The sequence below is a fragment of the Balaenoptera musculus genome, chromosome 14, assembly GCF_009873245.2.
Source record: "Balaenoptera musculus isolate JJ_BM4_2016_0621 chromosome 14, mBalMus1.pri.v3, whole genome shotgun sequence".
In the NCBI taxonomy this organism is placed as follows: Eukaryota; Metazoa; Chordata; class Mammalia; order Artiodactyla; family Balaenopteridae; genus Balaenoptera; species Balaenoptera musculus.
Window position 1 is genome coordinate 74061759 of NC_045798.1, and position 117188 is coordinate 74178946.

The 117188-nt window shown below is 42.6% G+C and overlaps 1 protein-coding gene and 1 pseudogene across 2 annotated transcripts; one reads left to right on the forward strand and one right to left on the reverse strand.

The window, feature by feature from the left end:
• The first annotated feature begins 13600 nt into the window (after positions 1 to 13600).
• Positions 13601 to 75539, forward strand: MALT1 (MALT1 paracaspase). 2 transcript variants are annotated; one of them, XM_036874969.1, is made up of 18 exons: positions 13601 to 14032; positions 22079 to 22245; positions 33479 to 33600; positions 37636 to 37795; positions 39267 to 39445; positions 39872 to 39968; positions 40561 to 40593; positions 43447 to 43473; positions 45230 to 45262; positions 51244 to 51447; positions 53216 to 53279; positions 59496 to 59672; positions 60815 to 60889; positions 61217 to 61344; positions 65468 to 65617; positions 67606 to 67763; positions 68896 to 69021; positions 70102 to 75539. In XM_036874969.1, the coding sequence occupies exons 1-18, from the start codon at positions 13758 to 13760 to the stop codon at positions 70540 to 70542; spliced, it is 2616 nt and encodes an 871-aa protein (XP_036730864.1). In that variant the 5' UTR covers positions 13601 to 13757; the 3' UTR covers positions 70543 to 75539. The 2 variants fall into 2 exon arrangements, with proteins under 2 accessions (XP_036730864.1, XP_036730865.1); XM_036874970.1 differs by lacking the exon at positions 40561 to 40593.
• A 7165-nt stretch (positions 75540 to 82704) lies between these two features.
• Positions 82705 to 99837, reverse strand: LOC118906740 (annotated as a pseudogene).
• Positions 99838 to 117188: the final 17351 nt, after the last annotated feature.

Genomic DNA, 117188 nt, shown 5'->3' on the forward strand with positions numbered 1-117188 from the left:
GCAAGGAAAACAATTTTTTTCTATTTCTTTAATTTCGCATCTCTATGATATGACAGATGTTCACTTAACTTATTGTGATCATCATTTCGTGGTGTATATAAGTCAAATAATTATGCTGTACACCTGAAACTCATACAGTGCCGTAGGTCAATTATATAAACTGGAAGAAACAATGGTAAATTTTATGTTATGTGTATTTTACCAAATTAAAAAAAGAATATATTTTTTAAAGTTTTCTTTTCTTACGAAAGAATGTGTCATAATAGAGGCACCTCCCCTCACCACCGAGACAAATTATGATCATGTTATTACAGCTATAAGTCGTATTAGCTCTCTGAGACCTAGGTTTTGCAGAGTAGGCAACATACTCTCTTACCCAAAACAATACAAAATATTTTGGGAAACAAACTATATAGCCTGCATCTCCGGAAATCCCCTCCCAAGTGGCTAACCACAAAGGGAGGAAACATAACAAGGTGAAACCAAAAGTTTACAGTCAAAACTTAGAGTCCATGTTATTTCGTTGTGTACTAGACCAATGCAGTGCAAACGTGCACTCGGGAATGACACGATTGCAGCAGTGAAGCTTTCTCTGCCTTGGTCTTTTCTTTATGCCATCATTTAGGGATAATCTTGTTCCCAAATGTCTTTTGAAGCAAATAGGTCTAAGGCATTCGATTAAACAGAAGCTATTTAAAACTCACTTGGCAAATCACCTGAATATTAAGTTAACAGAATTAGGCAGTATCCTTTGAAGAGCTCTGAAGACAGCTATGGATGAAACTGTGTTACTGTTGATAAAACTGATGTTACAAATAACCACTGAGCTAGAGACTATCAAGCTGCCAATGCTACTTCCATGCAAAAAAATATATATTTGTTCCAGAGGACACCCTAAGAGGAATCTATCATAAAATGCAGGAGCATCTAAATGCAAGAATGATCAATCCATTGAGTGAATAGTAACATGTTTTCCAGAAAAAAGAAAGGATAATTGATTAAAATTGTACAAATAAGTGGATGTAAATTATTTATAGTGATAAAATTCTTTGGCAAAATTCTACACAAGCAAATTTTTCTAACCACATGGTCATTACGATATTAAAGAGTGTGCAAAGGTTCAAGTGTTGGCTCAATGACAGTAAATGAAGGGTAGGAATAAAGGGAAATGCTTCTCAAGGGAGGAAGGTAATAGCCCTTTCAAGTCGTTGCTATGTATCATGAAGATATGTGAACTTTGAAATCTACAAGTTTATGGATATCAGTGAGCTTGGGAAGATACCAAGTTAAGGAAGATAAGTGTAACAGGATGGTAAAATGAAATTTTCAGCTGAGGCCCCTGAAATAGACACCACATTCTAAAGAGGTACAAGAATACTCAATGCAGGATTTATAAAGCAGATGGCATAATTTTAAAAATAACCACTACACACAGATTAGAAGGACCAAAATTTGGAACTTCGACAACACCAAGTGTTGGCCAGGCTGTGGGCAACAGGAACTCTCATTCGTTGCTGGTGGGAATGCAGAAGGACACAGACACTGTGGGAAACAGTTTGGGGTTCTTACAAAACAAAACGTACTATACAATCCAGCAATCACACTCCTTGGTATTTACACAAAGGAGTTGAAAACTTATGTCCACACAAAAATCTGCACACGGATGTTTATAGCAGCTTTATTCACAATTGTCAAAACTTGGAAGCAACCCAGATGTCCTTCAGTAAGTGAACGGGTAAATGAACTGGTACGTCCAGACAATGGAATACTATTTAGCACTAAAAAGAAATAAACCAGCAAGCCATGAAAAGATGTGGAAGAACCTTAAATGCAGACTACTAAGTGAAAGAAGCCAGTCTGGAAAGGCTGTATGATTCCGACTATATGACATTCTGGAAAAGAAAAAACTATGAACACAGTAAAAATATCAGTGGTTTTCAGGGATGAGGGTGGAGGGTGTTAATAGGGGGAGCACAGAAGATTTTTTAGGGCAGTGAAAATACTGTGTATTATCATGATGGCTATATGTCATTGTACATTTGTCTAGATCCATAGAATGAATGTGTAACACCAAGAGTGAATTTTAAGGTAAACTGTGGACTTTTGGGTAATTATGATGTGACAGTGTAGGTTTGTCAATTGTAAGAAATGTATCATTTTGGTGAGTGATGTTGATAACGGGAAAGGCTATATATGTGTGGGTACCAGGGGTATATGAGAAATCTATGTCTCTTCCTCTCAATTTTGTTGTAAACCTAACACTACTGTAAAAAAAAAATTAAGTCTAAAATAATTAGTATGAATTGATGGCTTATCCACTTAGAAAATAAAATATTTTTTTAAAAAAACCTACTGGGTGTCTTGCTAGTTAAAGCATCTACAGAAAGATGTCGTGAAGCTAGGCACAGTACCTAAAGGGTACAAAATTGGCTTAGGCAATGAAGGGGTTCAGAATATACCTCTCCAAAATATACCAAAAGATTTGGTATAGTGATCATTTTAGGCTGAAGACATTTGAGATTCAACAGATAAACACACACACACACACACACACACACACACACACACACACAAAGCCCTCTGGGAGCTTCCCTTATTTGACTAAAAGCAGTAACTTCTGGGAAATAAGGCTGCCATAAATTCCTCTGCAGGGTGGATCTACCCCCAGAAGAAAGAACACAAATAAAACCTAACCCAATTCCCTTCTCCAGGGGATTGTTATGACCCTGAAGAAGACGGAAAGACTACCCATACCTGTACAGACAAACGTTATCACGAACTTTCTCCTCTCCCATCTATTTTCCTAAAACCCATTTGCCTTTCTTAAAGAAACCTATTTGTTCTTCCCATAAGAAGCCTTTTCTCTCCCCTCCCCCTCTTCTACTAAATTAGGTATATAATTCTTTAACGCCAACCAGTTAAGGAGGCATCTACTTCCTTTGATGGTTCCCGTGTGCAAATGAAATAAACATTTTCTCCGGCTCATCTGTTGCTTACCAGTGTAATTCGCAGGACCCAGGTACTGAACATAAGAGGGTAGAGGAAAAGGTTTTTTTTTCCCTCCCCTACAGCAAAAAAGCAAATTTGTTGGCTCAGCCAACTGCAGTGAAGGAAACGTGAAAAGTGAGCTGGGCCTCGGGGACAACCACAGCCAGGGACGGAACACTACTTTCTCCACCTCTCATTTCTGCTTCTCTCAGGGTACCGGTCACTTTCTCCCCCTATGGGAAAAGTCCACACAGCCGGTGGGGACATGACCACCAGCCAGCTCAGGCTCATACCTCACAGGTTTGCCCCCTGAGATAGCCTGAGACCCTCTTCATCAAGGTGAAGGTCAGAAATCCCCAGGACTGGCCAAGCTTGGGCAACGCGCCTACCTCCAGCCAATCACTGGGTTGAGGAAGCAGACTGGTAAGAAACTGGGGGCTCCCAATGAACCACGCATTGAAAAGCAATATTTCTGAGAAAAGAGTGCCACTCTAGGCAGACAGAACAGTCCTTCCAAACAGCATCGTGAAGACCTCAGAAACACAGTCAGGCCACCTACACGGCTCCCTCGGCATCCTGAACCCCCATCTCTTGGGTACCCTGAATCCCTGGATTTCTCCCCTAACACTGGTTTGGCAGGAGTGGGTGGGGAGGAGCAGAATTCTGCCCTGGATCCCAGCCAGTCATCTGGAGCCTTTCTTAGCTTGTCTGTGCTCAGCTCCCAGAGGGCTAGACCCTTCTCCATTCTACGTTGCTTTATTCAGACAACTTGTGGAACAATGTTGGCCAGCGTCAGAGACACCCATGTCTCTACCACATCGCTCCTAAGTTTTACCCCAACTCTGCACTCCCTCGGCTCCGTGTTGTTTGTCTTAAAAACCCAGACCCCAAATGAAACTGTGCCGTGCCCCTCTTTGGAATGGATCTCAGATTAGGAAATTATCGATCAATGGTAATAGGAAGGGGCAAAGACCAGCCCTTGTTTCCCCAGCCCCTGCCCACCGCCAGCCCTGTCTTCATCTCCCCCTTCTGCTGAGCCCCACTCTGCACTGTTACCCGTAAAGGTGTCTCTGCACTTGTACAGACTGTGTGCCACGCCCTGCAAAGCTTTAGGGAGATAAATTTAGACATAAAACAGGAAGTAATTCTCTGTGTCGCTGGAGAAGTTATTGTCTCAAGATATTTTAAAGCTAGAGTTGGGGGGAGCAGTTCTCAAACTGCTGTGGATCGTAATCACCTGGAGGGCTGGTTCAGCCACATCTTCTTGGGCTCACGCCCCGAGTTTTTTTCAGTAGGTTTGGTGGGGGGCCTGAGAATCTGCATTTCCGAAAAGCTGATGCAGTTGGGCCAGGGCCCTCACTTTGAGTACTACTATGGTAGAGGCTTAAGAAGAGACAGAAAACCTCTCTACGCCACAGAGCTCTCATCTGAAATTGAAGGTGTTGGCCTAAGTCAACTGAGGTGCTCTTTAGGGCTGACTTTCCATGAATATCGTGTTAAACAGGTGACCACATACATACTTGTTCAAGCTATTCTCATTATCATGAAATTATTATTGATTATCTTTATTATGATACCATAAAAATTTCCAGTAGCTTCAGTGCTCTGATCTATATACAGCAAAACCTCAGTAAATTAAATTCATTAGAGTCACTCAGTGAAAAGTTTAAATTAGAGAATATTTTAAATAAATGCCCTTTTACTCATAATTTCAACTAGCTTCCTACAAAAAATGTTTCAAAGAAAAGTTTTCATTGATGTAGCTTTACAGAACAAATGAATGATTAGCATGTAAGGATTAGCAAATAACTAATGCTTAAAGGCCTTAAGTATGATTTAAACTGTTGGTTGACTAAACATGCACCTTCTTCTCCCCTTTCCCTCAACCAATAAATATTATTTGCATTTTAATTTAATACGGTGTCCATTCTCCTGAAACAGCATTGTTTGTTCTCGATATCTAATTTGAACATATAACTAATATGTTACAATTTAAACCTTCAGTCATTTAAATATTTCCCCTCTGCCCCCACAAATAATCTTATTTATATGTTAATTTGCTTAACTGGAAGTAGTCCACGATACTGGGAGAGCTGTGATCACCATCCAGGGCTAGTCTTTTTTTTTTTTTAAAAAAATCATGTCCAGGGGCTTCCCTGGTGGCGCAGTGGTTGAGAGTCCGCCTGCCAATGCAGGGGACACGGGTTCGAGCCCTGGTCTGGGAAGATCCCACATGCCACGGAGCAACTGGGCCCGTGAGCCACAACTGCTGAGCCTGCGCGTCTGGAGCCTGTGCTCCGCAACGGGAGAGGCCGCGATAGTGAGATGCCCGCGCACCGCGATGAAGAGTGGCCCCCACTTGCCGCAACTAGAGAAGGCCCTCGCACGAAATGAAGACCCAACACAGCTAAAATAAATAAATAAATAAATAAATAAATAGAGTAGCTATTAATAAAAAAAAAAAAAGTCCAGTTAGTCTTTTTTTTTTTTTTTAAAGGGATAAGTACATTTTTTATTTATTTATTTATTATTTATTTTTGGCTGTGTTGGGTCTTCGTTTCTGTGTGAGGGCTTTCTCTAGTTGCAGCAAGTGGGGGCCACTCTTCATCGCAGTGCGCGGGCCTCTCACTATCGCAGCCTCTCTTGTTGCGGAGCACAGGCTCCAGACGCGCAGGCTCAGCAATTGTGGCTCACGGGCCTAGTTGTTCCGTGGCATGTGGGATCTTCCCAGACCAGGGCTCGAACCCGTGTCCCCTGCATCAGCAGGCAGATTCTCAACCACTGCGCCACCAGGGAAGCCCCAGGGCTAGTCTTTGATCACATGCTCTCCTCTGAGACCTCATGCCCTTCCACTCAGAACCTTAATGTTGAAGGGGGCTTAAAAAGCATCTAGTCCATACCCTCAATCGGAGCCACCAAATATGTCCTCAGGGTACCACACCTAGGAAGTCCCAGGCTCTGATGGAGAGCCCGAGCTGTCAGGAGTTTTGAATCAATTCTTGGCACATAACACCATGTTCACAGTCAGATCCCTCCATCAGTGACCCCCAAGAAACTGAGAACACGTCACCCTTGGAAGCACGGAGCAGAGCCAGCACTAGTGTATTTTCACCTTTCCACCTGAATGTGCTCACCTACAAAGGCTAATATTGTCATTCAACTGGGAATAGTCATAGGTGTCACATTTTTTAAAAAGTAAAATTATATCAGTATTATCCAGGAAATAATCATGCCTTCACTGGTCAGACTCCTTTCACTCTCTGAGTCTACCATCCTTAATCCTAGTTTACTTCTCTTCGTTCCTGGCCCATTTCTAGGGCTTTTGATAAAAGTCTCTGGAAAACTTCTAAACTGCATACACCAGTATAGAAATCCTAAGGTCCAAAATCTTGCTTTGCCACTTTTTCATGTTTATAAAATTTCTCTCCTCAGCTAGATCATAGGCTTCTAGAAAACATGGGTTCTATTTTATATTTTGTGTCCCTTGTCTGCTATGTCTGAACGGACAGCCAGGATCTGGAACCCCAAGTCTCCTTGCCAATGTCTGCTCATTTCCCAAGGGACATATATATATATATATATATGGAAGAAGGACGTGTTATACAGGGGGCATTGCCTGCAATGTGTTCTCATTATAAGTGGGTAAGTCATCAGCCAAAACCCTTATGGTGGGACTCCACCCTGATGGAATGGCACAGACTGATGGGGAACCACTACTTTACCTCAAGGCTTAGAGTAGAGCTGGCCTCATCTGCTCTCTCCATGCTGTCTTCCAGGGGCCACCCTGATCTCACGTTGCTTTTCAGCTGCGTGTCTAAATCCACCTCACCCGGTCCAGTTGGCCTTGCTTCCAAGGACTGAGAGCTGGAGTAGGGCGATCACAAACAAGATGGCAGGATGCAACAGGACCTAATAAGCAGACTGAGCCAGTATTTATACAGAAGAACAGAAATACAAATACCAAGGAAGATAAAAGCGACGAAAGATTGGCTGAAGGTAAGTCAGGATCAATCAAGGCATGATGTATGTCCACCACCTAGATGACCCTTTAAAGGTAAACTAGCTAATTTTTCATGCACCAGCGCTATGGTTCCCCCCACCCGCCTTTTTTTTTGGCTGCATCATGCAACATGTGGGATCTTAGTTCCCCCAACCAGGGATCGAACCCGCGTCCCTTGCGTTGGAAGCACAGAGTCTTAACCACTGGACCGCCAGGGAAGTCCCAGAGCTATGGTCCCTTGATCGAGATACTCTTAACAGCCCTGGCTCTTTGGAATCCTGGCTGGACAGGTCAGCTCTGAGCCCCTCTTGGGGAAGGAAAGGAATAAGTGGGGACTAGGGATGGTGAGGGAGCAGTGCCCATGTTAGAAGCTGGGAGGAGCTGGATGCCAGAAGAATAAAGAGCCTTTCTCCCTTAGGAATGAGCCTAATAGGTAGATCTTGACTCCTTTCTCCTGGACCCTCTACTGGTCTGCTTTGCTTCTCCCACTTTTAACATTCTGACTGTGAAGGGAAAGAGAAAGAATCAAGTGGCCTTGGAGAAGTTGAGCCTCTGACTCTCATCAGAAGTTCCTTTCCCACTATGCCCTTGGTTTCATCCTTGACGGACACAGAAGTGCTTGCTCTCCAAAGGTGGAATGAAAGGCAGAGATCCTGGGCTCTCCCTGGAGCAGTGGTTCTCACCTTGCTTACATATTAGAATCAGATGGGAAACTAAGAAAAAATTCTCAGTAACCAGGCAGCATCCCCAAGCCAATTAAATAAGAATCTTGGGTGTGAGACTCAGACACCAATGTATTTTAAAACTCCCCAAATGAGTCTAATATATAGTCAAGGCTGAGCACCACCACCCTGGAGATTAAGCGTCCCTTCTGAAACCTGGCTGTACGTTAGAATCACTTCAGGGACTTTTAAAACTACTATTAAAAAAAAAAAGAAAAAAGAAAAACTAAAGACACCCCAGACCGATTAAGATCAGATCTCTGGGGATTCTAAGCCAGGTATCAGTATGTTTTTAAGGTTTCTCGGGTTTTAAGGTTCCTTTGTGTGTATGTGGTAAACCATATACAACATAAAGTTTACCGTTTTAACCATTTTTAAGTATATAATTCAGTGGCATAAATACATTCACAATGTTGTGCAACCATCACCACTAGCCATTTCCAGAACTTTTTCATCATCCCGAACAGAAACTTTGTATCCATTAAACAATAACTCCTTATTTCCCCCAGTCCCCCAGCCCCACTCTATTCTACTTTCTGTCTCTATGAATTTGCCCATTCTAGGTACCCTATATAAACAGAATCATACAATATTTGTCCTTCTGTTTCTAGAGTATTTCACTAAGCATATGCTTTCCAGGTTGTAGCGTGCGTCAGAATTTCCTTCCTTTTTAAGGCTGCATGATATTCCATTGTATGTATGTAGCACATTTTGCCTTTCCATTCATCTGTTACTGGACATTTGGGCTGTTTCCACCTTTTGGTTACCGTGAATAATGCCGCTACAAATATTGATGTACAGGCACCTGTTTGAGTTGCTGCTTGCAACTCTTTTGGGTATATTCCAGAAGTGGGATTGCTGGATCATATGATAATTCTATGTTTAACTTTTTGAGGAACTGGGCTACCCTCATGTGATTCTTACGTGCAACCAAGGATGAGGAACACCGGCGAGGCCAGCATCCCTCTTACATCCTAAGAGAGTACAGATTGGTAGTTGGTAAATATTATTGGATTAATTTCTTCATAAATTGCATCGTAGCCCAATGCAGTTGTTAGTGTCACAAAGTCAAAAGACTGTTGGGTGGATTAACGTAGTTAGCACCCTTTTGAAAACCCCAACAAAGTGGCTCACGGCCATGAGAAATATCACGTCAACTGCGGTTCCTGCCTTCAGTTGAAATGTGTCCCCAGTGATTTGCTAGTTCTGATCATTTAAGTATCAGAGTTTCTGATTTGCTTTGTAGATAATAAATGATTGGCATTGTAGATAGTAAATTAGATCTGATTCAAGACTTTTCCTATCATAATGTTGTATCTATCATGATACCTGGTATTATTCCTCAGATACGTTTCCTTGAATAGGAAGGAGAAAGTGGCAATGTATACAGGAGTGTGCTGTACACGGGAATGTCTTCCATCTCATAAAGCGCTGCTGAACTAGCCACTGACAGCCTCATGGGAATTCCCTTGTATGTGAGGAGTTTTGTTTTTTTTTTTCTCTTGCTGCCCCACATGGTACTTTCTCCTCCGTGTTTTCAGCCTTCCTTCTTGCTGCCAACAGAGTACTCACCACTCCCTTTCTTTGCCACAAGCAGAGATTGGATTTAGTCAACCCTGTATTCTAAGCACTGTAAGAAAGAATTAACAAAGATGTGGAACGTAATGGGTGTCCTAACTAGCTCATCTATCTGGGTTATCTATGCCTTTCTTTGCCTTTGACTAAGGCATCTTGCAACTCCGAGAGATAGAAGTTGTAGGAAACTGATAGTAATGCAAATAATTCTTGATTATAAATAGATAAATTCTGTTGGGGGAGGTTCAATGGATTTCCCTCCTCCACTGTGGAAGAAGTTGGTTTGCATCTATTAAGCTAATTCATCTCAGCTCCCTGCTGGGCTTACATATTTATCTCGCCTTTGGATTCTCCGTTGAAGTGGTCACAACATCTTTCCGGTTCCCTCGTTCACTAACGTGTTAAATAAAATCTTTGACTTGTATTCACTGTACATTCGTTGAGAGTCATGATTTTAACTTTCTTTTTGAAAAACGAACTTATCCAAAATCTGAAACACCAAAAACACCAAGTGTTGGCCAGGTTGTGGGCAACAGGAACTCTCATTCATTGCTGGTGGGAATGCAGAAGGACACAGACACTGTGGGAAACAGTTTGGGGTTCTTACAAAACTAAACATACTCTTACCCTATGATCTAGCCATCACCCTCCTTGGTATTTACTCAGAGGAGCTGGAAACGTATGTCCACACAAAACCTACACACAGATCTTTACAGCAGCTTTATTCACAGTTGCCAAAACTTAGACACAACCAAGAAGTCCTTCAGTAGGTGAATGGATAAACAAACTGTGGTACATCCAGACAACAGAATATTATTTAGCACTAAAAAGAAATGAGCTATCAAGCTATGAAAAGACATGGAGGAATCTCAGATGCGTATTATTAAGTGAAAGAAGCCAATCTGAAAAGGCTGTATGATTCCAACTATATCACTTTCTGAAAAGGGCCAAAATATGGAGACGGTAAAAAGACCAGTGACCGAAAAGGGTTGGGAGGGAGGAGAGATGAATAGTCAGAGTACAGAGGATTTTTAGGACAGTGAAAATACTCTGTATGATACCTTAAGGGTGGATACATATCATTATACATTTGTCTAAACCCACAGAATGTACAACATCAGGATGAACCCTAATGTAAATTATGGACTTAAGGTGATTATTATGTATCCGTGTAGGTTCATCAGTTGTGACAAATGTACCACTCTGGTGGCGGATATTGATAATGGGGGAGGCTGTAAGTAGGTGAGAGCAGAGGGTACATGAGATATCTCTGTACCTTCCCCTCAATTTTGCTGTGCACCTAAAACCGCTCTAAAAAAAATACAGGCTTAATAAAAACAAAACTAAATGAAAATCATCCCTTAACAGTATTTGGCACAGAGCCTGGCACAAGGTAGGAATCCAATTAATATTTGTGAATGAATGAGTGAATGTAGACAAGTAAATGTAATCTCTGCCATGGATGATTCATCATGAAGGAAGGGTATGGAATATTAACGCAATGCTTAGCTGCTATTCCAAAGTCGAAATTGAAATGGGAAAAATCCCCCCAATCCCTTGGGAGATGGTAGCAAGAAGGGGCAGCAAGGGAAGTGGAGAACCTTGTGTCAGAAAGTGGCTTGCGTGTACTCAACACAGAGGCTGAGTCAGAGGTCACAAAGGGTGCTGGGCATGGAATAAGGTGGGAGACAAGGAATGTCATTTAAGTCACGAGACTCCTGTTTCCTTTCCCTCTGTTGTATACAGATCCCAGGACCTCTGGGTGTTCTCCTGCACTGGGCCTTTGAAAATCTGTCCAGATATAAAATAATGGCATTCTGGCATTTTCGGTTAGAGTACCAACTCTAGTCAAAACGCATAAAGGAAAAAAAGCTATGGGTCAGTTTCCAGATGTGTGAGTGTTTTAAAGATGACATCAATGGATTTCTATAGAATGAAACCACAGGCTTCCTGAAAATTGTCTGGATTCACAAAGCCCTATGTCACTTTCAACTAAGGAGGAAGAACTCCCAAGTATATTATCCGTAGACATGCATGAACTTTCAAGGGGCATTTAAAAGTCAGAGCTCCACTCTGTTTTTCTCCTATCTTTATAGAAATGTAATGGTTGATATAGAAAAGGTACCTGACTTACTGTTTATTTATTTTTTTAATATTTTAATTTTACTGGAGCATAGTTGAATTACTGTTTATTGTGTTTTTCCAAAATTAACCTGGCAACTTTGAGAGTACCAATAAACTCTGCATCTACTTCTCCCAGACACTTTCTATGTGTACATAGAGAAATTATCGCTCATTTAATTCTCATAACAATCATTTGAAACAGGTACTATCATCTTCTACTCTTTACAGATGTGGAAATTGAAGGTGAGAGGTTAACTTGCCTAAAGTCATACCATTAATGACTGGCAGCATCAAAATTCAAATTCAGGGCTAACTCTAAAGGTCACATTCTTTCTACTGTATCATTAGGCCCCATAAGAGAACCACAGGAGTGAAATTACATTAGAAAATATTAACATTTGATTGAGCGGAGAAAAAGACCAGTCATAAAATGTAATGTTAGTCCAAGGTAGAGGCTGGAGGGTGACGGGTGAGGTGAATGCATAGGATATAAAATTGCTAGGTGAAAAACAGGGCCCTGACTCGAGTGAAATGAGGGAGGCACTTGTCTTGAGGCAGAGAGGAGAAGCAGGGGAGGGGGTGGGAGGGTTCTGACATCATCAGTACTCAGCTGAGCTGTACTGGATAAGATGCACCTGGTCAAATTGGGAAGGATACTCACAGGGTAATGAATGAGCAGGTGCACAAGCAAAAACTTGCATATAGTATACTTAGAAAAAAGTCCCTTGAATCTCAATTTTAAAAGACTAGAAGACTAGACTAATGAGGACCAGACCAATAAAGACCAGAAGACTTGATTTCCATACTTGGTACCTGGAGGTAATAGACTAATATTTGTTCACTGACTGAGGACAAAAGCGGAAGGCACTATAAGTAATTGGAAAAGGTTTACCAAGGTCAAACCGAGTATGAAACAAGCATTTGCACTTCTAAGGATAATGCTGATAAGTTAGCATTTATTATCTACTACTTGCTAAGCAGAGCTAAGTGATTTACATACATCAACTCCTTTAATTCTGATAACAACTCTATATATACTATATTTTCAGTCCCATTTTAATAGATGAGGCAGAGAATTAAGTAACTTATTCAAAGTCATAAAACTAGAACCCAGCAGATCTTCCGATCCAAAGTTTGTGCACTTAGCCATTATACCGCATTCTGAACTCTGAACTTACACTGGATTAAAGAAATCACTGGATAGTGACTAACTGTGCTAGAATGTGGTGGAAGCTGTGTGGAACTACCACCCTGAAAAAAGGTAGTGAGAATTTGGGTGTCCAAATTATTGCTACAGAAAATCCTGCTGTCCCGTGTGATGAAAAAGTTAATGCCACCAGAAACTGGACCAGAAAACCTTCTGTCTGGGGGCTACCTGGCTAGTCACACATTATAAGTTACTTGCTCGCTTTTGTCCCAAACTACTCTCTAGTTTTCAATGGGGCAATGGCCTCGAATATCACAGAGTGGGAGAGTGAGCTCAGGTGCGTCTGCATTTGTTATTTCATCTATTCTGCATCCTTCCAGGGAAGGGCATCCTCTATAAAGCTGTCTGCTGTGATTTATGAAGATTCTGGATGGCAGTCTGACTCGGAGGAAACCAGGTGATTCCTGCTAAAAACAATCATTTCCAAGATCTAATTAGGTTTAAATACACTACAGCCCAGTTTTGTTGTTGTTGTTTAAGTTTAGGCACAGATTTCAGGCAATTTCCATTGAGTATCTGGATCTCTAGCACCACTTCCCTTAGCAATGCCATACACAACTAATGCTAAAACGAGGAAGCCTCCGCTGAGGCTGCCCAACGCGGGTGCTGGTGGCGTCGCCGGGCACACGCAAGTCACTGAGTCAGCAGAGCGCGCCTCTGGAGGAGCGGACCCGCCGGCGATGGAAAACCACGTGCTCCCCTCCTTGGCGTGAGGCAATCCTCCTCCTACAGCCTCGGGAAGCCCCGACGCCACAGGCTTCCTCGCCATAGTGGTGCCACCCAAGCGTAGTTCCTCCACCGCTTCCTCCTCCAGCTGCCACCACTCGACCCTTCCTGCTCAGCAACGACTCCACCTCCCAACCGTGTTTGAAGCGCGCGCCTCGCCGCGGCCCAGAAGAGGCGGCGCGGAGGGCGGGGGAGGTGCGCGCACGCGCGCAGTGGGCGGCCCCGCCCCGCCCGAGGCCCCGCCCCCGGAGCCGCTAGCGCGGCCAGCCGGCCCGGCTCACCCAAGCAAACCTGGGTCTGCGGGGCGGGAAGCGGTGCTTCCTCCTCTGAGCGCGGTGCAGCGCCGTCCAATTAGTCCTTCCGCCCCTGCCTCCGCGGCGCCGCGGCGAGCGAGGGGGCGAGCGGAAAGTGCGCGATGCGGCCGGCGGGAGCAGCGGCTGTCGCGGGGTCGCCGGCGCGGGACATGTCGCTGTGCGGGGAGCTGCTGCAGGCCCCGCCGCCCCTGGCCTCGCAGCCGCCGGCGGCCGCGCCCTCGGGGCCGCCGCTCGCCGCAGCAGCCGGCGCGACCCTCAACCGCCTTCCGGAGCCGCTGCTGCGGAGGCTCAGCCGGAGCTTGGACCGAGCGCCCGAGGGCCGGGGATGGAGGAGGCTGGCCGAGGTGGCGGGGAGTCGGGGGCGCCTCCGGCTCAGGTGCGGCACCGGGGCCCGGGGTGGGGTGGGGTGTAAGGGCGGGGCGGGGTCACGTGGGGGCGAACTTGGGCGGGGGGCGCGCGGGGCGCGCGGGGAGAGTGAAGTGGGCAGGGGAGAGGGAGGGCGGACGCGGCGATGGGTGAGGTTGGAAAACATCGGGGCCGCTTGAGATGGTGCAGGGCCCGCTGGGGGTAAGGAGCGCGGAGGGAAGGAGGTGGGAGAACTTCAGTAACCTTCCAGACAGAGAACCTGAACCCAGGAAAGTCCTGGGAGTGCAGAGATTCGAGGCTGGACTCCGGCAGTCCACACCCTTTTCCTACCCTCCTCCCCTTTAGCTGAAAGAGAGAAATAGAGGTTGACCAAGGAGAATATAAAGAAAGCTATCTGGAGACCATTGCGTTAGGGCGGTAATTCCAAAGGATTAAAATACACAGACCTAGAAGACTTAAGGGAGGTTAGGAAGGGGACGTGCAGGTAGAGAGATAATGAAGGTGAAGGGTTTGAGGTGCAGGAATTCATGAAGGTTTTAGTGTAGATGTAGAGAGAGAAGGATAGTGGGACAGAAAGAAACTAAACTCACCGTCTTCCTCCATCAAACCGACTTGCCAGGTTTTCTTCCTGAATCACCATGAACTTTAAACCATTTTCCTATTACCAGGCTTGGAACTGGGCTTAAGACTCTCAGGACTCCTTTACACTCTTAAGAATTATTGAGGACCCCAGAGGGTTTTGGGGTTTTATTTATTTATTTATTTATTTATTTATTTATTTATGGCTGTGTTGGGTCTTCGTTGCTGTGCACGGGCTTTCTCAAGTTGCGGCGAGCGGGGGCTACTCTTCGTTGTGGTGCGTGGGCTTCTCATTGCAGTGGCTTCTCATTGTGGAGCACGGGCTCTAGGCACGCAGGCTTCAGTAGTTGTGGCATGAGGGCTTCAGTAGTTGTGGCTCACGGGCTCTAGAGCGCGGGCTCAGTAGTTGTGGCGCACGGGCTCTAGAGCGCAGGCTCAGTAGTTGTGGCGCACGGGCTTAGTTGTTCCGCAGCATCTTCCTGGACCAGGGCTCAAACCCGTGTCCCCTGCATAGGCATGCGGATTCTTAACCACTGCACCACCAGGGACCCCCCCCCCCACCGCCCGAGAGTTTTTAATGTGGGTTCTATATGTTACATACATACAACATATACTGATATTTACCATATTAGAAATTAAAATTAAGAATTATTTAATATTTAAAGAGAATAATTCATTACATGTTAACAGAAATGATGTGTTTTTGTGGAAAAACAAACTTTTCCAAAACAAAAAATTTAGTTAGAAAAGTGGCATTGTTTTGCATTTTGAAAATCTCTTTAATGTCTTGGCTGAATCCCAGAGAACCGGCATCTTTTATCTCCTTCTGCACTCAGTCTGTTGCACTGTCACAGGTCAGGTAACACTGGATATTCCAATGTCCATTCTTGAGAGAATGAATGAAAAAAATAAATAACATCTTAGCATTATTATGAAAAGTCATTTTGACCTTGGGGATCCTGTGAAAAGGGCCTCAGGAACTGCAGTAGGGCTTCCCAGACCACACTTAGAACCACTGCTCTAGATCATTGTTATAATTTGGGTCTGCCTTTGAACCCCTTGGCAGTTTTTTTAACTTCTCATATAACCAACCTTTGTCTTGTACTATAATTATTTGTACATGTCTTTATAAACTCCTTGAGAACAGGAAGATTTAAGATCCTATATGTTATGCATAGAACCTATTTAGACACTCTATAAATAATTTTGAATTGAGAGGGGAACCATTCATTCAAAATTACATTTTTTGAGTGCCCGATTTTTGCAAATGTTTCAGAAGATAAGAAGATGTCAAATATTTGGCTCCTACTTATAAGGGCTTATGCAGTAATAGACTGTTATTCGGAGACAATCACAAATAATATGTTAGATGCTATGTTGGGTGTGAATAATAATAACAGTGGGTTTTTATCATTTATTAAACAATATATACACCAGACAATGTACTAAGTGTTTAACTCTCACCACAACCTTGAGTTTCAAAGAGTTTGAGGTTAAACCAAAATAATGATGATTTGGGATTATTTGGCTGTTCGGTGGAGTAATGATGTGAGGATGGAATCAAGAAGTGGTAATTTTGCAAAGTTGAGCAGATGGCATACTTTTTTCTTTCTTTTTCTTTTTTTTTTTTAATTTTTTGCCACTCTGCACAGCACGTGGTATCTTAGTTCCCCAACCAGGGATCGAACCCGTGTCCCCTGCATTGGAAGCACAGAGTCTTAACCACTGGACTGCCAGGGAAGTCGCCCCCCCCCCTTTTTTTTTTTTTTTCTGTTCTAGGAAGAATACATTGTGCTTTTGGCTGTGCAAAGAAAATCCAAGATACATACTATTATTCTAGGTCCATAGATTTCTGAATTTCTAGACTTACAATAACATAAACAGTTGTCTTCTTTGTGGGCAGGGGGTGGGGTCAGATTACCAGATCTGTGATTGGTTGATTTGTGAAATTAACTACTACTCTAGTTAGGGAAGGCTCTGGCCTTTCCTGAAGAAGGTTCTCCTGAAGTGAGCACTCCTATTTGGCCATGAAGGAGGGAGAAGAACATCAGTAAGGCCCTGCCACTGAAGAGGCATGGCTGATGGAATCTAAAAGTAGTGGATACCTGACATCAGGTGTTCAGTTTTCCTCCCTAAGCCTTCAGTTAAGTTTTGTTAAAGGCTATAGAATGGTATTAGCTTTGTTTGAGGAACTAATGGAAAAGTTTGAGACCACTTCTCTGGTGAAGGTAGTATGGAGAGAGGGCAGTTGCCCAGCAAGAGGAGACAAACAACAAAGGGCACGAAGTTGGGGAAGCTCGGGATTTCAGGGTGGGAAGTTTACTGGAGACAGATGAGTTTGGCCGGCCTCCCAGGATGGTGAAGGTTAGCTCAGAGTAGGTTAGTTGTGCTGGGGAAAGTGGAGGCCACCCTGAAGGTTGGAGAACTGGAGAACATTAAGCTCACATACCTGTTGAGATCAGAAGAATTAAACTGACCTAACAGAAGGTTAGCCCTGGGAACTTGGAGGCTGGGGAGTGACAACTGAGGGGGCAGAGTAAGCTGGCGGTGCTTTTTCTATTTAAGACTAAAACAGTGATTTTAAAACGATTTCATACCGATGGCAAAAGAGCATCTACAATAGTAAAAGATCCGAAAAGCATTTTTCTCTAGTGTCAAACGCAGGAATTATAGTGAATCTAGTGCAAGTGGATGACAGTTCCCACGAGGATGAGCAGTGCTTTCTGCAGAGTCACTGGGTTCACAGCCCGAAAATCCCAGAAGGTTGCCTATTCTGTTTCTTTTCACTTTTTTCCCTCCCTCTATACAACTTTCCTCAGACTAGGTAAGAATTTAATAAATAAGCCACAGGAGTTCCTTCTGAACTGTCCCGTCAGGGATAAGGAATGTTTCCAGATGGTTGTTGGTGATTCAGGATAAATCCTTGCATATAGTTTAGTTTCCCAAAACATGAACATGTGGGAGTGCCCTAAACAAACTCAGCCCTAGTTGCATTCCAAACTGCCTCAATATTGAACGCCCTTTGCTGTCAGTGTAGGTAAGCACGGGTTCTGAGTGTCTTGACCAAGCAATGTGAATCCTGCGGAGGCATGGAACATTCGAGCCCCAAAGATGGCAGAGCTTTCAGGAGGCTCTAATAGTGTGTAAATTCCATGAAGGAGGGAGCTTAGAGATGGGACTTTGGGACATGGACCAGGGAAGACAGTCAGCCAGTGCATACTTGCTGTGTAGAAGAGGCTCTTTTAGCTACGGAATCCTGCCCTCGAGCACTTTATGATAGGAAGGTTTCCTCCTGTCCCTCTCTCTTCAGTCTCTACCTCTTCATCTTTGGATTTTGGAATGCCTTAGGGCTTAGGTGTATCTCTTTGTCTAGACTTCTACACCTAATCCCCGCCTTGGTGTTATCCTTAAGTCTTCGTGACTTTACACATATTTAGGTTGATTAGGCTCAGTTCACATCTTCAGCCCATGTCTTTGCTTTGAACTCCTGGATTCATTTGTGTAGATCTCCTCTTGAATGACTAATAGACATCTTAAATGCAACACGTCCAAAACTTAACACGTCTTCCGCCATAACCTCTTTCTCTTGCAGTATTCTGCATCTCAGTGAAGGGCAACTACATCCGTCCAGGTGCTGAGGCCAGAAACTTCAGTCATTCCTGACTCCGCTTTTATATACCACATCCACTGCATCAGCAAATCCCTTCTGCCATACCTCCAGTATGTGTCTAGAATCCTACGTCCACTGCGACCACCCTGGTCCAGGCCACTGTTATCTCTCACCTGCATTGTTCCAATGGCCGCCTAACTTCTCCGCCTCCTGCTTTGCTCCCCATCCCAGTCTGTTCTCACTATAGCAGCAAGAATCGTTCTTTTAAAACATTAAATCAGGTCTTATCCTCCCTCTGTTCAAAACCCTCCCATTGCTTCTCCATCTCAGAGTAAAAACACCAGTTAGCTACCAGTGAGCTCTTGGACTTGATCTCCTGTTAGTGTCTCCCTCCCTCTCTCAGCTCTAGTCACACATGCTTTCTTGCCCTTCCTTGAAGACAGTAGGGCCTTTGGACTTGCTGTTTGCTCAGCCTGAGATGTTTTCCACGGGTGAACCACAAGACTGGCTCCTTTACCTCTTCAGGTGTTTGCTTAAAAGTCACCTTCTCACAGAGAATGACAAATATCATATGATATTGCTTATATGTAGAATTTAAAAGAATGATACAAATGAAGTTATTTACAAAACAGAAATAGACTCACAGTTGTAGAAACCAGATTTATGGTTACCAAAGGGGAAAGGAGGGAGCGATAAATTAGGAGTTTGGGATTAAAATATACACACCACTATATATAAAATAGGTAACCAACAAGGACCTACTATATAGCAGAGGGAACTATACTCAATATCTTGTAATAACCTATAATGGAGGAGAATGTAAAAAAGGAATATATTTGTATATTTATGTATAATTGAATCACTTTGCTGTACATTTGAAACTAGCACAGCATTGTAAATCAACTATATTTCAATAAAAATTTTAAAAATAAACAACATTGATTACATTTTTTTTAAAAAGGTCACCTTCTCAGTGAGGTCTTCTCTGATCACACTATTTAAAATCACCCCCTACATCTGCTCCAGCCTTACCTATCCCCCTGCTTTGCTTTGTTTTTCTCCAAAGCACTTAGGACATTTGGATCGATGGATGCACAGATCTCTGTGTGTGTACACATATCTGTCCCTCTCCTGTGGAAAAATCTAGGAGGATGGGGGATTTTGTTTGCAGCTAGAAAAGTACCTAGAAAAAATGGTTGTCCTATTTTAGGTGATTAATAAGTAGTTGTTGAATTAATGAATAATGATTCTGAAGTGTAAATGTACCAAGAGAAACAAAAGAATCTAAAAGCAGTGCCATGGTTTGTACCCTAAAAGGTGTATAATATCAATATGTTCTATTTGATTATACATTTTTAAAAGTAAAGATAAATATAGGTTTTTTTAAGCAAAGTCTGTTTGTTTCAGTAAGAAAGCAGTCTTTTTAATTAAATCAGAAATTTCAAATTAGAGCTGGTAGAAACCACTTCAAAGCACAGCCTTACAGGAATGTAACTAAAAAAGGAAAGAAAGAAAAGTTGGGTATGTATAAACATCATCTTAGCTGAAAGCCGGTGCCCATGTGGAAAATCAGTAAAAGGAAAGAAGAGAGAGCACCTTGTTTTTCTCCAGTGCCTCTTGTATTGGAAGAGAAGTCGTTGTCTATTGCAATTTGATCTTTCTTCGTTTGGTGGGGGGAAAGTAAAATTGTTTTTAGTTTTCTCCATATTAATATAAAGATTAAAGCACCATTTGGTTGCATTTGACAAGATGGCATCTTAATTTCATGTATCAGATCTTGATAACCTTTCTGAATCATAAAAAAGTTAGCATACAGCATCCTTGTTTTTATAAATTTCATATTATAATTATTTGAAAAATGGGTAATCCTTATATTGTGTCTAATACTGGTTCCTTGGGCATTCCAGGGACTAGTAAAAGAAAATTTTACAAAATATTGTAGCAGCACCTTCAGCTTTTGTTTTTGCTACCATCGCAATCACCATTATTTCATAAAAGAAAGGACACTTTAACACTTTTAAAAATAAGAAAGATAATCTTAGAGTAAAAGACAGTCTTATTGTCCTTACCTTTATCAATTTGCCATGGACTTCAGATTGTGCTGCCAGAGTGTATAGCCCAGAATTGGGAATGGTTGATCTGTAATATGATTATTGACATTTAACAAGGATAGAGTATTGAATATACAAGTTTAGCTAGAATACCTGGAAAAGAATACCTAGTGACTGGAGGCTTTGGAGGACACTATCTGGTTACCAAAACAGTAATTACTCAAAATTATTTTTTTTAAAAAATTTATTTTATTTATTTATTTTTGGCTGCATTGGGTCTTCGTTGCTGCACACATGCTTTTCTCTAGTCGCGGCGAGTGGGAGCTACTCTTCGTTGCGGTGCACGGGCTTCTCATTGCGGTGGCTTCTCTTGTTGCGGAGCATGGGCTCTAGGTGCGTGGGCTCAGTAGTTGTGGCGCGCGGGCTGAGTTGCTCCGTGGCATGTGGGATCTTCCCGGACCAGGGCTCGAACCCGTGTCCCCTGCATTGGCAGGCAGAGTCTTAACCACTGCGCCACCAGGGAAGTCCCCTTAGTCTTCTTTTAATATTCCCATACTTTTATTGCATAATAAGAGCTAGCTTTTACTGAGTGCTTATTTGCCACACACTGTGCTAAGTACTTTTTACATGGATTGTCTAATTTAATTCTAACAATCCTGTGAGATAGAATATTAGTATTGAAGTTATTTTGGTTGGATCCATTTTCTTCTTCATGAAATAACCAACTTTATCACAGAATTATAAATCTTGGGTGACCATTATACAAATGCTGTGGCAGCCTTTTACTAAAACTGATCAAAATGAATGTGAACTAAGAATATCTTAAGTCATATGAAAGCTTGCTGACTAACCTTGGCTCTGCCACAGTGGTGGTACCATTATGTTTGACCCCTTCCCTCCAGGCTTCCAGGCATTTCAGTATGAATAATTCATATGGGCAAGATGAAATTTTAGGTATTGAGGGATTTTAAAAAGATATATATATATATATGATAGGGTGTCTGCTTGCAACGAGTACTGGTATCTAGTTGGGTAAAGAAGACATGCTTGTGAAAGAAAAGCTCATGATTTTAAGACAAAATTGTGTTGAAACATATAGAACAGGAGTCTGCAAACAGCAGCCTATGGCCCATATTGAGGCCACTGCCTGTTTTTGTATAGCTAAGAATGCTTTTTATTTTTTTTATTTTTTATTTATTTAAATTTTTGTTTATTTATTTATTTATTTATGGCTGTGTTGGGTCTCTGTTTCTGTGCGAGGGCTTTCTTCTAGTTGTGGCAAGTGGGGGCCACTCTTCATCGCGGTGTGCGGGCCTCTCACTATCGCGGCCTCTCTTGTTGCAGAACACAGGCTCCAGACGCGCAGGCTCAGTAGTTGTGGCTCACGGGCCCAGTTGCTCCGCGGCATGTGGGATCTTCCCAGACCAGGGCTCGAACCCGTGTCCCCTGCATTGGCAGGCAGATTCTCAACCACTGCACCACCAGGGAAGCCCTGTTTTTTATATTTTAAAAATTGTAAAACAAAACAAAAATCAAGAAAAGAATATGCAGGAGAGACTCTGTGGCCTATATAAAGCCTAAAACGTTTACTCTCTGGCACTTTACAGGAAAAGTTTGCCAACTTCTGCTATTCAAGATGAGCACCATTAGGAGACTGCGTCTAAAGGGACAGTAGCATTCGTAATGTAAACCGTTTTCCCCACCACTCAACAACTTGCCATTTATTCTCTACAACACCCATGACGGGGCCAAACATATAGCAGGCAGATCATATTGAAGAAAATCTGTTGACCTGAATTAAATTTGTTGTTTGCAGTTGTCTAGACTTGGAGCAGTGTTCTCTTAAGGTCCTGGAGCCTGAAGGCAGCCCAAGCCTGTGTTTACTGAAGCTGCTGGGTGAGAAAGGCTGTACGGTCGTGGAGCTGAGCGACTTCCTGCAGACTATGGAGCACACTGAGGTCCTTCAGCTCCTCAGCCCCCCAGGTACGTGTTTCCCGTGGGCACGTTCTCCAGGAGTTCATGGAGACAGACTCAGAGGAAAATATCTCATTTGACCAAATGAATCGCGTTAAGTATTTTTGAAACATGTAAATATATGGAGCCTAATTTCCCCCCCAGGTTGAGACTAAAGAACACATAAAAAGCAAATACAGTGCATAAACATTTGTTGGATTGCTTTTCCAAAAAAACAGCTATAGAAGACATTTTGGGGACAGTTGGAATCACTTGAGTATAACCTGCATATTAGACATTAGGGAATTATCATGTGACGATGGTGCTGTACTTCTATAGAAGAATGTCTTTATTCCAAGGAGGTGCATGTGAAAGTGTTGAGGGGAAAGGTTTCTATAACTTGTGTTGAAATAGTGCAGCCAAGAAAGTAAATACACACATTTATTTATATGTATGTATATGAATGAGAGAAAGTGTAACAGATGTTTATTGTTGAAGTTTTTTGCCAACATGGTGCTTCTGAAATGTTGAGTAACTCAACCACATGATTTTTTTTTTCTCCTGAATATACCGATATTGAGTGAGGTTGCTCACTTCCAAGGTCATATTTGAGGAGTAGGAAACAGTCCCTCCTTTCCACAACTGTGGATGGAGTTGGTCAGTTACTGTGACGTCAGCAGGAGGGACCATGTCATCCAAGTCACGTGATGGCAGCGGCGCTGCAGACCTTCTTTCTCGGGGGCTTGGGGAATTAGAGACGTGTTGTAGTGGTGTACTGACAAGTGCACGTAGCAGAAACCCCAACTCAAGTTGGTGTAATAAAGGGAGCATGCTGGTTCCAACGGAAAAGTCTTGAAGCAGGTTGGGCTTCGAGAAAGGCAGGGGCCAGCCCTGTTTCCAAGGAGTTGGATTTTGTCTTTGCTCTTCCTTTCTTGTCATTGGCTTCCTCCCAGGGCTGACTTTCTACCTAGTCATAGGATGTCTACTGGCTGTTCCTTGCATTAACCTTTGTCCCAGCAAAAATCGTAGGATTCCCTAATAAGCTAACTAATTTTGGCCACGTGCCTGTCCCTGTACCTGTCACCAGCCAGGGAGTTGGAATGTGCCAGTTCCCCTGGCTTAGAGCCAGGAGCGGAGTGGGTTCAGTTAGCTTTCCAGAAACCTCATGGATCGCCAAACAAAGTTGGATGCTGGGGGTGTGAGGGGGAGCAACTGAAAAGTCTGCTACAAATGGAAGGGACCCGGGATTGTGAGCCAGGAAACTTGGACTCTCAGGTTATCCCTGGCTTTACCAGGCTTAGTGCAGATGATGAAATAGGTCCTCTATAAACGCCTCTCTTGTGTTACCCACTGTATCTGATGCTTGACAGATGCATGCCTCTTCATACAAGAGCCCTGGGGTAATGCAGATCCCATCTAGATGCAATTGCTTTCTGTCACCAAACAGTACATTATTTCTTCAGGTGACATTTATTAATTTTTGTATCCCCAGTGTCTCAAAAGTACCCAGGAGTTGTGGCAATGGAAATCTGCCAGTCTAGGGCACTCAGCCGCTAAGTTCTCAGACTTTGTACACTCACTGGGGCCTCTGAAAACTTAAGAAACCTCTTTGGGAATTAACTATAACTTTAATGTCTCATGATGTTTTTCAATGATTGCACTTAATTACTCCACCGTTGTTGCCAAGTCTATAACATGAGAGTCAGCGTTCTCTACCTCTCAGACTTGGAGGAGCTGCTGGGATGACGCTGTGTTGAGTTGCGTGTAGGTGACCACGGAGGCTGCGCACACATCTCACGGTCTGTGGTGTGATCACTGGCCTGAGATCAAAGGTCTCCAAGTTTTCAAAGTTTCCCATGTATGAAACTGGGCTTGACTGAAATTGAGTCACATGTTTATTTGTGTGTAATGATGTGCCTGAAATTTTTAGCAGTATTTTCTATTCTGATGTGATAGGCCAGCAGCGAATACAGTGCCATCCTAATAAACATCAGTCATCTTCTTTGGAAAAATCTGTTTCTGCTCTTGGTGTTTCTCTCCAAATCGTAGGATCAGCGCTTTACCATCAGTGTTCCCCTGTGCAGATCGTTCTGATACTGGGCCAACAGGCTTTTTCAGTTATCCCCTGGGACTCTTTCATATTTGAGGGGAGAATAGGAAAAAGACAGCAGTTTCTACATGACCACTTATGCACTATTTCTGTGAAGTTTTATGTCATTAGCCATATAGTATTCATTAGCTATATAGTATTCATTAGAAATCAGTTGTTACTTGAATGTTAATTATTGATTTAAGAGGAAATATTTGGGGATCTAAAAAAACTCAGTAATTTACAGTTAGCTTTCTACCTGAATCTTACTTGGATAATCTAAAACTTACTGTATTTACATACATTAGAATATAGAAATGTAAGAATTTGAGAATAATTTTTATTTCAATTTCAATAAAGACATTGAGAATAAAAACTATTGTAATTATATTAGGAATGCAAGCTCTGATAGAATCAACTTAATCTGGGATTTTGCTCATTCAATCAACATTACTGTATTCTAATACTTCTGCTATTCCAGGCATTGTGCTTGGTACTATGAATTAAAACAATAGTTCCTGCATGTTCAAAATTCATCGTCTAGTAGGGGAGACAAACATGTAACTCATCACATCCAGTACAATCATAAAAACAAGTATATATTAAATCTCCAGTTTTTCCTTTTCAGTGTATTCCTGAATCTTGGTGAAAATACGAAGTAGGAATAATCTAACGTTTTATCTCTTTTTTTTTTGGTAGTGCAGTTTCATAAGAAGACATTAGTTCTTATTCCACAAAGAGCCTGATGACTTTTATCTGATGGTCGTTATAGAGAGCTCTGGTTTTGGGTGACTCAGATGCTGTGAACCTCTGAACAAGTCTTTCAGGCCTAAATACAAGGAGAAGGGGAAACTTCAGATTTATTTTAGTCTGATTTTGTCATATTCCATCCCAGCTGTTTGTGGAATGACAGCCAGAGATGGCCATAGAAGATGGCTGTGGTACCGAGTTTCTTGGATGTCTTTGCTTTGGTGGCTCAGAAGTAGCTGGGAAGGGTTCCCCCATCTCTAACTGGAACACCTGCCTTGATTAGGAGCCAACTTCAGTGGTCCCTCACTTAGCATGAGGTCTAAGCCAAAGGTAACTCACCCCCAAATTCTTGTGCTCCATGGGCTCTGACACCTAATATATTTTTCAAAAGGTTGTGGTTTACTCTCTTCTGCTTTCCCTCCGATTGGGCTTTTCCATAGCACATGGGTTGGCCAGCTTGCCTCTCAGACTGGTCTTGCCTGCACTTTGTTAGAGAAGTGGCTTATAATTTTTATGTATGGATGGTGTCCATCTGCATTTTCCAGCTCTGACTCATTGTTTCCCTATTTTTATTCCTTTGGTCATTTCAGTGGGAATTGAAGAGGGGCGGGGTGTTAAATGAACTTGCTGAAATTGTTTTGAACCAGAAGTCTGTAATGATTTTTTTAGACCTTTATTTATTTTTTTATTTAAGGGTCAAAGACTCTGATCTCGAAGCAGCCAAAATTGGCATCTGTAACCTTGGCAAATACAGATAAACTTAGATGTGCCATTTGAGATGTTTTTGTTTTGAGTGAAACCATTTGAGCGCAGATGTATAAGCGCCATCAGTTAGAGTTTTGTTTAAGAGAAACCATTTGAGCGCTGACTAGTAGCCTCTGTCAACTAGAGTCCTGCACATCACGAGATTGGTTGCCAAGGAAGCCGTGCTCTGACCTGGAATCGGCTAAGCAGAGGCTAGATAGTGGGGGATGTTTAGAGAGAATTAACACGTTACACATGGGTTTCATTAGATGGATCCCAAGGTTCTTTCTGCTCCAGTTTTGTGATGCTGCCATTTTATTTCATTCTCGTATAAAAGGAGCTTTGCTGTGCAGACATTTCAGAAGTGCCGGCAGAGTCATGTGATTTCACTGACATCTTTTCCATTTTTCCCCACCCCTTTCTCATATCAATTCATTTTTCTTCTTTAATTCCTCGTCCTATACTCATTGTTATGTTTCTGATACCAATTTTTTATTACTTTCATTGTCTCTAAGACAAGAGCAAAGATAGTTGAATATTATTCTTTCGTTTCCAGGATACCTTTACTTCACATTTTATCTTCGCAATTCTGTGAAAGCCCAGAACAGTACTATTATGAACATTTAAATTTTATTTTATTTTATTTTTATCTTTTTAACATCTTTATTGGAGTATAATTGCTTTTCAATGTTGTGTTAGTTTCTGCTGTATAACAAAGTGAATCAGCTATACATATACATATATCCCCATATCTCCTCCTTTTTGAGCCTCCCTCCCACCCTCCCTATCCCACCCCTCTAGGTGGTCACAAAGCACCGAGCTGAGGTGATCTCCCTGTTCTATGCGGCTGCTTCCCACTAGCTATCTATTTTACGTTTGGTAGTGTATATATGTCCATGCCACTCTCTCACTTCGTCCCAGCTTACCCTTCCCCCTCCCTGTGTCCTCAAGTCCATTCTCTACGTCTGAGTCTTTATTCCTGTCCTGCCCCTAGGTTCTTCAGAAGCATTTTTTGGGGTTTTTTTTTTTTTTTTAGCTTCCATATATATGTGTTAACGTACGGTGTTTGTTTTTCTCTTTCTGACTTACTTCGCTGTGTATGACAGACTGTAGGTCCATCCACCTCACTACAAATAACTCAATTTCGTTTCTCTTTATGGCTGAGTAATATTCCATTATATATATGTGCCACATCTTCTTTATCCATTCATCTGTCAGTGGACACTTAGGTTGCTTCCATGTCCTGTACATTTAAATTTTAAATATGAGCACACATTTATGTGGAAAAAGAGATTACCAAAAGTTATCATTTGGCCAGAATCACAGTTGGTTATTTACAAAAGTGGGATTAGAACCCGGGTCTACTGACCCTGACCTGAACTCAGTGTCACTTCCATAATACTAGGAAGTTTCTGGATTGTTTGGGAGGCTTAGTTATGGATTATTACGTCAATTCTCTCTTTGACCCACAGACTTCAATTTTTTTCTTCTTGCCAAAGTAAAAAGTACTAAACTACTAGATCTTACTTATAAGGGACTCATCTTGTTCCATGAACAACAGAAATTCCTGAAAGCAAGATATTAAGAACTGAAAAGAGGCAAAGATGGTATAAATGGGAATAAGATTAAAGAAGAAGAAAAGAGCTAGAAAGGGAGTGGTGGAGAGGGCTGGAAGGATGGGTTTCCACCCCAAGGTGTTAAAGGAAGTTGTCGATGATGTAGAAGGATGAGGGGTGTGATGTAGGAGACCAGGTTTAGCCACAGTAGATGCAAATGTAAATTGACCTGTAAGAGGAAAGTACACAACCAGTACAACTTCCCCCCATTACACTGGTTGTGTAATGGGGGGAAGTTGTTAGAGGAAGAGGAATGGTATTTATTCTGGGACTCTCTGGGGTGCTTTTCAGTAGTAGTTTTGAAATGTTCAAAATAACGTTGAGGGAGAGTTTTAGCTGGAAGATGATAGAAAAAGTTTTTTGGTTCATGGCCTCTGAAAATAGATGCGCTGTAACGTACACAATAGATCTGTTCCTGGAAAAGCTGTAAATTACTTCGATAGTAACTGCATTGTAAGAGAGAACAACTCAAAGGGAACCTATGATGAATCCTTTTGTCAGGTCAAGAATCACCCTCAGGCTTCCCTGGTGGCGCAGTGGTTGAGAGTCCGCCTGCCAATGCAGGGGACACGGGTTCGAGCCCTGGTCTGGGAAGATCCCACATGCCGTGGAGCAACTGCGCCCGTGAGCCACAACTACTGAGCCTGCGCGTCTGGAGCCTGTGCTCCACAACAAGAGAGGCCGCGACAGTGAGAGGCCCGCGCACCGCGATGAGGAGTGGCCCCCACCTGCCGCAACTGGAGAAAGCCCTCGCACAGAAACGAAGACCCAACACAGCCACAAATAAATAAATAAATAAACAACCCCCTCTAAAAAAAAAAAAAAAAAAAGAATCACCCTCATTTATCTGTTTAGTGATTCCAGCAGGGGTTTTAGTTTTATTGTGTAATATCTTGAGCCGGTTGCTCACACAGGTGTGCACGTGTTGAAAGCACAATCCTGATGTTCCATCAGACCCAGTCAGATTCTCTCCGGCTTACAGGAAATCAAGTAACCTCTTTGACTTCTTTGCAGATGTTATCTGAAAATAGGCTTGTTTGCCAGGAAGCTGTGCATTCACCCTTTAAAATAGAACTTTCGTCTGCCTTGGTACACCGTCCAGAGCTCTGTGCCATCTTCCTTCCTTACTTTGTTCAGCACGTTCTGACTAGTGGGCGCTGCGCGAGGGTGGTTAGAGGTGACCGTGGTTCCCTGTCGCACACGAGACAGGGTGGAAAGAAATATGTGTGGTTAAAACATGGGAGGTGTTGTGACTTCTCTCTGTGCTACTCACCAGGGCAGGTTCCAAATCACAATGTGCCTTTCAATTCTCAGTCTTTGAAGCAGTAAATAATAAAGACATGTCTTTGCTTGCTTCTTGAAGACTTAGACTACTAAAATTGTTGGTACAGGACAGATATATCAACTGTGAGTTTGAATGTCTGTTAAAAATCATTTAGTCTTGTCTCCCACAAAGGAAGCTTTTAGAACATCCTGGTCACATGGGCGCCTTCCTCTGAAGTCATTCATTTCTTTGTAAGACCCTCTAGAGAGAAAGCCTTTCACTTTCCTTCATTCTCATCTTTTGTCTCTTTGTGTAATAGCAGAGAATCTTTGCCACAGTAAATTTTTAAGGACTGCCATGGCACAAGACACTGCACTCTGCCTGACACCCTCCTTCCAGTGAGAGAGGCTCACTGTGGCAGAAGATGGGATTAGCATGGGCGATGCATTAAGAACCATCAGAAAATGATAACTATGTCACGTGATGGATGTGTTAATTAACTTGATTGTGACAAACATTTCACAAACGTATACCTATATTGAATCATCATGTTGTGCACCCGTAAATATATGCAGTTTTTATTTGTCACTTACACCTCAATAAAGGTGGAAGGAAAAAAAAAATCACTGGGGGGCTTCCCTGGTGGCGCAGTGGTTAAGAATGTGCCTGCCAATGCAGGGGACACGGGTTCGAGCCCTGGTCTGGGAAGATCCCACATGCCGCGGAGCAACTAGGCCCGTGAGCCACAACTACTGAGCCTACGCGTCTGGAGCCTGTGCTCTGCAACAAGAGAGGCCGCGATAGTAAGAGGCCCGCGCACCGCGATGAAGAGTGGTCCCCACTTGCCGCAGCTAGAGGAAGCCCTCGCACAGAAACGAAGACCCAACACAGCCAAAAATAAATTAATTAATTAATTAAATTTTAAAAAAAATCACTGGGATAACCCAAGGCTTAAAAGGGTTTATTTATTTATTTATTTATTTATTTATTTGTTGGCTGTGTTGGGTCTTCGTTTCTGTGCAAGGGCTTTCTCCAGTTGCAGCAAGCGGGGGCCACTCTTCATCGCGGTGCGCGGGCCTCTCACTATCGTGGCCTCTCGTTGCGGAGCACAGGCTCCAGACGCGCAGGCTCAGTAGTTGTGGCTCATGGGCCTAGTTGCTCTGCGGCATGTGGGATCTTCCCAGACCAGGGCTCGAACCCGTGTCCCCTGCATTGGCAGGCACATTCTCAACCACTGTGCCACCAGGGAAGCCCCCAAAAGGGTTTTAAAGCCCAAGAAAACTTAGCTTTGCATCCTGGTTCTGCCATTTTACAATGAGAAAAAAAGGAATCTCAGAGAAGTTAATAATTTACACAGGGTAATTTGGATGACTTTCTGCAAATGACGTAAGTTCACTTTCCTCATTGTAACATAGATCTAGTTAATATCTAACTCACATGATTATTTTGAAAGTTAGAGATCAAAGTGCCAGGCATATGTAAAGCAGCCAGTAAATTGCCGTTATAGTAATTTTTGTTATTATTATACACATTCGTTCAACAAATATGTGTTGAACACCCACTGTCTCATATATGCCAGGCACTATTCTAGGCCTCTGGCAAACTGGTGGCTAAGACAAGAGCTTCTGTTTTAGTAGGGTGAGACAGATAATAAGAAACGGGACTTCGGGTGATCAGTGCAGTGAAACCCACAAAGTGGGACGAGTATAATGCTGGGGGGGAGAGGGGGAGGTAGCTCATGTTTCCTGGACCAGCTGGAGACCTGGATGATGAGAGACTCTGTCATGAAACAGTGGGGGTTAGGGGGGAATCCAGCAGAGGACCAGGAGGTGGAAAGGCAGGAAAGAGTTTGTGTTCCGAAGGAAAGAGGCCCTCCGTGGCTGGAGCCTGGTGGGCAAGGATACGATACGGTGGGCACGAGGGCCTCGTTGGCCATGTAAGGAGCCTGGGTTTTATTCTAAATCCAATGGGAGGTCAGTAAAGGGTTTTATCAGAGGAGTGATATGGATTAATTTATGTTTTAAAAAGACATTGGGCTGCTGGTTGGAAGTAAGGAAAGAAAGTTCGCAGGCTGTGACAATAGTTCAGTTCAGGAGGGGATGGCGGCTTGGATTAAGCTCATGGCATTGAAGATGGTGAGATGTGGAAAAGCTTAAGCGACAGGCCTCGCAGCTAAATTACACGTGGGGAAGGAGGACGTGAGCAGGAGGGGTTTGGCGTGGCTGCTAAGTTTCCGTCCTGAGTGACTGGATGCTTGGGGCTAGGCCGGGACCTGGTTTATCTTCCCTGAGATGGAGAAGACTGGGGGGGTCTCGCGGAGGAGGAGATTTTGTGTCAGGAGGGACTGGGGATGTTACATTTGAGATGGCTTTAAGACATCCACATTTTAAAGCCAATATACCACAACGCCTGTATTTTTCAGATTTATACTTGTTCCCTTCTGTTGTTGTTGCAACTTTTTTTCCTCTCTTATCACAATTAAACTTTGAAAATCAGAATCTTTGTATCTTAAAGTTGTGATGTAAGTCTCTCCTGGCAGATGAATGGTATATGAGGGCATTAAAATACAGTGCTGTGAATTTTCTGGCTTCAGTAAGAGTGTCATCCCATTTTCTGACTTCAACACGTACTTTCTGACCAACGTGGATTACAGAATTCAGAAAAACTGTTACTTCAGCCATCCTTTGGTCACTTGGCATCCACATAAAGGATGAATGGATATGAAAGCTTTTCCTTGGCAAGAATTTTAAATTCTTTTTTGAGAGGCTCTACTATATTTACTAAAGATTTCCCAGGGTTTCTCTAGACCTTCAAATGTAATAAGTATGTAATGAATGTTTACTCATTTTGGATTTTGGTTTTATTTGGTATCTTTCCTGCATGGATTTCACATGCCTATTTTACCTTACGTACTATTTTTTCCCTAGAAAGTTTAGTACCTTTCAGGTATTAAGGTGGTTGTTATTTAGACTATCTCCTCTTCAATGGTAATCTTGTGTTCCTTTGGATTGATGGGTTGTCGAAGAAAAAGATAGGAGGTCATGTTCAGGATACATGAGGAACAAAATAAAAATAGGCATGGGAAATTAAGTTTCATAAGTTTTAATGATTCTTTCTCCTTTCTGAAAGCCAACTAACCCAGGTTTATGTATTAAAACCTTGGCAAATGTAAAATTTCCTAGCTTTGTTTCCTTTTGTGTCAGTTATCTGTTGCTGCATAACAAATTATCCCAAAACCAAAAATTTAAAAAACAGCATCTGTTCATTATCTCAGAGTTTCCTAGGCTAGGCATCCAGGAGGGGTGGAGCTGGGTGGTTTTATCTCAGGGTCTCTCATGAGGTGACAGTCCTGCTGTCGGCCAGGGCTGCGGCCATCTGAAGGTCTGAGGGGGGCTGGGAAATCCTCTTCTCAGATGGTTCATGCACGCGGCTGTTGGCAGGAGGCCCAGGTTGCTTTCCTTACCGCTTGGGCCTCTCTGCAGAGCTGCCCAAGCGTCCCCATGACATGGCAGCAGGCTTCCCCAGAGGGAGTGATTGAGAGAGAGGGAGGAGGGAGGGGGCAGGGATTCTGTTATTGACTCCAGGATCTTTGACAGGAAGCTCCTGTCAAAAGTTTTCCAAGTTTTGATGCTGGTAGTCATTTCTCAGATGAGAACTGTTTGCATCACATGTATCAAATTTATATCCTGCTGTTCTGTTTCTGTACCTTTCTGCTTACAGAATAGTTTTATTTTAATGCTAAATCACAGCATTGACATTCATATGCCCTTTCTTTTTTAATATTTATTTATTTATTTATTTAGACTGTGCCGGGTCTTTTTTTTTTTTAATTTGTTTATTTGTTTTGTTTTTATTTTTGGCTGTGTTGGGTCTTCACTGCTGCGCACGGGCTTTCTCTCGTTGCGGCGAGCGGGGCTACTCTTTGTTGCGGTGCGCAGGCTTCTCATTGTCATGGCTTTTCTTGTTGTGGAGCATGGGCTCTAGGCACACAGGCTTCAGCAGTTGTGGCACGTGGGCTCAGTAGTTGTGGCTCTCGGGCTCTAGAGCGCAGGCTCAGTAGTTGTGGCACACGGGCTTAGTTGCTCCGTGGCATGTGGGATCTTCCCCGACCAGGGCTCGAACCCGTGTCCCCTGCATTGGCAGGCAGATTCTTAACCACTGCGCCACCAGGGAAGCCCCATGCACCAGGTCTTAATTACCACACGCAGGCTCTTATTTGTGGCAGGCAGGATCTAGTTCCCTGACCAGGGATCGAACCCGGGCCCCCTGCATTGGGAGCACAGAGTCTCACCCACTGGGTGAGAAGTCCCTCATATGTCTTTTGAAGACATTTAAGTGGTATTTAAACTCACACTTGTCTTACTAACAGCGCACCTAACTCAGTTGAAGTGCTGGCCGGATAAGCCTTTATGACTAAGTATTCCTAGAGCTGGCACAGAGAAAGCATCGTGACTGCTGTATGCAGACAGCTATGATAAGGCTCATCCTGATTTCAGAGGTGTTAGAATGTGGAAAAAATGTTTCTCAGAATTGAAGAAATATGGCAAACAATTTTTTCCCCCAATCATGGGGAAGTACAGTAGATCAAAGTCTTCTGCAGGTGAGTTCCTTTCCTCCTGGTTTTACAGAGCCTGGAACTCACAAACTCATCATCTGATGGAGAAGGAGATGTGAATGGGTGATTTATAACCAGGATGAATATGCAGGTTATTTCCAAAATATTTCTTCTTTTGGTTTCGGAAACATAAACAAGGAAAACTCCTCTTCTCTGACTTTATATAACTTTTTTTTTTTTTTAAGGAATAAAGATCACTGTAAACCCAGAATCCAAGGCAGTCTTGGCTGGACAGTTTGTGAAGCTGTGTTGCCGGGCAACTGGGCATCCTTTTGTACAATATCAATGGTTCAAAATGAATAAAGAGGTAATTTTTTAATGTCTTTTAATTCCTCTGTCATGAGAAGAGAGAAAGATAGAAAATTAATTAGCCTGTTGTCTTCAGTGTGTTTTTAGGAATTTTGTTAAAGGGTATGATAGGTCCTTGTTAAAGGATCTGTGTTATTACTGAAGTGTTTATTTAGTAATCATTACTTTGGTAAGCAGTAATAAAATCAGTTCTCTATTCTGAAAATTGTGGAAAATCAGGAGTACTTGGGGCAACAATGTTAACAAACATGAAACATCACCAGTACATTCTAAAATATCTATACAAAATTCTTTACGACAGATTATGTTCCAGTCTAAATCTTTAAAAGATTTTCAAAGCAACATGGAAGGCAATATTATTTTAAGCATTCCCCATAACTGTATTATATCAAAAGATTTAGGTTTTTATGGTAGATTCTGAAGTAAAATTCAGGTAGGTAGAAAGGGACGTTTATTCCTTTTGTGGAAGGATGGTATCCCCGTGCCACCCAAGAAATAATTTAAAATTGCATATTGGAATCCTCTTGTCTTAAACATTCTTTGATCCCTCTGCTGCTGGCGATGTCTCAGCGGTCTGGCCACGTTGTGTCCCACTCTGGTGGGCTTCTCTCTTCCCCCTCATTCATCTCCCCTCGCTCCCTTCCCTCCTAGATGGTACCTTGAAACTCCATTATTCTTTTTAGCCTGTTAGTCACACAACTAAACTTTCTTCCCAACTCAACATTAAGACTCCATTTGCAAATCTGAAACTAAGTTCAAGAGCTGTTCCGAGACGACAGTCTTCCCTTTGGTGGGATCGCCCTGTGCCTTAGAAGAAACGTGTGGATTTGTACAATTTTTAATTTCTGTCCCTCACACACAGGTGAGGTAAGGCAGATGTGAACTGCAGTAACAGGACTGCATTGGCACCAGACAGGCCTGTGTTGGCTCCTTGACTGTTAGTAGCGACTCGAATTCCTGTCGTCAGGGGTTGAGAGAACTTAATTGATGGCATAGTTTATGTGCCAAGGCTCTCGAGAGATGGTAACTAAAGTTATTTTCACCATATTTTCTCAATTGCCAAGTGGCTTTCATTTTAATAAACACCTTTTGAGGAAGAAATCATGGACAAAACTTACTCTGTTAAGTACATCATTTGTGAACTATGTCCTGACTTGAGAAGAGGAGGAATGTAGAGGGTGAGCGGTGCATCGTGGATTTGAAGAGTTGCGGTGGATTTTAAAGCCCTTACCAGTCGACAATCTGTGACAATCTGTGTTTGTCAAACCACACTTAGGTTCGTAGTCTATTTTAGGAGATATTCATTTAACGGCTACTTGTTGGACACCTGTTTTGTGCCAGGCCGGGTTCTAAGTCCAGGATGGTCAAGCTCCGACACGCAGGGGCCCTGCCAGCTCCACTGGGGAAAGACTGAGCAAATAAGATAACTCTGTGAGTTAAGAGCTGTGAGAAAATAAACAGAGTGATACAAAGGGAGAAGCCACTAAAGGTCTTAAGTAGGAGAAGCAACGTGATAGAATTTTTGTTTTTAAAACACCAACTTGCTGCTTGAAGGGAAGCAAGAGCAAAGCAAGAAGACCAGTTATCTAATGCCTGCACTGGACTAGAGATAACGGTAGTGTGGATTAGGACATGGCAGTGGAGACGGATCAAAGTGGGTAAGCCACTTTATTTTAGAGATAGAGTTCATCAAACCTGACAGATTAAATGTGGAGCCTGAGGGAAAAGGAAGAGAGCTCAAGGATGACCCTTAAGGATGATTTTCTACTTAAGCATCTGGGGACCTGTTATTTACTGAGGTGTTAAGAGACTGGGAGAGGAAGAGATTAAGGGCAAAAAAATCAAGAGTTTGGTTTTAGACATGTTAAGTTTGAAGTGCCTATTGGATGTCTAAATGCATCTAAGTCAGCTTGGATACCTCAGGAGACAACATTGAAAGTTTGTTGGGACTTCCCTGGCGATCTAGTGGTTAGGACTCCACGCTTCCACTGCAGGGGGCACAGGTTTGATCCCTGGTCAGGGAACTAAGATCCCTCATGCCGTGCGGCATGGCCAAAATAAATAAATACATAGATAAGTGTGTGTAAAAAAAAAAAGAAAAAGAAGAAAGTTTGTGTAGTGGAGGAGGAACCAGTAGAGAGACTAAGAAGAATTTGCAAGAGAGATAAGAGGAAAACCAGGAGAGAATGGTATGAAGCCCTTGGGAAAGTATTTCAAGAAGAAAGGGGTGGTCAGCATTTTCAGTGCTGCCGAGAGGTATGTGGGTCAAGGAGGGGTATACTTGGGATTTTTTTGTTTAAGATATAAAGGTACTAGAGTATGTTTTCGGGAGTGATACAATAAAAGAGAGAAATAAATGCTAAAGCAGAGAGAAAATTGCAGGAGCAAAGTCAGAGAGGATGAGGGGATTGTTGGAGAGGAAAAAACCTTTCTCCCACCCTCTCATGCTCAGTCCCTGGGGTCCTGTGAATTAACTGGCAAAATACAGATTAACAAGAGAAGTTTATTCATATGGGAAATTACAAAAGAAGTAGCCCTGTGATTGGTTACAATTAGAGGAAAAGGGAGGAAGGAGAAAAAGCCTCTCTGGGAAGAACAAATGGGTTTCTTTAGGAAATATATACAAAGGGGTTTCTAGGAGAATAAACAGGAGATGAGAAAGTTTGTGGTAATATTTATTCATGCAAGTGCAAGTGGTCTTTCCATCTTCTTCATGGCTATATAAAACTTCCCTGGAGAGGGGATTTATGGTAGGTTTCCTCTTGGTCTCCTTCCTAGGAATAAAAGCCACCCTGAAGAGGGAATTTATGGCAGCCTCATTTCCCAGAAGTTTCTGCTTTTAGTCAGATGAGGAAAGCTCTGATAAGGCTTCTTTCTGCATCTGTTGAATCCTAAACATCTTCAGCTTGAACTGATTTGCATACCAGCTTTGGGGTTCTGAATGGTTAGGGTCGCCATGCAACCCAAGCCCAAGTAACCTTTGTTAGGAAAACACGCTTTCCATTTTAACAGGAGGGAAGAGAGTTACAAATAAGCACAGACTAAAGTCAATGGCTGAGAGAGGTGGGATTGCAGGAGGTTTGAGGAGAGAGAAAGTACACACGAATAGCCTAGTAGGAAAGCAAACTTAGTAGGTTCACGTGGTAGGATGGTCAGGCAGTGCTAAGGCAGCCTCCATCCCAGTTGTCAGATCTTCAGCAAAATGCTCTCGCTCTGGTGCAGGTTCCGAGAGGAGAGAGAGCGGAATTCACTTGGTTGGAGTTTGGAGAGGGAGAGCTTGTTAAAGTACTTTGCAAGGGAGCCAATATATAACGAGGCACTTGACAAAGCCCTTTGACAATATGCCAGAGTTGGGTGGTGCTGATAAATTGATGGGAGCAGTTAAGGTGAAAGAAAACTTAATGTGGTGACCAGAGCCCAGGAGTAAAAGCTTGGGAAACCCTTGCATGGACCTTCCTTCCCATCACTGATAGGCTTCCCATAGCCCTTCTCCACCCAGACCTTGAAAGAAGCGTATTGGTCACGGCATCTATCCTCTGATAGAATTTTGCAGATGAGAAAACGGGGTCTTGAGGTAAAATAACTTGCTCATATACTGACAGCTAATTTGATCAGAACAGAAATTAACAGCCAGGCCTAACTTTCTGTGATCCCTTCACTCCATCATGGGTTGGTCATGTTGTATGACTTCTTAGCTCATAAATGTTACAATTCTAGATTCTTTAGATACTAATGATCAAACAATTTTAAATGACAGATTAGATACTTTTCTATTAGTGAGTTTTGGGAAGATATAAGGGAGAGAGCTTAACTCTCTTGTTAACAGATTTGTAGAAGACTGATTTTCTAAGACTTCAGGCCTAAGTTACTCAAAATGTTGTTGTTTTTTAAGTAACAGATATTTTAGAACTTGGGGGGAAAAAAGATATACTTTTCAAAGTTCCAAGAACATCATACATTTTGCACAGCACATTTTTATAAGGTGTGTTTTGATGAGTCCTTCATTTTTATCCTCTCATTGATTCTTTCACAGATTCCGAACGGAAATGCATCAGAACTTATTTTTAACACAGTGCATATAAAAGATGCAGGCTTTTATGTCTGTCGAGTTAATAATAATTTCACCTTCGAATTTAGCCAGTGGTCACAGCTGGATGTTTGTGATGTCACAGAAGTAACAGAAAGCTTCCAGAGTAAGTGATAAAGTAACTTGAATGCTGGGATGGGAATTGCCTTTTTTAAATTTTATTTTAAATGTTTACTTTTAAATAAATAATTTCAAAGTATCAAAGATAGTACTCACGTATGTACTTCACCCAATATAATGTCACCAGTCGATAATATTTCATCCCATGTGCTTTGATTCTTTTTCTGGATGGATGGATAGATAGACAGACAAGACAGACATGCAGATGTCTTGGGCTGACATGACCTTTCTCAGTCTGGCCCTGCTGCTGACCTCTTCAAACTTGCCACCTTTCATGGGTCTGAATGTTGTGGTCTCTGGTTTTGGAGGAGAAGAGAAATCTAATGCCGTCTTGCTCACTTTTCAGTTCCTTTCTATACTTTTTCTCCCAAACTATTGTATTACCTCTAAAAAATTGTGTCATGGAGTAAAGACTATCTATAGAGTTGATGTAGGCACGACAGGGCGTATAATGCATCATTTGCTGCGGTGAAGCGTTTCCTCCAACTGGTTTTCTACTCTTTTGCCATCCATCTTTTCAGTCCAATAACTAGTATTGATCAGGGAAGAAACCCAGTGTACGCTAAAGAGTAGCCATCAGGTATTATTTTTTCACACACACAGTCAAGAACCATATCTGTCATTTTTGCCAGACAAAAAGAAAGAGGGAAACAGACTTTTTGTTGCCAATTTGTCTGTCTTCCATTCTTCTCTCAATTTAGCTTGTCCTACACCCAGATAAAGTCTCTAGAAATAGTCATGATTAATTGAGTGATTTATGTTTTCCTAGAATATTTCTGTGCATGTAATTAACTTTAATATGTTTATAAACGGAATCTTATTCATTCAACAAATATTATTGATCACCTGCAATGTGCTAGACACTGAGTTTCATTGTTACTGGATCACATTGACAAGCCTTCTGTCCTCAGGGCCCTTAGAGAGTAACAGATGAGCGTTCAATAGATAACGCTTAACCCATCCATATTTATTCAGTGCTAATAACAAAACTCCTAATTTTAAGAAGGCAAGTTAAATGAAACAGCAGGACGTAAAGCTTTCCGTTTTGAACAGAAACATCACTCAAGATGTTTATGCCCTTTGCTCCCACCGAAAAGACTCTGTGGCCAAACACATTTAGAAACCACTTAAACTATTTTCCCCTCTTAAATACACAATGCATACTAACACTTTGAAAACTGAGAAGTCCTGCCATAAAGACATCTGTTTAACTTTGTTTAACCCAGAATGTTCTAAACTTATTTTGTCTATAGCATCCTTTTATCCACAGAACATCTCTTAATATTTCTAGATGGGCTACAGTTTTATGAAACATCATTTGGGAGATGCTATTGAAGATTGTAAAAAAAAAAAAAAAAAAAAGATGGATGAACTTGAAAACATTTTTTTAATTAAAAAAAAATTTTTTAACCTAGAGATTTTATTTATGTTCAGTGATATTTTTCTTTTAATTTAAGGAAGTTTGGATGGCGTCTCTGACTCTAAGTTGCAAATCTGTATTGAACCAAAGTCCCAAAAGCTGATGCCTGGCAGCACGTTGATCCTACAGTGTGTTGCTGTTGGAAGCCCCATTCCTCACTACCAGTGGTTCAGAAATGAATCACCATTAACACATGAGACAAAAAAGCTATACATGGTAGGAAGTTGGCCTTGGGGATATTTGGGGGGGGTTAATATGTAAAATAAATAGGATAATTGAAAATTGCAGTGAATATTAAAATTCATATTCTTTGGGGTGTTTTAATGTTTTCAGTATTTTTTCAAGTTCTTTATTATCTAATATTAATTGATTCTTATACTTGCAAAAGGGCTAGAACGCCAGCCCACATGTAAGTGCTTGTATGAAAAATGTCAAACAGTGTTGCATCAGACTCACCACTGTTAGATTCATTGTATTATTTGCTTGCTAATATATTGACCTAATGAATGGAAATAATCAAGGAATGTCTGAAATGTTAGGATTTGTAGGTTTAAAAAAAAAAAAAACAAACGCAAAATAACTTTCTCCAAGCCACTTAAAATAAAATTGAGGAAATGTGTGCATGTTCTGATATTGACACAGGTGCCTTATGTGGATTTGGAGCATCAAGGAACCTATTGGTGTCGTGTGTATAATGATCGAGACAGTCAAAACAGCAAGAAAGTAGAAGTCATCGTAGGTAAGCAGTATCGCTCAGTATTCTGACAAATGGAGCCATATAAAATGAAGTGTTTGAACAGCGGAAATTCTGTTCACCCATTGAATTTAATGGTATGTTAAAGAAAATAACTGCTGATGCTTAAGTAGAAATTTGAGAGCATACATACTAAACTAATCAGGATTCACATACAAAGGGCAGAAAGAACTGTTAAAAAGCCTGTTTTATTGAGATCTTTTTCATAATTTTTTTAGTTTTATAGTTTATGTTAAACATTTATGGCCAAAATGTATTCCTTAAAGCTTTAGCTAAAAAAAAAAAAACCTTGACTTAGGGGAAAAAGATTTTTAATAAACCATTTTTTCAAAAAAAATCACAGGCATGTAAAGAAAAGAATGATTATTAATCAACAATCCCTCTATGAAGTGCATAATTTGGGGGCGTGTTCTAGTTAAGCTGAGTGCATTTAGTTACGTTGTCAGTAGGAGGAGATATTGATGCGTATGTTGGTTCGTCAGCATATTTCTGTGCTATTTATCTCTGTTTGCTTGATGGTTGTCCTTCCTAAGATCATGAATTACAATATACTCACATTTGTTTCCTCTGAAACAAGGAAGAACAGATGAGGCAGTGGAGTGCACTGAAGGTAGTGTAATCCTTTGGTTTGAAACCAGATATCCTGCATGCTGGTTCCTCTTGGGATTGGTGGAGTGCCCTGGTTTACTGAGTGCAGTGATGGAAAAAATACTAGCTATAAGAAAAATATTTGATAGAAGGATACTGTATCTTAGTCTTTGAGGGTTAATAAATTGCCAGAGACACTATTAAACTGACATTAATAAAAACAACTAATTTTTAATTGATTTTCTATTGCATATAAAAATAAAGTTCCTGGGACTTCCCTGACGGTCCAGTGGTTAAGACTCTGTGCTTCCACTGCAGGGGGTGTAGGTTCAATCCCTGGTGGGGGAACTAAGATGCCATATGCCACATGGTGCGGCCAAAAAATAAAGCTCCTGTACAACACCTTATGAATAGTGAACAGTTGCAATTAATTCTTAATGTTAATTATCTTCATAAAATTTGTAAAAATACATGGCTATACTGTCATGGATAGTTGTTTAGATTATTTTATCTATCCTTTAGCCATAGTAAGATGCCTCTCAAATGCAAATGTAATTTCTATAACAGTTTCAGGACAGGAGGTTTATTGTTTAACTCATGCTTTAGCAAATATTAAATATCCTGTTTTAATATAAAATTTATAAGATTCATTTTTTGAAGCTACAAGGCTGAAGATTATATATTATGGTAAAAGTGACATGGTAGATTAAAGAGAACTGAAAGTTATTTTAACATAAACTTTTACCTTGTTTTAATTAACCAAAGCCTTGCACATAAGTTGTAATGAGTAAATTTTAAAACTTAAGTTACCTTCCCCTAGTGTGATGTGACATTGTTTTGCAAAATTAGGTTTGTGGATAGCAAAGTATTTTTTCAATTTCTGCCTCTTTATTATAAACCCTTAGGCTCTACTTGAGCAAAGTAAAAAAATAATGTTAAATCTTATGTTTCCTGGTTTTCCTGTCCTTCATACTGCTATGGTGTCACTTTGAAATACTACAATTACTGTTTTCATCCCAATCATAGTTGCGGACAGGAATTCTCTAGCATAAAGCAGTTCTAATCCTGTGGTCTATGGGCCCTACATGAGGGAATCTATGTAAAGAAATCCTAACCAACCTCTTCTTCCTTCTCCTTTTTCACCTAATTGCATGATTTTTAAAACCTCCTAACATTGGAGACCTCTAAGAATAAACATAAACTAGCATTGCTGTTCAGCTTCTGGGTAATGCATGTATATTACCACCTTGCTGCTTCTTTACCTGCAAGATTCTTCCTATAATTTTTGCAGTGGCAAACACACTATTAAATAATAACTTTCAGATAAATCTGTTCCAAACACAGATGAAAACCCAACTATGAAACTGCTCCAAAAATTTCAGATGGAAAAGTTAGATCCAACTCTTCTTTCTAAAAAAGTCTGCAAAGTTGAAGCATTTTATAGTTGGTGGAGTGGCACATGTTAACAATGTCCCAATATACCATATCTTTTTTTTACCTGTAGAACATGATGTGATCTTTTTTTTTATGTGCTTTGTTAAAGATACTTGATCAGGAGAAGGGGTAGGGGATTGAATAGGTGGAGCTCAGGGGAATTTTTTAGGGCAGTGAAAATATTCTATATGGCAGCTCTAGTGGTAAATACATATATGCAGGTTTTAAATCGTTTAGGAGGTCAGAGGAGGGGGATCCCCGGATGGAACACAGAATATGACAAAAGAATCTAAACCTATTGCAAGTGTATGAAGCAACCTCGCTGGCTATGGGATGGAAGAACAGGTGCTAACCTAAGTACCTGGGAATGAGTGAACACAGAAGGCAGAAGAAATTGTACATAACCCTGTACTCTAGCTGATACCACTCTGTAGTTGATTTTATATCATAGAAGTTACTGCATAATATTTTATGAATAGTATAGCATTTATAATTTATTGTGAATGTTAATTTTTATCTTCACACAATTTGTAAAGGAAAAATAGATGGCTATAATGTCATAGGTATTTGCTTAGATGATTTTCCTTCTGTTAGCCAGGCTCTACAGGCTAACAATTCTGAAACCACTATACCTGCAAAAACACATTCCACCAGTGTAACCAGGAGAAAAACATCAGACGTATCCCGATTCACAGACATTCTACAAAATACCTCACCGGTAATCCTCAAAACTGTCAGGGTTATCAAAAACAAGGAAAGTCTGAGAAACTGTCACAACAAAGAGGAACCCAAGGAGACACAAGTAAATGTGATGTGGTGTCCCGAATGGGGTCCTGGAACAAAAAAGAACATTAATGGTTCATTAATTGTGACAAATACGCCTTACTAACAACAGATGTTAAAAATAAGGAAACTAGGTATGGGTGTATGTAGAAACTCTGTAGTATCTTCACGATAGTTCTGTAAATCTTGAACTGTTCTAAAATTAAAAGTTTATTCTCAAAAATATCATTGGAGGTTTTTAATTAGTTTCATTAAAAACTTTCAATAAAAAGTTTCATTAGTATAGTCGAGGCCATAGACAAACCTGTCTCTTGATTGTTTTCGTCCAATAATTGGGCAGAATACCTAAAACTTTGAGCAAAGTAAGAATGAGTCTATTTAGCTTTTTGTCATTTAATGAAAGTAGTAATAGCTCAGGAGTCCTAACTGATGTCCACAACAACATTCTCTCCTCTTCACAACTTGCATAACTTCTCCCTTATGGCATCTTAAAAGTTCTAACCTGATAAGACATTATAACACGATTCAACAGCGCAAAACTCAACTTCTTTTGTCAGTCTTACTATCTGTGCTAAATTGGCAGATTATTTAAAGGTTATTTAAATCTATTTAAATTATTTAAAGATTATTTAATCTATTTTCTCTTATTTTATTTTAGATGAATTAAATAATCTCGGGCATCCCGGTGAGTCATACAAACATTAAAACATTAGCTTTAGATATTTAGTTATTGAATACAGTAACTTAAAGATACTGTAGATATTCTGTATCATTGTGAATAACTCTGTATCATAAAAAGGCAGTCAAATGGGGAAATGCACGCTGTTTCATTTTGAAAGACGAAGCAGCCTTTGAAAGAGTGACAGGCGTAACATCTCTGAACTCACCAGACCCCCGGGTCCTTGTTCAAAGCTGCTCAGTCATTGAACACATCTGAACTAGTTGGGTGGGTGTCTGTAACTGAAGTAAAATGATTGTTAGTGCTATACAGACGAGTAGTTAGTCATTGACCATTAAGAGACTGACAGTGGGCAGGAGTATTTATCATTCTTTGGCCAGTTTTAATCAGAACAGATTTCTGAACAAGTTAAGCTAAAGGGAAGCCTTACCTGAGATGAAAGGCGTAGTAATAGTGAGGACTCCATAAAGACCGAGGACATGAGTCCAGGCTGTGGGCATTCTGAAAGGCACTGATGGAACCTGTGACTATATCTGAAAATAAAACCTCACAGGAGTACGATAAGAAGGTAGTTGTATTTATCAGTTAATACATGTAGAGATCCCTCTTATTTCTTGACACGTTATTTCTCATAGTTTTAGCACCATGACTAGTTTGCTTAGTTTTGTGCCCATATTTTGTTAATAAACATCTGTTCTTGTGAGTGATGATTGGGCTGTGCTGGTTACACACAAGCCAGTGAGACAAACCACAGTGCCACTGTTACCCGCATGTCATTCCTGCTGTGCCAGCCTCGAGCTCCGGGAAGCCCCTGTGAGACTTGCTTCAAGCACCCGAAACTAAGTGGTGTTGGAGAACCACCCTCGTCATGTAGCTAGTTGCTTCTCTTGATCTGGTTAGAAACCCCTTTTCCTAAATTGGTCTTTTATTTCATGCCCTTCAATGAACATTATGAAAAGCTATTTCAGGAACACTTTTGCAAACCAGCACCAATAAGCTTCTAAAATTTTCCTGACCTCCTTTTTCATTATATTGTTACTCCTCAAGAATTTAGAAACACCAAAAAATTTAGTTAAAAAGAATTTAATATATTTTTAGTGGACTCTCGTAGCATATCTATTATTAAAAATGCAAACACCCTGTCTATAGTAAGAGACACATGACTGACTGAACTCCATCTTTCCCTGCATCTCTTCCTGCATGGTCCTTGAGAGTGGGAGGTATTTCATTTTATGTAGAGTTGATGGCAAAGAGTGTGACCATGGAGTGAGATTTCCTAGCTTGAAAACATTGGGCAAGTGGCTCAGTCTTTCTCTGCCTCAGATTCCTTATTTGTATAATGGAGGTAATAATAGTACATACCTCATAAGGTGAGGTTATTTAAATCAGTTATGTTTACAGCACGTACAGCAGTCCCACGCCATCGTTCAGTAGATGTTAACTGTTCCTGCCGCTGCTCACTGCCACCACCAACCATTTTCAGATTGTAACTTCTACCTAACATGTTACAGAGTATCACCCCCAGCCGTGGTAACCAGTTACCAGAGACATTCTCCCGCCCGATTCCAACTCTTGTCCGTCTAGGTACATGTTTTTAATCAAGAACCTGAAAACCTTAAAACTCATAAATTAGCTGTTAGAAACCACATTCTGCCCTTCAGTGCTGCTGATGTGATTGTTCATTGTTTCCGTATCTCTCTAACCCCAAAGATGTATCATGGATAACAGCTCCTTATCTTTTTGCATTTTTATCTTTCTATAGATAACAAAGAGCAAACAGTTGACCAACCTTTGGGTGAGTAGAGCTTTAAAATGCTTAGTCAAAATATAATTGTAGCATGTAACTCTTTTATGGGGATCATGAAGGGATTTGAGACTTTTTAAATTGACAACTTTTATAACTATTTGAATAACGTCAAAACCAAATGTGTTATTTTGGATATTTATAAAAGAAATTATAGAATAGGAGACTTTAAAAGATTGTGAATTCAGTTTCAGGGACCAGATCAGCTTCTGTGGAGTGATTTCTGTGTTTGGCAATGTGCAAACAGATATACATACAAACAATAAGAAACATGTATAGGTCACATAAAAGTGAGTAATACTATATCTTGGTGGAGTTAGAGGTTAGGAAAGCACCAGAGAGGCTGCAATAGCAGCTCTACATGTTGAAGGATGAATAGGAGAGGGGCCTTCCAGACAGAGGGAATGTGAAATCCTAAGTAAACTTTGTAGAGAAAGAAAACAGGGTGCCTGTTGTATTTGGGGAGTTGCAGGTAACAAACGATTCTCTAGAACATGAAGAGAAGGAGCCTAGAGAAGCAGGATGAGGCCAGGTCTTTTTGTAGTTGCCCCATTTCTCAGACAAGCCATTGGAAGGAAACTTGATAGAGGGGTGAGATTTGTCCCTCTGACAGGCCAGTCTAGTATCGGTGTAGAAAATAAACTGGAGGGAGACATTGTTTAGGTTAGGAGAACAATTGAGACTGTTGCAGTGGTCTAGATAAGAAATAACGAGAATCTAAACCAGGGTAGTACCAAGACAATGCAGAAGAAGACAGAACAAATTCAGAAGACCTTGAGGTGATGGAATCAGTAAGCTGTTTTCATCACCTCACTATAAGGTATAAAAAGTACAGAGGAATCACCATGCCTGCTCAGATTCTTGCTGGACCACTAGGCAGGTGGTAATACAGCCCACTGAGTTAGAGAATACAGAATCAAAAGCAAGATTCAAAGGATAGATGACCCTCATTTTGGGACCTAACCGGTTTGAGGTATTTGTGTCACGTCTAGGCGGAGATAACACAGCAGGCAATTGTGCACGTGGATCTGGAACTCTAAGGAGAGGCCAGGCTCGGAGATACAGTCATGAGCGTCGTCAGCGTAGAGGTGGAGGCTGACACCGTGAAGGGCATCATAACATGGGATCGCTCAGCCCGTGGAGAAAAGGGCACTGACTGGAGAAGGGGGGTGGCCCACACAGTGTTTAACAACTAGAATCAGTTGTCACTGATCAGATAGCATATATAAATTCAGGTTTCTAGATTCTCCTGAAAATGGTAGATTTTGAGTGAGAGCTGTCAGTTGTGGTTAAATAGTAGCTGTCCCTGTAAAAGGGCATGTGCCCCTGTTTTCCTGTCATGTAATATTCTCAGTCTACTTCACTCTCTCCCTCTCTCTCCTCCCCTCCTTCCCCACATGGTCTCACCAGGTAGTTAAGTTTCTTTACATGGTGGCTGAATCCCCAAACCGGAAACTCTCCGGACTTAAGGTTGAGACCCAGAACTGGCAGAGGGTCACACTACATTATGCTCAGAGAGAACCACAGGGCAGCCCAGATTTGGAGCTGGGGGCAGGGGCCAGGGTGAGGGTGACCACACTGCTTAAAGACAAGGAAGCCATGGTTCCGCAGGGGCTGTCTCTTACCACAGCTGGAAAGGCAGCCTGGATTAGAATATGACTGGTTTTGTCTAAGGAACTTGGACTTTATTTTGTAGGACATAGAAATTAAAAGACCTGATGCATGAAACCAACAAGGACTGTATATCACCCAGTCAAAGTTGATGTTAATACTCAATCGCTGATAGATGGCCAGAGGTTTTTTTATTTAAACACTTATGTAGCACTTAATATGTACCAGGTCCCTTTCCAGTTGCTTATGAATATTAACTCATTTTGGATGAGATGAGTAACACTATTAGAATAATTAGACATGAAATTAATGATGTAACTTGTACCAGTTTTTAAAGAATACATTTCATTAAACTTTGGAAGACGTCTCGGATCATGTAGTTAAAATCTCTTTCTGAAGTTGTTTTATTCTGTTGCTTAATCAACTGGTGTTTGTGTTTCCTTTTTCCAGTGAATGGTTTGTGTTCAAGAAGTTGTGGGTGGCTCTTACAGTAAATGTTTTTCTACAGAAAATTTCTTCCATTTATTTTATCACTTGAAAACCATCATAAGTCGCTTATATAGTTGCTATTTTGAAGTTTTCTTTGATTCCTCACTCTTATCTCCTCAACTTCAAATTTTACTGTTTCTTTCTCTGTCATAGCTCTAAAGTCTGACTTTTCCTTTCCCTTTCTACAACCAATTCCTGGAATGAGACTTGTCATCTCTCATTTCGACCACTGCAGTCTGCTTCTCTATTCTAAATCCACCCCAGTTCACCTATCGTTCAGGAACTGTTTTGCAAGTAGAGTGGGCAAGGTAAGTTCCCTACCCATCATCTTTATTACCATCAAACTCAAAATGCTCCCAGACAGTTTAGGAACTAGCTGTTAAAAATTATCCTTGGGGGCTTCCCTGGTGGCGCAGTGGTTGAGAATCTGCCTGCCAATGCAGGGGACACGGGTTCGAGCCCTGGTCTGGGAAGATCCCACATGCCACGGAGCAACTGGGCCCGTGAGCCACAATTACTGAGCCTGTGCGTCTGGAGCCTGTGCTCCGCAACAAGAGAGGCCGCGATGGTGAGAGGCCCGCGCACCGCGATGAGGAGTGGTCCCCACTTGCCGCAACTAGAGAAAGCCCTCACACAGAAACGAAGACTCAACACAGTCATAAATAAATAAATAAAAGAACGTGAATTTCTTTAAAAAAAAAAAAAATTATCCTTGGGGAAAAGTTTTTGAAGAGTTATGGTCAATTATTGATACACACATTTTAAGCCCCATAGTTCTCAAATTGCTGAACCCTTGCATTCTTTTTTTTTTCCTTTTAATTAATTAGTTTATTTATTTATTTATTTTTGTCTGTGTTGGGTCTTCGTTGCTGTACGCGGGCTTTTCTCTAGTTGCGGTGAGCAGGGGCTACTCTTCGTCGCGGTGTGCGGGCTTCTTATTGTCATGGCTTCTCTTGTTGCGGAGCACAGGCTCTAGGTGCGCAGGCTTCAGTAGTTGTGGCACGTGGGCTCAGCAGTTGTGTGGCTTGTGGGCTCTTGAGCTCAGGCTCAGTAGTTGTGGCACACGGGCTTAGTTGCTCCGCGGCATGTGGGATCTTCCCGGGCCAGGGCTCGAACCCGTGTCCCTTGTATTGGCAGGCGGATTCTTAACCACTGCGCCACCAGAGAAGCCCTGAACCCTTGAACCTCTATAAATGATACCAAGTGTTCCTTCCAAACAGATAACAAAACTAGTGAATAAAGAATCGATCTTAGCAGAAACAGCCTGTATGGTTAGTTTGACAACTGTTCCCCCCACCGAAAACCCCGGTGATGTTTTTCTATTACATACCTTATAATTGTTTTCTGCCAACAGAAAATTTAAATCTAATATATATCCTAAACTATCATAATATCCCCCCACGAAACCCACGATGCTTTGCATACACTTTACTGCTTAAATCACATTGGGAACCCCATGATTTGGACTGTAATGATGTCAGCCAACGACCACACATTCTCCATCTCCTCTCACTTAGGAGCAGATTGAACTGAGTCCATCAATGTATTGAGATTCGCTCTGAACTCTGATAGGGTTGATGAGCTCAGAAAAAAATGCTCTGAAATTTTTCTGTGGATTAGCCAGCTAAAGTGTTCCTATGTAGTGGGTAAATTGGTGTAAGAGTACATTTCTAGTTTATTTAAGAAGAAACTTTAAAAAAAAAGGAAATACAAGTGATCATGTTTTATACCGCCTCCTAATTGAAATCCATCCTGAGTAGTCTCAACTTTTTTTTATTGAGTTTTAAAACTAAAGGCAGTTTAGTAGAGGCTTTATGTCTCAATTTACTTATTTATTAAGTAGTCTTGAAAATTGGCCTTTTCTTTGGAATAGAAGAAGAGATTATCATTTGTACAGGACTTGAAGTGACTTTTATTGAGTTAGAAATGTGGCTTAAGTATCATTTCATTTTTTTCAAAAATGCGTATACTCATAAGAATAGGCGATTAGCAAGAAATCTCTGAAAATGTGAATGTAGAACAAAGGTACCATGACAAGGGGAATTCCCTGGCCGTCCAGCGGTTAGGACTCGACGCGTTCACTGCCGAGGGCCCGGGTTCAATCCCTGGTTGCACAAGCCATGCAGCGAGGCCAAAGGAAAAAAGAAAAGATACTGTGACAGAAGTATTGAGGATTTTCACAAAGTGGGGTGTTCTGCCACGTTGAGAGAGTCACATTCTTTTAGTTGGTGCCAGTTTTTCTCCAGACCTTGTTTAACCCTAGACTTACGTGCTCTGTGGAAAGAAGAAATTCCACCAAGGAGATTTTTGGTGACATTTAATCATCTTAACGATTTGAAGCATCTGAAATTAGATTACATATTGTAGCCATCAAGTCAGCAATGTGATTATTTGTGCCTGTTTCAGTTGCATAGGAGTGGTATCCATATTAATTTATAAATAAGCTACTTAGCAGCACTTTGTGACAAAGGCTGGTCGCCAAGTCCTGGCCAGCGTCAGGCTGGGACTGCCACGTGCTCCTGTTACACCGTCTCTGCTGCTCTCTGGTGTCTCCATCATGGATTTAGACTGTAACGTGTTGCACACACCCCACTGCCAACCCTCGAGAAAAACATCATGACAGGTTCCTGTGGTCATGGCACAGTCTCAAGTCTTTAACCTTTAACCCCACCCGCGACTAGCGGAAGTACAGTTCTGAAGACCTCTTATGCGCTAAGCTATGCCCAGCCTTCCACAACTCTTTTGGACAAGCTATATACCAGATAAAGCCAGCTGGTACTTTTAAAGGCACAGGTGTGGATCTTTTTGCCCCTTACAAACAGAACAACTTTTTGTATGAGACCACGTCTTTGAGCAAAGCCTCAGTTCACTAAGGTCACAGATTAAACTGCTAAGATATTCATACAAAAAGTCTTCATGCAGGGCTTCCCTGGTGGTGCAGTGGTTAAGAATCCGCCTGCCAATGCAGGGGACACGGGTTCAGGCCCTGGTCCGGGAAGATCCCACATGCCGCGGAGCGGCTGGGCCCGTGTGCCACAACTGCTGAGCCTGTGCTCTAGTGCCTGTGAGCCACAACTACTGAGCCCTTGTGCCACAACTACTGAAGCCTGCACGCCTAGAGCCTGTGCTTCGCAACAAGAGAAGCCACCGCAATGAGAGACCCACGCACCGCAACGAAGATTGGCCCCTCCTCGCCGCAACTAGAGAAAGCCTGCATGCAGCAATATAGACCCAACGCTGCCAAAAAATAAAATAAATTAAATAAATAAAATTAAAAAAAAAAAAAAAGTCTTCATGCAGCCCTGAGGTAGCCGCATCTCACCCAAACAGGAAATTTTTTTTCAAGAAGCTAATGGGAGACAATACATCAACTGCAAATTTAAAAATACAGTGTGTGTTAAACTCCTGCTTTTCCCTCCTCTTTGGTATTTCCCCTTACCTGCTCTGATGGGAAATCTTCCTGTCCCTCTTTTTGGTATTTCTTTTGTTTCTAGCCTGTTCCATTGTCAGCAAAACAGAACCTAATTTGATGGGAACCCAATTCCAAACGTTCTTTGTTTAAATTTGCTCTAAAAGTCTATATTGAATATTCTTTCCTTCTGTTGTCAATCAGTAAAAGTATTACTTTAATATTAGTTACTATTATGCTTCATATACAGCTAATATCCTTTGCCTGGTTCTCAAAAGCATCAATTAATTTCAGGTGTTTGATTCATCAGCCTCTGTATTCCTCAGTAGAGTTTATTGGTCTGCTATGTAAAGTGAAGTTAAATAATGAAATCTTATTTGTAAAGCATTTTATTAGGTTTTATTTTAACTTTTATATCCTCCTTTAAATTTCTCCCCCTCTCCCCCTTTTTTTTTTTAAATAGCAAAGGACAAGGTTGCTCTTTTGATAGGAAATATGAATTACTGGGAGCACCCCAAGCTTAAAGCTCCTTTGGTGGATGTATATGAATTGACCAACTTGTTAAGACAGCTAGATTTCAAAGTCGTTTCACTGCTGGATCTTACTGAATATGAGATGCGTAACGCCGTGGACGAATTTTTACTGCTTTTAGACAAAGGAGTCTATGGTAAGATATTTATCATCTTTGCTTTTATAATTATCCACTATTTTTCTTGTATAAGTTAGGTTAAGAGTTAAAAAACAGAGAAAGGCATGGTAAATGGATTGTTGAAAAGTTTTATTCTTGTAATAAAAGATGGATTTTGATCTTCATTCCATAGTTCCATATGACTAATTAGCTTGATGTCTTTACTTTCATGTGTCAAAACAATGTTGTTCTTATTAGAATTCTTACCTATCTTACGTGATTTTGTTTTATTGACTACGAGAGCTACAGTATAGTAAAGTTCAATGACCAAATAGCAAATTGTATATTCATATATGTAAAATATTACTGTGTGTGTGTGTGTGTGTGTGCGTGTGTGTTTAGAGTACAAAATGCTGTAACCGAATGAACATGTCACGTTTGTTTCCTTTTTCTAACTATTGCATAGTATTTTCAGGTCTTTTAGTGGGAACTACAATAGAATTTAACAAGAAAATGTTGGTGAGTGAGACATATGAAAACAATTAGTAAACTAAAGTTTTATGCAGATACAGTTAAAGATGGACCTCCACAAAAATTCTAACAGTAAATTTTTAATGGTTTTTCTCATTCTTTTAAATATGTTAAGAACACTACATATATGTCAGTGATTCTTTAAAGAGAGAATATGCTGTCAGTAGTAAGCAATTTCTTTGGTAATTTCGTTCTTTTAGTGGGCATAACCACAAGCGTGGAACGGCCAAATGTTGTGCTGTGAGCCATGTTTCTCAGAGTTATTCTCACCACGATGTTGTGTAATAACATTCAACTGCCAGGAAAGTGACATTTCCAGGCCTGTTGTCAGGATGCCACCGATAAACAAAGCGTCGATTTGGCTTCTGTATCTTTCCAATTATTTTACTTCAATAATTTCTAAATTTAGCCTTTTTACTTCTAATTAGATTCATATGATGAGGCAAGCTTGGTACAATTGCTAAAGGTTCTCAAAGTAGAATTTTTAATGGAAGAAAAAATTTTTTTCAAGATTTAACACATTACTGTATATGGGATGAGGGAAAGTCTTAAAATCGTACTAAATAAGTTTTAAATGAGTTTCTTCTTAAGTAATAAGGATTACAGTTGTTAGGCAAGTGAATCAACAAATTAAATCTCTCAGATTTGGGAATTCAACTATTATGCTGACGTTTTAATAACATAATCTTGTTTATGAGCATATAAAGTGATGAATCTGGGTGAATCCCTTCATTTTTCTTATGAAAATATGGTAGAACATACAATACTAATGTGCCTTTGTGGTAGTTGGTTTATATTTTTAGTCTCTAATAAGGTGGTTGGTTGATTATTTTTATATTACATAATTTATCTCCATTTTTAAGTGCATAGATGGCTTAAACAGGAAAAGGCTTCTAAAACTTCCCCAAAAGTAAGGAGGTAGAAGGAAAAAATATTTACCGATTTAGGTTTTGGGATTGGTGAAGTATTTTAAGAGTGAGGGAATTATATGAAGAATTATGTACTTGATTATTGATTCTCATTTCTTATTGACATTATCACCTTGGCTTTAAGTCCTTTGTTTGGCTTTTTAAATCAAAACTTGTAATTGCCCCTGCAAGCTTGAGAACCAGAAATATTTAAAGTTGTGGCAAGAAGAGTTCAGCTTATGCTGAAGCTTTGCCCCAGTATGAAAACCTCAACTTGGAATATGGAATAAATAGGTATATTAAAGCAAAATGGCAGCTTAAGAAAGCCAGAAAAGATGTTTAAATACTACTGATTCATGTCTTAACAGGGTGGCTGCATTATATTTTGAAGTATTGTGAATATCCCAAACATCAGACACATCTACTTTCAATGTAAGTGTGGTAGAGGCCTGAGGGCGTAGGCATTCCCCTGGACTGTGCCCTGTGTCCAGCTGACAGCCCCGGGGGCCCAGGAGTACTTTGGGGGTAGGGGAGGCCGAGGCAGAGTCATAGGAATTTCACATTAGATGTGGGAAACACAGGCATTCAAGTTTATGCCCTTTTGTATTATAGTGCCCTTGGGTTAGTGAGAGAAATAAAAATTAACAGAAAATAAGTAACTCAATTTTTAAACATATATAAACATTAAAAACACAATCTAAGAACAGGAATAACTGACTTAAATACTACATGTCCTTCATGTCCTTGAAGATAAATAAGGATAAAGATTTCAGTTGTATAGATAAACTAGGATGGAGAGTAACTACATATTTGGCTTGATATCCACCCTACCTAACACCTTTTTACATTCATCACTTGCTGAGGCTGAGATGTGCTTTGACAGAAAACAAGATTAAAGGAGTCCCCTAGAGTCTGTCATACAGAGTGAAGTAAGTCAGAAAGAGAAAAACAAATACCGTATGCTAACACGTATATCGGGAATCTAAAAAAAAAAAAAAAGAGAGAGAATGGTTCTGACAAACCTAGGGGCAGGAGAGGAATAAAGACGCAGACGTAGAGAATGGACTTGAGGATTCGGGGAGGGGGAAGGGGAAGCTGGGACGAAGTGAGAGAGTGGCATGGACATATATACACTACCAAATGTAAAATAGATAGCTAGTGGGAAGCAGCCGCATAGCACAGGGAGATCAGCTCGGTGCTTTGTGACCACCTAGAGGGGTGGGATAGGGAAGGTGGGAGGGAGGGAGATGCAAGAGGGAGGGGATATGGGGATATATGTACATGTATAGCTGATTCACTTTGTTATAAAGCAGAAACTAACACACCATTGTAAAGCAATTATACTCCAATAAAGATGTTTTAAAAAATAAATAAATAAAATACAATGCTAATGTCAAACCTGAAAAAAAAAAAAAAGATTAAAGGAGTCTGGTCAGAATAAGGCCAAAGCCTCTTCACTCCAGAGGAATCATTCACGTCAGTGTAGCTCAGTGGTTAAGCAACGGACCTGAGAGTAACCAACCCCAGGCTCAGTGCTCTGGCTTTTCTGCTTCCTAGCTGTGTGACTATGAGCAAGTTATTTCACTTTTCTAAGCCAAAAAGGACTTATAAAATGGATAGACTAAATTAATGAAGTTGTTACAGAATAAGTAAGATAAAATAATCATCCCTGTGTCTGGCACACTAAAAGCGCTCAAAATACTGTAGCTATTGTTGTCACAATTTCCTGAATTCAGATTTTCCTTCCCCGATAGATGGGGGATTTGGACAACATTCCACTTCAGGCCTCAATAGAGAAACCCAGCTTTCATCTGTTATTATGTATTACAGTTCAGTCTAAGGTTTCATCTGAAAAAAAAGAAGGGGTTTTTAAAGTGATAGTGTGGTAAAGTGATGAAAACCAGCACACTAACATTTTATATTTTCTGAGAGTAAAGTTAACTAGAAAGCCAGCAGTAGATTATAAAGAGACAGTATAACAGCGCAGCAGTTACACTGGCTGGCATCCCACTTCCGAGTCTATCACTTATTAGTCAATGTGAATGTGGGTGAGCTATTAAACCTCCCGGTGTCTCAGCTTTTACATCTGTAAGAGGGGGATGATAACATTGGCTACCTTATTATGGGATATGTGTTGTGAGGAGTATGAGATAATAAAAGTAAAGGGCTTTCTTCCAACAGTGCCTGGCATGTAGAAAGAGCTATGTAGGTCGATGGCGGCAGCGGTGGTGGTCATGGTGGTGCACGTTCTAATCAGAGCCCTGTGCCAGGTGCACTGCAGGCTCAACTCAAGTGGGAAAATCTTCCATTTAAACAATTATTTTCTCTCTAGACAAAAATAAATATCTGTGACAGACTATATTCTTAGAAATCATATTCCCAAGAAATAAAATTCCCAAAAGATCTAATTTATAAGATTGTATTTTTAACCACATTGAATTCTTGACATTTTAAAGAGATCTGTTTTGTCCTTCTATCCTTGAGTAACGAGGGTGGTTAATTAAATGTACAAGTAGTACTAGAGATGGAATTTTTAAAATACAGTGATTTGGTCTAGTTATTAACATAAAAATGCTTAATCTCCTGCAGTATAATTTGTATGTAGACTTTGATACAAAATTCTTATTACACTTTTCATGAATTATTCTGCAGTGGAGAAAAGGTATTTTGTTGTCAGTGCCTTAATATCCATGATTGCAGAGCTGGGCATACAGCTCTGAAATATTGGACCACACACTTAGCTTTTCCTGGATGATAGAGGCTAAACCTTCCCTTGAAGTTGCTTCTTCTCCCAAGTCAAGTCTTGCTTGAGCCAGAATGTGTTAAGTGATACAATGGGAGCAATACCCATGCTTTCTGGTTGGCTGTCTCTTAATATCAGTTGTAGAAATGGTACCATTTCTACTGAAAGTCAGACTCTTTCTAGAAAGGTCTCCAGATCTACCTCTGCCCTGACCAGTTTGCATTGTTAATTTAATGCAGTCAAGAAGTAATTACTGAGTTCCTGTTATGTCCCTAGCCCAGATAAGGAGTATGCTGGGTGTTGAGGGAGATACAGAAAATAAAGAACAAGATCTATACTCCAAGAAAATTACGGGACTTCCCTGGTGGTCCAGTGGTTAAGACTCCGAGCTTCCACTGCGGGGGGGGCGTGGGTTTGATCCCTGGTGGGAGAACTGAGATCCCACATGCCGACCAAAAAAAGGAAAGAAAATATAAGTCCCTTAATATAATGGGAGAGGGAGAAGACTGTAAATGGAATCCAAACACCTATCAGCTACATGATTTTAAACAAATAGTTTAATCTTTTAAAATTTGATTTCCTCACCTATTAAATAGGTCATTTAAAGATTGTTATATGGGTTTAAATCAGATCATGTATATGAAGGTGCTTTGAAAACCATGAAAATGCTACACAAATATAAAATTCCTGTTTTTATTACGATTACTTTTATCAGAGAAACTATATCTACGTAGAACCGTAAAATATCAATAAAGCAAATACTGTATTTGACTTTAAGTGTCAAGAGTGCTGCTGTAGGATTTCCCAGCAGGGTGAGGCTGAAGTGTGTTAGAAAACTAGAGACCAGGTGATAAGTTGCCGAGGGTTCTGAACCTGAGATAAGCCCGGAGCCTTGGTGAAGATTTGGGTAGATGGAAAGGAGATCGTGACCTGAGGCAGGGTCATGGAGGTTCAAATAAGCATGTCTTGCTCTGGAAGCAGGAAAGAGAGAGCAGAGTCAGATTTCGAATACCTGACAGAGTATAAATTTTACTCTTTTAAAGAATACAATTCAGTGGTTTTTAGTATATGCACAAAGTTGTGCAGTCACCTAATTCCAGAACATTTTCATCACCCCCCAAAAAAACCCCATATCCATTAGCGGTCACACCTCAATCCTCCATACCCCAAACTCCTGGCAACAACAAACCAACTTTCTGTCTCTGGATTTGTTTATTGAGGACATTTCATATAAATGGAATCGCTCCATGTGCGTCCCTTTTGTGTCTGGCTTCTTTCAACTTAAGCACAGTGTAGTTAGGTTCTTCTGTGGTAGTGTTACTTTTATGGCTAATGAGTCATCCATTGTGTGGATATAGAACATTTTATTTGTCCATTCATCAGCAGATTGGCATTTAGGGTGTTTTCCAGTTTTTGGATATTATGAATAGCGCTGCTATGAACATTCGTGTGCATATATCTGTGTGGACACTTGTTTTCAGTTCTCCTGGATATTTCCCTTGGTGTGGAAATTGCTGGGTCATATAATTCTGAGTTTTGTTTTTTTTGACGAACTGCCTAACTCCAAAGTGCCTGCAGTATTGTATATTCCTGCCGGAAATAAACGAGCTTTCCCATTTCTCTAATCCTTGTCAGCATTTGTTACTGCCTTTTTGATTATAGCCATGCTACTAAGTGTGAGATGGTATCTCATTGTTTTGTTTGCATGGTTAATGATGTTGGGCATCTTTTCATGTGCTTATTTGCCATTTGTATATTGTCTTGGAGAAATGTTTATTCAAATCCTTTGCCCGTTTTAAAATTGATTGTCTTTATTGTTGAATTGAAGAGGTCTTTATATATTCTGGATAAAAGTGTCCTTATAGATATAGGATTCGTCTTACAACTATATAGTCCTTATAGAAAGATAAGTATTTTCTCCCATTCTGTGGGTTGTCTTTTCACTTACTTGATCTTCACGGCTTAGTGAATTAAACCCACTCCTTTGTCGTGATTTTTCAAAATGCTATCTGTGCACTCTTACTTTCCTTTCCAGCGATCATTTAATTCTTGCCAGGCTAGTCTCCTTTCCATTAGCTGTCATTCCAGGCCCAAGCTTGTTTCTGTGCATCCTGCCTGTAACGCACCTTGCTTTCTCTCTGCCTTTCCAGATCGGACCCTTTCTCTCAGACCGTTCCGTTATTGCTTCACCTTACACTGATATTCCTCTCTGCACTTTATTCATTTCATACAGGGTTGCCCTCCTCACATGATATATGGTATTTAATTAGATGCCGACTTTTCTTTTTTTTTTTTTTTATAAATTTATTTATTTATTTTAGCTGTGTTGGGTCTTCATTTCTGTGCGAGGCTTTCTCTAGTTGCGGCAAGCGGGGGGTCACCCTTCATCGCGGTGCGCGGGCCTCTCTTGTTGCGGAGCACAGGCTCCAGAGGCGCAGGCTCAGTAGTCGTGGCTCACGGGCCCAGTTGCTCCCCGGCATGTGGGATCTTCCCAGGACCAGGGCTCGAACCCGTGTCCCCTGCATTGGCAGGCAGATTCTCAACCACTTGCGCCACCAGGGAAGCCCCGACTTTTTTCTTTAACTAAGAACATGAGCATGCCTGAATGAATTGCAAGGCCCTCAAGGCCAGGAACTGTCTTCATTTCTTTTCATTGTCCTCACTGCCTACATGATAACTATCAGGGCTCACTTGAGGTAGAATAAACCCACACTGAATATATGGGTGTGCCCATTTTGTCCTTTTTTACCCAAAGTGATTACATATGGAAAAAGACCCATTTTCTCATTTAAATAGAGTTCAAGAAAAAGTAGGCAACCTGGATCCTGCCCTCTAGGGCCAAAGGAAGCAAGTTTCTTGGGCGTTTAAGCCACATTCTTGCTAGGGTTAGGGCTGCAACTACAAAGAGTTAGGGAACAAAAAAAAAAGATATCTAAATGCCTTTTACTGTTCATAAGGAAGACACATACTGATATTTTTGTTGGTTGCTGTTTTTGGTTTGGTTTTTGTTTTTACAACCAAAACAAACTTCTCTTCAAGAAGATGTTTAGAGTTGTTTGGTACAGTTTTATCGTATCATTTCTCAGTAAAAAGAAAATGACTCATCTTTTTTTTGCGGGGGGTGGTGGTTGGGGGGTGCCTCACTGCACAGCTTGCAGGATCTTATTCCCCGATCTGAGCCGCGGCCCCCCTGCAGTGGAAGTGCAGTCTTAACCCACTGGACCACCAGGGAAAGTCCCATGACTCATCTATTGAACACTAAAACTAACCCAAATTTTAGATCATTTAATTCAACAGACCATAGGTGGAACATTAATGATATTTATATCTCATAATGAAAATAAATAACAATCCATAAAATGAGCTTTCTCTGCTTAGAAAAAGCTACATTTATATTTTTATAACTCTTACTAATATTGTAAGGAAATGCTATGGAATTGCATATACTTGACACTGTAGTGGCTGTTCATCTGAGTTGTGTTTATTCCTTCATCCATTAAATACTATACTCCTGCTGTGTGCCAGGAATGCACAGATAAATGTAAGACTGCCTGCCCTGAAGAAGTTTCTGGTTTCACAGAGGCGACAGATGAGTCAGCAAAGAAGTCCTTAGGCTTTTTGTGTATTTTAACATCATGAGATAAAACTGCATTCCATATGATACCATTGGTTTACAAATGTATTACCTTTATGAATTAAAATACACTTCTGGATAGCATCTTGATGTTGGTTGAAATTCAGTACTTAATAATGAAGACTGTTGTCAAAATAATTTAATACAAATTCAGTAACACTGAGTTGTGTTTATAGTTGCACATCTCTTGAATAAGCATGCATTAACGTCTTTTTTTTCTTAAAGAGCGCTACATGTTCAGAGTGCAATTTCTCTTTTTCTTGCTTTTCAGGACTATTATATATGCAGGACACGGTTATGAAAACTTCGGGAACAGCTTTATGGTCCCTGTTGATGCACCAAATCCATATAGGTCTGAAAATTGCCTGTGTGTACAAAATATACTGAAATTGATGCAAGAAAAAGAAACCGGACTCAATGTGTTCCTGTTGGACATGTGCAGGAAAAGGTTAAACTGTCCATTCTTTATATACTGAAGCTTGTTGGTCAGTTAAATATCAACCTTGACAAGTTAAATCTAAAGGCAAACCTGTGCATGGTAGGAATCACTTAAGTTTGTGACTTTTAGGTATAGACTGAACTGATGAAGAAGAAAACTAGAGGAAAATATATTTTCTGTGTGTGTTTTACTTTTTCCTGTCTGCTCTAGAACAAAAGTGAAGAACAAAAGGGCATGGGTATTTTCTCATAATAGAAAAGATACAGGGACTTCCCTGGTGGCGCAGTGGTTAAGAATCCGCCTGCCAGTGCAGGGGACATGGGTTCCAGCCCAGGTCCGGGAAGATCCCACATGCCACGGAGCAACTAAGCCCGTGCACCACAACTACTGAGCCTGCGCTCTAGAGCCCGTGAGCCACAACTACTGACCTGTGTGCCATAACTACTGAAGCTCGCGGGCCTAGAGCCTGTGCTGCGCAACAAGAGAAGCCACACCGAATGAGAAGTCCGCGCACCACAATGAAGAGTAGCTCCCGCTCGCCACCAACTAGAGAAAGCCCGAGTGCAAGCAACGAAGACCAACACAGCCAAAAATAAATAATATAAATAAAAATTAAAATTAAAAAAAAAAAGAAAGAAAACATACAGCTCTTCAGCCTCCCTTTAGAACGTTTCTAACAATCCCTGCAGCTGTTCCTCCAGGAATTAGCAGAGACACCATGCATGGAGTGAGGGCCTCTAGTTAGTCATGGTATTGCAGACAGAGAAAGTTTAACTGAAGCAGATGTTTGAAGATTTGGATCCCATTTGTCTGCCATTGTGTTACTAAGGAGTGGAGCCAATGATGATTCTACTCAGATTTAGTGTTTTGCTTGCTCAGCTTTTACCAATCAAAATCCAATGCCCGAATTCAAACGTAACTCCAGTTTTAAAGCTAACAAGAAAAAAGGTGTGAGGCTCTGCCGTCTCAATAGTTTAGGAGCCCTGGATTACTTTTGGTAAATATGTAGCTAATAAGATAAAGGAATTTGAACCTATAATTTTAAGTTATGGGTAATAGGATAGTATCATGTTTATTATTTATGTTCTTTTAAGAATGCTGTTTTAACTTTTCATATTTGTATCTGTCCTCCTCTCCTACCTTTTAAATAGAAATGACTACGATGATACCATCCCAATCTTGGATGCACTAAAAGTCACTGCCAATATTGTGTTTGGATATGCCACGTAAGAAACTTTTATGTTTATGTTGAGGATTCCTTCATTCTTTGATGACTTCTTTGTGATTGTAGATTAGAAGCCTAGAAATATCCATAGCCATCTAGGCATAAATTTGCCTTGATATTCTTGATAGAAATTTTTAAATAATTGACTTCAGCACTTCATAGCTTGGCATCTTCTTTTTACTAAGCACCAAAGCATTTAGTTCTTGCTTAAAGATGAACTCTTTAACTGGGATGCCATGTGAGAGGCAGGGGAGTGCTTGAGGCTCATCAGTTTTTGCAGAAGCCTCATGCGGCAAGTGTTTGCTTTTTTAAAAATGTCTTTTTTCAGGTGTCAAGGAGCAGAAGCCTTTGAAATACAGCATTCTGGGTTGGCAAATGGAATCTTCATGAAATTTTTAAAAGATAGATTATTAGAAGAAAAGAAAATAACTGTGTTACTGGATGAAGTTGCAGAAGGTAAAATAAAAACTAAAGAGAAAGCTACTCAGGGTTCTCTGTTGGGTCATTATTTTATTCCTGTTGTTACTGTGCGGATTTGGAATTAGTATTTATCTTATAAGACAATTTTTTTTATACAATGTTCACAATATAATGTTTTTTATAGAATGTTCACAGCTACATGCATCTGTGCAGTATTACTTGAACTACAAGTCTGACCCCAGACATGGTTGTGAAATAAATGAAGTTTAATCCTCAGAGCTCTTTACCTTGTTTCTATGCTTAGTGCCTGATGCTGCCCAGGCTGCTTATTTGCACAAAAAAAAAAAAAAATTGTCTAATGAGCATCCTCTTTCAGGATCAGACAGATAAACTTTACAGAAATGCTGAGACCCTATGGGGAAAAGCTGGGTTCTTTTTTTTTTTTTCTTGATGAACTTAGTAGTTTTAAAATTCTGCTTTAAGGACAGGATCCTAGAGGTCTAACACCATGTCTTCCATTCCCTTCTGTTGCTTCCTTCCCTGCCTGGCATAATGCTGTGCTCGTGTCAGGTGCTGAATAAGCACATGTGACAGCCGTAGATTGACATGTGTTTTTTGAAATGCCATTTTACAAGTCATATCAGAAAGAAGGCAGTTCTTTTGCAAACTGGCTCACTAGCAAATGGAGTTTCATGGATGTTCCAAAGATGGCAGCTTGAGTGTATGGTATCTGAGTGTTTCACGACCTGCTGTTAATCACATTCGTTTATTTTCATGTTTTTGTCGGTGTAGATCCCTTAGCTGGATCACTTAACTACTTTCCCCTTTAATGTAGACAGTCAGAGCTTTGGCCCTCCTTCTTCAACCAAAGAAGTTCTGCTTTTATCTGTTTTACATATTATGTGGGCTTCTATTTAAGTTCTCATTTGAAGACAAAGTTCTGGTGCTTAAAAAAAAAAAAAGCCTTTGGAGTATGTCAGTTATTTTCAAAGTGAGATCTGTGAAGGTGCTTCAGAGACTCTAAAATGTTTTATTCTAATTTTAGTCTTTAAGATATATTAACTATCTTAAAACTTGGTAAAAAGCACCAGTTCACCCACATATGATATATACTTTGTTGTTATGGCAATGAATGGCATCCCAGTATGTGCTATGAGTTTATATTTGAACTTCTGGATTATATTTTTATTTTATTATATATTTGAACTTTGGATCTTCTGGATAACTTAAAAATATTCAGAAAAAAAGTAAGTATTCAAAGATCATAGACCAAATAACTAAGGCAGAAAAACTACCTTTCCAGTTTCAATTGTGTACCAGTGCAACAAAATATGAAATAAGCTGATTGCTGTTACAAGGCTCTAGTTGTCAATCTGTGACGCCAGATTTTGATTTTTGTACTCCAGACATAATTATTGTTAAGTTGCTTGAAATTGCAAAATAAATTCTTTCCTATCTAGTTTTGGCAGTATGGCATTTAAGGGACCCAAAAACCATCTTACTATATAAAACTCCAAGACCTGCTAGAAAAAATTATTTAATTAGTATTTAATTTTTAATGATGTAAGTCCCTTAGAACATACTTCTGACAGTTTTTATTGTGAAATTAGTTGTTCAACATGAATCTCAGACCTTGACAGTAATCTACATCCAACTATATGTTCCCTCTCTCTCTTTCCTTGCCCCCCCTTACATGGTAACCATCATTCTAAATCTTGTTTATCATTCCCTTGATTTGCTTCTTACATAGTTTTAACTGAGTTTATATTATGTCTGCAAGAAGTATGTATATTTTAATTTTAGTTGTTTTTAACTTTATCAAAAGATATTATGCTGTGTATTTGGGACTTGAAGTTTTTCAATTAATGTTATATTGCTAAGAGTAATCCATATTGTTGCATGATTGTGGTTCATTCATTTTGACTGTATTATAATAGTCTACTGTGCAAACATACTAGTTTTTTCAGCTGCTCTCCTGTTGAGCATTTGAGTTACATCCCAGTTTTTGCTATCATGAACAGTACCGTTGTAACAATCTCTTATATGTCTCCTGGAGTATGTATGCAAGAGTTTCTTTGGGGTATAAATCTAGTATTTGGAATTACTGGATCGTGGGGTATGTCAGTATTCAATTTTAAGAAATAATGCCAAACCGTTTTGCAAAGTGGTTGCACCAATATACACTTACCCTGTTCCCCATAAGGTACAAGAGGTAGTATAAATCTGCACTCTCTTCATCACTTCATATGTCAGACTTTTATTTTTGCCAATCAGATGTGTTAATACTATCTCATTGTGGTTTTTGATTTGGGTTTCCCTGATCGTTAGTGATATTGAACATGTTTTCAATGGCAATATGTATGTCCTCTTATGTGAAAATCTGCTCGTGTCCTTGGTCCATTTTTCTATTGTGGTGTTTTTGCTTTTCTTACTGATTTTAGAGGAATTCTGATATGTTCTGATGTCGCACTAGCTAGGACCTCTGAGACATTCTTGAATAAAAGTAGTAGTGGTAGACATTCTTGCCTCATTTCTGATTTTAAAGGGAATGCTTCTAATATTTTCCTCATTTAGAATCAATGAATTTAAATCCACGTGATAATCTTTTTCCTTCAACTAGAAAATTTAGTTCAACTACATTTACCGTAGGCTTTTCGTATCTGTTTTAACCATTTAATTTTTTATATTGGCTCATTCTTCCTTTTTCATCTTTTAAAAAAATTGATTTCTATATCTTCTCTCCTACAATATAATTTATATATGCTCACGACCCTTAGGCTCCCCCCCAACCCCCAATATGTTGATATAACTTAGTTCTCAATGTTTGATATATTCCTCCCTCCCATTCTGTGTGTGTGTGTGTTTATATAATAATCATATATATAAAATCACACTCTGTCTTTCTCTCTCTGACCTTACTATTGGTGAAAGACAAACATTTGGAATCTCTTTGTGAGCAAAAGGGATAAAGTCTTAGAGTTTTATGTCTGTTTTTTTCCCAGATAAGCAACTACTTTTCCAAGACAGATATTAATTTATTTTTATTAATATATACAGAAATGGGATAAATTTATTGTAATGTATTCATACAAAAGAATATCTGGTTTTATAAATTTAAATGAGATTTGTTAATATTCATAAGTCTCTAAATCATATTGAATGAAAATAGTATTATAAAATATGTGTATAACATTTTTGTAAGTACAAAATCTAAAATGTGGGCACATACTATTTACCAATATCTACATGAGTGAAAATTAAAATATGCATAAGAATATATACAGAGTACTTTGGTTACTTTGAGTTGGGGGAGGACCGTGATGGTGCTTTAACGTATTGGTAGTTTTAACACATTATTTCCTTTTTGCTTGCTCATAACTGTTGTAATCATTTGTTTATTATGAGAATGTATTTGTTTATCATGTTGAGAATGTATTTCTCAACAGAGTATAGACAGAAAATTATGACTGCCCATACAGTAAAGAAATATACTTTTAGCTCTTTGTAAATTTCAAGGCTTAAAATATTGGGGATTCATTAATAGAATTATAGAAGATAAAAGCTAGAAAGGGGCCTTTAGAAGTGAGCTGGTCCAGTATTTTATTTTTTTAATTTATTTATTTTATTAATTTTTATTTTTGGCTGTGTTGGGTCTTCATTGCTGCACGCAGGCTTTCTCTAGTTGCGGCGAGTGGGGGCTACTCTTTGGTGCAGTGCGCAGGCTTCTCATTGAGGTGGCTTCTCTTGTTGTGGAGCACGAGCTCTAGGCATGCGGGCTTCAGTAGTTGCAGCATGCGGGCTCAGTAGTTGTGGCTCACGGGCTCTAGAGCACAGGCTCAGTAGTTGTGGCGCACGGGCTTAGTTGCTCCGTGGCATGTGGGATCTTCCCAGACCAGGGCTCGAACCTGTGTCCCCTGCATTGGCAGGCGGATTCCTAACCACTGTGCCACCAGGGAAGCCCCCTGGTCCAGTATTTTTACCTGTTTGCTCACTGCTATATCCCTAGCACCTGGAACCATGCCTGGCACATAGTAGGTGCTTGGTAAATATCTGTTGAGTGAATAAGTGATACTGAGGATATAGCGTGATTTGTAGGAGAGTTCTTGGTCTAAATGAAAGGATGTGGTCTTAAAACTAATATTCACTTCTTATCTTTTAGATATGGGTAAATGTCATCTTACCAAAGGCAAACAGGCGCTAGAGATTCGAAGTAGCTTATCTGAAAAGAGAGCACTTACTGACCCAATACAGGGAACAGCACATTCTGCAGAATCTCTGGTGCGGAATCTCCAATGGGCCAAGGCACATGGTACAGTAAAGTCTATTTTCTATGAGCTATTTCTATAATATGTTTATATAAAATCATAAAGTGTTTTACCTTCTGAATATACAGCTTTCCTCCGAATTTTGTAGGGAAAATATTTTAGCCTAGTGAGTAAACCCAAGACTAAGCAAAGGTTTCAGTTATAGATATTACATTGATTTATTTGATGTTGGAAATATTAAATTAACCCATTATTTCACCTTTGGTAAAATTAAAATGATCATTCGTAAATTCTATCTTTAAAACTATTTTCAATTTGTCTACTATACAATCCCTTAGATTCTCCTATATTGTGAGATGTTGAAGTGTGCCACTTCAAAAATCAGACAGGTCCCTACTTGATAAATATGTTATCTGTAAAATGGGGACAAGAAGTAGTGCTTACTTGATAGGGTTGTTGATATTGAATGAAATCACATGTAAGGACACAAACATGATGGTCAACAAATACTGAATGCTTATATTACTGAGCATAACTGAGCATTGTCTCCTTGACATTTGAATCCGTGGGTTGGTGAGCAAGAGAAAGAAGGTGAGGCAGAAATCATCTGCAACTTAATCACCTCTGGTAATTCTATGTGATTTAGTGAAAAAATAAGTTTAAATTATTGGCCGAAATAATGGTTGGTTGAATCTTCTATGAATCCCAAATATCTATGCTGTGGATACATTATTAAGTGATAACTGAAAATTAATTGTATTTGTTGAACTCCTATATAATGTCTTTCTTTTCGTAACAGTTTGTTCTCTAAGATATATTTTTGGTAAATTAACACATTGAAGCACATTAAAATGCAAAATGCCATAAATATATTGTCTTGGCATTCCAGATAATTGGATAAGTAGTTAAAATTCTTTTTCTTTAAAAAAGCTCTAAAACAACAAAAAAATCACAGTTAAGAACAACCGTAAACAAAACCTAACATAAAATGAAATTAAAAGGTCAGATAGGGACTTCCTTGGTGGCGCAGTGGTTAAGAATCCGCCTGCCAATGCAGGGGACACGGGTTCGAGCCCTGGTCCGGGAAGATCCCACATGCCGCGGAGCAACTAAGCCCGTGCGCCACAACTACTGAGGCCCGCACGCCTAGAGCCCGTGCTCCGCAACAAGAGAAGCCACCACAATGAGAAGCCCGCGCACCGCAATGAAGAGTAGCCCCCACTTGCTGCAACTAGAGAAAGCCCGTGCGCAGCAACGAAGACCCAACACAGCCAAAAATAAATAAGTAAATTCATAAAAAAAAAGTAGCAGAATTGTTAAAGATAAAGCATAATGTCACTGAGTAGTTTATTTAAAACTATTTTCATGAAGAATAAGGAAACAGTGAAAATATATCTACAATTGTATGTATACTTTTGATTACCACTATAAAAATTATGTATGCAGAGGGACAAGAGCTGTAAGAAAATAGAAAACAAAAGATACTTGCTTGGGCTTCCCTGGTGGCGCAGTGGTTGAGAATCTGCCTGCCAATGCAGGGGACACGGGTTCGAGCCCTGGTCTGGGAAGATCCCACATGCCGCGGAGCGGCTGGGCCCGTGGGCCACAGCTGCTGAGCCTGAGCGTCTGGAGCCTCTGCTCCGCAACAAGAGAGGCCGCGACGGTGAGAGGCCCGCGCACCGCGATGAAGAGTGGCCCCCACTCGCCGCAACTGGAGAGAGCCCTCACACAGAAACGAAGACCCAACACAGCCAAAAAATAAACATAATAAATAAATAATAAATAAAAGTTTAAAAAAAAAAAAAAAAAAAAGATACTTGCTTGACCAGTAGAATATTGCACTCTTTTTTTTTTAAGTGTGTGTGTGTGTGTGTGTGTGTGTGTGTGTGTCTTTAAACCATGTTAGTTATATAACATTTTTAAGCAGCAGAAATAGCTCTAATTGTATTTTGCCTCAAAGAATATTTGTTTGCCACTTAACATCAGAAAGCTTACAAAGCATTCTTCAAATATTTATAAATTGTTTTTTCAGAACTTCCAGAAAGTATGTGTCTTAAATTTCAATGTGGTGTTCAGATTCAATTAGGATTTGCAGCTGAGTTTTCCAACGTCATGATAATCTATACAAGTATAGTCCACAAACCACCTGATATATTAATGTGCGATGCCTATGTTACCGATTTTCCACTTGTAAGTCTTTTTCTTCTATTTAAAATATAATGATATATCCTCACTTACTAACAACTAAGTTTTTGAAAACTTAAAAGTTGATAAATGTAAAGGAAATGTATACATATTTATTACACTTATAAAAATATTTGCATTTCAGTAATGATAGTCATAATATTTAAAAACTGATTGCCAAAATACCTTAAATATGTTAACTTTGGAAATGTCTGAAGTTCACCCAGGAAAGAAGGCTTTAATTTCCCTTACCCTAAGTAGGATATCAAATATGAAGGAATAAAATGTGCTATACATATGTCCAGAATAACTTCCTTTTAAAAACGTTTCCAAAAACGTTTCCAAAAAAGTTACTACAACAGTGTAAGTCGTATTTGTCAAGCTATAGTAGTATATTGGAAGAATAGAAACCTAGTTCTTTCCAAAACATTTATTTCGTATTGGCCTAAGGAAGCCACTAAACAATATCCCTCTTTCCTACATAGTTGTAGTAAATTGAGACGTAAGCACGGAGTAAGGCAAACAATCCAAAACATCTCCTTTGCTTCTGATAAAGCCTTCATGGAGGACATTTGCTCAGTGTGACCCCCGGAATTAGACAGGTCTGTGCACCAGTCCCGGCAGCTCTGGACCAGGATTGGCCCCCGGGCACTGGGCAGGCGGAGCCTGAGGGCTGCTCTCTATAGAGTCACAGAGTAGGTCTCCTGCTCTCGACAGCCGTTGCCTCTAAAAGAAAAAAGGGAAAAGCTGCCTTTGGCATGTCTACTTATTCCTGTTAAACATACAAATCACATAAATTCCCCTGCACCTTCCCAAAAGTGATGAATAAGGAAGGAGAGAATCCAGGAATCAAACACTAATGGGGCTCGAACTTAAAAGGAAACTTGAGGACACTTAGAAGTGTTTGTAGGAATAGTTTGAAAGTAACTGTCCTTTCAGAGCTAACTTCTTAAGTGTATGGGTGAGGAATTTAGAATTTACTCTAGAATGTTATTTTCATTGTATCTCTAGCCCTGGGTAAGGGATTACCTACTCTGACCACAGTTCATTGGAAGGCAGTACCTGTTAAGATGTTTTATGGTCAGATGATGTTGTGACTTCCATTGATTTCATTAATAACGTTTGCTGATTTTCACAGGACCTAGATATTGATCCAAAAGATGCAAATAAAGGGACGCCCGAAGAAACTGGCAGCTATTTAGTATCAAAGGATCTTCCCAAGCATTGCCTCTATACTAGACTCAGCTCACTGCAAAAATTAAAGGTTATTACTTTTCCTGTCTATAACTACTAAGGGAAAACTTTATGAAAGTGAAAATGCATTTTTGCCTGTGAACCTTGAATTGGTCCATAGATGTGCTGCTGCTTTGCGTATTAAGTTGAAGTAGAGTGAACGGCTGGCTGTGCAGCAAGTCTGTGACCTTTTGCATGTTGTATTCTGTCCCTGATAATGGCCTGAGGATTTGTTTGTGAGAATGCAAGTAATTACCCTCCATGGTGTTAAAAAGTTAGAGACAAAAAGCATAGTCTACTTGTAAATATCTTAGCATTTTCAGTTAAGCATTTCCTATTTCTGACTTTCTACAAAACGTAACAAATTAGAATTGGAATTTATTTTGATCTTTTTTCATTTCTCGTTGACCTTAAATCAGAAACTACATGGTACATGGTCTATAGAATTGAGCTTTCTAATAGAACCAAATTCTTGCCAAACTGAGTTTTTATTTATAGCCAAAACTTGGAGAATGAAGTGAGCACTGTTGACAGTCATGCGAGGACAGTCATAAACCTGCTGTCGCCCCGTTCATGGCTAATCTACTTACACTCTCCTTGTATCTTTGAACTTCTGTCCGTTATCTGATTCAATTATGCTTCTCCACCTATGATTGTGATTATTCCGTAGTATTTTTTTTTTATTCCGTAGTATTTTTAAAACAGCTAAACAAAATTTTGACCTAGATGTAAAGCCAGTTATTGTTTCATTAAAAGATCATTCCCCATCTCGAGTAATAGGGAAAGATAGTTTCCCAAGCCCCACTGCTTGGAAAATACCTTTTCCCTGTTCGTCAGGAATACAATACCAGATCTCTACGATTTTGACTATACTAATTCAAAATATTGAATGAGGGAAAAGGAAGCTAATTCTAGCTGGCCTTTCTTAGTATAGGGAAGGTGTAAAGGATACCTTGAGGGTCTGGAACCTGGGAAACAGGAGTGAGACTGGGTTTTTGTTGTTGTTTGGTTTTGTCTGTGTGTGTGTGTGTGTGTGTGAATGATAGTCTAAGATTGATAGATATACTTTCAGGGTTGATGAAGATGACAAACCTTTTCTTTTCCTTTTCAGGAACATCTAGTCTTCACAGTGTGTTTATCATATCAGTACTCAGGATTGGAAGATACTGTAGAGGAAAAGCAGGAAGTGAATGTCGGAAAACCTCTCATTGCTAAACTAGACATTCACCGAGGCTCCGGACGGAAGACTTGCTTCCAAACTTGTGTTATGTGTAACAGCCCTTACCAGAGCTCAACAGCCGTGTCCGTGGGAGCTGGCCATTATCGTTCATCTCAGGACTCATTCTGTGGTGTTTACCATTCACATCTTAGTAACTCAAGTAATGTGATGCCGTCGGATAGTTGTCGTTGCAGCCGGACTGCAGATGCATTTATTTCAAGTCATCATACCCACCATTATTCATGTCAGTTTGGCAGAAGCAATGTGCCAGTAGAGACAACCGATGAAATACCATTCAATTTCTCTGATGGGCTCAGAATTTCTGAAAAGTGACCTTTTTGTTTTTGAAAGTTATCATAATTAATAGATGTCTCATCCAACAGTACTTAACATAAAGTGAGGTATTGGGGAAAAGGAAATATATATACATGTGGAAAGAAAAAATTAGCAACAGCTGTTTCACGGCAAACTCAGGACTTTGAGATGTTGGAATTATATTATTTAACTACGGACTTCCTCTTTTAAGATTCTGTGAATTGGTTGATTTGTTCTGTAAGTATGAAGTACGGATGTGTATATGTTTATGTGTATATAACAAAAATGTTTTCATTTTGACCACTCTGAAGTAAGAACAGTGGGAATGGCATTACTGTAGAATAAGTCATTGTATTTTTAGAGCCAGAAAATGTACCTTGGTGATCATCAGGCTTAACTTAATTTTATCAGTGGGAGAAACAGATTGAGGCATCTTGTTTAAGTTAGAGCTGAGACCTCCAGGCTTCTATTCCAGTGTTTATTCCACTACACACTGCCTTCCTGACAGGTTCTGAGACAAGTAGTATTTTTGTAGATAGATTTAAGGATATATAAATATGGATATCTGTATATAATCTAGAAATATATGAACTTCAGTTTGTGATTATAGGACTTTGCTGCAAATGCCAGTTAAGAGGTTTGTATATAACTCTTATGTATAACAGGCTGAAATTTCTTAAGGTCATGAAAGTACATGAGAAGTGACAAGATGTTTGTCTATGTTAAAGCCCTAGACAGCAGGATAATTTTGCTACTGGATGACCTTCGTAGCTGTTTACCTGAATCTTACAAATATTGGACATGTCTTCCTTAATAAGGTGTATTTTCTCATTTTACTGGCCTTAGGAGACAGTCACCTTTGGTTCTACCTAAAAGCAAGTTTAAAAAGCAGCTGGCAATAAAAAGGTTGAATTAGTAATTTTAAAACATCCCACAAAGAAAATCCCAGGCCCAGATGTCTTCACTGCTGTATTCTACCAGACATTTTTTAAAGAAGTAGCACCAATCCTTTGCAAACTTTTTCCAAAAATAGGAGAACACTTCCCAACTCAATCTTTTGAGGCCAGTATTACCCTAATACAAAACCAAAGACATTAAAAGAAAACTACAGAGCAACATCTATTATGACTATAGACACAAAAAATCATCAACAAAATACTAGCAAAATATAAAAAGGGTCATACACCATGACCAAGTGAAATTTATCCCAGGAATGCAAGGTTGGTTTAACATCCAAAATTAAACATAATGTGTAAATTATCTCATTATTCACAATAGTTATATTCTATAATGTCCCTATGAATACTGAATTAGCAAATACAGAGCCATTGCTCCTAGGGGAAATGTGTGTGTTTTACACATATACATATCTCAAATAGACTGTAACCTTAAATCCTAAAAACAGTTTATCCTGGTAGAGTCTATTTATTTTATAAGAGACAAAATGAGGTTCAAAAGTATTAAGTGACTTGCCTGAGGCCACCCAACTAATGGGCCAGACTTGGGATTCAGACCCATCCAACTGGCCCCAGAGCCAGAGCTTCTTGCACTATACTGCCTTTCCCCATGCCTTCTCCATCCTCTGGTCATCTCTGCAAGAGAGCTGAAACAAGAAGGCAGAGCATTGCCTTGTTTGACCTCAGCTGAGAACATGCACCTCAAGGAACTCAGTTTTTTTCACCAGTCTGCACATGTCCATGAATGGTCATAAAAGTGCTGCAAGTATTGACTTTAGGGTTATAAATAAATTTTAAATAAGTAAATTGGCAAATTTACAAACACAGAATCATGAATGAGGATCATGTTCCTAAAGATCAAAATTACCACATTGTCTTGTCCTAATGTATACAGAAAAAGCATTTGATAAAATTCAGCACCCTTTCATGATAAAAATACTCAAGAAACTAGAAATAAAAGGGCAACGTCCTCAGGATGATAAAGGGCATCTACCAAAAAACCACACCTACTTAAACATCATACTTAATGGCGACAGACTGAATAGTGACTGCTTTCCCCCTAAGATCAGAAATAAGACAAGGATTTTCATTCTCACCACTTCTATTCAACACTGTACTTGAGGCACTAGCCAGGGCAATTAGGCAAGAAAAAGAAAGGGCAACCATATTGGAAAAGAAGTAAGACTATATGTATTCAGAGATGACATGATCTTGTTGTATATAGAAAATTGTAAGGAATTCATTTCAAAACTAATGAGTTCAACAGGTTGCAGGATAGATACAAAGATCACATACAAAAATCAGTTTGATTTCTATACTAGCAATGGACATTCTAAAATTGAGGGTTTTTTTTTACTCCTGTTTATAATAGCATTAGATGAATAAAACAAAACTACAGAACATTGTTGAAAGAAATTAAAGAAGATGTAAATAAATGGAAAGACATCTTTGTTGATGGATTGGAAGGCTTAACACTGTTTAGATGGCAATGCTCCCCAAATTGGTCTACAGATTCAATGCAATTCCCATCAAAATTCCAGCTGGCTTTTTTGCAGAAATTGATAAGCTGATAAAATTCACATGGAAATGCAAGAAACCCACAATACCCAAAACAATCTTGAAAGAGAACAAAGTGGGAAGATTCACACTTAACCGATTTTAAAATTATTGCAAGTCTATAGTAATCAAAACAGACATTACAAAGGAATATAAAATGTAACAGTCCAGAAATAAACCCATACATTTTATGATCAATTGATATTTGGTAAGGGTGCCAATACCATTCAATGAGGAAGAGTAGTCTTTTCAACAAATGATCCAAGGACAACTGGATAGCCACATGCTATCCAGTGGCTATCCCTGGATAGCCACTTATGGTATAAGGAAGGCTATCCCTTCCTTATACCATACACAAATTTTAACTCAAAATGGATCATACACCTAAATAAGAGCTAAAACTATAAAACTCTTACAGGAAAACAGAGAAGTAAATCTTTGTGACCTTGGGCTAACCAACAGCTTCTTAGATACAGCACCAAAAGTATAAATAAGGGAAAAAAAATAAATTGGACTAAATCAAAATGAACTTTTGTGCTTTAAAGGACACCATCAAGAAAGTAAAAAGACAACCCACAGAATGAGAGAAAAATTTTGAAAATCACATCTCATAAGGGGTTTGTATCTGGAATATATAAAGAACTCATAACTCATAATAATGAGCCTTTTATATGCTAGTGCTTAATTATGGTTTCTGTAGAGCAGTAACCAATGGATTTTCTGTGATGATGGAAATCTTGTATATCTTCACTCTCCAATATGATAGCTTCTAGTCCCATGTGGTCATTGAGGAGTTGCAATATAGCTGGTGTGAGGAACTTTTTTTTAATTTTGGTTTTAATTTAAATAGCTACATATAGCTAGGGGCTTCCATATTCAACTGCACAGCTGTAGAGAATGGGGCTAGAAGGTAGGTAGGGTAAAGGGACTTTTTGCCTTTCACTTTATATTTTTCTGTATATTTGAGTTTTTAAACCAAGCATGTATTTATAATTTTAAAACATTTAAAAAAGAAGAATGGTGCATTTTTTTCGTCTTTTCCATCAGCCATGCTTTTATTTTACTTGAATTTCTCACACCAGTTGCTTTGTAATATTAGCATAGGATTTTTTTATGTACATCAGTGGAATTTAGGAAAGGTAACCTATCCATACCAATGACAATGTGAGGAAGAAATTAGGATAGTAAAGGCTCACTAAATCCAAAGCTAATACTTGATTCTGGAGAAGGTATTTTCTGGAAAGTAACTTTAAAAATTATAAAAATTATAAGTTACATGTTTTCTAATAAAAGAAATATCAAACCTAAATACATGGGATCACTTGAATGTAAAACATTAAAGTGTTGTTCATCCAGAGATGAACAGGTAAATAGAGGTATAGCCTTAGGAAAGAAAGTCTTTAAAGAATACTGAAAAGGGGCATTTAGACCATTTGTTTTTCCTTGCTCTCCAAATCTAACTTGCACATGAAGCAACAATGAAGTGGTCTCAGTAATCACAATTTTTTTCAACTCGTCAAACTCAAGAAATTCAATTATGTATCCACAGCTCAGATAACTGATATATTGACACATAGATCTGCACAAGTTCAGTGTCAGGATGAGATCTGATTTTTTTATTTTTTAAGAGCCAATAAATTTTAAGTTGTTTTCTGTTGTTTAAACGTTCCCCTGGTATTTGTATGCTGTTGCTTTCAACTACCAACTGTTGCCAAAAACTCAGGATTTACACATTACTTTCATGTATTTCAACCTGTTTTTCTAGCTTAACATTGTGAATTTTATCCAGGCCCAACCAAAATAAGTTTTCAATACTTGCCCTTGAATTACATATTTCTCATATTGATAAACTGTTAGTAAAGAAAAATATACCCAGAAATAATGTTTGTATAAACGTAATTTTTTTTTTCTGTTTTGACAGCATTAAAAATATTTCAGCAGACACAAAGTTTGGCTTTACTAAAGTCTGAGTCCACTCCAAGTGGTGTGACTTAAAGTGTGTTATTTTTCTTGTGTATGCTTTTTCTATTTCTTTATCTGTAAAATAGGGATGATGATCTCATAGGGCTTATAATACTTTACAGGGTTGGCAATACTCAAATTCCTGTAAAGTGCCAGCTTTTTGAAAAGGATCATCATTCTCCAAATCTGGCATTCTCAAAATCATACCAGTCCCTACACAGGGCGCACTATTTGTTATTAAGGTACTTCCTACGATGCACTTTTCATAGTATTGGCAATGCATATTGGCTTCTACAGTAAGTTGCAGTTGAATTTTGTTCACTCCAAATTCACTTTTCAAAAAGTATGGAAATTGAACGTCCCCAGCCGTTAATGTTACATAAAGTACTTTACACACAAAAACAATTTGATTAGCAATGTTTCTAATTGGTGGGATTGTCTTTGCTTACCTGTATTTTCCAGTTTTTATACAGAGAACAACTATAGTTTTAAAGTATATAGTTTAAAATTCTGAGCATCAATAAATTTGTTTTTGGGGCTTCCCTGGTGGCGCAGTGGTTGAGAGTCTGCCTGCCAATACAGGGGACACGGGTTCGAGCCCTGGTCTGGGAAGATCCCACATGCCGCGGAGCAACTGGGCCCGTGAGCCATAATTACTGAGCCTGCGCGTCTGGAGCCTGTGCTCCGCAACAAGAGAGGCCACGACAGTGAGAGACCCGCGCACCGCTATGAAGAGTGGCCCCCGCTTGCCACAACTAGAGAAAGCCCTCGCACAAAAATGAAGACCCGACACAGCCATAAATAAATAAATATTTTAAAAAATGCAAACCTTTAAATAAATAAATAAATTTGTTTTTGAACACAATTTTTCATAAATGCAATCAAGTTTAAAAATGCAAAGTGTCTCACGTAGGGTTTTTTTGGTATATTTATTTATTTAGTTTTGGCTGCATTGGGTCTGTCGTTGCTGCACACGGGCTTTCTCTAGCTGCGGCGAGCAGGGGCTACTCTTTGTTGTGGTGCGCACGTGGGCTTCTCATTGCGGTGGCTTCTCTTGTTGCAGAGCACGGGCTCTAAGTGCTCAGGCTTCAGTAGTTGTGGCATACAGGCTCAGTAGTTGTGACTCGCGGGCTCTAGAGCGCAGGCTCAGTAGTTGTGGCACATGGGCTTAGTTGCTGTGCAGCATGTGGAATCTTCCCGGACCAGGGCTTGAACCTGTGTCCCCTGCATTGGCAGGCAGATTCTTAACCACTGTGCCACCAGGGAAGTTCTCTCATGTGGTTTTTGATGTCATGAGTAATTCATACATAGGTGCTTTTTTAAATTTTAAAATTGAAATGTTTCCAAACTCAAGAGAAAAGTTGCAAAACTAATACAAAGAATTCCCATATTCCCGTCACCCTGATTCTCTAAATACTAACATTTTCCCATATTGTATCATTTTGTCTCAAATGTATATATGTTTGTATGTATATCTATATACATATATGTATGACATTTTTTCCTGAGCTGTTCGGAAGTAACCCTTTAGCCCCTAAGTAAATACTTAGGTGTGTATTGCCTAAAAACAAGAACATTCTTGGTAACCACACTGTCAAGATGACACTTAGGATTCCAGAACCTCCCTCTGCTGTGGCCTGACCGCCAGGAACCGAGGGCTTATCTTGTTTGTCTCCCTTCCCTCAGGGATCACCGTCCTGTGCTCCTTGTCCAATATCTAAAAACTATTGTTTCTTGTATTTTGTCTGGTATTCTGGTTGTTTAAGATGGGACAGTACCTCCAGGCCTTATCATTCCATCATGGCTAAGTGAACATTTGCAAGTAATTTTTAAAACTAAACACATATTCAAAAATACTTTTGGATGAGTTTGCATATATTACAAGAAACTATTACCAAACCAGGGTTCGTTGCTCAAAGCACAGCAAGTCAACCCTGAAACACCAAGGTCCACAGCAGAGAAAGGGTTTATTCACAAGGCAGCCAAGCAAGGAGACGGGAGAACTAGTCTCAAATCTGCCTCCTGGAAGGCAAGGGGCTTTTATGGGATAAACCTGAGGGAGAGTGGGGAAAGGTGATCTGAGTCGAGAAAAAAGTGAGGTAGTCGTCATTCTGTGCAGGTGCAACTAGGCTTCTTCACAGGAAGAGTGTTGAGAAAATGGTAGCACCAGCACGATCAGAGGGTAGAGTTCTCGGCTCTCTGATGTCAAAAGGTCACCAAGAGGACATTCACACACGCCCAGCTGGAGGGTCAGTGGCCCTAAGCAGTCTTAAGCGGTTCGAGAGAGTACAGTTCCAGGAGGGCAGTTACCCAGCCGGCAGTAACAGTTACCCGATTAGATTCAGAGACAGCTTCTTCAGCAGAAGCAAAGTTCCCTGGACAGTGAGATCCATGAGGGGAGGACAGGGTTAGTCCTACTCATCGTGGTGCAAGGCACATAGTAGGTGCTCAAGAATAGGTCAAAGGAGTGGACATTCAACCAGTCTGTTCTTGGTTCCGTGTCCCTTTGCCGACAGAGGCAGGGAGGGTTTGTCCATCCCTTCAGAGTCTGGTTCTCGTCTAATTCTATCGAGACATCGATCTTCTACCCGCTAACCTGCCCGAGGGTCCTGTGCTTTGGTTAATACGTACTTGCCACTAAACTAACTCTTCTCCACAGTTCATGACTTGGAGCTGTGTTGGCCTCAATCTTTAGATTGAAATGGAAGCCACCTGTTCTCTTTTGAGAAGAAGTGTCTCTTGTTTTATCTACGAGCAAATGAGGTTCCCAATACAAACCCCAAAGAAGACATCAGCATGGTTGTACCATGGGCACCAGGCACTGGAGGTGGGGGAAACGGTTGTGAATTTACAACATGCAACCAAAGGGTTAAGTTTACATGCCTGTACTTTAAAGATGAAGGCAGTCAGAGGCAAGGTGGGCATGGGGAGGGCCAGGTGCAGATTAGAAATTCAGGAACCTCCTTTGATGGAGCCGTCAGAAATCAACTTTCCCCTTGTAGATAGAAAAAGAATGATTCACAAACAAGCTTCTGGAAAGCTGAAATTATTGGGGGAAAGACTTTAAAAACAAGAAAGAAAACATCTAGGACTCAATAGTGATTTGGAGCTAGAAGGCAAAATTATACTGAGCTGGTATTTGTACTTATGGTGAAGATTCACACAGAGGGCTTCTTGTATGCGTGAGCAAATGCATTCCCTTTATGCTTTTTCTCTGGCACTGATCATCTCTTCCTCATAAGCTCCCAGTCATGTAGGGGTTTGGGGGATGAGTGGAGAACAGTTCTCTCTCACTAAGCAGCCTCTGGTAGGTGGGTGGGCACTGGCTAGGCCCCGAGTCCCAGAAGGGAAGCAGGAAAACAGCTCCCGTCCTCACGGTTTCCCTCCGTTTGTTCTAACCCAGCCCGGAGGTTAGAACTCGAGTTGGGATTACGTGCCCCCATGAGCCCTGACTCCATCAGCCCTCTTGTCCCAGCATCTGAGGGCCGGGTGGGTCCCCTCATCCACACCCTCACACACTCCCGATATCTGATTGTGCAGATAAGACTCTGATCTAAGAAGAAAGGAACTTAGAAAACTCAATAAAGCCTGACTTTAAAGATTATTTTCATTTAAGCAGGGCAATGAAACCCCACACCTGTTTTTTATCTGTTTGCTTTCCTCCATACAACCCTAATCACCATCCCCATCTCATCCCCAAGGCACCTCCTCCCCCCAGTCCCAAGATACTTTAGAAGAAAATTGAGGCAGAAATAGACAAGAATTTTTTCTGGTAATTCCCTGTACACACTGTTGGCAACTAGGGCTTTTTCCTAGGACTTTGGAAATAAATTACTAGAAACTGGTTAACAGAACACACACTCCCTTAGTTCTGGAGGCCAGAGTCTGGAATCAGGGTGTCCCCAGAGAAGAATCTTTGTCTTTGGACCTCAACTAACAACATCTGCAAGGAACCTAGTTCCTCTCACGTTCTGAGGTTCCAGGTGCATATGAACTTGGGGGATGCCTTTCAATCCACTACAGCAACCCCCTTTTCCCCAGGCTTCCCCCCTGGCCCTCCTTCCCCGCAGCCTGCTATCAACACCCAACAGCAAAGCTCCGTCACCTGACTGGGTGGTGTGGTTGAGAGCGAGGTTTAGAGTGAGGAACAGAGACGCTTAGAGGGAGGTTCTAGACACAGGACAGTTACAGAGAGGCTGGCTTTCTTCTGGAGGCTACGCTTGTTTCTGGGGTGAAAGTAAAGTCTGTCGGGAGGATAAAACTCAGTACAACGGGGAGTCTATCCCTTGTCACTGCTCTGCTTTTGCTGTTGAACCAAATTCCCTTGCCCAAAACCCAAACAGCCAAAATGCCCAGACCCTGAAGTTTGTGGAAAAGAGTTTCTCCGTGAGTCAGCCTAGCGAGAAGACCGCAGAACAAGCATCAGAGCTGCCTCACCGGAAGCCAGGGCCTCAGGGTATTTATGAGATTGAAGCAGGGCGGGCTGAGGCATGGGGAGGGTGGGGAAAGGTGATTGGAAATAAGAAAAAGGTGAGACAGCTGTTCTCTCCACCTTCAAAAATGGAGGCTCTTAGCACGATCTGAGGGTGGAGTTTTCGGCCCTCTGACGTCAAAAGGTCACTGAGAGGACACTTGCGCATGCCCAGTTGGAGGGTCGGTGGTCCTAACCAGTCTCAACCAGCTCGGCTCCAACCAGACACAGCTGACTCCAAGTTCCTGGAAAACATTGTTTATGCTACGTGCTGTTTGGAGGACATACAAGTTTTTGTAGCAAGCACTAAAGCAAGCTTGATTAGTGAAGGCAGGTTACAAGTGTAATGGATCTAACTAATGATTACCCTCAGTTTCAAAATTCACACTTTTCTGAGCAAACTATTTCCCTTCCTATTCACTATCCCACCCCAAAACTGACTTTTTAAAAGGCAATTTGCATCTACTATTTTAGTAGAATAAGTGGTTCATCAATATTATTGAATGAAGACATGGGAGCATAAATATTTATGCAAAGGAAGGAAAGCAAATAAGTCTTCGGGGTGGGACGTGCCACTTTCTGTGTGCTGGTTACAAATGTTTTACACACAGCATCTCATTTAACTCTCAACAGCTCTGCAATTTATAGATGAGGAAACAAATTGTTAGGCTGACCCAAGATCTCTCAATTCGCCTGGAGGGCCCAACTGGCGGGTGGCAAGGGCAGGATGACTCAGACCCAGAACACAGCCCATTATTTTCTCCACTATGCCGCTGCTTATTACCCAATAATGAAGAGATACACAATCCTTGTTGAATAATAAATGTGGAATCAATGCAAAAGTGGGCTAACGTTAAATGACATTAAATGTTCATATTTGATGGAGTATTAAATATCGTGTCTAAAAGATACAAATCTTTGTTTTGAATGAAGCTTGCAAGAAACCATCCTACTTGGAAAACAGAAGGAATGGCATCTTGAATCTTATAACTTGATCTTGGTGTTTTTCTAACACAGTAGAGAAAGAGCCAAGTATGATTTCTGATGACATGTGTGTTAACAGAGTGGCTTAATATTTCACTCTTCTAAGAACATGAAAAGTAATTTTTAAATATTGACACATTATTCTTAAAAGAGAAAGTAATTTACCATCTCTCAGTGTGAAAGTCACAGGTCACATTTCAAAACTTTCCTAAGGAGTTGACCTAAATTCAGAAATGTTGCTGTATTATGCTCAACAAAGTCTGACAGGGAAAGGTGTTAAAAAGAATATTTGTTTAAAGTATTTTCATTAGCTTTAGTTTTACCACATTCGACTTTGTGTAGAATGGACATTTTTCTATTATGAAGACTTAGTGTCTTCCCCAAAGACCAATCATTTTTATAATATACATCTTCTATGTACATCTATCCCCTTTTGCTTCCACACTTGGGTTCCAACATCACTCTCTGACCTCGGGATCCTCTGTCCTGTGCTCACCTTGGGTAAGTGGCTTTGTCTCCCTTCCCAATGACCTGCCTTAATAGTGGACGTCACATCTGAGTCCATTGCCTTTCAAACTATTCAGAGTAGCTTCTCTCTGGAAGGGTGGGATTGGGGCTCCCCACCTCTGTTTCATCTGGAGCAGCTCTGCTTTTATCTGTTTTACATGCTGTCTTTCCAAAGCTTTGGTTTGCATAAAAAGTTTCTCAGCCAAAAACAATGGATCTAGTCTCTGCTCACTAGATCCCACCATTGCTGGGGGATCCTCCCCTCACACACAGCTAGGTGACCCCCCCCCCATAAGCTAGGTGACCTGAGGCAGACTACCAAGCTGAGAAAGAAGGGGAAGAAAAAAATCCCACTGAGCTGCAAGGGCTTCCAGCCTCCCCGTTAAGGGGAGGAGCTCAGTGGGCAGTCCGTTTGAGCTGCTGATGAGAAGTAAAGGCCAGAGGAGCGGGTATTGACTGGCAGTTTTGGCAAACAGCACACAACTTGGCCCTGAAATCAACTTTGTCATTCAAGATGTGGCTTCCTGGTGGGTGTTATTAACAAGGCAAGACACCATCTGATAACCTTCCCACTGGAATCAGTTATTGCTAACTAGGTATTACGTTTCTTAATACCGGATTTTATACTTTGGAGTCACCTGACCTTGTTGTGATCCCAGGAACGATACGGTTTCGGAGCATGCAGTGGCATTCCCACCAGCAGGGCAAAGCGTGCTTGTTGGGGGAGGCCAGGTGGGCGACACGCCAGTGTCAGCACGCCCGTACGCGCCCTCCCTGGAAGCACACCTGTGTAGAAAGGGCAAAGCATTTTAGAAGCATGATAGGAACCAGGGGAGGCACTGTGAAGAATCCAGCGGTTAAGGACGCCAGGCTGAGCTGACCCGAACACCCATCTCATCAGCCAACCTTGCCAATGAGCCTGGATGCTTCAAGAGTCCCTCTCCCAGCAGTACCTGCGTCTGCTACCAGCGCCCCTTCTGACAGAGGATCTTTAGCAGCAGGAATACCCAGTCAGCTTGAGACTCGCCTTGATGGTCTGGAAGCCACTCTAGCCACATCCACGGACTTCACACATCTCAGGTCTGACCCATGAAGTGTCGATGTCTTGGTGCGACTCTCAGGACTACCTTTTCCCTCATTTTCATGCCCTGGACCCTTGTTGGCAGATGTGACCAACATGGGTGACCAAGGCCCATGTCGGGGCTGGCCAGCAGAGAGGGCCGGTGGCTGCAGAAACTGTAGTAAGATGGCACTGATTTGTCCACAGACTGAAAAGAATGTCACCAAATAATGCAGCGAGGAAGGGGAAGGAGGCTGACCAGTCCCCACTGGTGAGTATTGGGGGAAGGGAGGTCTGTTTCCGGCAGGGCCGCAGGGGCAGCTGGCTTCCAAAATGCTTCTTTAGAGGGACACGATTAGGGTCGGCCCACACTGCATGGGAGCTCTCTGACCAGATGCCTTAGGCCTGGGGTCACCAGCCAGCCCAGAGCCCCACTCCCTAGATCTATCCCCAGAAATGCAATCTGAGTGAGGACAGCAGGGCTGTGAGGGGACTGAAGGGACATTGCAGAACCTACTCCTCCAGGTTTCACATCTGGTCCAAAGAGTATGCAAACGTGCCCGAGGTCAATGATGCTGCCTGAGTCTGCGGAAGCTATGATGCCCGGGGCACTTAAGTGGGGAGACTGGGGGTCTCCAGAATCCCCTTTAGGAATTGGTTACACAGCCCCCAAAGGGAGGACATCAGAGAGACCCTGTGCTTGAAGCACAGCCACCAGCAGCCTCGGCTTACTCCCCTGATGGGTCCTCCACGTCCTCAGCATTGCGTCCAGGGCCACCTCGGGCTACTCCCTGCCCTCGTGGATGACCAGCCAGGAGCCGGAGTAGAAGCGGGAGGACCCCTGCCGCTCCAACACCGCCTGAGCTCAGCCAGCTTCCTAAGCAAAGGGCCCCCGGGCGCACAGCGCAGGTGCCGCCTGCTGTGGAAGAACCAGAAAGGCACCTCCTTGAAGCTCTGCACCCACAGCTTCTGCCTGCGGTGCTTGTTCATGAACATGAGCTGCCCATGGCCCACCGGGTACACCCGCACACCACCCTGCTGCAAGCTGACGAGCGCAGGTGTGCTTTGCTGGCAACCGCGGATCTGCTTGGCTGCCTTCTGCCCTGAAGTATCATCTCCACGCTGGCACAGCCGCATCTTGAAACCCAGGATACCAGGCATCTAGTAGGGGGAAGGCAGTTCCGCAGGAGGACAAATGAGTACTGGTTCCCACGTTTTGCATTCTCTGTCACTCTCTGTAACTGATGCTGGTGACATGTCATGCTCCAGGGTTACAGTGTTTAAGCTGGGAAGCTACAGTCCCACTTTTCTCTACGCTGTAGTACAAAACTTCAGATTTCCTTAGCCACTCAGATTCTTCTAACTGCAGGAATCTTCCTGGTAGAAACGTGATCCTACCAAGAAGAGGCAGCATAAGATTAAGAGGCCTGGGGTTAAAAGGGCAGCTCCCCTGGGTCTGAAGCCCAGCTCTGCAGCCGACTCACCTCTTTTTTTTTTTTTTTTTAAGATTTTTTTGATGTGGACCATTTTTAAAGTCTTTATTGAATTTGTTACAATATTGCTTCTGTTTTATGTTTTGGGTTTTTGGCCACAAGGCACGTGGGGTCTTAGTTCCCTGACCAGGGATCGAACCCACACCCCCTGCACTGGAAGGAGAAGTCTTAACCACTGGACCACCAGGGAAGTCCCAGCCTACTCACCTCTTTTTTTTTTTTTAATAATTGAAAACAGGGCACACTTTTTTTTTTAATTAATTTTTTTTTTTTTGGATGCTTTGGGTCTTCATTGCTGTGCACGGGCTTTCTCTAGTTGCGGTGAGCAGGGGCTACTCTTCGTTGCGGTGCTCAGGCTTCTCATTGCGGTGGCTTCTCGTGTTGCGGAGCACGGGCTCTAGGTGCACGGGCTTCAGTAGTTGTGGCACGTGGGCTCAGTAGTTGTGGCTTGCAGGCTTAGTTGCTCTGCGGCATGTGGGATCTTCCCAGACCAAGGATCGAACCCGTGTCCCCCTGAATTGGCAGGCAGATTCTTAACCACTGTACCACCAGGGAAGTCCTCTCTTAAGCCTCAGTTTTCTCATATGTAAACAGTACTATCTGCCAAGGTGTACTTGTAAGCATTAAATAAGGTCACCCACCCTTTAGTGTGGGCAGGCATACAGTAAAAAACTCAGTAACTCTTACTAGCAGTTTCACCGAAATAAAATATGGGTCACCCACTGGGTTATTAAACTGTAGAGAAAAGAAAGGTGTAGTGGGTTGAACAGTGGCCCCCCCCAAAAAAAGATATCTCTACTTCCTAACCCCTGAGAACCTGTGACTGTGACCTTATTTGGAAATAGGGTCTTAGCAGATGTAATTAAGTTAAGGATCTAGACACGAGAGCAACCTGGATGAAGGTGGTCCCTACTCCAATGGCAAATGTCTATAAGAGACAGAAGAGAAGACAGGGGCGCAGAGAAGACCATGTGAGGATGGAGGTGGGGACAGCCCTGACACAGCCACAAGCCGAGGGTGAATACCTGGAGCCTCCACGAGCTGAAGAGACAAAGAAGGAGTCTCCCCTAGAATCTTCCAAGGGAGAATGGCCCTGCCAAGACCTTAATTTCTGCCCAGTAATACTAATTTTGGATTTCTGGCCTCCAGAACTGTGAGACAATACATTTCTGTTGTTTTAAGTTGCCAAGCCAGTGAAAATTGGTTATGATGGCCCTAGGAAACTAGTACAGAACGGCAGCTCATAGCTGAACCAACCCTCAGACAGACTCAGGCCCCAGCCTGCCTTGGGAAGGACACTGATGGGAGAGGGGGCAGAGCCTGTCCTGAGCACAATCACTTCTCTGTTTGCCCTTACACTCGACACTTCTATTGCAGCCTCTTGTGCCCCCTCCTGGCCCAAAGACAGAAGTGTGCCCCCTCCAGTCCCAACTATTCGCATCTCAGATGAAAGGGGAGGACAGAGGGAATCCCAAAATGTAAAACAGAAATATGTTTCTAGGGAGTTCCCTGGTGGTCTAGTGGTTAGGATTCAGTGTTTTCACTGCCATGGCCCGGGTTCAATCCCTGGTCAGGAACTGAGATCCCACAAGCTGTGTGGTGCAGCCAAAAAAAAAAAAGAGAGAAAAGAAACATGTTTCTAAAAAAGAATTTTTTATAATACATTCTTGGGGACTTCCCTGGCAGTCCAGTGGTTAGGACTCCACGCTTCCAATGCAGGGGGCGCGGGTTCGATCCCTGGTTGGGGAACTGAGATCCCACATGCCGCGCGGCGTGGCCAAAAAAAAAAAAAAGTTTAAAAAAATGCATTATTTCCCCCCCATCCCAAAAAACATAGTGAAGTCTTTATCACTTGTCCTGAAGTCTCATGCTCTACCTTTCTTGATAAATTCAACTCTGTGGTGATGACCCACCAAACATCTTTCCTCTCATTTCCTTGACCTCCTCATCACCAGGAACCATTCCTTGTAACCCAACCACACACCTCCCTGGGGTTCCCCTGAACCTTGTCACCACAGAAATGAATTCAAACCTTCCCCTGCTGATCACAAATTTCTATCAGTTCACTTCAACCTAATCAGAACTGCTAACCCATCCAAAATATACAAACAGCTCATGCAGCTCTATGTCAAAAAAAAAAAAAAACCCATCAAAAAATGGGCAGAAGATCTAAATAGACATGTCTCCAAGAAAGGTATACAGATGGGCAAAAAGCATCAACATTACTAATTATCAGATAAATGCAAATCAAAACTACAGTGAGGTACCACCTCACACTGGTCAGAATGGCCATCATCAAAAAATCTACAAATAATAAATGCTGGAGAGGGGTGTGGAGAAAAGGGAACCCTCCTACTCTGTTGGTGGGACTGTAAGTTGGTGTAGCCACTATGGAGAACATTATGGAGGTTCCTTAAAAAACTATAATAGAGTTACCATATAATTCTGCAATCCCACTCCTGGGCATATATCTGGAGAAAACCATAATCCAAAAGGATACATGCACCCCAATGTTCACTGCAGCATTACTTACAATAGCCAGGACATGGAAGCAACGTAAATGTCCATCATCAGAGGAATGGATAAAGAAAATGTGGTACATATATACAATGGAATACTACTCAGCCAGAGAAAAGAATGAAATAATGCCATTTGCAGCAATATGGATAGACCTAGAGATTATCATACTAAGTGAAACCAGACAGAGAAAGACAAATATCATATGTATCACTCATATGTGGAATCTAATTTTTTTAAAAAAGATACAAATGAACTTACTTACAAAACAGAAACAGACTTACAGATATCAAGAACAAACTTATGGTTACCAGAGGGGAAACGTGGGAGGAGGGATAAATCAGAAGCTTGGGATGAACACATGCACCCTACTACATATAAGATAGATAACCATCAAGGACCTACTGTATAGCACAGGGAGCTCTACTCAATATTCTGTGATAACCTATATGAGAAAAGAATCTAAAAAAGAATGGATATACGTATATGTATAACTGACTCCCTTTGCTGTACACCTGAAACTAACACAACATTGTAAATCAGCTATACTCCAATAAAATTAAAAAGCAAAAACAAAAAACTGTGAACCCAGCTTCCTTCACAGCCCCTCTTGATGAATTTGTTTTCTTGCCTAACCTGGATTCTATGGCTCGTCTCACTATCACTCTCACAAACACCAGCAACTCCCTAGATCCACTCCCCCTCCATCGTGTTTTAACTGGCAAAACCCCAATCCCAACCGTCTTCCACACACGTTTTCTTTCCACTCAAACCCCTCACCCCTCCTCCTCACACCGTCTCGCTCTTGACCGGGAGCCCTGCCGCCACCATCACAGGGAAGAGGGAGCCTTATCCCTAGTCCACCTGCATCTACACCTGCGTTTTACTTTCTTCCTGTTACGATGGAGGACATAACCTCCTCCCATCTAATCCCTCCACATATACTCTGGGTCCTATCTCCTTCTTTTCTTCCCCAAATTTCATTTCTTTGGTTATCTCCCTCTTTCCTTACATTATCAATCTCGCTCTTTTTAACCAATCATTCTCACTGGCATGCAGACCTGCTGTCAGAGCCAGCTTCATGGGCATGTGACATCTTGTTGCACAGATCCAGTACTTGGTTTAATGCTTTGCTGTCACCATCTTGAAATTCTTTTTTTTTTTTAACTTTTTATTTTATACTGGAGTATAGCTAATTAACAATGTTATGATAGGGGACTTCCCTGGTGGTGCAGTGGTTAAGAATCCGCCTGCCAATGCAGGGGACACAGGTTCGAGCCCTGCTCTGGGAAGATCCCACATGCCGTGGAGCAACTAAGCCCGTGCGCCACAACTACTGAGCCTGCGCTGTAGAGCCCGCGAGCCACAACTACTGAGCCCATGTGCCACAATTACTGAAGCCTGTGAGCCTAGAGCCCATGCCCTGCAACAAGAGAAGCCACCGCAATGAGAAGCCCACACACTGCAACGAAGAGTAGCCCCTGCTCGCTGCAACTAGAGAAAGCCCGTGCGCAGCAATGAAGACCCAAAGCAGCCAAAAATATAAATTAAAAAAAAAAAAATGTTGTGATAGTTTCAGGTGCACAGCAAAGCAACTCAGCCATACATATACGTGTATCGTTCTCCCCCAAACTCCCCTCCCATCCAGGCTGCCACATAACATTGAGCAGAGTTCCCTATGTTGTACAGTAGGTCCTTCTTGATTATCCATTTTAGATATAGCAGTATGTACATTTCGATCTGGTACTCCCTAACTATCGCTTCCCCACATCCTTCCCACTGCACCCCGCCCCCCCCGTAACCATAAGTTCATTCTCTAAGTGTGTGAGTCTGTTTCTGTTTTGTAAATAAGTTCATTTGTATCATCTCTTTTTGGATTCCGCATATAAAGGATACCATACGAGATTGGCTGCACCGCAAGGCATGTGGGATCTTAGTTCCCTGACCAGGGATCAAACCCGTGCCCCCTGCAGTGGAAGCATGGAGTCTTAACCACTGGACCGCCAGGGAAGTCCCTGAAATTCTTAATAATTTCTGAAGGCCGTGCCAATCCTGCCCGCTATGGTAGCTCAGATTTTTCTCTGCTTCTCCTCTCTAAATTGCCAAAAGACTAGCCTGTGTGAACCATCTCTACATCTTCGCTTTCCTTAACTCTTAAGTGCTCAAATCCCAACTCTTTATACCTGAAACTGTCCTTGTCAAAGTTACCAGTGGTTTCTATTTGGTCAAATTCAATGAATACTTTCCTGTTGTCAGCCCTGAAGACGCCCTCTAAGTAGGTCCTCTTCATTCTCCATCCTACCACCCCCTTGATTATGTTCCTAGCACTTTCTTCAGTTTGTAAATGTAGAATTGTCAACCTACTTTTTGTCTTTTTCTTTTAGACCCTAAGCTTTGAGGGCAGGGACTGTGTGTGCCTGATGCCTGACACAGCGCCTGGCACACAGAGGGCGCTTAGTGGATGTGTACTGACTGAATACATGAATGAGTATGCAAGAGAATGCAAAATCTTTATTTTTAAATAAAGCTGGTGAAAACAGAGTTCCTGAGCCAGAGAAACACTCTACTTCAAATACTTCTTCCAAATGGCACAATTTCAAAATACCAAGTTGCAGGTGGAATCTCTGATATTACCACTATCTCTGTTAAGAAATCTGTTGCCAGGACTTCCCTAGTGGTCCAGTGGCTAAGACTCCGCGCTCCCAATGCAGGGGGCCCGGGTTCGATCCCTGGTCAGGGAACTAGATCCCACATACTGCAACTAAGACTTCGCATGCCGCAACTAAAGATCCCGCATGCCGCAACGAAGATCCCGCGTGCCACAACTAAGACCCAACGCAGCCAAATAAATAAATAAATATTTTAAAATATATATATATTTTTTTTAAAAAGAAATAAATATGTTGCCACGTTTTAGCATTCTATTGGGGGCAGGATAGGAGGATGGGGAAGTGTTCCAAACTTCTAAACAGGAGCGAAGGATGGATACAATTCTAGTCTCAGTACTTTGTTTTAGCTCCAGACAATGTTAAAATGGTCTGGAAATGATCATATGGATCCAACCACCTTTCACACAATTTGTGCCAATGTCAAGGGTGTTAAGAGTTGCCTAGGTCATAGGGACAGAATTCTTAGGCAGGGTTCTTCCATATCAGAAGCCGAAATGCGATGATTTCATGACAGGAGAATTCAAGATCTTCATACGAGTTCAAATGATCAGTAATGTATAAATTCAATAGAGAAATGTTAAAAAAAGAGAAAAAAAAAGCTAGAAAGAGCTGATGGGCTGAGAGAAAAAGAAGGACCAAAGAACTGGGTGACCTGGCGATAAGCAAATATAAGAGCAGAGCAGAGTGAGAGCGCTGGAAGGACAGCTGGATGCTGTCAGAAAGTGAAATGCTAAAGCTGAAGATTTCAAAGGCAGCTCCGAATAGTTCTAGGTGCTGACAACTTCCAGGGGTAGTCATGAGTGTGGGTGGCTTAGGTAAGTTGGAAGTGATGGTCACTGGAGTTGGGGAATCAAGGAACTGGTCTAAGGTTGCTGGATAATTTGCTCAGAAGAATATTCAGGCAATCAGATAGATAACAGGAGATGGAGTCAAAGGGACAACTTTGCCAAGTTTTTCAACGAATAATAATAACCAACACTGGGACTTCCCTGGCAGTCCAATGGTTAAGACTTCGCCTTCCAATACAGGAGGTGCGGGTTCAATCCCTGGTCGGGGAGCTAAGATCCCACATGCCTCGCAGCCAAAAAAAAAAAAAAAAAAAAAAAAAAACCCGGGGGCTTCCCTGGTGGTGCAGTGGTTAAGAATCCGCCTGCCAGTGCAGTGGGCACCGGTTCGAGCCCTGGTCCGGGAAGATCCCACATGCCACGGAGCAACTAAGCCCGTGTGCCACAGCTACTGAGCCTGTGCTCTAGAGCCCGTAAGTAACAACTACTGAGCCCGCGAGCCACAACTACTGAAGCCCATGCGCCTAGAGCCCTGTGCTCTGCAACAAGAGAAGCCACCACAATGAGAAGCCCGCGCACGGCAACGAAGAGTAGCCCCTGCTCACCGAGACTAGAGAAAGCCCACGCACAGCAACAGAGACCCAACGCAGCCAAAAATAAATAAATAAAATAAATAAATTTATAATTTAAAAAACCAAAACATAAAACAGAAGCAATATTGTAACAAATTCAATAAAGACTTTAAAAATGGTCCACATCAAAAAAAAAATCTTTAAAAAAATAATAATAAGCAACACTTATAAGGTGCCTACTATGTGCTTTACATGGATTCTATCATTCACATTAACAACAACCCTACGAAGCGCATACTATTACTATAATCATCCCCATTTTATAGAGGAGGAAGTTGAGGCAGAGAGGTAACGCGTCCAAGGTCAGCTAGCAAATAGTGCAGCTGGTCTAGGAATCCAGGCTGTTTGGCAGCAGAGACTATGTTGCCTCTTGTTTGAATGAAAAGAAGATGCCAGCTACCAGAGGAGGTAATGTTGGTGTGAAACCTGGAAAGGAAGGGCAGGAACCAGATCACGATGGGTGTTGTATTTCGTGCTGTTTTGTAATCACCCTCTTGGCAATTGGCAGACTTTGAAGGAGGTCAGACAAGGGCATGACAGCATCACCTTAACAACATTCTGGAAATTCAGTCTGGCTGCAGGGTCAGGCGGGAATGGCCCAGGGCAGGCAAGCTTTTCAGAGACTCCTGCAACAACGGGGGCCTGAGACTGGGCAGCGCATCTAGAACTCTGTTTTGGAAAGGAAGTGGGGGCACAGCAATGACAAAGCCTAGCCGAGGACAGGGCACACCCTAGAGGAGCAAGCAGGGCGAGGCCCACCCCTCAGGGGCTTAGGAGCCAGAGCCCGCCCCCGGGGGCCTGGGGGCAGAGCTGAAGCTCACCTGGCCTGGAGGGCAGAGCGCCCAGACCTGCTCACCTGGAGCTGGCTTGCTGGTGGTGATGCACCCTCACAGCGGGCTCGGTGAGAAACTGGGGCCCTGGGGAAATTCGAGGCCCCCATTTCAGGACTGCAGGTCCGCACAGGCCTCCTGGGCCTGCCCGGCTCTCTGGGCCAGGCCTTGCCTTGTGTTTCCTTTTCTCGAGTCCTGGTGGCCATGAGCTGGGATTCCCAGCAGAGGGCAGTGGAGGCTCATTTGTCCTTGGCTCTGGGTCTGGGGTTTTTTTTTACAGCCCGGGAGCTTGCACACCCTGCGGGCCTCCCCCTCCAGCCCGGGGCACAGAGAAGGCCGGGAGCCTCGGGAAAGGCTGCCTAAGCAGCGGTGGTCAGCAGCCACTCAGCCAAGCCACGATGAGGCCTTGTAAGTAGTCACTGCCCCCTCCTGACCTCTCACCCCATGACCCTGGTGCCCAAAAGCCCAGAGAAACGTAAGAAGCACCGCTCCTGGGTAGGGCCTCGGACACTGGGCCTCCTCTGAGGGAGGCACCTGCTTTGAGGAACAGTCAACAAGGGCCCCTCTGGGGACAGGTCAGGGCACAGGAGCCACAGGACTTAAGAGTCCCAGCTGCCCTCTGAGTCCTACCCACACAGCGAGGGAAAACGACAGGATTGCAGAAGACGCCCCAGAAGCCGCCACCCTGGACTCGAGCCTCACGGAACTGGGTGTCAGATCATGAACGAAGCCCCTCAGATCCCTCCCAGTCCAGTTTGTTCTTCTTTTTAAATCATTTGTAACTGTGGCCAAATATACCTAAGCCTAAAATTTACCATCTTAACCATTTTAAGTGTACAGTTCAGTACTGTTAAGGGCATGCATATTGTTCCCACTCTAGATTTCAGTTGTGATTTTTCATATATAGAACCCGAGGCACAAATACAGTGAACCTCAAAGAAAAGGCAGAGACCTGGAGAATGATTTTGCTGAGAAAAGTACAGAAGGAATTCCAAGGTGGGCCTGAGAGGTTTCTCAGGCTATTGTGCACCCACAAAGTTTCCAGACCCCTCTGCCCCGAGGGGCTGGGTGCAGGTATCCTGTCCATCTCATCATATCTGCCCCCAGGCCTTCCCCAGACATTGGCCGGACAGAATCTGCAGCCCATCTGGAAGTGGTAGAGAGCACCCCCAAAGGGATCCCTGCCCACATTCAGAAACAGGACCAAAGGTTATTCAAAACCCTCTCAAACATCTCTTTGAAAATAATCTGTACAGCATGTAAATGGAATGTCAATGGGAAGGGATGAGTAATTGCGACCCAAAACATTTGAAGCAATAAAATGCATTCAGATATTTGGCCTTTGATAAGCTACAAAGCTGAGCAAAACTGAACTTGAACCCCTAATAATAATAACAGCTAGTATTTAAACAGCTCCTATGAGCCTGGCACGATGCCAACTACTTTTCTCATTCAGGCTTTTGTGATGGAGGTGCTGTTTGTTGTGCCCATTTTACAGAGGAGGAAACTGAAGCCCCCAGGGCTAGCTGACTTGCTCAAGGTCACAGAGGAAGGAAATGGTGGAGCCTGGATTTGGACCCTGCAGACTAGCTCCAGGTCGTGGCCTAATGACCATGTCTTTGCCTGACATGCTGCCGCCGGGTGCAGTGACAGACTCTGGGAGTTCCCAGCCCCAGGGAACCCAGGAGTGGGTGGAAGGGTGAGTTCCCCATCTTTGAACAATGTCAGAGTCACCAGTCCTGATGAGCTAGAACTGCCCTAAATCTTTCCATTTTAATTGGTGAATTTTCACATAAAAACTTTAACGGGAGCATTCACACACATGATTACCAGCCACACCCCCTCTTTCCACCACATGCGCTCTGTTTTGGTCTTAGTGCAAAAAGAAAAAACAAATGTCGCCAAAGGACCTGAGAACATCCAGAATGTTTTAACACTTCAACAGGAAAACCTTCCTCGGCCTGTCCCTTCTTCTCCTTCATCCTTGGCTTTGCTGCCGGCTCTTTAAGAGATTTGAACCTGAGAGCACCTGGCCAGGAAGTTGCGTTATCCCTTGATCTGAAAGAGCGAAAGAAAAAGTAGAACAAGAAATATCGAATGGTTTTCTATTTGCCTGTACTTGGTTTTTTTGAATGTATTTTGGCTCTTATATTTCAAGCTAGGGGTAGGTGGGGAAAAAAAGGTTTGAAAATAATATTCACGTGCTCCAGGCAGCTGAGCACACCGTGAGTTTAATTAACCTCTCCTTCCTTTGGCTCCGCATCTGACCTTCCCCCTCAACCTGTACCCACTTCACTGTCATGGGGAGAGGGTGTGGGGAGGGACCCAGCGGCTACTCTAATTGGTGACAACCTACGTCTATTTATTATCACCTAGCTACACTCACGGAACAAAAAAATACAGCCTTCAGTGCCCAGGCGTGGACTGATTTGTAGCCAAGGCATTTATGAACACACTCTTTCCATTTCCCCTTTGTTATCTGTTCATTATCTTTTGTAACGGAGGCCTGCTTTCATGTGTAGGTACAAGTAGGTGATATTTGAATGCACTTTGAGATGTAAGTATTTCAACAGATATTGGGTACTAAAAAAAAATAATCCTAAACGATAAGAGCCCTGCCTGCTGTCTTCTGTGGGCTGTGACTGCAACTGATCCTTTCAGTATTTGCCGTTTCGTTCTTCCACGTGTCGTCAGTGCTCCTATTGCCGAATACAGCTGCGTTCGGTGGCTTTTAGAATTTTTGCAGTCCCTTTTCCCAATCAGTGGTGCATGCGTCTATTAACCCTCTCCCACGCTTCCTCAGCCATCCTTAAAATGAAATGAGGACCCTCTCTCCTGCTCCAGGCCCCCCACCCCGAGTCTCTTGCCAGGAAGTGCCTCCAGTGAGGTATTTCATCCAAGGAATTATCAGCTAAAACGAACTATTTCTGGCTTTATCAGCAGAGAGAATAGGATAAGAATCCTACTGGGGGAGGGGAGATTTCTCTTGGGATTTTCTCTCCCCATCCTGTTGGACCAACTTAAACATCCATTTCTGTTTCTTTAAACCGGGGTTTCTCAGTCATGGCACTACTGAAACTCGGGGCTAGATAATTCTTTGTGGTCGGGAGCTGTGAACTGTGGAATATTTAGTAGCATCCCTGACCGCAACCCCCTAGATGCCAGTAGACGACCCTCCAGTTACCTCCACAGTGGTGACAACCAAAAATGTCTCCAGACATTGCCAAACGTCCTCTGGGGGCGAAATTGCCCCCTCCCTAATTGAGAATCGCTGATCTAGTGGTTAGAAGCTAAAGATACCATAAAACATCCTATGACACATAGGACAGCCCTCCAACAAAGAATTATCTGGCTCCAAATGTCAATAGCACTGAGGCTGAGAAACCCTCAAACTGCCCTGATCGTCTGATCCAGCATTAGTCAAGTCTGCCATGTTTTGCAACTTAACCAATTCCTATCTGATACATCCCTCATTAAGATTGTTCTCCCTGATACAATCAAAGGATTGAAAGAGCTCTGTAAACAGTAAGAGCTTGGAAGAGGGAAAGTGTGCTTATCCTAAACTTGGGGCTATCCAAAACTTCGCAGATGGGGCTAACCCCTTGGAAGGGAAAGGATAGCAGGAATCGAGGCTTGGGAGGACTGGCCCCAGGGCTGGGGGAGTGATGGTCATCGTAACCTCAGCAGTGATGCAAGAGACTGTGGTTTGTGGCGCGCCTCCCACTGGGGACTCCAAAGCCTCAATACTGAGAGAGAAACGCAGCAGTCAGTCCTCTGTGCTCAGCGCTGTGTGTTCAGCTGTGGTGCAGGGAGGGTCAGAGGCGCCTGCGTGCTCCGGGGCCAGATCAAGTCCTAGAAGCTACCACAAGATCTGACAACAGGACAGAAGACTTGAGCCCATCTGGGAGGTTCTGGGCCTCATGGATGCCAACTCATCGTCTTACTCTCTGGGCAAGGTGTGGCGCCACTCCTTTTGAATGGCGCTGACTGGGAGATTTCTTGAAGGCGTTCTGAAACCAGCTTTCTCCACTGAGAATTCTTACCTTGAACCTGGTTCCCTTGCAAAGCAGAAGGAAATTTGATATGTGGCTCCCATCAGGACTCCTCCTACTAACCCAATGCCAGGAACAGTCTCGCCAGAGACAGTCCAGAAGGACTCAGTGTGCTTCGGTTATAAAATCTCTTTTCCATTCTCCACGACTGCTGTGGCCAAGGGCATCTCCCTATCAACCTGTGGGGCCTGCCTGGTGGGTGGCTAGGCTTTAAAGGACTTTCTCTGCTTTCCGGAGGAAGAAATTTGTACAGCTCTAGGGTCTCACCACCCCTAGCTCAGGACAGTCCCAGGTATGACCTCCCTTGCCCCCAAGGTGGGGAACATGTGGAGAAGCACTCTTCGCATCTGCACATTTCAGAACCCCAATGGGCAACTCGAGGGTGAAATAGTCCACAGTCCTTGGAAATTGATGTTATGGGAAGATTTCCATATTATAGAAGTTCCTCTTCAAAATATCATTCAGTCTCTCTGCCCTGATTTCCCAGCATGGGAGGCAGAATAACGGCCCCCAAAGATACCCACATCCTAATTCCCAGGACTTGGGAATGCTACCTTACATGGCAAGAGGGATTTTGCAGATGTGATTAACAATCTTGAGATGGAGAGATTATCCTGCGTTACGTGGGTGAGCCAACGTCATCACAAGGATTCTTATAACAGGAATGTAGGGAGAGCTAGAGACAAAAGGAAAAGGCCATGTGATGACAGAGCAGACATTGGACAGATGCTCTTTGAAGGTGGAGGAAGAGGCAACAAGCCAAGGAACCCAGGCGGCCAGTAGAAGCTGAAAAAGGCAAGGAAACGGATTCTCCCCCAAAGCCTCCTGCAAGCCCACCTGATGCCCCTTTCAGCACTCCTCTCTGCGTCCTCCCCTTGGAGGCTCTCTTGATACTCATTTTCACCTGATTTCACCCGTATTCAAATGTTGGGGAGGAGGAGAAGGGACAACGTGAGCCCTCCACTCTCCTCCCTGTTATCCTGCTCCCGGCTCACCCAGAACTATTTTTCAGAGTTTTATTCCTTCCCCACCTTGGGGTAAAGAAGGAGTCTCCCTTACCTAGAACTTACAGTGCAAAACCAGGTTTTTTACAGGGGAGTTTTACTGCTCCAGACTTGCGGGCGGGGGACGCACATCGAAGAACTGCTTGTTCCCTGTCCTGACTCTACTGCCATATTACTCAGATTAATGGTTCGTCCGTGTTCCCTTTTCTGGCCAGCCATTTCCAGGGGATTGTGCGAAGATTCATGAGTTAGCGTTTGGAAAGAACTCTTTGAACTCCTACATAAACAAAAAATCTCACAGCTGGAAATCCTGATGCCTTTTAATGAGTCCTTATAAAATCCCAAAGCACTTAAAAATTCATGTTGCTCCCTAGAAATAGCTTTTAGTTCTATACATACATGTAGTTCCATACATATCAGGTACATTCAGAGCCACTGTTACAGAACACTTACGAGGTACCAGGCAGTGAGTTAAGCTCACTGTACACACGATCTCGTTGATTTAGGGAGATCAAGATCACCTGTGACCTGGGCTGTCTGAGTTCCTGGGAGGAAAACAAAGCCCCACAGGTATGTTTGCATCCACCCTGATGTCACCAGCTCCCGTGCACAGTGCCTGGTACAGGGTAGGAACTCGGTGAGGCAAATGGATGGCATTTTTTTAAATTATAGCAAAGTGAAATGAGCCATTACCGGAGAGACCAAGCTTAGGTCAGAGAAGCAGAAATTGATGATATTGATAATACAGGGTTCTCTGCTCTTCTGGTAATTTACAGATTAAAAAAAATGCACAGTGGCTGGAATCAATTCCTGAAATCAAGACTTTCTTCACTGATCCCTGCTCCTCAAGCCTGCTGCTTCTTTCCCAAATAAGCACAAGGCCAGGGTCTTAAGACACTAAGGACATGGCCTTCTGTTTGGGAGCTGTTTTCTGGGTACTGTCTCTCTCATGCCGAGTACCACCGGGAATGCTGCAAAGCACTTCTCAGAAGTACCTTTATGTCTTGGCTCATTTTCCAAGAAAAGGACAAGAGGGACAAGGGGGACTTTCGACTGTGGGAAACCAGAGTAAATAAGTACGGAATAACACAACTTGTGTTATTCTTCAGTGAAAGTTTAGAGGAGTCTTGCATGTAAATGGCCACCAGGGGGCACTGTTATTCTCTAAAAATGCTGCTGGGGGGGGTTGTGTGTGTGGCATATATGCACACACGTGTGTTGGGGTAAGAGACAACTTCCCTCTCATCCACTCACCTCCACTCAGCCAGGTAGCCAACCCCTCCCTTGACTTCCACCATCTACCCACACCCTCTCCTCCATCATCCCTCTTTCCTATTCTTGCAGAGAAGGAGCAGAGAGGAGCGAGAAAACCCAGCAAGATCATGAAACCAATATCGAATCAAAAGATATTCCCCAGGACGCCTCGGGAAGAACACCGAGGTGCCGTGCCTCTCGCCTTTGTTACCCCATCCCCTTTCCGTGCCCCCGCCCCCATGCCTCCCCAGCTACTGATGGCGATGCTTCACTGCTTTGCAAGAAGATGGTCCCATCATCCTGGTGACTTCCTGCTTGTAGGCGTCTTCCTTTGAAAAGAGAACTCTGAACAGAGTAAAGACCTCAGGAGAATAATTCTTAATGATGGCTCTTCGGATACATTTCACGTCAGACCATCTGGATCTAGAGGATACGCTGCAGGGAATCTTCCTTTTCCCCTAAAATTACAGGAGCACGGGAAGAGCCATCTCCTCTGTCTTTGTTTCAAGTAGTTCTCCTTGGAGGCTTTAAAACTCCAGCCTTGCCAGAGAACCTGGGCAGTATGGTCAGGACGGTGAGCCCTAGTGGAGCTGCAAATACACCCCTGTTCATTGATCTTCTTTCTCCACCCGCTTAATAGGCATTAAAAGCCGTGCACTGAAGGACTGCCTCCAGCTGATTTCAAATGCATTGACATAATGGACTTGTCTCCATAGAACAAACCTCTGGGGACTCAGGCTAGGCAAACCATTTATAATACTGTCATGATGCAGGAGAGACCGCGGATGCTTTGAAGAGAGCCTGTATGTTGCTGAGCGTTTTGAGTTCGAATCCAGACGGCACCGTCTAACTGGCTGGGTGACCCTGGGCACATTACTGAACCGCCCGAGGTTCCATCTCTGTCTGTGAATCGAGGTTAGTAATCCTGGTGCACTAGTTTATGGTGAGCCATGGAGATAACAGAGGCGCATTCCCAAGACCAGAAGGTCAGAGTCAGTATTACTAATTCTTACTGAGCACTGGGCCCTATGCGCCATGTTCAACACACATGAATTATCTTAATCCTCATAACAACCCTACCTGCAGGAGTTGGAAGTGAAGGGTTTTGTGGGCTACTGAACTGTCTGAGGACCGTGGTGCTGGCAGGTGTAAGAAAGATGCTGGTCTAAGGGTCCCATTCCTCCCTGTGAAAAGTGAACCGGGATCTTTTCATTCGTGGGCAGGTTGGGGGAGTAGGTTCAATGTGGGCTCACATGCTCTGTGCTCCTGGGCCCTGGGTATTGTTCGTGATGCTCCAACAGTAAAAAGGCACCTCATGGATGGGTGACAAGTCTCCTCAACGTGACACTTAATACCATGACATTTTCCAGGCTGAAACAACAGTCCGTAAGGAAACGGCATTGTGAGAATTATTAAAAACAGCAGGTTGTGTCTACAGAAGACATTTATTTTATTTCTAAGGGACGTAAATCGCGTTTGTAAAATACACGAGCTTCTTCCTCCTCGGGTGTGGTCAGGAAAAGTGCTCACTTCTGTAGCAGCTATGTTTCTAGATCTGGAAGCTCACATCCTTAAGTACCAAGAGTCCAAACATTACTAGTGACGGAAGCGCTCTAAAGCGGAGGGCATATCTGGTTCGCAAAGTGTGCTAATGTCTTTAGCCCGGGATGGTTTTACGGATCCCCCTCAAGGCCATCTGAACTTTTACTATCCTGAGAGAAAACTGAGACTAGAAAGAGGATGGGAGGTTTTCCTTTGTTTTAGCAATGGGTGTGTGTGTGTGTGTGTGTGTGTATGCGTGCGTGCGTGAAGGAAATAAAAGATAAATGGGAAGAAGGAATGCGGGGAGACATGAATGAGGCGCAGGGGGGAGGGGGAGAAAGGACCACAGTAAAACGCGATGGAAGATGGCGCAGTCGGAGGGCGGAGGACTGCGAATCCCGGCGGTAGAAGGGGCCGTAGTGGGAGAAGCCATTAAGAAGCTCCGAAAATAGAAATGCTAAGAAGAATACTCGGTCGTTCTGACAGGCTGGGCAGAAAATGCCAAGTGTGGGCTCTCGGGGCCGAAGGCCAGGACCGGCCGCAAGCAGGGCCGTCGGGGAGCGGCCGCCTCCTCTGCATCCGAGGGAAAGCTCGCCCGCCCGCGAACGCTCTCGAACGCCTCCTCCCGCTGCGCGCTGCCAAGTCGGCCTGCAGCCTCGTGTCGGCGCGTAAACAGTGAGCCCCGCTCTGCCCGCAGGCCCCTCCGCGGCCGTCCCCGCCCAGGGCGGGTCCGAGGACCCCGAGGGCGTCCCACCGCCTTGTGGCGGCACGCGCCCGGGGGTCCACGGCTCCCCCGCGGCTGCGAAGGGAAGGCGCGGGCAGGGCCGCCCCCCGCTTCCTCCCCCACGGCCCTTCCCAGCGGGGGCCCTCCGCACAATGGAAGCGGGCCAGGCCCCGTTGCTGAGGGAACCGGCAGCCGGCCCAGCCCCCTTCCCCGCCGACGGAGCCCGAGGAGGACAGCAAGGGATTACAGCGCCCTAATCGGCCGGCTTCAGAGGAGGCCGCGGGCCCGGCCCGCGTGAGGTGGCGGCTCCCCATTGGCGCGGAGGCAGCGGGAGGCCGCACGCAGCCTCGTCCCGCGCTCCCTTCCGCCCCACCTCCGCGGCCCCTCCTGGACCGCAAACCCCCCGCAGGCGAGAGCGCCGGTTCTGCCCCTCCCGCGGGGTGGGTCGGGGGCTGCCCGGCCTCGCTCCTCTGACCTCTCGGGCGCCTGGCGTGAAGGAGGAACGCGCTGCCTCAGTGAGAGACGCGCTTTTGTTTGGTCCTGACTCACTGTCTGTAAACGTGGTTGCATGTGAGTCAGGGCACCTTCTACCCGCAGCTGAGGCGCGGCAAATACACACGGTGGGCCTCCGTCAGGGCAACCGCCCCTTCCCCTCTGCGGCCCTGCTCCCCAGCTGCGGGCGCAGCTCTGCGGGGAGGAATGGCGGACCGGCCTGCGAGGCCTTCCTTAGAGCCTTTGCCGGGGGCTGCTCGCCCCTCAGCTGCTCGTGGGGGGGACGTGAGTCACCTTTTAAAAATATCCATGCCCGCCCCCGCTCTCCCCCCACCCCGCAAATTCAGATTCAGTGAGTCGGGGGTGGGACTCAGGGAAGGTTTCTTTGGGGTTTTTTTTTGGGCTGCCCTGTGAGGCACGCGGAATCTTGGTTCCCCGACCAGGACCAGGGATGGGACCCGTGCCCCCTGCGGTTGGAAGCGCGGAGCCTTAACCACTGGACCGCCAGGGAAGGTATTTTTTAAGTGCCCAGGTGATCTTAATGATTCTCCGGGCTGAGGACCACCGGCGGCTGGTTGCGATGAGCCAGCGGAGACTCAGCAGGGCCGCCTGGCTTGTCCGAGCGGACACTGCCAGCTGGAGACCTTGGACAACACAGGTCCTTTGACCTGAGCAGTGTTCTGTCGTGTTCCTTTTTCTGCTTAAAAAAAAATGTTTTTTGAAAGTAATACACATACTATTTAGGAAATTTATATAGAAAGGGATAAAGAAGAACATTAGATCACCCGTAAACCCTCATTATCCAGAGTTACACACTGTTAACATTTGGGGTTATCTTTTCATCTATTTTCACATATCTAATTTACAAAAAGGGCAGACAGAGTATACAGTTTTATGCCTTCTTTTTTATTCCTTCCCAACCTGAAAGGTGGCATGGGCTTCTTAGACACGGCTGGACAAAGTGCGAGTGGGCAATTTTTTTAGCAGGCTGCTTGGCAATGAGTATCAAGAATATTTTTAAATGTTCACCTTTCAGCCCACTATTCCATTTCTGGGAATCGCTCTTCAAAGAATGATCAGAGGCATGCAAAAATTTTTTTACAGAGACTTTCACGTTAGTGTTACTTAAAATCACCAAAACTGGGAACTTCCCTGGTGGCGCAGTGGTTAAGAATCCACCTGCCAAGGCAGGGGACACGGGTTCGAGCCCTGGTCCGGGAAGATCCCACATGCCGCGGGGCAACTAAGCCTGTGCCACAACTACTGAGCCTGCGCTCTAGAGCCCGTGAGCCACAACTACTGAGCCCACATGCCACAACTACTGAAGCCTGCGCACCTAGAGCCCGTGCTCCGCAACAGGGGAAGCCACCGCAGTGAGAAGCCCATGCACTGCAACAAAGAGTAGCCTCCAGTCGCCGCAGCTAGAGAAAGCCCGCACGCAGCAACGAAGACCCAACGCTGCCAAAAATTATTTTTTTTTAATGTTTTTTTAAAAAATCGCCAAGATTATCAACCTCATCAATGTACAGTATTACAGCGATAGTTTAATAAATTGTGGTTACTCATGAGATGGAATACTTTGTGGTCATTAAAAATAACGTTTTCAAAGAATGTGTACTGGCTGTGATAATCTTTCTTTCCCATAGTCCCTCTACACCCTGGGATGTTGGTCTTTGAGTGAGTCTCACAGGAAGATCCCACCTCTGGTTCTACTGGTAACCCCTTTGGATGCTGCAGGGCCATCGATCTCCCCTTTCCTGATCACTCATAGCATTTATTCTCAGTACCCAACGTTTTGGCAGTTCATTCTTTTTATTATTATTTATTATGCACTACTTCTACTTGCCATCTGGTATATGTGTATGAATGTGTATCATGTATGAATGTGTGGTTGTGTATATATATATGTAAGAGAGAGAGAGAACTCAGGATTATAAATTGTTTGAGGGCAGAGGCCATGATTTCCACATCTTCATTCTTTGCCAGCTCTTCGGTTTCAGCAAAGCTAAAACTCAATTCGTCATCCTCAATTCTGATCCAGTTCTACTAACAACCTTCTGAGTGCATAAGACATACTTCTCTCCTTCTGCATTACCAATTCTTTAGTGGTACCACCTAAACCATTCTCCTTTGGGACACTCAGATACAAATTTTTGGAACCATTGGTCATTGGATCCTAACACTGGTTTTCTTTTCAAGTCTTGGCATGTGTCTTTCCATTCCCACTGCTGCCACCCTAGGCGGCATCCCCACCACTTCCCTCCTGAACAACTCTATCCCTCTGCTGACCCATCTGCTTATGGCCCCTTGTCCCTTCAAACTACCCAGTGTCAATCACTTGTGTAAGTTCTTTTTATCCTGTCACTTCTACTCAAAAGCCTTCAATGACCACTTTTAAAGGGCCATTTTTTTTTTTTAAGGGCCATTATTAAATGAAGTGCTAACTTTTTATCTTGGCATGTGGGTTCCTCATTTACTCAGTCCCAACCCATCCATCTTCCTGTTTTATATCACACAACTTCCTAATTAATATACCTGACTCCTGCCAAATTGGTATATGCACCAACCCCAGGACACAGTCTGTGTTCTCATGCCTTCTCCACTTACTAGCTGTGTAATCTTGGATAATTTGCCTACCTCTTTCATCTCTTTCTCTCATCCACAAGGTGGGGGTAATACTAATAATATCTGCTTTATAGGATTTTTTTTTTTTAATGCTGACTGTCAGGCACTACTGACTTTTATTTATTTATTTATTTAAAAATTAATTAATTAATTAATTAAATTTTGGCTGTGTTGGGTCTTCGTTTCTGTGCGAGGGCTTTCTTCTAGTTGCGGCAAGCGGGGGCCACTCTTCATCGCGGTGCGCGGGCCTCTCACTATCGCGGCCTCTCTTGTTGCGGAGCACAGGCTCCAGACGCGCAGGCTCAGTAGCCGTGGCTCACGGGCCTAGTTGCTCCGCGGCATGTGGGATCCTCCCAGACCAGGGCTCGAACCCGTGTCCCCTGCATTGGCAGGCAGATTCTCAACCACTGCGCCACCAGGGAAGCCTTATAGGATTGTTTTGAGAGCAAAGCTGAGGCATGAATGCCACGACTGTCATTGATCTGCTCACAGCATTGCACCTGGACACAACTCTGCAAAGCAGCGCCTATCGGCTCCAAGTACTGTCAGCTGAGGTGGACCAATCGGGCTGAAGGGTCTACTGCCAAGATGGCTCACCACATACCTAGCAAGTGGGTGCCGCTGGCAGAAACTCAGCTGGGACGATGCTCCTGGAGCCTGAATTGTCCTCCATTTGCACTTTCCATGTGGCTTCTTGGACTTCCTCACAGCATGTCTGCTGGGTTCTAAGAGAAAAGAAGCAGAAATTGTCAGTCTTCTTAAAGGTCAGGCCTGGAATTAACTAGCACAGCATAACTTCCATGATCTTCTTCTTGTCAAAGCAGGGATAGGCCAGCCCGGATTCAAGGAAGTGAAGAAATAGACTCCACCTCTCCAAGAGGGAGTGGCCTGTGCACAGAAGGAAAAAATGGATGGGAACCACCTTTTGAGACAAGTTACCACTGAAGGGTCTTTGCGACCCCTTATCTTATCCAGTAGAGGAGATGCTCAACAAATATTTCACATTTCCTGAACTCTTAAGGCCTGGAACATTCATCTATCAAAGGATCGCTTGGATTGCCGTCTTGAATTGTGAGTTGACTTTCCCCCTGTACTCTGATTAGTTATGATATTCCAACTAAACGGTAAGCTCTTTGAGGGCAAGGCTCCTAGCTACAAGATACGTTTTTGTATTCCCCCCCGCCCAGAGATTTATACATAGTAAACCTCATAAATGTGCAGCACTTGATTTCCTTTCCTCTGACAGCCCTACCACTGGGAAGGGAACATAAAAGCTGCTTTCACTGAATTTTTGTACCACGCGAGGCTCGCTGGGCTCCAAGGAAAACTCAGAAACAGTCCCTTTGTTTCCCAGAGTGGGGCTCAGAGCCATCCAGAGGGGGAAGCGCAGTGAAGAGGCTGCGGCCTGGAGGGCGTGTGGAGGAAATTCCATTCTAGACCCTCATTTCCGAAACTGCTCTGGGATTAGCCCGGCTTTGTGCCGGCCCCAGTCCAGAGGGGAGAGAGGCCAGGCCCTAGGTCATAAAAGCACCAGGAAAGTACAAATGCAGGCCCCTTTACAGCCCTGAACAGCAGGTTAAAGGATTTGCTGTGTTGTTTGTTTATCTCGCAGACTGAAGCCAATTATACCAATTACCTTTTTTAAAAAAAGCTTACTAGTGATTGTATTCTAAGTTCATTTCTTCTCAAAAATGGGACTCTACAGCACATTTTTTTCTTTGGTTCCAAGGACTCAAGCCCAGTCTCTGAGGCAGGGAGGGCGGCCCTGAGGTCACATGTCAGAGGTCAGGGGCCCCCTGATTGTTCCCAAATGCGCTTCCATGTAGCCATAGATTTGAACTTTGCATTGTTGCTGGGGCCCCCGGTAGGGGGCTGCACCGGGAGGGGAGAGCCTGGGGGAGGCCGTCTCTGCAGTTCAAAGGCAGCCGCTCAGGCAACGCTTCGCTCGGTTTATGGTTTCAATCCTTGAGTCGGTCTTGAACTCCATCCCTGAGGGGCTCCCGTGGGTGGGAGGTAAGGGGTGGGGTCGGGACGAACACTCCTTTAGCCCAAAGCTGCCAGCCTTGTGGACCGACCGTGGCTTCAGAGCCGGAAAACCCTCAGAGGCTGAAAAATCCCCGGATTGCTTGCAGGAACCCTGGAGCGTTTGCCCACAATGCCAGTAAAGGATGCCCCTTGCCCAGAACCAACCAAGAGCTCCTCCCCGCCCAGCCCAGGCAGGACTCTATAACGTGTAGCTGAATGAAGGGCAGTGGGGTTCAGAGATGAACCCCAAGCTCTGGCCTTACCCAAGGGTAGTGTTTGCTCGATAGTGCAAGTTGAAGAGGAGGTGAAAGGTCGCAGACCAGCCCCCCAAAACAAGCATCTCCACTGATACCTGAAAATCTACCATAAATATGATGTACATGTATATTTATTGACTTCAAGGGTGTGTTAATATATATGGTTAAAGGCAAGAAACCAAGCTACAGAGTAATATATAGTGTATGGCCCCATCTATCTATGCACACACACAGGGAAAATGTGGGAGAATACACATCAAAATGTTGGTAGTAGTATCTTTTACTGGTAGAATTTCAAATGATTTTTTTCCTTTCATTTTTCTGCATTTTATAATTTACTTACACTATTCATGTTCCTTAGTTTTTTTCAAAGCGGAAAATCTAATGTTTGTGAATCATTTCTTTAGTTCAGTGTTTTTCAAAGTGTGATCTAAAAACACCAACATCAGACTCAGAAATCCTGCTGAAAAGGAAGATCCCTGGGTGTAATTCAGACCTATCAGGTCAGAATGGGGCCGGGGGAGGGGTGTAGCCTGAAAACCAGCATTTGAAACACCCTCTCCAGGCAATTCTAAGGGAATGGAATCCACCTGTGTGGATGTCTGCTCTCTTTAAAGGTTCTGGCTCCACTGTGAGCCATCTCAGGTGGGACCACTCAACCCCTCGGCCCTGGCGGACGCTTCTCCCCTCCCTCCCTCCTTTCTCTAGGTCCTCAGGAACCAGAAACAGCCCATCAACCCTGACCGAGTAGCCCTGGCCCTGCCCCTTCCCTTGACAAACAGTCCACAGGCAGAGCTTCCCAGCGCCATTATCCCCCTCTTCCCCTTGCTCTAGTCTTCTCTTTTGTTTCACTACACTCTTCTATGGCTAGAAGAACTGACAGCACAGAGTGATTTGCATAATTATATATGTCAAGTAAGACTAAAGCTGGAAACCAAATTAAGTTATGCCAGTGGACAGCAGGCATAGTAGAAGAATCACAGGGTAAGTCTGACCCTGCTCCTTGATAGACATGTGATCTTAGGTTGGTTATTTAACCTCTCCAAGCCTCAGTTTCCTCAGCTGTAAAATGGGGATAATCATACCTACCTCTTAGAGTTGTTGCAAGATTTAAAACTAAGATCACGCATATATGCAAAGCATCTGGTGCATGGTCGGTACCCAGTGAAAGCAGTTATTACCAATATGAACCAAAGAACTCATGAAGTCTGAGACAGCAGTTCTCAAACTCCCCAGGGAGGTTAGTAATAATGCATGTTATTAAGTTTTCCCCCCAGATATTCCAAATTAGTCCCTCCAAGGAGAGGCCCCAGGAAACTGATACTTACAAGTATCCCAGGTGTTCTGATCACACTTTGCAGGTGGTCCCTGATCACACTTTCAGGAACACTAGTCTAAGATTTTCATCAGCAAAACAGAAATAACTACAACTACCAAATTCCCCAACTTGTTCACACTTAAATAGTCAGTCATCCACACTGCCCATCACAGGGTGGCTGAGGTTTGGCTAATCTAAGCTGGCATGGTTCCAAGCTGGGATCTGGGTCCAGGTCTGCTCCACATGTCTTTCATCTCTCTTAGACCAGCAGGTACTCAAGGTACGTTCTCCTCAGGCCACATTTTGCTAACATTCCATTGGCCAGGCCAGCACGTGGCCACACCCACACCCCTCCCCGTGGGGGGGGAGGGACAGATATATTCTGCCTCAGAGACATGAGTGAAAAATAAACACTTGTTTCTCAAAAGCAAATCCAGCCTGCAGCTTCTTTTTGTACTGTCTGCAAGCTAAGAATGGCTTTTACATTTTTTAGGAGTTGTAAAGAAAAACAAAGTGAATAGGAACAGAAAACTACATGTGGTCCACAAAGCTTAAAATATTTACTACCTGACCCTTTTTTTTTTTTTAATTTATTTTTTTATTTTTTTTTATTTTTATTTTTTTATTTTTGGCTGTGTTGGGTCTTCGTTTCTGTGCGAGGGCTTTCTCTAGTTGTGGCAAGCGGGGTTCACTCTTCATCGCGGTGCGCGGGCCTCTCACTATCGCAGCCTCTCTTGTTGCGGAGCACAGGCTCCAGACGCGCAGGCTCAGCAGTTGTGGCTCACGGGCCCAGCTGCTCCGCGGCACGTGGGATCCTACCAGACCAGGGCCCGAACCCGTGTCCCCTGCATTAGCAGGCAGACTCTCAACCACTGCGCCACCAGGGAAGCCCTACTACCTGACCCTTTAAGGGAAAAGTTTGTTGATCTCTGCTGTAAACCATCAAAATGTCAAGGGTCTTTTTGTTGTTGTTGTTTTTACATAGCATAACTGCACAAACAGAGGGGCAGTTGTTTTGTTTTGTGTTTGTTTTTAAGTTAAGAGGGATTTAAAGCTGTTTCTAAGCCACGGAGCAGGAACCAAGAAGGAGGAGGAGGGGAACCACTGAAAAAACAAGAGAGGGTAGTTAATTAAGGGAGAATGGTCTTGGAGGAGAGGAGCCAGCCTTTTCTCTAAAGATCTGGTCCAGTGGAGAAGAGGGTGGGGTGAGAGGCGTGGGATCAGGTGTGATGTTGTCAAGGAGAAAGAAAGGACTAGACAGGATTGTCCAGGGGCAGGAATACCCAGCTACTGGGTGTCAGGAAAAATTGCTAGACTTAGGAATGGGCAAAAGAGAATCCTGGTGTCCTTGCAGTAGAGTGCTGGGGGGTTTCTAGCAGACTTTCCAGGGATTATCTGACTCCATTTAGTGTACACCTTGGTTTTTGATGGACTAAGCTACTTAACAACTCTATAGGGATAGACGTTAAGTTGCAGAAAACTGACAACACAATTTTTTTTTCTGTTCACGGCAGTGTAAAGGAATTATGTCCTGAGGAGAATAAAAATCTCTGTAAGTCAAATTCTCATTTGAGCCAGTTTGAACATCTTACTAGTGTACACATTAACCAATGAGTTAAATAAAATCTTTGACCCTTGTCTATTTCATAGTTGTATGAAAGTCATAATTTTACCACTTAAAAAAAGGATCTTTTAGCAAAGTCTAAGGCACCTCATTTGACAGTCACTATAGCCCTGTAGGCCCATTACTACTGTCATTGTTATACCCCATTTTGAGGATGACATCATTGAGGAACTAAGAGCTTAAGATTGGGAGTTCCCTGGTGGTCTAGTGGTTAGGATTTTCCACTTTCACTGCAGAGGCCTGGTCTGGGCACGGCCAAAAAATTAAATAAAAAGAGCTTAAGATCACACAAGCTCACACAAGCAAAGAGTGACAGAGTCAAGGCTGGGACTTTGGGAGTCTTCTGGCTCCAAATCTCCCATTCTTTCTGTTAAGTTAAAAAAAAAAAAGACACCCTATCACACTATTTATTTGCTCATCATTGATGAGGATAGGACCTGTGATTTAGTAAGCAAACAGACCTAACATTCTTGGGTGCATGAAGGCTCATGTGCAGATGCTGGGAAAGGAGCTACAGATGTAACTGCTTGGCAGCATTTGAAATCAATAAGACTGCAGCTGAGTACCAGAGCCAACAGGAAGCTGGTATCTGATTTTTTCTTCCCTAATGGATCATCAACTGAAAATTCTCAAAAGTTGAATATCTCACAAGTACTTTCCAAAGTCTTATTGTTTTCCTTCCACCTCAAATAAACCCTCCCCCCCCCAGGTATGTTGGCATTTCAGGAGGTTTTACTCTAAAGCATTCTGCATTTTTCCCAGTATGACCACTCCTTTCCCACAAGATGCCCAACACTGAATGAACACCTGTGGTGGATGAGCTCGCTATTCCACAGGGCGCTTTACAAATGTCACCTACACAACACTCCGTAAGCTCTATAGTCATTCAGTCAGCGAATATTTATTATGCAAGTAAGATAACGTTAGTGATACAAATATGAAAATATGCAAAACAAAACAGAATCTCTACCTCAAGTAGTTGAGTCCAGTGGAGAGCCTTTCAGGCAAACAGACAATTACAGTACCACATGCCAGTCAAGGCTTGGTGGGAGCATGGAGAAACCAGTTCCTGAGTGTTTGAGAGCATCACGGAAAGTGTAATAGAGCTGGAGTTTGCACTGAGACTTGAAGAACAAGGAGGTTGCCTAGAAGAGAGAGGAGGAGGTGTCCAGAAGCTTCTAGATGGAGAGAATGCTCTAACAAAGGAGGAGAGAGAGCCCAGGGTATCTAGGAAGCAGAAAACAGCCCAGAGTGGCTGCAGCTATCAGTATGGAGGGAAGAATTCCAAATATGAAACCAGACATGTGGTCAGAAGCAAGTCATGGCAGGCCACGATGTAGAAACTTCCCTGCAGGTAGCAAATGAGCAAGCCATCGCAGCAAGGCTGAGCACACATCCTGCACAAAAGTACTCACAGGATGCCTTCAAGGGAAGGCAAGGGCGCCTTCAAGGAGATAATCATACCGCAGTGATTGAATCAGCACCAGGTCCGTCCTCAATTTCCCACCCATGTCCAAACCCCAAGATAGGTTCCATGGTACTTGTCTTAGTGTGTTCAGGCTGCTATAACAAAATACCACAGACTAGGTGGCTTATAAACAACACACATTTATTTTTCACAGTTCTGGAGGCTGGAAAGTCAAAGAACAAGGCCCCAGAAGATTCAGTGTCACAGATAGTCATCTTTTCGCTGTGTCCTCGCATGGCAGAAGGGACAAGGAAGCTATTTCAGGTCTCCTCTAGAAGGGCACCAATCCTACTTGCGAGGGCTCCACCTTCATGACCTAATCATCCCAAAGCCCCACCTCCTGACACCATCATCTTGGGGGGTTAGGATTTCAACATATGAATTTGGGGTGGGGGGACACAAACATTCAGCCCATAGCAATACTCAAGTGAATGAAAGCCAAGAAATGGATTTGTGCAGTTGTAAATATTTTCTGTCACTGGATTATTTCTCCGTGGTCTGAGTCTCCAATCCTTCACCTCTTAGGCTGGGAAGGAAGAGGGCAAAGGTTCAATGAATCTGAAGGAGATACATAGTCATGGCAAAGGAAACTGTTAAGTGGTTAGGACTCCGTGCGCTCACCACCGAGGGGTAGGGTTCAATCCGTGGTCAGGGAACTAAAATCCCATAAGCCGCATGGCATGGCCAAAAAAAAAAAAAAGGCAGGTTGTCAATGTGGCAACATTACATGGCAAAAGCCAATGGATGTTTTTCCGTTCATTTATCAAGGTCTTTGGAGACACTAACTGGAAAGATGCAAATGACCCCTTCGGAGAGTGTTGTTTCTGGGGGCCTCTCAGGACACGCGTTAATAAGCATTGTTTCCCTTCCCCCTCCCATCTGCCACTGCCCACACCACCCCCTACCTCCCACCCTTCAGAGAGGGAGAAATCTGCAGGAGGTGCATTTTCCTCACTGACATCCTCATCCAGTGGGGTCCTGGGGAAGAGTCTGCAGAGATTAAAAGAGGAGGAATTAATCTCTCCCCAAGAGAGGACCTGCCTCAGCTGGCTGACAGCTTAATCTCCCCTGGGTTCCTGAACATTCCTTTTATTTTAATGTACTACCTTTTTATAAAGTACTGTTGAAAAGAAACAGAATTTTGGATAATTGGACAGTAGCATCATCTTTTACAGCAAAACAGAGACAGTCTATTAATAGTATCTGTGATAAACACCGTAGGGGATAACCCATTCATTTTTAGCAACAAGTGGCATTTTCATCCCCATATCCTTTCCTTAACTAAAGTCTCACTTCTTGATTGTTATCCCATTGATTTTAACAGCAAAAAGAGAGGGGGATATTGCTCCCATATGCATAGCCATCCCTTCCCAGAGCACCTTTGGGGCCCCAGGACCACCTAAATGTTGGGGTTTATGTTATAGCTGGAGCCACCCACCTCCTCCCTGATCCCATGCCTCATCATCACAGCCCGTAGCCCCCTCTCTTCTCAGAACATCTCAGTAGTGATTTTTCAGTGATTTTTCCATGCCCCAGTTTAATGCTGCGTTTCTCTGCACCGGCCTGCATTTGTTGTCCCCACAAGATGAAAGATTTTGAAGGCAGTGACAGTGTCTCTATATTATGCAGCCCTACGTCCACCACTGACAAGGTTGTACTAGTTTCCATTGCTGTGTAACAAATGCCACACACTTAGCCACTTAGAACAGCGCCTATATATTAACTCACAGTTCTGTAGGATAGGCTCAACTGAGTTCTCTGCTCTGGGTATCACAAGGCTGATAACAAGATGTCAGCTCTCCTGGACTCTGGGGAAGAAGTCACTTCCAAGTTCATTCAGATTGTTGGCAAAACTCAGCTCCTTGCAGCTGTAAGACTAAAGTGCCTGTTACCTTGTTGGCTGTCAGTCAGGGGTCACTAATTGCTCCTAGAGGCTGCTCTTAGGTCCTTGCATGGGACCCCCTCCATCTTCAAGCTAGCAAAGTGCATCAACTCCTTCTTACACTGTCAGTCTCTCTAACTTCCCCTCTTGCTCTCAGCCAGACAAAACTCTCTGCTTTCAGTGGGCTAATGTGACTCAATTAGGCCCACCCAGATAATCTCCCTGTTAACTCTAAGTCAACTGATTAGTAACCTTAATGACATTTGCAAACTCCCTTTTTGCCATGTAATGTAACACAATTAGGGCATGGTGTTGCATCATATTCCCAGACCCTGGGATTAGGACAGGAAATCTTTGTGGGGGGTAGGGGGAAGGGGGCATTTTATGATTCCTCCTACCACAAGGGTCTCAGAATACACAAAAGAGCAAGAACTGTTGGAGCTAGGATCTCCACCCATGCAGTTTCTGCCCCCATCCTAAGCATGACAAATGCTGACCTGGCCTCCTGACCTGCTGACAACTATGTGGACCTAACTGGGCAGCATGATCCCAATTTGGGCACCTCACATACACGGCAGAGGGACCTGAATGTCCCCAACACCCACAGCTGATCGCTTCTAGCAAGTCCAGGGCTTGTATAACTGACAAGCTCATCAGCCACACTCAGAGACTTTGCTCTCCTAAACTGAGACCAAGACGGTTCATGATCTTTCAGCTTTAAAAGATGCTCATTTCTCCTCCCCCAACCTCATCCCCTAGAGCTTAGACCTGGGCTGGATTGGGGTCCTTGCTTGACAGTAAAACTTTTCCATTCACTTCTCAACCCTTTGTTTGTTTGTTTTACTTTGGCCATGCTGCACGGCTTACAGGATTTTAGTTCCCCGACTAGGGATTGAACCCAGGCCCTCGGCAGTGAAAGCGCAGAGTCCTAACCACTGGACCACCAGGGAATTCCCCTCAACCCTTAGTTTCTCAGTCTTTTCTTTTCTTTTTGTGACCAGAGATCTCACTGCCCCCTGATCTGATATCCTTTTACCCATTGTGTTCTTTAATCTGTGCCCATGGCTCCATCCCTCCCTCCTCGTCTCTTCTGCAGCTCCTGAAAGTCTTTTTTCTCCTCCACCTGCAGGTTTGAGAGTCTCCCACTCTCCACCCCAGATGCCACTATTTCTATTGCTCACCATAGGTCTAATTCTGTACCTCAGGCGCCTGGCACACGGTAGCATTCAGCATATACCTGTTATTTGAATGCAAGAGTGAGTGAATGAATACACTGGTGAATTTGAGTCACCTATGCTTTTCTAATCTCCTATTATTCCTTAGTATCAGTACCACAAGGCTGCCTTCTGGTTATAGGATCCCTCATTTGTTCACGTATCCTTAGAAATACAAAGATAAATATGAACAGGATAAACATTTTCCCCTAGGTTGTTGAAGAACCTGTGCTCAGTAGAGGATCTAGGGCATTTCCCCCTTGGGGTAAGTTTTGCCAGCCCAAAGGTGGCTTTAAAATTCAACATCTAGGAATACAAGCTACTGTCAAATTTAATTGTTAGGAGTCCAGATCTGCCAATCCAAGAGTGATAGGATTCCTTTCTTTTGTGAAATACAGCATTCTCATTGTTTTTCATTAAAAGAGACACTTACATTTGCTTCCCACCAGGTTTGAAGCTGGTGCCTAATGTGGCTGAAAATGTTATGGAGCCCAGGGAGGAAATCCAATGCCCTGGGGCTGCCGGGCTGAATGGCGGCCTTGTTTCCAAGGCCATTCTCCTTTGTCTGCCTGGGCTCTCAAATGACATGTTTGGACACAAAGCCTCTTAGGTAGAAATTACTACATTTGCAGGCGTTCCTAATTTGGAGCGAGGTTTATTATTTCAAAGTCTTTTTTCAAGATTAGACTTCAGTGAAGTCTTACAGCTGAGTCGCAACCCTCATTTGAAAATAGTATGATGTTTATGAGTATTCTTGTTAATTTTTTTTTTCGGGTTTCCTCTTTGGAAAAGAGCCATCCCGCTCCCGCCGTGAAATTTTCCAGGGAGGATTTCACTTCTTCCCATTGAGGTCATTTTCTTAACCGCTCAGAGATATTTATCTTTAAGACTTTAAAACCTTTCTGTGTAAAGGGAGCTTAGAGAAGACAGCTGATAGGGCCTAGGAAAGTCAGAATCCTTGGGGATTTGGGGGAAAGAAAGGCTATTTTTCTAATGACTATTATTCACAGGCGAGTAGATTGAGTGGTTCCTTAGCCATAGGGGCAGGTTTGGGCCAAGGGTCCTGGGAGCATAGGAATCATGACCTCTGTATTTGAGAGCCAGTCTGCATTCCTCACACACCAAATGTAGTATATTTTCTAATTTTCTGTATTCTTTTTTTTTTTTTTAATTTTTGGCTGCATTGTGTCTTCGTTGCTGTGCGCGGGCTTTCTCTAGTTGGGGAGAGCAGGGGCTACTCTTCATTGTGGTGTGCAGGCTTCTCATTGCAGTGGCTTCTCTTGTTGCGGAGCTCGGACTCTAGGCGCATGGGATTCAGTAGTTGCAGCACGCAGGCTCAGTAGTTGTGGTGCACAAGCTCTAGAGCACAGGTTCAGTAGTTGTGGCACACGGGCTTAGTTGCTCTGCGGCATGTGGGATCTTCCCGGACCAGGGCTCGAACTCGTGTCCCCTGCATTGGCAGGAGGATTGTTAACCACTGCGCCACCAGGGAAGCCCTAATTTTCTGTATTCTTGATGCTCTAGCATCTGAGGCTTTGCTGACAGGGCAAAGACGGCCCCTCCCAGGGCTAGCCACTACTTAGAGATAGCAAACTACTCATCTGGGAGGGGTCCTTTCGTATGCAAACTAACCAACCCAAAGCCTATACATGAAAGCACCTCCTCCAAGTGGCTCTTACCCTCCAGGAGGCGATATTTCTCTGCCCTAATCATCCCAGGGTCAGGTACCAAACGACCAGAGACAGCCCCTATATTACAGAGCCCATGGAAATTGTTCAGATTAGCTAGGCCAAAAGCTGTCTGTCCTGCTTACCCTGCATCCACCATTCCTTCCCAGGAAAACCACAGTAAAGGCTCTCCTCCATGCTTTCCCCTCACTCTTTCTCCCTCCTGACCAACCCTGGTGCTTCCCTGTGTGGTCTTGCATGGCATCATGTGCCTCCTGTTTTGAGGGAATTGGAGTAATGAACTATCACTTCAATGGCAGTCGTCTCCCCATCTTTTGGTCTCATCATCCCTGAATAATAACAAAGTCTACACTTTTTAAAACACCAACACTGCTCTCAGACACACTCCCAGGAAGCAAGCAAGAAAGAGAAGAAGCACTAAAACCCATGACTACCACTTCAACCCAGAAGACAGAGAGAGAGAAAGGGGAATCTGTGAAGAAGGGCAGGCAACCAACATTTTCCCACTTTGGACATTCTCCAGACCAGCTTCATCAAGGTTTATAAAGTAATACTATGTCAACCTCATTTTGCTGATGGGCAACTAAGACTCAGAGAAGTTAATAATTTGTCCAAGGCCACAAAGCCACACTGCTAGGCAATAAGCTTTGTTTCATTAATACTCAATGCCAATGTCAACCCAACCCCAATCTGTTTGTCTCAGCCCCTGCCATTTACACCTCCCAGTTCGTGTGGGAGCTTCTCCTGGGTTCTCTTCCAAAACAGCTTTGCTGTCCAGCAAATCCCCTAAAATATGAGAGATGAAGATTTATGGTATTGTGCTTCCTTCTAAAGGTACTTCAAACAATCAATCAGTGGTTTTTCCTGAGTACTTACCATATCTTCTTCTCTGGGCTACATGCAATGGGGAAGGAGGACAGTCCTGAACACGACATGATTGAAAATGGGGACTTTACTATCTAAACTGGGATATACAACTAACATGGAGGGAGCAAGACCAGATAACACAGGGGAGTATTTAGTCAGATGCCAAATTGTGTGGCACAAAATATACAAGTAGGAGGAGTGGAGGAGACCATTGAGGACCTCCTGGAATAGACAGAACTCAATGAGGACCTTGAAGGATGGGGATCAGTTCAGTACAGAAAAAGATCAAAGGAATTATTTTAGACAGTATGGCAATTCTGCAAAAACTTAAAAATAGAATTATCATATATCCTGCGATCTCACTTCTGGTTACATATCCAAAAGAACTGAAAGCAGAGACTCAGATATTTGTACACCAATGTTCATAGCAGCATTATTCACAATAGCCAAAAAAGTGGAAGCAACCCAAGTGTCCATCGATGGATGAATGTGATATATATATTTATATAGGATTATTATGTATATTATATATCCTATATATATATATATAGAGAGAGAGAGAGAGAGTTATTATTCAGGAAGGAAATTCTGACACATTCTCTGACATGGATGAAGCTTGAGGACATTATGCTAAGTGAATAAGCCAATCACAAAAAAGACAAATATTGTATGATTCCATGTATATGAGCTATCTAGAGGAGTCTAGTTCATAGAGACAGAAAATGAAATGGGGATTGGGAGAGAGGAAATGGAAAGTAATTGTTGAATAGGTACAAAGTTTTTCTTTGGGATGATGAAAAAGTTCTGGAAACAGTGGTGATGGTTATTCAACACTGTGAATGTACCTAATGCCACTGAATTGTACACTTAAAACGGTAAAAATGGTAAATGTTATGTTTTACTTACTGCAATAGAATAATTAATTTAAAAATTTTTTGCTCTATCCCTTTAAGTGCCAAACCTTGAACATGTTTGTTTTTAATGGAAACTTTCTCCAACATATTGACACACACCCCTGTTTTCTTAAACAGAGCATACCAGTCATAACCTAAACATCTCCTAAGGGTCAACATCATCAGCTAGAATGAAATGCAGCCAGACCTCTAAAGTTACCAGCCCCAAATCAATAAGTTACTAAATGTAGTCAGCTACTTGGCTGTCTATTGCTTTTGTCTGTTTTTCCAGTTTTCCTCTGTCTCCTCCCTAGTTTCCTGCTTCCATCAGATCAGCATTTCCTTTCAAATTTGTTGTTTTATTTTTGAAATCTACTGTGAGCGGAGAAAGCAGAGAAGCAAGTGCGTTCCAATTAGGTGCAATGTAAGACTTAACAGGCTCCTTAGAAAGAGGGGGTCTTCCATGCCGCTCTGTACACTCATATACTTAACAGCCCTCTCCTGGGTGTTTCACAAACATTTCAGACTCAACACGATCAAAACCAAAATAATGACTTTCCCCCTCAAGCTTACTTCTGCAGTGCTCCCCAGCTCCGTCGTCTTTGTGGTCGGTCATCACAACGCCACAAAAGTAAACACTGGTCCCTCACAGTTCTCCTAGGTCCCGTTGATTACCTTGATCTCTTCCCATTTATGAAACTCCAGGCCAGGCCCTCAAAACTACTACAATAGTTCATCTGGTTGTCCAGCCTTTAATCTTGCCTCCTTGTACCTCATAGCTACAAACCACATTCCTTCCTACTTACTGAGACTAGACTTTTCTTTCAAAAACATACAGTCCGCACTCGGTAGCTGCGGGTTCGATGTCCGCAGATTCAACCAACCTGGGACCGTAAACCTAGTAGCACAGGATCTGCGGTTGGTTGAATCTGCGGATTGGAACCGCGAATACGGAACTGAGGATACATAAGGAAGGCCGACGGCAGGACTTGAGCATCAGCAGATTTGAGTATCTGCCACCGGTCCTGGTACCCCCCCACCACCCCCATACCGAGGGAAGAGTGTATCTATAATGTCGTCTGAAGCCTATGAAGTATTGATGACTCCTCACTGCAATAGAATACGTCCAAATTTACCTCACAATCTGGTCCCAACCTATTTTTCCAGCTTACCTCATCCCCAACTCTCTGTCCCCCAAACCCTTACGTGATATTCAATAGTCATTTATCATGACTCCAATACTCCCTGTACAGGCATACTTTCGAGTTCTCACAAATATTTTCCACTCTTTGTAGCATGTCTTTATGAAATT

Excerpts from the sequence above, each read along its gene's own strand:
- MALT1 (XM_036874969.1), top strand. The coding sequence starts at position 13,758 with ATGCGGCCGGCGGGAGCAGCGGCTGTCGCGGGGTCGCCGGCGCGGGAC. Across the intron at positions 45,263-51,243 it reads AACAGTTGACCAACCTTTGG|CAAAGGACAAGGTTGCTCTT; the intron begins GTGAGTAGAGCT and ends TTTTTTAAATAG. Across the intron at positions 61,345-65,467 it reads ACTGGATGAAGTTGCAGAAG|ATATGGGTAAATGTCATCTT; the intron begins GTAAAATAAAAA and ends CTTATCTTTTAG.